Source organism: Balaenoptera borealis (genome assembly GCF_965194805.1).
Source record: "Balaenoptera borealis genome assembly, chromosome: 2".
Lineage (NCBI taxonomy): Eukaryota > Metazoa > Chordata > Mammalia > Artiodactyla > Balaenopteridae > Balaenoptera > Balaenoptera borealis.
This window is the reverse complement of record NC_138867.1, coordinates 179587827-179712911: the sequence shown is the minus strand read 5'-3', so window position 1 is coordinate 179712911 and position 125085 is coordinate 179587827. Positions and strand designations below refer to the sequence as shown.

The 125085-nt window shown below is 53.0% G+C and overlaps 10 protein-coding genes across 28 annotated transcripts in view; 6 read left to right on the top strand and 4 right to left on the bottom strand.

The window, feature by feature from the left end:
* Positions 1–30517: 30517 nt before the first annotated feature.
* CAMSAP3 (calmodulin regulated spectrin associated protein family member 3) lies at positions 30518–45358 on the top strand. 8 transcript variants are annotated; one of them, XM_082379815.1, is made up of 19 exons: positions 30518–30803; positions 36274–36527; positions 36827–36949; positions 37031–37126; positions 37312–37344; positions 38215–38262; positions 38522–38660; positions 39268–39407; positions 39495–39588; positions 39668–39722; positions 39873–39946; positions 40260–40329; positions 40466–41846; positions 42944–43173; positions 43252–43508; positions 43861–43960; positions 44396–44508; positions 44587–44705; positions 44791–45358. In XM_082379815.1, exons 1-19 carry the CDS (start codon positions 30656–30658, stop codon positions 45094–45096), a joined length of 3780 nt encoding a protein of 1259 aa, XP_082235941.1. In that variant the 5' UTR covers positions 30518–30655; the 3' UTR covers positions 45097–45358. The 8 variants fall into 8 exon arrangements, with proteins under 8 accessions (XP_082235941.1, XP_082235938.1, XP_082235939.1 ...); XM_082379812.1 differs by having other exon boundaries at positions 30519–30803; positions 40415–41846; XM_082379817.1 differs by having other exon boundaries at positions 30522–30803; positions 40415–41846; positions 43034–43173.
* A 1185-nt stretch (positions 45359–46543) lies between these two features.
* XAB2 (XPA binding protein 2) lies at positions 46544–56330 on the bottom strand. Its single transcript, XM_082379831.1, has 19 exons — positions 56188–56330; positions 54936–55084; positions 54509–54632; positions 54078–54275; positions 52952–53086; positions 52708–52872; positions 51235–51379; positions 50609–50760; positions 50377–50496; positions 50126–50257; positions 49891–50022; positions 49674–49787; positions 48220–48382; positions 47926–48116; positions 47583–47705; positions 47327–47498; positions 46986–47115; positions 46751–46854; positions 46544–46656 (listed from the first exon to the last, which is right to left on the bottom strand). The coding sequence occupies exons 1-19, from the start codon at positions 56236–56238 to the stop codon at positions 46595–46597; spliced, it is 2562 nt and encodes an 853-aa protein (XP_082235957.1). The 5' UTR covers positions 56239–56330; the 3' UTR covers positions 46544–46594.
* A 97-nt stretch (positions 56331–56427) lies between these two features.
* On the top strand, positions 56428–58040 carry PET100 (PET100 cytochrome c oxidase chaperone). The gene is made up of 4 exons (XM_082379848.1): positions 56428–56572; positions 57302–57388; positions 57543–57575; positions 57881–58040. The coding sequence occupies exons 1-4, from the start codon at positions 56546–56548 to the stop codon at positions 57962–57964; spliced, it is 231 nt and encodes a 76-aa protein (XP_082235974.1). The 5' UTR covers positions 56428–56545; the 3' UTR covers positions 57965–58040.
* Positions 58022–64343, bottom strand: PCP2 (Purkinje cell protein 2). Of its 3 annotated transcripts, none has more exons than XM_082379846.1 (5): positions 64215–64343; positions 60977–61172; positions 59177–59309; positions 58822–58946; positions 58022–58214 (listed from the first exon to the last, which is right to left on the bottom strand). In XM_082379846.1, the coding sequence occupies exons 3-5, from the start codon at positions 59247–59249 to the stop codon at positions 58095–58097; spliced, it is 318 nt and encodes a 105-aa protein (XP_082235972.1). In that variant the 5' UTR covers positions 59250–59309; positions 60977–61172; positions 64215–64343; the 3' UTR covers positions 58022–58094. The 3 variants fall into 3 exon arrangements, with proteins under 3 accessions (XP_082235972.1, XP_082235973.1, XP_082235971.1); XM_082379847.1 differs by having other exon boundaries at positions 59177–59305; XM_082379845.1 differs by having other exon boundaries at positions 59195–59309; positions 59431–61172; positions 64215–64342.
* A 34-nt stretch (positions 64344–64377) lies between these two features.
* On the top strand, positions 64378–72720 carry STXBP2 (syntaxin binding protein 2). 2 transcript variants are annotated; one of them, XM_082379840.1, is made up of 19 exons: positions 64378–64477; positions 65750–65799; positions 66080–66161; positions 66664–66740; positions 66867–66945; positions 67033–67136; positions 67544–67692; positions 67866–67950; positions 68038–68168; positions 68260–68367; positions 68655–68712; positions 68868–68933; positions 69029–69109; positions 69480–69618; positions 70103–70212; positions 71044–71139; positions 71888–71973; positions 72088–72245; positions 72530–72720. In XM_082379840.1, the coding sequence occupies exons 1-19, from the start codon at positions 64441–64443 to the stop codon at positions 72652–72654; spliced, it is 1821 nt and encodes a 606-aa protein (XP_082235966.1). In that variant the 5' UTR covers positions 64378–64440; the 3' UTR covers positions 72655–72720. The 2 variants fall into 2 exon arrangements, with proteins under 2 accessions (XP_082235966.1, XP_082235967.1); XM_082379841.1 differs by having other exon boundaries at positions 64379–64477; positions 72569–72720.
* A 10713-nt stretch (positions 72721–83433) lies between these two features.
* On the top strand, positions 83434–86261 carry RETN (resistin). Of its 4 annotated transcripts, none has more exons than XM_082379987.1 (4): positions 83434–83848; positions 85256–85383; positions 85741–85818; positions 86117–86261. In XM_082379987.1, exons 1-4 carry the CDS (start codon positions 83832–83834, stop codon positions 86248–86250), a joined length of 357 nt encoding a protein of 118 aa, XP_082236113.1. In that variant the 5' UTR covers positions 83434–83831; the 3' UTR covers positions 86251–86261. The 4 variants fall into 4 exon arrangements, with proteins under 4 accessions (XP_082236113.1, XP_082236115.1, XP_082236114.1 ...); XM_082379989.1 differs by having other exon boundaries at positions 84835–85383; XM_082379988.1 differs by having other exon boundaries at positions 83434–85095.
* Positions 86262–86378: 117 nt separating this feature from the next.
* Positions 86379–96447, top strand: MCEMP1 (mast cell expressed membrane protein 1). Of its 3 annotated transcripts, none has more exons than XM_082381062.1 (7): positions 86379–92299; positions 92828–92993; positions 93318–93401; positions 93977–94099; positions 94249–94299; positions 94376–94522; positions 94804–96347. In XM_082381062.1, the coding sequence occupies exons 2-7, from the start codon at positions 92921–92923 to the stop codon at positions 95067–95069; spliced, it is 744 nt and encodes a 247-aa protein (XP_082237188.1). In that variant the 5' UTR covers positions 86379–92299; positions 92828–92920; the 3' UTR covers positions 95070–96347. The 3 variants fall into 3 exon arrangements, with proteins under 3 accessions (XP_082237188.1, XP_082237189.1, XP_082237187.1); XM_082381063.1 differs by lacking the exon at positions 86379–92299 and having other exon boundaries at positions 92449–92993; positions 94804–94872; positions 94994–96447; XM_082381061.1 differs by lacking the exon at positions 86379–92299 and having other exon boundaries at positions 92449–92993.
* Positions 96448–96452: 5 nt separating this feature from the next.
* On the top strand, positions 96453–98694 carry TRAPPC5 (trafficking protein particle complex subunit 5). 3 transcript variants are annotated; one of them, XM_082381065.1, is made up of 2 exons: positions 96453–96532; positions 98072–98694. In XM_082381065.1, exon 2 carries the CDS (start codon positions 98084–98086, stop codon positions 98648–98650), a length of 567 nt encoding a protein of 188 aa, XP_082237191.1. In that variant the 5' UTR covers positions 96453–96532; positions 98072–98083; the 3' UTR covers positions 98651–98694. The 3 variants fall into 3 exon arrangements, with proteins under 3 accessions (XP_082237191.1, XP_082237192.1, XP_082237190.1); XM_082381066.1 differs by lacking the exon at positions 96453–96532 and adding an exon at positions 96646–96778; XM_082381064.1 differs by lacking the exon at positions 96453–96532 and adding an exon at positions 97092–97944.
* Positions 98695–100729: 2035 nt separating this feature from the next.
* Positions 100730–110097, bottom strand: FCER2 (Fc epsilon receptor II). Its single transcript, XM_082380466.1, has 8 exons — positions 109481–110097; positions 109219–109272; positions 106586–106648; positions 106379–106506; positions 105959–106247; positions 103869–104020; positions 103655–103761; positions 100730–103338 (listed from the first exon to the last, which is right to left on the bottom strand). Exons 1-8 carry the CDS (start codon positions 109884–109886, stop codon positions 103200–103202), a joined length of 1338 nt encoding a protein of 445 aa, XP_082236592.1. The 5' UTR covers positions 109887–110097; the 3' UTR covers positions 100730–103199.
* Positions 110098–124374: 14277 nt separating this feature from the next.
* The window catches only part of CLEC4G (C-type lectin domain family 4 member G), a 3215-nt gene continuing 2504 nt past the window's right edge, over positions 124375–125085 (bottom strand). Inside the window, exon 9 of one of the 2 annotated variants that reach the window (XM_082380096.1) lies at positions 124375–124933. In XM_082380096.1, the coding sequence (XP_082236222.1) occupies positions 124840–124933 (94 nt within the window). In that variant the 3' untranslated portion in view covers positions 124375–124839. The remainder of the gene's footprint in view (positions 124934–125085) is intronic. The other variant, XM_082380095.1, reaches the window with a different exon arrangement.

Sequence of the window (125085 nt, the reverse complement as noted above, 5' to 3'; positions counted from 1 at the left end):
CTGTGCTATACAGTAGCTCCTTGTTGACTATCTATTTTACATATAACAGTGTATATGTTAATCCTAACCTCCTAATTTATCCCTCCCCCCACCTTTCCCCTTTGGTAATCACAAATTTGTTTTCTATGTCTGTGAGTCTGTTTCTGTTTTGCAAATAAGTTCATTTGTGTCATATTTTAGATTCCACATGTAAGTGATATCATATGGTATTTGCCTTTCTCTGTCTGCCTTACTTCACTTAGTATGATAATCTCTAGGTCCATCCATGTTACTGCAAATGGCTTTATTTCATTCTTTTTTATGGCTGAGTAATATTCCATTGTGTATATATATCACATCTTCTTTATCCATTCATCTGTCAGTGGACATTTAAGTTGTTTCCACGTCTTGGCTATTGTGAATAGTGCTGCTGTGAACATTGGGGTGCATGTATCTTTTCGAATTATGGTTTTCTCCAGATACATGCCCAAGAGTGGGATTGCTGGATCATATGGTAGTTCTATTTTTAGTTTTTTAAGGCATCTCCATACCGTTCTCCATGGTGGGTGCACCAATTCACATTCCCACCAGCTGTATAGGGGGTTCCTTTTTCCACAGGGAAGGGCATCTTGACTGAGATGAGGGTGAGGGGAAAGGACCAGGAGCAGGGGACAGTGGTGCTGGGCTCTGTGTTGACCATGTTGAGTTTGGGGAGCCAGAGGAACCATCCAGGGGAGACAGCAGGGGCTCTGGACATTTGGGATGGGGACTGAAGAGAGATTTGTGCCGGGAACATGTCTGGAGGTGTCAGGACAGTGGTGGAGACAGGTGCCGTGTGGATGGGTGAAGTTGTGCAGAGAGGATGTGACAGGCAAGCACAGCCCTGTGGCCCATGTGTGTCCTGACTCTAGATGGTCCTCTGAAGTCCCCTCCTCACCTCGAAATAGCTTGTGATTTGAACCAGCTGGGATGGGTCTAGCATCCTAATTCTGGTGCCTCTGTGGGTTTGGGGGGTGCTACTCTTCAGGGGGGCTTAGGTTAGGCCAGAGATGGGGTGCAGCTTCCCAGAGTCCCCAGGTATTTTGCTTTGCTGGGGCTGCCATAACAAAGTACCGCAGACTGATGGGCTTAAACAACAGACATTTCTCACAGTTTTGGAGAATTAGAAGTCAGAGACCAAGGTGTCAGCAGGGTAGGTTCCTTCTGAACCTTCTCTCCTTGTCTTGTAGATGGCTGTCTTCTCCCTGTGTCCTCACATGGTCCCCCTCTGTGTGTGTCTGTGTCCTGATCTCCTCTTCTTATAGGGACACCAGTCACTTGAATTAGGGCCCACCCCACTGACCTCATTTTAACTGAATTGCCTCTTTGAAGGTCCTTTCTCTAAAAACACACATTCTGAGTTACTGGGGTGTCTTAGTCCATTCAAGCTGCTATAACAAAGTACCATAGGGACTTCCCTGGTGGTCCAGTGGTAAAGAAGCCGCCTTCCAGTGTAGGGGATGAGGGTTCGATCCCTGTTCGGGGAACTAAGATCCCACATGCCACGGGGCAACTAAGCCCATTCCACAACTAGAGAGAGAAGACCCACATGCCACAACTAGAGAGAAGCCCGCGCACCGCAATGAAGAGCCCGTGCCCCGCAATGAAAAATCCCGCATGCCACAACGAAGACCCAACGCAGCCAAAAAAAAAAAAGTATAGAGTTGTACAACCATCACTGCAATCAAGTTTTAGAACATTTTCATCACCCCCCTCAAATTCCCTCAAGCTCATTGCAGCCCCTTGTCTCTCCCCCAACCCTGCCACACCTGCCACCTACCCTGCTTTCCTCTACAAATTTGTCTTTTGCAGGGGTATTTCATATAAGCAGAATCATATAAAATGTAATCTTTTATATCTGGCTTCTATCACTTAGCAACTTGTTTTTGAGATTCATCCATATTGCAGCATGGGTCAGTACCTTGTTCCTTCTTACTGTAAAGTAATATAAACAACGGAAATTTATTTCTTGCACTTCTGCAGGCCAGAAGTCCAAGATCAACATTCTGGAGGAGGCCCTTTTCTGGGTTACAGACTGCTGACTTGGTGGAAAGAGGACAGGAGAGCTCTCTGGGGTCTCTCTTATAAGGGCACTAATCCCATTCATGAGGGCTCCACTGTCATGACCTAATCCCCTCCGAAAGGCCCCATCTGATACCATCACATTAGGGGTTACAATTTCAATGTATGAACTGGGTTGGGGGGGGCACAAACCTTCAGTTCATTGCGTGGGGATTAGAACTTCAACATATGAATTTGGAAGGGAGGGGGCCACAGTTCAATCCATAACACCAGGGAAGATATTTTTAGCATGGTGAGGTAGTGCAGGACATAAGCCTGGAGTCAGACCACTTGGTCCGAATTCCCATTTCCAATTCCTAGATTTTGAGAGGAAGAGACCTGGCTTTTCCAAGCTTTGACTCCTTCATGAGTTCCCTACTGCTTTTGTAACTGATTACCATAAACTTGGTGGCTTAAACCAACACGCATTTATTATCTTACAATTCTGGAGGTCAGAAGTCTGAAATGGGTTCCACTGGGCTGAAACCAAGGTGTCAGCTGGGCTGAGTTCCTTTCTGGAGGCTCTGAGGGAGAACCTGTTTCCTGGCCTGTTCCAGCTTCGAGAGGCCACTTGCATTTCTTGGCTCATGGCCCCTTCCTCCACCTTCAAAGCCAGCAATGGCTGGCTGAATCTTTCTCATCCTGCATCACTCTGACCTGTGCTTCCATTACCCCATCTCCCTCTCTGACTCTGACCTTCCTGCTTCCATCGTATAAGGATCTCGTGACAGCATTGGGCCCCCCTGGGTAATCCAGGATCATCTCCCATCTCAAGATCATATCTGCAAAGCCCCTTTTCTATGATTAGGTTGTTTGTGGATATTAAGCTGCATGAGCTGTTTGTATATTTTGGAGATTAATCCCTTGTCGGTTGCATCGTTTGCAAGTATTTTCTCCCATTCTGTAGGTTGTCTTTTCATTTTGTTTATGGTTTCCTTTGCTGTGCAAAAGCTTTTAAGTTTAATTAGGTCCCATTTCCTTATTTTCATTTTTATTTCCATTATCCTAGGAGACTGGTCCAAAAAGACATTGCTGCGATTTATGTCAGAGAGTGTCCTCCCTATGTTTTCCTCTAGGAATTTTATGGTATCCAGTCTTACATTTAGGTCTTTAAGCCACTGTGAGTTTATTTTTGTGTATGGTGTTAGGGAATGTTCTAATTTCATTCTTTTACATGTAGCTGTCCAGTTTTCCCAGCACCATTTACTGAAGAGACTGTCTTTTCTCCATTGTATATTCTTGCCTCCTTTGTCGTAGATTAATTGACCATAGGTGCGTGGGTTAAAGCCCATTTTCTATGTAAGGTGACGCATTCACAGGTTCCAGGGATTAGTACACATACATATTTGGAGGGGAGTAGACATTATTTTGCCAATCACAGCTCCCTCCCAAGTTCAGGGGCTGAGCCAGTAGGAGACGCTCCATGAATGACGGTTGTTACTAGGATGATCAGCTGGTCATTACTGATGTTCTGACTATTTGTACCTGGAACTTCAGCACCTCGAGGGTAGGTCTCCATTGTTGAATCAATGGCTTCTTCCTTCTGGAGAAACAGGTCTCAGGATGTCAGCACCACGGACAGCAAAGGGCGCTATCCAAGGTGCTGCTTAAGCCCCCCCTCTCTACATCCCCCTCCGAGCCCCCGACATCCTGCCCCTTCCAGATTCTGGGGGGCACATTAAGCTGAAAATTCAGCCCAAGTGTGCCCCCTGTTGACATCTCCACCCTAATTGCCTCCGGCTCCACCCTCACTTGCTCCTCAATTCCACGAGCATTTCTTCTGTTACTCAACTCTCCGTAGATTCCTGCCTGGGAGCCCTTTGCTCTTTATTCTGTGTAGCTGAAATGTTTGTTCTCAAATATCCCGCCTTCAGATTGTCTGAAGCTACTGTTTAAAGCATTTCCCCCACTCCCACTGCCCCGTTTTCTTGCCTTTTTAAATTATTTTTTTAAAATTTTTATTTATTTATTTTTGGCCTCTTTGAGTCTTCGTTGCTGTGTGCAGGCTTTCTTTAGTTGTGGTGAGCGGGGGGCTATTCTTCGTTGTGGTGCCTGGGATTCTCATTGCGGTGGCTTCTCTTGTTGCAGAGCAGGGGCTCTAGGCGCGTGGGCTTCAGTAGTTGTAGCGCACGGGCTCCGTAGTTGTGGCTTGTGGACTCTAGAGCACGGGCTCAGTAGTTGTGGCGCATGGGCTTAGTTGCTCCACGGCATGTGGGATCTTCCCGGACCAGGGCTCGAACCCGCGTCCCCTGCATTGGCAGGCGGATTCTTAACCACTGTGCCACCAGGGAAGTCCCTTTCTTGCCTTTTAATCATGCTCGCTAACCACAGTTGCTTCACTTGTTTGTCATCTGTCTCTTTGAGACATGACCAGATACAAGTTCCAGCACTGGTAGAACCTTGTGTAGAAGAGCTTCTGGCCCATAGTAGGTGCTCAGTAATGTTTGTCAAATGAAGTCAAGCTCTGAAGGTAAAGCAAAGATACCTGAGATGTCTCCCACTCTCTAGGAATCTTGAGACCCCCCCACCCTGAAGCCACATAATGTCCTCTTTCCCTTAAGCACATATGAGCGCCACCAGCGGCAATAACAATAACAATTCATTTTTGGAGAGATTGACATATATCAGGCCTCGTGCTGATGCATGCATATTCTCTCTCCAAATTCTCACAATAGCTCTATGGAGGGCATATTATTATTATTATCCCATTTCATAGATGAGATAACTGAGGCTCAAAGAGGGGGTTAAGTTACACAGTGGCTAAGAGATGCAGCCGGGATTCATATTCATAAGCTTACCCACCACCCTATGCTATCTCCCTGGGAAGTGGATTTATTGAGGTTTCCATGCTAGGCTGCATTCCTGTGGACAGCACTTGATCCTCAGGAAAGAAGCCTTCCATGGATCTAGAAGGAGCCCCCTGGTCACGCAGCATCAATGTCTCCTACCTTCTCTCACTGATGCTGGAAAGGCTGGGACCCCTGGCACCTTGGAGTTGGAATGGAGCTTGTTATGGGCTGAATTGCATCCCCCCCCCAATTCATATATTGAAATCCTCATCTCTAGTACCTCAGAATGGGACTTTATTTGGAGATAGGGTCTCTAAGAGGTAATAAAGTTAAAAGGAGGTAATTCAGCTGGGTCCTAATCCACTATGACTGGCGTCCTTATAAAAGGGGGGATTTGAATCCAGACACACATAGAGGGACAGCGATGTGGAGACACAGGGAGAACATCATCTACAAAGCCAAGGAACACCTGAGACTTTAAGAAGCTAGGAGAGAGGCACAGAACAGATTCTCCCTCACAGCCCTTAGAAGCCACCAACCCTCTTAACACTTTGATCTTGGACTTCTAGCCTCCAGAGACAATAAAAGTTGTTTAAACTACCCAGTCTGTGGTCCTTTGCTATGGCAGCCCTATTAAACTAATAGAGAGCCCTTGGCTGGACCCAGGTACCATGATGTAGATGGGTTGGTGTATCAGTCAGGATAATTTAGATTATGCTAACCTGTGGGCCTAAAACAATACAAAATTAATTTCTCACTCCCAGGACATATCCATCACAGGTCACCTGGGGATTCTTTCCCACGTGCCACACTCCATGACCCAGGTGATGAAGCAGCAACTATCTGGAATGTTTCAGGTCACCATAGCAGAGGAAACTCTCTGGCGGGCCTCACACCAGCAATTAAATACTCTGGCCCAGGAATGACACAGCATTTCTGCTCACTTCTTATTGGTCAGAACGAGTCACATGGTCCTACCCAACCAAGAGGGGGCAGGACAGAACAGCCCTACCATGTTCTCTCAGAAGAGAGAGCATTGGAAACATTTGGTGAACATTCATCACTAACAGAGTTAGTTGGGCTTTCACTGGAGCTTCAGACTACCTCTGTCTAAGACTTAGCTAATGCTAAGAAATCTTGGGGTTCCAGTGAGGACCTGGGTTCTGGGTTGAGGGTCTGCCCTGCAGCTCACAGGAGCTGGACAAGAGTGGAGTCAGAGGAAGCTGATGTATCACAACAGGGGTGTGTGTTTGTGTGTGTGTGTGTGTGTGTGTGTTTCTGACCAGGTCTCTGGAAATGGCCATATAGAGATCAGACAGGGAAGTGACAACAATGTTGGACCCCAAGACATCTGGGAAGCTGAATTAAAAGACCTCTTATACATAGAGTTAAAATATGACCCAGCAATACCACTCCTATGAAAATATATGTCCACCAAAATTTTGCACATGAAATTTCATAGCAGCACTCTTCCTACTAGCCAATCAGATGCCCATCAACTGATGAGTGGATGAACAAATTGTGGCATATCCATACAATGCAACGTTATTTGGATCTAAAAAAGAATGAAGTACCGATACATGTTACAATGTGGATGAAACTCGAAAACATTATGCTAAATGAAAGAAGCCAGATACAAAAGGCCACATACTGTATCATCCCATTTGTATGACTGCTTCCATTAATATGAAATATCTAGAACAGGCAAATTCCTAGAGAAAGACAGATTAGTGGTTGTCAGGGGCTGGTGGGAGGGGGAAACGTGGAATGATTGCTAAGGAGCACAGCGTTTCTTTCTGGGGTAATGGAAATGTTCTCTTTTTATCGAGGTAGAATTGACAAAATTGTAAGATATTTAAAGGGTCCAATGTGGTGATTTGATAATGGACACAGTGGGAAAGGACGCCTCCCCATCTAGTTCATTAATACATCCATCACCTCACATGTTTACCTTTCCCCCTCTCTCTTTCTCTCCCTCTCTCTCTCTGTGAGAACACTTAAATTCTACTCTCTTAGTCAATTTCATTTATGCAATACAGTGCTATTAACTGTAGTCACCATGTTATACATTAAATCCTCAGACCTTATTTGTCTTCTAACTGAAAGTTTGTACTCTTTACCAACCTCTCCCTATTTCTCCCACCCCCAGCCTCTGGCAACCTCTTTTCTTCTCTCAGTTTCTATGAGTTCTACTTTTTTCTTTTAGATTCCACGTACAAGCGATTGCAATATTTGTCTTTCTCTGGCTTATTTCACTTAGCATAATGCCCTCCAGGTTCATCCATGTTGTTGCAAATGACAGAATTTCATTCTTGGGACTCCCCTGGTGGTCCAGGGGTTAAGAATCTGCCTTCCAATGCAGGGGACACGGGTTCGATCCCTGGTCGGGGAACTAAGATCACACATGCTTTGGGGCAACTAAGCAACTTCTGAATCTTCGCACTCTGGAGCCCACATGCCACAACTAGAGAGAAGCCCACGTGCCACATCGAAGATCCCATGTGCTGCAACTAAGACCCGATGCAGCCAAATAAAAAATATATATATTATTATATATTAAAATTTTTTCCATTCTTTTTATTTTTTTAAAGATTTTTTTTGATGTGGACCATTTTTTAAAGTCTTTATTGAATTTATTACAATATTGCTTCTGTTTTACGTTTTGGTTTTCTGGCCCCAGGGCATGTGGGATCTTAGTTCCCCGACCAGGGATCGAACCCGCACCCCCTGCATTGGAAGGCGAAGTCTGAACCACTGGACCGCCAGGGAAGTCCCCTCATTCTTTTTAAAGGTTGATAATATTCCATCACACATACAGTGGAATGAATATATATATATATCACAGTTTCTTTATCCATTCATCCATCAAGGAACACTTAGGTTGTCTTCATACCTCGGCTATGGTGAATAATGCTGCTGTGAAATAGGAGTGCAAATATCTCTTCTAGATAAGGTTTTCATTTCCTTTGGATGTATATCCAGAAGTGGGATCACTGGACCATATGATAGTTCTGTTTTTAATTTCTTGTGGAAACTTTATACTGTTTTCCACAGTGGCTGCACCGATTTACATTCGCACCAACAGTGCACAAGTTTTCCCGTTTCTCCGCATTCTGTGATGGAAATGTTTTCAGATTGACAGTATGATGGTTGCACAACTCTGGGAATACACTAAAACCCACTGAATTTCAATTGGTGAATTGTATGATATGTGAATTAGATCCACAGACAGGGCAGGGGCCCTTTGGGAGCAGAGGACTTGGTGATTAAAAACAGGGGCCTGGGGGGAATTCCCTGGTGGTCCAGTGGTTAGGACTCTGCACTTCCACTGTAGAGGGCACGGATTCGATCCCTGGTTAGGGAATTAAGATCCCACAAGCCGTGTGGTGTGACCAAAAAGCAAAACAAACACACAAAAAACAGGGACCTGGACATTTCTCCACGTGGGGTGGGGAGCTGCCCCTTGCCAGCTGGGTGACTCAGATTTCTCACCTGTGTCTTTTACATAATTTTAGTCCCCAACTCAAAGGGTTGCTTTGTGATTTAAGTTAAATGGAACAAAGCTTCTTACAGGAGGACGCGCATGTGGTGTACGTATACACACACACACACACACACACACACACACACACACACACACACACACACACACCCTTCTTGGATCAACTCATCTCTTTGCCACCAGGGGGCGGTCCTGCTATAATGTTTGGCCGTCTGGTCCCAGGACTGGCGCCGTCAGGGGTGGAGCTTTCCTCTGGTGGCTATGGGTGGGGTTAAGTGTGGAGTCCCAAGCTAACTGCCTCCTTTTTTTTTTTTTTTTTTTTTTTTGTCCTTTAAGGTAAACAACATTTATTGGGCGGGGGCAGGGGGGTGCTTTTTCTCACTATAAAATGATTACCAGTGTGCTTAGTATAAAATTTAAAAACAGATAAAGCATAAAAATAAAGGTAATATGTGTTCATTTGGAAATATATACTCATGATATGTGCTCATTAGAACATTCAGAAAACAGAGTATAAAAAAGGAGCATAAGTCATCTGAATTCTATCGCCCAGAGGTGAACACTGCTAATATTTTCTTCTCTTTTCCCAGTTTCTTACTCTATGTTCAGTTTAAATGTCCCAGTTTTGCTTTCATTGAAACTCAGAGCCATGAATGAAAAGACAGACAGATTTGATGATATGGAAACACGCTGAACAAAGACAAAAGAGCCAACAAACCAGCAGCCTGGAAGGAAATACTTGCAACATAAATGATAGGCAAAAGGGCAATAATTGCTAATGTTTTCTTAACTGCTCACTGCATACTGGATACTGTTCTAGGTGCTTTATATACACAAAGTAATTTAATCCTCAGCCCTGTGAGATGGATACTATTATTATCTCGATTTCACAGATGAGAAACAGAGAGGTTAAGTGACTTGCCCAAGGTCACACAGCCAGTAAACAGCTGAGCTTGATTCAAAGCAGCTTGGCTGTGGGGTCCATACTCCTAACCCCTACATCATCTGGACTGTGTAAGCAGGCTAGAAATATAAATAGCAGAAAAAAGAAAAAGAAGACAGCAACATGCTCTGTCTCACTAGTAATCAGACAAATTTTAGTCCTCATTCTTTAACTTGGCAAACATTAAAAATATTGCAAGCATCAGGCCTTATGGAGAATTGGATGAATAATAAGCATTGCCACACTGTCAGGAGGGGGAAATGTAAATTATTGCAAATTTTTTGGAAGGGAATTTGACTGTGATCGAACAAAATATTTAAAGCACATCACCTTTGTTCTGGCCACTCTACAGCCAACAACTGATCCCATGAATATACGTTCCCAAAGATGTGTGCTCATCGAAGACTTGCTTGCAATGATGCCATTGCTCGTAAAAGCAAAACATGGAAAGCAGTCTTGATGACTGACAATAGGGGCATAGTTAGACAAATCAGGGCACGGCAGACTGTGGGAACGCAGCACAGCCATTAAGAAGAATGAGACAGACCTATATTACTGACGTGGAAAAATCCCTGTATATATTACTGGTATATTGCTCCGTGGGGAAAAAAAAAACACATAACATTGTATACAGTCTGATTGCATTTAGATTAAAGAACACGAATGTTACACAAGTATGTACATGCATAAGACGCCCTGGGAATCTATTCCAAACAATTGACAGTGGTTCCCTCTTCGGAAGAAGTGGCAGGGTGACAGTTAAAGGGGGAATTTCTGTGTCTTCACTTTTTGTATTGTTTGACCCTTTTTACAATGAGATTGCACTATTTCAATAATTTTTAAAGCCCCCAGAAAATAACTTGTTAAGTATTCCTCTAAAACAGGACTCCTCCTCCTCTCCCCTGCCAACATGGCTGCAAAATTATTTAACCAGTTCTTTCCTGCTGGGCATTTAGGTTCTAACTTTTCACTGTTATAAATGAAATTGGGATGAATATCCTTGTATGTTCATCTTTCTTTGCCTCTGTGATGATTTCTTTATGCTACTCCCAATTCATTAGGGAAGAAATAATTAGGCAACACATATTTATTGTTTCTTTGCTTTTGCTCTTAGGGAAAGTAATCCCAGATGTGGAAATACTGGATTAAAAATAAGCAGTTGGGGAATTCCCTGGCAGTCCAGTGCTTAGGACTCCGCGCTTTCACTGCTGAGGGTACAGGTTCAATCCTGGTCAGGCGAACTAAGATCACACAACATGTGCTGCGCAGCCAGAAGAATAAATAAAGAAAAAATTAAAAGGTAATACAAATAAGTGGTTTTGTTAAAGTTCTTGATGCATTTTGCCAAGTGGCCTTGGAAAAAATGATCCTCACCACCAGCAGTGGATGAAAAATCTCACTCCGTGGAACACTTGAAGACATAGGACAGGATCACAATTTTAAAATATCTACTGATGCAATTGAAAACCAGGGCTTCCCTGGTGGCGCAGTGGTTGAGAATCTGCCTGCCAATGCAGGGGACACGGGTTCCAGCCCTGGTCTGGGAGGATCCCACATGCCGCAGAGCAACTGGGCCCGTGCGCCACAACTACTGAGCCTGCGCGTCTGGAGCCTGTGCTCCGCAGCAAGAGAGGCCGCGATAGTGAGAGGCCCGCGCACTGCGATGAAGAGTGGCCCCTGCTCGCCACAACTGGAGAAAGCCCTTGCACAGAAACGAAGACCCAACACAGCCAAAAATAATAAATAAATAAATTAATTAATTTTTAGAAAAAAGTTCTATTAAAAAAAAAAAACAGAATAGCTCACATCCATGTAGTGTATTATGTGCCAGGCTCTGTTTTAAGCCTTTCATAAATCACTTTTTGATTTATTCCTTGCAACAATCCGACTTTGCCCCTTACTTTAAACTGAGGCACAGGAGGATGGAGTGACTTGGTCAGCGGTCTGAGTTTTTGAGTAAGAAGCCCAGAGTTGAACGTTGAACCTCTGACCAGAATGGCTTAAGGTTCTGTGTTCATGCCTTTTCTAATATCAATGCAATCTTAACTTTTTTTGCAAATGGTAAGTTAGTAACTATTTTCAGCTTTACGGACCATAGTTTACATCATGACTACTCCACTCTGCCCTTGTAACTCGAAAGCAATAAGACAAGATGTCTATGAGTGGAAGTGGCTATGCTCCGACACAACTTATTTGTGGACACATGAAATTTGAATTTCCTATAATGTTCAGGTATTGTCAAATAGTCTTCTTTGGATTTTTAAAAAACCATTTAAAAATGTCAAGATCATTCTGAGCTTGCAGGCCATACAAACACATGCAGTGGGCCAGTTTTGGCAAGTGAGCCATAGTTTGCCCAACCCTGTTTTATTTATTTTTATTTACTTATTTATTTATTTATTTATTTATTTATTTTTGGCTGTGTTGGGTCTTCGTTTCTGTGCGAGGGCTTTCTCTAGTTGTGGCAAGCGGGGGCCACTCTTCATCGCGGTGTGCGGGCCTCTCACTATCGTGGCCTCTCTTGTTGCGGAGCACAGGCTCCAGACGCGCAGGCTCAGTAGTTGTGGCTCACGGGCCCAGTCGCTCCGCGGCACGTGGGATCTTCCCAGACCAGGGCTGGAACCCGTGTCCCCTGCATTGGCAGGCAGATTCTCAACCACTGCGCCACCGGGGAAGCCCCTTATTTATTTTTTGAACGGCGGCGCACCCTGCGGGATCTTAGTTGCCTGACCGGGGATCGAACCCAGGCCCACAGAAGTGAAAGCACGGATTCCTAACCACTGGACCGCCAGGGAGTTCCCAATGCCTACCCCTGTTTTAGATGTTCACATAAATCAAAAATATTAACCCATTGTAATTAATGTTGCAAATATTTTATACCAACTTATTTTATGGCTTTTTTTTTTTTTTTTTTTTTTGCCATGCCACACGGCATGTGGGATCTTAATTCCCAGACCAGGGATCGAACCCGCGCCCCCTGCAGTGGAAGTGCGGAGTCTTAACCACTGGACCGCCAGGGAAGTCCCTTATGGCTTCATTTTTTTACTTTTAATTATTTTATAGATCTGAAATTTATTTTGTCGTGTGATGTATGGTAGGGTTTGTACTAAATTTCTTTCCCAAATGGTAAACCAGTTGTCTAAATTACATCTATTGAATATTCCATCCTTTCCCCACCAATCTGAAATGCCATCTTTATTATGAAGTATTATTGAATATTTTTAAAATAAATTATGCTACATTTTGTAGATAAGAAGAGAGATATATAGACAGTTGAAAACTAGAGTCTATTCTTTTCTGTTAATGTTTATTTATTCTTATAATAGTACCACACTATTTACATTGCTGTCATTTTATAGTGGGTTTCATTCTTCTTTTCCAAAATTTTACTGTGATATTCTTGCCTATTTATTCTCCCAGATATATTCTAGGTCACTCTTCAAGGTCTTTTCCCAAGTGGCTTCCCCCAAGCCTACTGGAATGTTTATTTGTAAGTTTTTTAAACCTATAAGTCAATGCAGAGAATGTCAGCAAACTTATAACATAAAGTCTCCCATTCAGGAATAGGTTTTAGTTCTCCATTTAATTCAAGCCCTCTTGAGTTATATTTCACTTGTCCTGCACATTTCTTGTTGGTTTTATCTTAATTTTTATTATTATTGTGAATGAATGTATATTTTTACAAGTTGATCATCTCTGGCATTTAGGAAAGCTATTGAAGGGAGGAGATATGGGGATATATGTATATGTATAGCTGATTCACTTTGTTATAAAGCAGAAACTAACACACCATTGTAAAGCAATTATGCTCCAATAGAGATGTTAAAAAAAAAACGCAGGAATTTGGGTGATATAATAATGAACTCCCAATCTGCTCACATTAATCCCTTGGAATAAATTATGGGGAAATCTGGATGACAGTCTTTCTAAAATGTATTACATGGAGTTAACTTTAATAAATTTATATAGCATTATTCCAGGTATGCCTGGAAGGCATTTAAAAAATTTTTTTTAATTAAAAAAAAGAAAAGCTATTGTTTCATATTTTTATTTTGTAACTGGCCACATTCATTAGTTCTAATAATTTTCAGTTAGTTGTCTAAGTAGACAATCATGCCAATGATGGATTGTCTCTATTTCCTATTAATTGCATGTCATTTCTGATTCCTGCCTTGTTGCATTGGCTAGCAGTGTTAGAAATAAAGCTGAACAATACAGGTGATATTGGCCATCTTCATTTCTTTTAAATTTTTGTGAGAACTCACCTTGAGCATGGTGTTGGCTTTGATTTCAGAGTTTTTATCAGGAAAGAGTGCTAAATTGACTGACCCTCTGTAATGTGCATTGACAGGTATGGTAGGTAAGCTGGGCTATTGAGATGATGATTGCCATATGATTTTTCCTTTTTAATTTCTTGATATGACATATTACATTGATTTTCTAATGCCGAACCAGCCTTGCATTGCTGAGATAAACCCCACTTGATCATAATGTGTTTTCTTTTTAATATATTGCTGGACTCTATGCGCTAATATTTTTAAAAAGTTGTCTGTGTCCATATTCATGAAAGATATTGGTCTGTGGGATTTTTTTTTCTTGTAATATCCTTATCTGGTTATGGTATCAGGATAATGCTACCCTCATAGAATCAACTGGGAAGCATTCCCTCCTCTTCTTTTCCTGTAAGAGTTTGTTTAAAATCAGTATTATTTCTTTCTTTCACTTTTGTAGAATTCACTGGTGAAGCAATCTGGGCATGAAGTTTTCTTTATGGGAAGGTATTTAATCACAAATTCTATTTTTTAATAGACACTGGGCTATTTAGGTTATCTATTTCTTCTTTTTTTTTATACACACATGTATATACATGTACATGAAATATTTTTATTGTTAGTTTTACAAAAACAGGGTCATATTATTCACACTTTTCTGCATATTGCTTTTCTTTTTGTTTGAATTTTATTTAATTTATTTTTTTATACAGCAGGTTCTTATTAATCATCCATTTTATACACATCAGTGTATACATGTCAATCCCAATCTCCCAACTCATCCCACCACCACCACTCCCCACTGCTTTCCCCCATTGGTGTCCATACGTTTATTCTCTACATCTGTGTCTCTATTTCTGCCCTGCAAACCGGTTCATCTGTACCATTTTTCTAGGTTCCACATATATGCTTTAATATACGATATTTGTTTTTCTCTTTCTGACTTACTTCACTCTGTATGACAGTCCCTAGACTCATCCACGTCTCTACAAATGACCCAATTTCATTCCTTTTTATGGCTGAGTAATATTCCATTGTATATAAGTGCCACATCTTCTTTATCCATTCGTCTGTCGATGGGCATTTACGTTGTTTCCATGATCTGGCTATTGTAAATAGCACAGCAATGAACATTGGGGTGCATGTGTCTTTTTGAATTATGGTTTTCTATGGGTATATGCCCAGTAGTGGGATTGCTGGGTCATATGGTAATTCTATTTTTAGTTCTTTAAGGAACCTCCATACTGTTCTCCATAGTGGCTGTATCAATTTACATTCCCACCAACAGTGCAAGAGCGTTCCCTTTTCTCCACACCCTCTCCAGCATTTGTTGTTTGTAGATTTTCTGATGATGCCCATTCTAACTGGTGTGAGGTGATACCACATTGTAGTTTTGATTTGCATTCTCTAATAATTAGTGATGTTGAGCAGCTTTTCATGTGCTTCTTGGCCCTCTGTATGTCCTCTTTGGAGAAATGTCTATTTAGGTCTTCTGCCCATTTTTGGATTGGGTTGTTTGTTTTCTTAATATTGAGCTGTATGAGCTGTTTATATATTTTGGAGATTAATCCTTTGCCAGTTGATTCGTTTGCAATATTTTTTCCCATTCTGAGGGTTGTCTTTTCATCTTGTTTGTAGTTTCCTTTGCTTTGCAAAAGCTTTTAAGTTTCATTAGGTCCCATTTGTTTATTTTTGTTTTTATTTCCATTACTCTAGGAGGTGGATCAAAACAGATCTTGCTGTGATTTATGTCAAAGAGTGTTCTTCCTATGTTTTCCTCTAAGAGTTTTATAGTGTCCGGTCTTACATTTAGGTCTCTAATCCATTTTGAGTTTATTTTTCTGTATGGTGTTAGGGAGTGTTCTAATTTCATTCTTTTACATGTAGCTGTCCAGTTTTCCCAGCACCACTTATTGAAAAGACTGTCTTTTCTCCATTGTATATCCTTGCCTCCTTTGTCAGAGATTAGTTGACCATAGGTGCGTGGGTTTACCTCTGGGCTTTCTATCCTGTTCCATTGATCTATATTTCTGTTTATGTGCCAGTACCATATTGTCTTGATTACTGTAGCTTTGCAGTATAGTCTGAAGTCAGGGAGTTTGATTCCTCCAGCTCCGTTTTTTTTCCTCAAGACTGCTTTGGCTATTCAGGGTCTTTTGTGTCTCCATACAAATTTTAAGATTTTTTTGTTCTAGTTCTGTAAAAAATGCCATTGGTAATTTGGTAGGGATTGCATTGAATCTGTAGATTGCTTTGGGTAGTATAGTCATTTTAACAATATTGATTCTTCCAATCCAAGAACATGGTATATCTCTCCATCTGTTGGTATCATCTTTAATTTCTTTCAACAGTGTCCTATAGTTTTCTGCATACAGGTCTTTTGTCTCCCTAGGTAGGTTTATTCCTAAGTATTTTATTCTTTTTGTTGCAATGGTAAATGGGAGTGTTTCCTTAATTTCTCTTTCAGATTTTTCATTATTCATGTATAGGAATGCAAGAGATTTCTGTGCATTAATTTTGTATCCTGCAACTTTACCAAATTCATTGATTAGCTCTAGTAGTTTTCTGGTGGCATCTTTAGGATTCTCTATGTACAGTATCATGTCATCTGCAAACAGTGATGGTTTTACTTCTTCTTTTCCAGTTGTATTCCTTTTATTTCTTTTTCTTCTCTGATTGCCATGGCTAGGACTTCCAAAACTATGTTGAATAATAGTGGTGAGAGTGGACATCCTTGTCTCTTTCCTGACCTTAGAGGAAATGCTTTCAGTTTTTCAGCATTGAGAGTGATGTTTGCTGTGGGTTTGTTGTATATGGCCTTTATTATGTTTAGGTAGGTTCCCTCTGTGCCCACTTTCTGGAGAGTTTTTATCATAAATCGGTGTTGAATTTTGTCAAAAGCTTTTTCTGCATCTATTGAGATGATCATATGGTTTTTATTCTTCAGTTTGTTAATATGGTGTATCACATTGATTGATTTGCATATATTGAAGAATCCTTGCATCCCTGGGATAAATCCTACTTGATCGTGGTGTATGATCCTTTTAATGTGTTGTTGGATTCTGTTTGCTAGCATTTTGTTGAGGATTTTTGCATCTATATTCATCAGTGATATTGGTCTGTAATTTTCTTTTCTTGTAGTATCTTTGTCTGGTTTTGGTATCAGGGTGACGGTTGCCTCATAGAATGAGTTTGGGAGTGTTCCTTCCTCTGCAATTTTTTGGAAGAGTTTGAGAAGGATGGGTGTTAGCTATTCTCTAAATGTTTGATAGAATTCACCTGTGAAGCCATCTGGTCCTGCACTTTTGTTCGTTGGAAGATTTTTAATCACAGTTTCAATTTCATTCCTTGTGATTGGTCTGTTCATATTTTCTATTTCTTCCTGGTTCAGTCTTCGAAGGTTATACCTTTCTAAGAATTTGTCCATTTCTTCCAGGTTGTCCATTTTATTCGCATAGAGTTTCTTGTAGTAGTCTCTTAGGATGCTTTGTATTTCTGCGGTGTCTGTTGTAACTTCTCCTTTTTCATTTCTAATTTTATTGATTTGAATCCTCTTCCTCTTTTTCTTGATGAGTCTGGCTAATGCTTTATCAATGTTGTTTATCTTCTCAAAGAACCAGCCTTTAGTTTTATTGATCTTTGCTATTGTTTTCTTTGTTTCTACTTCTGCTCTGATCTTTATGATTTCTTTCCTTCTGCTAACTTTGGGTTTTGTTTGTTCTTCTTTCTCTAGTTCCTTTAGGTGTAAGGTTAGATTGTTTATTTGAGATTTTTCTTGTTTCTTGAGGTAGGCTTGTATAGCTATAAACTTCCCTCTTAGAACTGCTTTTGCTGCATCCCATAGGTTTTGGATCATCGTGTTTTCATTGTCATTTGTCTCTAGGTATTTTTTGATTTCCTCTTTTATTTCTTCAGTGATCTCTTGGTTATTTAGTAACGTTTTCTTTAGCCTCCATGTGTTGGTGTTTTATACGTTTTTTTCCCTGTAATTGATTTCTAATCTCATAGCATTGTGGTCAGAAAAGATGCTTGATATGATTTCAATTTTCTTAAATTTACTGAGGCTTGATTTTTGACCCAAGATGTGATCTATCCTGGAGAATGTTCCATGCGCACTTGAGAAGAAAATGTAATCTGCTGGTTTTGGATGGAATGTCCTATAAATATCAATTAAATCTATATGGTCTATTGTGTCATTTAAAGCTTGTGTTTCCTTGTTAGTTTTCTGTTTGGATGACCTGTCCATTGGTGTAAGTGAGGTGTTAAGGTCCCCCACTATTATTGTGTTACTGTCGATTTCCTCTTTTATAGCTGTTAGCAGTTGCCTTATGTATTGAGGTGCTCCTATGTTGGGTGCATATATATTTATAATTGTTATGTCTTCTTCTTGGATTGATCCCTTGGTCATTATGTAGTGTCCTTCGTTGTCTCTTGAACATTCTTTATTTTAAAGTCTACTTTATCTGATATGAGTATTGCTACTCCAGCTTTCTTTTGATTTCCATTTGCATGGAATAACTTTTTCCATCCCCTCACTTTCAGTCTGTATGTGTCCCTAGGTCTGAAGTGGGTCTCTTGTAGACAGCATATATATGGGTCTTGTTTTTGTATCCATTCAGCAAGCCTGTGTCTTTTGGTTGGAGCATTTAATCCATTCACGTTTAAGGTAATTATCAATATGTATGTTCCTATGACCATTTTCTTAATTGTTTTGAGTTTGTTTTTGTAGGTCCTTTTCTTCTCTTGTGTTTCCCACTTAGAGAAGTTCCTTTAGCATTTGTTGTAGAGCTGGTTTGGTGGTGCTGAATTCTCTTAGCTTTTGCTTGTCTGTAAAGCTTTTGATTTCTCCATCGAATCTGAATGAGATCCTTGCCGGGTAGAGTAATCTTGGTTGTAGGTTCTTCCCTTTCATCACTTTAAGTATATCATGCCACTCCCTTCTGGCTTGTAGAGTTTCTGCTGAGAAATCAGCTGTTAACCTTATGGGAGTTCCCTTGTATGTTATTTGTCATTTTTCCCTTGTTGTTTTCAATAATTTTTCTTTGTCTTTAATTTTTGCCAATTTGATTTCTATGTGTCTTGGCGTGTTTCTCCTTGGGTTTATTCTGTATGGAACTCTCTGCGCTTCCTGGACTTGGGTGGCTATTTCCTTTCCCATGTTAGGGAAGTTTTCGACTATAATCTCTTCAAATATTTTCTCAGGTCTTTTCTCTCTCTCTTCTCCTTCTGGGACCCCTATAATGCGAATGTTGTTGCATTTAATGTTGTCTCAGAGGTCTCTTATGCTGTCTTCATTTCTTTTCATTCTTTTTTCTTTATTCTGTTCCGCAACAGTGAATTCCACCATTCTGTCTTCCAGGTCACTTATCCGTTCTTCTGCCTCAGTTATTCTGCTATTGATTCCTTCTAGTGTAGTTTTCATTTCAGTTATTGTGTTGTTCATCCCTGTTTGTTTTTTCTTTAATTCTTCTAGATCTTTATTAAATATTTCTTGCATCTTCTCAATCTTTGCCTCCATTCTTTTTCCGAGGTCCTGGATCATCTTCACAATCATTATTCTGAATTCTTTTTCTGGAAGGTTGCCTATCTCCACTTCATTTAGTTGTTTTTCTGGGGTTTTATCTTGTTCCTTCATCTGGTACATAGCCCTCTGCCTTTTCGTCTTGTCTATCTTTCTGTGAATGTGGTTTTTGTTCCACAGGCTGCAGGATTGTAGTTCTTCTTGCTTCTGCTGTCTGCCCTCTGGTGGATGAAACTATCTAAGAGGCTTGGGGAAGTTTACTGATGGGAGGGACTGGTGATGGGTAGAGCTGGCTGTTGCTCTGGCGGACAGAGCTCGGTAAAACTTTAATCCACTTGTCTGCTGATCGGTGAGGCTGGGTTCCCTCCCTGTTGGTTGTTTGGCCTGAGGCGATCCAACAGTGGAGCCTACCCGAGCTCTTTGGTAGGGCTAATGGCAAACTCTGGGAGGGCTCACGCCAAGGAGTACTTCCCAGAACTTCTGCTGCCAGTGTCCTTGTCCTCACGGTGAGACACAGCCACCCCCGCCTCTGCAGGAGACCCCCCAACACTAGCAGGTAGGTCTGGTCAGTCTCCTATGGGGTCACTGCTCCTTCCTCTGGGTCCCATTTGCACACTACTTTGTGTGTGCCCTCCAAGAGTGGAGTCTCTGTTTCCCCCAGTCCTGTCGAAGTCCTGCAGTCAAATCCTGCTAGCCTTCAAAGTCTGATTCTCTAGGAATTCCTCCTCCCTTTGCCGGACCCCCAGGTTGGGAAGCCTGATGTGGGACTCAGAACCTTCACTCCAGTGGGTGGACTTCTGTGGTATAAGTGTTCTCCAGTTTGTGAGTCACCCACCCAGCAGTGATGGGATTTGATTTTATTGTGATTGAGCCCCCCTACCATCTCATTGTGGCTTCTCCTTTGTCTTTGGATGTGGGGTATCATTTTTGGTGAGTTCCAGTGTCTTCCTGTCAGTGATTGTTCAGCAGTTAGTTGTGATTCTGGTGTTCTTGCAAGAGGGAGTGAGAGCACGTCCTTCTACTCAACCATCTTGAACCAATCTCCCCTATCTATTTCTTCTTAAGTAAGCTTTGGTAGTTTTGCATTTCAAGGAATTTGTTTATGCCATGTAAACTGTCAAATTTATCAACATAAATCTGTTCATAAAAATCCCCTCATTATCCTTTTAGTGTCTGAAGGGCCTATAGTGATATCCCCTCTTTTATGACAATGTGAAAGTTCTTTACAAACCTCTGCTTCTGTCACATTTGTTATTGTCCCGCTGGCCAAAACAAGTCGCATGGCTAAATCATTACTTTGATAATCTGGCACACAGTTCCTCTTTGTGGTAAGTTTCTGCCCCTAAGGAACAGATTTGTTCATATTACTGGCTTAGTGATTTTGCGTGACCAGTTTTATTTATATAGGTGTAACGCGATTATTGGCCATACATCAAGACTGCTTGTTGTATGGTCTACCTCTCCACACTTCACCCTACGTCTCTTCCTCTCAGAGTACTCACTGCAGCTGTAATTAATGAATTGTGTCTGCAGCTATTCAATGTCTGTTCCCACTAGAACATAAGCTCCACAACGACAGAGACTGTGTCTGTCTTTGTCTGGCTTGAATCCCCAACTTCTAGGGCCGCGTAGGTGCTCTTTAATTAATATATTCTAAATGAAAACCTACAATGCTACACATGACTCACACCTTGACAATTATCTTCATGTCTTGGATACATAATTTAATGGGGAAGCTGAGCAACTAGGTGAGGGGGGCAGTGAAGCAGATTCCACAAGCATGAATTGAGGACCTACTATATGCATGATTCTGCTAAAGGAATGACTCTGTGGCCAGCAGAGCTAGAAGGGGCTGCTTCTCTCAGAAGTGAGCTCCCTGATCATGGAAAGAATCAAGGATAGGCTGGATGAGAGGAGACAGAGATGCTCTGCGTGTGGGGGGGGGGTTTGTTTGAGCTCTGGGCGAAGATTTGTACTAGCCAATGTTTTGAGTTCCTTTCGTGTCTAATATTCTTTTTTGTTTTCCCCAGAGTTTTTTTATCTTCCAGTTTTATTGAGGTATAACTGACATACAGCACTGTCTAAGTTTAAGGTGTAGAGCATAATGACTTGACTTACATACGTCATGAAATGATGACCACAATAAGTTTGGTGAACATCCATCATCTTATATTGATACAAAATTAAAGAAATAGAAAATGTTTTGTCCTTGTGATGAGAACTCTCAGGATTTATTCTCTTAACAACTCTCATATGTAACATAACATACAGCAGTGGTAATTACATTTATCATGTTGTACATTACATGAGGTACAGAAGTTTGTACCTCTTTGGTTTCTAATAGTCTACAGTTCTGCTGCAGGGTTTAAGTTTGGGGAATGATAGGAAGTGGAAAAGGAGAACAAAGGGGGAATGCTAGGAGGAAGAAGGATGGAACTGTGGGGGGAGAACAGCTTTGGAGAGAGCAGAGCATAGGCATGGATGGTGGCTGGGAAATTTTAGGTGAAGTTTCCACTCTCTCTCATCTCGCTTCTTCATCGGACTCCCTCCCTTGGGCCTCCCCACACAGATACCCTTGAGACCACTTTCCCCAAGGTCACCATTGAATGCTATGCCCTTGTATCTACTTGTGACTGCTCACTCCTTCTCCTGTGGACCCTCCAAGCCAGCCCTGAACACTGGGGATCCCTCTCACCTTCCAGAAGCTCTCACCTGCTTTGTCCTCAGCCTGTGTCTCATTTTCTCTGGGGCTTCAATTTCTCTGACTCCACAGGGTATCCCCAGCCCTGACCATGACTCTTGAGGGGCTCGCATGCCATGGGATCATAGCAGATGGGGCCATCACAAGACCCCAAAGTTTGTGTGATTTGCTTTTTCCAGTGTGTCCCTTAGCTGTGCCCTTGGAGTTGAAAAGGGTGGGTGGGCACAGCAATGAATTCAGAGGATGATAACAGAACCTTCATTTGCGTTGAATGCCCACAGGCTTCACCAATGTCCAAAGAGCAATCAGAGCCCCCTTCTCTCTCCCCCTCTTCCTCCTTCCCCTACGATCACCTTAGACCTTGCTTTTCTAACCTGCGAAGTCACTTCCTCCCTTCTGTCTGCCCACAGACCTCCTCCTACCAGAGGAGGGAAAGAGAGAAAGGAATGAAGTGGATAGAAAATTTCTTCCCATCAAGGACATGCAGAGGACAGAAGGCACACTTGAGATAATCTCTTTCCCTTGACCTACATCAGTAACGAGTATGTGCATGAATGTGTGTGTGTGTGTGTGTGCCTGTACAGATACTTGCATTCATGAGTGTGATCGTGTGGGTATTATAGGGTATTTTAAAAAATTTTATTGGAGTATAGTTGATTTACAATGTTGTGTTAGTTTCAGGTTACAGCATAGTGATTCAGTTATACATATACATACATTCATTCTTTTTCAGATTCTGTCCCCGTATAGGTTATTACAGATTTTTTTTTTTTTTTTTTTTTTGGCTGCACTGCATGGGCATGTGGAATCTTAGTTCCCCAACCAGGGATCAAACCCTCAACCCCTGCATTGGAAGCACGGAGTCCTAACCACTGGAACCACCAGGGAATTCCCTATTACAGAATACTGAGTAGCGTTCCCTGTCGGTTATCTATTTTATATATAGTAGTGTGTGTATGTTGATCCCAAGCTCCTGATTTATCCTTCCCCCCCAACCCCTCATGTTTCCCATTAGGTATATTTTAAATGTCCAAGTATGTATTTATGGATATTTATTTAGTACTTATATATGTGTCCCATGGCATGTGTTTATTATAGACTAATTTTTAGAGCAGTTTAAGTTCACAGCAAAATTGAGCACAGAATGCAGAATTCCCATATACCCCCTCCCACTCCCACGCATAGCCTCCCCTGTTATCAACATCTCCCACCAGACGGTGCATTTGTTACGACTGACGAACCTGCACTGACACATCATCACCACCCAGAGTCCACAGTTGACACTAGGGTTCACTCTTGGCGTTGTACATTCTATGGGTTTGGACAAATGTACAATGACATGTATCTGCCATTATAGTATCACACAGGGTGTCTTCACTGCCCTAAAAACCCTCTGTGCGCCACCTATTCATCCCTCCTTCCCCCCCTAACCCCTGGCCACCACTGATCCTTTTACTGTCTCCATAGCTTTGCTTTTTCCAGAATGTCCTAAAGTTGGAATCCTACAGTCTGTATCATACAGCCTTTTCAGATTGGCTTCTTTCACTTAGTCATGTGCATTTTTCAAAGTTCCTCCATCTCTTTTCATGGCCTGATAGCTCATTTCTTTTTAGCACCAAATAACATTCCATTGTCTGAATGTCCCACAGTTTATTTATCCTGCTGAAGGGCATTTTAGTGACTTTCAAACCCTGTTGTGGGACTTCCCTGGTGGTGGAGTGGTGAAGACTCCGTGCTCCCAATGCAGGGGGCACCAGGTTTGATCCCTGGTCAGGGAACTAGATCCTACACGCGTGCCGCAACTAAGGAGCATGGCTGCTGCAACCAAATTAAAAAAAAAAAAAAAAAGTTCTGCTGTGTTTTTGTGTGAGGAGCAAAAGGGGCCAAATTATCCCTTTGAGACTATTTTACATTCGTGGAAACGCAGGGGGCATCAGCCATCGTGATCTGTAAAAGATTATGAACTTCTGCCCTCTTTACATCCCTCCAGGACCTGAAACTCAACCTGTCCAAGATGAAACTCATCATCTTCCCCTCCCTCACCCAACCCGGCCTCTCATCCCATGTCCCCATCTCAGCCCATGACTCCACTATCTACCCAGTTGCGAAAGGTAGAGAGATCTGGGCATCTTCCAAAACTCCTCCCTCCCCCCTCCCCATTATTAAGCAAGTCCTGTCAATTCTCTCTCTCTTTTTTTTTTTTGGCCTGGCCGCATTCAGGATCTTAGTTCCCGACTAGGGATTGAACCCGGGCCCTTGGCAGTGAAAGCACCAAGTCCTAACCGCTGGACCGCCAGGGAATTCCCCAATTCTTTCTCTTAAACACATTCTGAATGCTTGCTTTCTCTCTAGTCCCAAAGCCACACCCTAGGATCTGCCTCCTAAGCCACGCACACTTCTGTGGTCCACCTGGCACAGGTAGGATTGTTTTGGAGATCCCAAGGCCCTCAAAGGCAGCCTTGAGTCTCGCACACATGCCTAGGTCATTCTGGACTAAGTTTCCAGGTTTGACCTCATCACCTGCACACATGCATGGTTTTCAATGGGAGAGTGATTAATTCAGGCTGCCGGGGGACCTTTGGCAATGTCTGGAGACATTTCTGGTTGTCACAGTTGGAGGGTGGTTGCTACTGGCATCTAGTGTGTAGAGGTCAGGGGTGCTGTTAAACATCCAACAACGTACAGCACAGCTTCCCACAGCAAAGAGTGATCTGTCCCGAAATGTCAATAGAGCCGAGGGTGAGGGTGAGAAACATTGTCCTAGAACCACTCAGATCCATCCACAGACCAGTGCTGGCCCCATCCAGCTGATTACCCATCCAGATAAGCGAGTACAGAAAATAATAAGCGTTTAGAAACTTTCTAGTAACTTGGCCTCGTCATTTATGGACTATTGGGCTTGTGATTTGCATGTTTTATAAATTCCTTTTTTGTTTAACCATTTTTTATTTTTTTAAGATTTTTTTTTTATGTGGACCATTTTTTTTTTTACAAGTCTTTATTGAATTTTGTTACAATATTGCTTCTGTTTTATGTTTTGGTTTTTTGGCCGCGAGCCATGTGGGATCTTAGCTCCCCGACCAGGGATTAAACCCTCAACCCCTGCATTGGAAGGTGAAGTCTTAACCACTGGACCACCAGGGAAGTCCCCTTTAACCATTTTTTAAATTGAAGTATAGTTAATTTACAATGTTGTGTTAGTTTCATGTGTACAGCAAAGGGATCCAGTTATACATATATACACACATATACATATATGTGTGTGTATATGTATATTCTTTCTCAGATTTCTTTTCCATGTAAATTCTTTTTTTAATTAATAGACTTTTCTAGAACAAATTTAAATTTACAGAAAAATTGAGCAAATAGTACAGTTTCCATACAGTCTCTCCCCCAACACACACACATACAGTTTCCCCTATTAGTAACATCTTACACTGGTCTGGGACTAGTGAACCAATATCAATACATTATTATTAACTAAAGTTCACGCATTATTCATATTCCTTCGATTTTCCCCGAATGTCCTCTTTCTGGTCCAGGATCGCACATGACATTTAGTTGACACGTCTCCTTAGGTTTCTCTTGGCTGGAACAGTTTCTTGAGCTTCCCTTGTCTTTGATGACCTTGACAGTTTTGAGGATTATGGTCAGGTATACAGGAGGGTGCCTCTCAACTGGAATTTTTAAAAATATTTCCCTCATGTTTAGACTAGGGTTATGGGTTTGGGGGGAGACAGATCACAGAGGTAAAGTGCCATTTTCATCACAACATCTCAAGAGTACATATTATGACTTTGGTGTTGACCTTAATCACCCAGCCAGGTGATGTAGTGTATTTGGCAGTTTTCTCCACTGAAAAGTTATTCTTCCCCCCCGCCCCGCCCCCTTTACTCACTGTTCCTTTTGGAAGGAAATCACTGTGTGCAGATCTAACCATCCCTCAGGGTGAAGCACCTACATAAATTATCTGGAAACCTTCCATACCTGTCCTTCATTTGTTAATGTATTCGATCATTTCTTTGTATCAGTGCAGACTCATGGACATTTATTTTATTCCTGGAGTTATAATCCAATACTATATTAATTTTTTTGTTCACATGGCTCTGGCTTTGGCCATCGGGAGCTCTTTCAGTTGGCTCTTGTGGACCCACAATATACCCCCATCCTTGATCCTTGTCAGCTGTTCCTTGGTTTCTGGCACTATGCATGTCTTTTTCTTACTTGGCCTCACCGCGTGGCTTGCGGGATCTCAGTTCCCCGACCAGGGATTGAACCCATGCCCTCTGCGGTGGAAGCGCGGAGTCCTAACCACTGGACCGCCAGGGAAGTCCCTTGCATGCCTTTTTCAATCTTATTTTCCTATTGAAATTCATTTTTATTGCATTTTAGGGATTGGGGAAAACAATTGGTCTGCACTGGCAAGAATTTGAGAAGCACTCCAAAACCTTCCAGCATCTTCCTCTATGTCCTTCACTCACACCCAGCTACAATGACCCATCCCGAGCGCCAAGCTTGTGCCTGCCCCAGAGCCTTTGCCCTGGCAGCTCTCCCCGCCTGGAATGCTCTCCCTCCAACTGTTCCGGGTCATCATTCCTGTCTCTGCCCATCTCCCTCTCCTCAAAGAAGCCTCCCTGTTCCAAACTAAAGCAGCGCCACCCTGGTTATCTCCAGTACACTCGCTTTGTTTTGTTACGATCCCAATAGTTTGTCCCTTTCTGAAATGATGTCTTTGATGTGTTTGTTTATTGCCTCTAAATGGGAGTGTCATGAGGACAGGGACAACCCTGGGCATGCACAATAGTGTTTTGGTTTTTAAAAACATTATTTTGAAATATGTTAGAAATGTTTCCCTGAGGTCCCTGGGGGTCTGATAATAATCTCCCTCTACTCTGGCCAAACTTCAGAGGGGCCACCATGCGATACTGTCGGGGTGAGGGGGACAGAAACAGTGGCCATACCTGAATCCCATCACCACAGCTTGCTTTGGGCTAGAGGCACAGAGAGGGGACCCCCAACTCTCCTCCTCTGCTCTTAGATCCCCACAACTACAGGCCTTACCCAACCCCATTTGAAGGTCATAGATATTTAGAGAAGGTGGGCCAGCCTCGGGATGGAAGTTTCAGCGGGTGGAACTTGGATCCAGGTGACTTGGGCTCAAAGCCTCCTTCCATTCTCCTCGCCATGTGACTTCCGGGCTCTTGGCTTCAGTTCTTCTGTCTATAAAATGGGTATAATACTCACTATGCTGGGGTGGCGGTGAGGATTAGATGAGATTGTGCTTGGCATATAATACTCTCGAAAATTGTTACCTGGTAGCATGATCCCCGAAGTGCACACACGTGCAGAATTTTGCAGATGACTTTTTGGGGGTTCATACAGTTCCCTAAACCTAGTCCTGAACCCTTGACCTATAAAGCCTCTAAGTCATCCCCACCCCCAGCTTAATAAAACCAGGGCCCATCGAATGAGTTAGGAGGCTTGAGAGCCAGGCCCCCGGGTGAGCGAGGAGGCTGGAAGCAAAGATGCCGGGAAGACGAAAGGGGACGGCGGGGAGGGGGCCACCCGGTGCACAAAGGGGAGCCAGTGTGTCCGGAGCTGCCTGGGCCCCAGGAACAGGTCCCCGGGGAGAGGTGGGACGTCGATTCCAGCAGGCGTGGGTGGGGCGGTCCAGCCCAGCAAGGCATTCCAGTCCGGCCGGTGTGGGGCTGGGCTCCAGGAGGCCCCCGGCTCCTGCTCTGACGCCGCCGGAAGTCCCCTGGCTCTCGCCTCCGAGGACGGCTGAGTGCCTGCGGGGAACCTCCCAAGGCGAGAAAACCTTTGCCTGCGTGGTCACAGCGCGTCCCCCGGCAGAGTGTGCCAGCAAGCGGCAGGCACCGTCTTCACCCATGTTTGCTCTTGGGGTTCACAAAGGTCACGAGAATCTCCCCAGGGAAAGCAAACACACGTGTGAGCCGGCAGGACACGCCACGCTCCCAGGAGGCGATGGGCACGAAGGCATGCCCTTTCCCGCCATGTCGCCTCCCCATGCCCTGAGCCCCAGATCCCCCGACAGAGCCGCAGATGGGGACACAGAAGCCCAGTGTGAAAAGGACTTGTCCAGGTCTTTCGCGGGGGGCCAGGTCACACGCACCACACACATCCCACACGTGCGCTCAAACACATCTACACTGGCCCCTTGGCGCGTGCGCCCACACCTGCTCCTGCACGGGCACATCCAGACAGGAGGGCCCACGCCCCAGCTCCCCTCCTTCAGGCACACCCACCCACTGCCCCGCACCATGACACCCACACCTCAAACACGCCTGTGCAATGCATGTGGGATGGGGATGGGGAATTTCTACAAAGGCTGGGGCTCAGGGGCCACCATGGGTGGGGGGGAGGGGTGGTTCTCAGGAGCCTGACTTCCTGTAGTGATTTCTCATCTAATAAAAATTTTTTTTATTTACTTTTTAAAATTAATTAATTAATTAATTTTGGCTGCGTTGGGTCTTTGTTGCTGCACGCAGGCTTTCTTTAGTTGTGGTGAGCGGGGGCTACTCTTTGTTGCGGTGCACGGGCTTCTCATTGCGGTGGCTTCTCGTTGCGGAGCATGGGCTCTAGGCACGCCGGCTTCAGTAGTTGTGGCACACGGGCTTCAGTAGTTGTGGCGCGCGGGCTTGGTTGCTCCGTGGCGTGTGGGATCTTCCCGGACCAGGGCTCGAACCCGTGTCCCCTGCACTGGCAGGTGGATTCTTAACCGCTGCGCCACCAGGGAAGCCCTCATCTCATAGAATTTTATACAGTCAAGAAAACACTGTTCTGTGTGTGTGTGTGTATAGATTGAAACCCCCGCCGTAGTTGTAAAAATTCACCCACGTGGTCTCACTTATATATGCCATACAAGTGCATCTAGATGCACACAAATACTTACCCTTACACACCCACAAAGCCATTCAAAACACAACTCCTTACACATGTACACCTACTCACACACTACAGCCATATGTTCACAACCAGGCACCCATAAATGCACTTACACATAAAGAGATACGTTCAGATACTCAGTTTACATTCAGAAACCAGATACACAGACTCATACATGTGCACCTTGTCAAACTCACACTCACAGATCTGTGCAAATATCCACAAATCCACACAGATGTAAACACCAGCTTCACACACACAAATACACAAAATACACTCAGCGATACATGTCAACAAATAAACAGATAACATATAAACCCAAACACATACGTACACTTATTATACACACGAAACTACACTCAGGTATACACATCGGGACATATGCAAGGACCTAACACTCACAAACACAAACACTTGTGCATTCACAATTACACACAGTTAAGAGGCACACAGTAGATATCTTGACAAAAAAACACCATGGAACACACAGGCATATATTGAATATCCACAAATAGAGGCTCAGACATTTACAAGTATACCAGGTAACATCCACACAGTTGCATCATGTACACAAATATCTGCGTTCACACACACACAAATATATTCTCTCTCTCACACACACACATACACACACACACCTCCATAGTGACATACACAATCAAGCTCATACCACACATAGATTTGCTCACACAAATATGCAGTTCCTAGAGAAATAGGCACACTTTCACTCTCATGAATGCATCCAGAAATGGACATTCTTCCACAATTATACCCACTTCCACTGTTTACACACCCTGTCACACCACCTTAGCTCACACCATATACCCAAACACAGTCACCCACAAATACACTCACATGTAAATACACATATATGAGCAAAACACATTCCACAATCGCTCCCCCCACACACACCCGTGTGCACACAGTCATACTCATAGACTCATATACAAATGCACTTAGATACAAATTCATCATCCTCACTTACACACAATCGGAGCCCAGCCCCCAACAAATTCTGTTGATACCACAAATGCACGCACACACCTTTGCAAATATACCCAGTAATAGCCATTCAACCACACTCACAGATACAAGCAGTCACACTCCTGCATAATTACACACACTCTCAATTTCTCGCACATACTCCTTCACTGACATTCGTCACACCCTGACACAAAAGAGAAGTACATTCAGATGCTCGCAAATAGGCAAACTCACAAATGCACTGACAAAACACAAATATACACACACTCCTGAATCCTCAGGACACCAACACCTCCACAACACAGATCCTTGTACACACAACACACATGAAAAACGAGGACACCCAAACGCGCGCGTTGTCACACTCGCACAGATACGGACACGCAGACACCCTCACACTCAACACCCTCCTTCGCCACCCAAACACGTCCAGAGATGCACACACTGATGCGAATACAGACACACGTTCTTGCACGCTCACAAGACACAATGAGAAACAGGTGCACACGCACGCGCGCTGCCTCCAGGCCGGGGATGACAAGCTCACGCTCACATCTAAGGAAACACTTCGGCAGGCACACACACCCGCAAGCAGAGGGTCCCTCATCCTCCCCGGCGCGCGCGCGCACACACAGGCGCGCGCGCGCACACACACTCCTCCGCAGCCTGCCCCGCCACCACCGCAGTCTGGGCCCGCCCCACCCTGCGGCGGCGAGGGGCCGGCAGAGGCGAGGGGACAGGGTCGGGGGCCAGGCCCGGGGGCGGGGCGCACCTGGGCTCCGCCCCGGGGCGGGGCCGACGCAGCGTCGCGAGCGCGAGCGGCCGCACCTGGCTCGCCTGCGGCCGCGGCGGTGACGGTGGTGGTGACGGCGGGCCCGGCCCGGGTGCTAGCGCGGCGCAGCCCAGCCCAGCTCAGCCGGAGCGAGCGCAGAGCCGGTGCCCGCAGCCCCGGCGCCGCCATGGTGGAGGCGGCGCCCCCCGGGCCCGGGCCGCTGCGGAGGACCTTCCTGGTGCCCGAGATCAAATCGCTGGACCAGTACGATTTCTCGCGGGCCAAGGCGGCGGCCAGCTTGGCGTGGGTGCTGCGGGCCGCGTTCGGGGGTGCAGGTACCAGGCCGGGGGAGAGGGGGCGGCAGGTGCGGTGGGCGGGGCGCCGCGCCGGGGAGGCCGGGGCCGTGGGAACAATAGCGCCGGTCGCCGGGGGTCCCCGGGCCCGGGCCCCTGCGCGCCGGGCCTCTGGGCTTCCTGCTCGGCCCCGGCGGTGGACTTTGCCCGGCCGGCTGCGGGAGCGCGGTGGGGGTGGGGCCGGCGGCCCAGCTCCGCGCCGGGACCCGGGCGTCCCGGCCCCCAGGTGACCCGGGCAGGGTGTGCGGGCCGAGTGGTGTCTCTCACTGCGGGCCTCGCCTGGCCGCCCTCCCCCCCTTTACACACTCACATCGTGCGCGCCCGCGAGGACCCCCGCCCCCGTCCAGCCCGGACGCACACCCCGCGTCGGCCCTGCCTGCTCTGCGGGCTGTGAGGGGAGCGGGAAGCCCCTGTTTCGCCTCCACGGCCCCGGCCGGCGGCTGGCAGCTGTGACTTATTGCCCCATTTTGCTTAGGAGGCGGGCGAGCCCAGCAGAAGGGAAATGGCTTATCCAAGATCGCCGGGGGTGGGGGCCCAGGTGCAGGGCCTTCTCCCACTTCCTCCCCCCGGTCCACGTGTGTGAAGAACTCAGGCCATCCCACCGGGGAGGATGCGAATGGGTCCCTAGGATTTGCGGCCCAGGGAAGGCTCAGTAATGGCCTCATGCCAGAGCTGAGAGTCAGGGCCTGGCCGTGGGGAAGACGAGTTAATTAATTAAGGTCTGGGCCTTCTGGGGGGACGCCCTGCCCTCCCACTGGTCCTGCCCACTGATCTTGGCACCAGCTGAACACAGCCCATCCTCCCTTCAGTGGCCTTCCCAGATCAACCTGTTCTGGGTGTGGGTCTTGGTGACAGCTGTCCGTCTCCTGGTTCCGCCTGAGCCTGTCTTTCTCCCAGTCTCTTTCCCTGCACCCTCCCAAGCAGGGCCCACTCTGGGGCTCACCTACCCCCAAGGATCTGCTTGAGAAAGGGGGTGGGGGGTGGGGGGATGGTTGGCGGGGAGAGACCCAGGTCTGCCCCAGCCCCTCGCATCCCAGGTTATGAGGCCACAGAGGACTCAACTTTGAGAATCAGAATTGGCTTTGAGTCCCACGCTCCACCAGAATGTGGACGAATTAACCCAATTCTCTAAGCTTCTGTTTAGTCCTCTATAAAAGAAGGCATTTGTTCACTTTGTTATCCATTTCACAAATGTCTGCGGGGCACCCACTAAGTGCCAGGGCAGTGCTGGGGTGATTGGGGTCCCAGTTCCTTCTTTCACAAGGTGAGGGAGACTGAGCACAGGATTATTCTGTTTCTGGCACACAGTACATACTAAGTGGTTGTTGCTATTCCTGCTGCCGCGACCAGTGGTATTTTTATTAATGATAATATTATTCATCATCTGGTCAGGGGACAGAAGAGAAATGACTATTCCATTTCCCAGAAAGAAAAGTCAGGTCCCTGGGGGATGCCCTGACTCACCCGGTTCTGTTCTCACTGACCCAGCTCCCCTGCGTTGTGTGACATCCTCCCCGAAGTTCACGTTGCATCTGTCCCCCACCCACATTCTCTAAACAGAGGGGGACTGAGGAAGGTGGGACCCCAGGCTCTGAGCGGGAAGTGGGGAGCAGAGCCCTGCTTGGTTCCTGAACTCTGGGACTCTTTACTGATGCCTGTTGGGTGCCAGGCCAGTGCTGGGCGCTCAGGATGGAGAGAGGGGGATGAGACTTGAAACCAGATCATTGCTGCTTGGAGTGATAAAGTCGGTGATGTCCAGTTAATGTCGAGGCGTGCTGCGGGCCTTCCAGCGAGCAGGCTGGGGGAGGAAATCCCTGAAATCTTCCAGGAGAAAGGAGGAGAAAGGAAGGCTCCCAAGAGGAGGGAGCATTTGAACCTTGAAGGGTGTGTAGGAGTTTGCCAGGGGGAGGAGACCAACAGCGAGTTCTCCGAGAAGAGTGTACAGGTCCCGGTGGTGGCCAGGAGTGGCCAGGGAGATGAGGGAGTCTGGTGCAAGTGATGAGGGCCTCTCAGGCATTGGGTGGGGAATCTGAAGGCCCTGGGGAGCCATGGAAGGTGTTTGGGGACTGACCAGGTGAGATCAGATACGCAGTTGCCCCGGGGGAATAACGGCTGGGGGAAGGGGTAGTTCTGATGGCCCCAGGGTACAGGCGTGAAGAGGCTGGGCAGGAATGCAGGCTAGTGGGCGCCACAGAACTCAAGCTCAGAGATAAGGAAGGGTGGCATCTTTATGCAAGTTTGGGAAACACCACATGCAGTCCCTTAGGCCGCCAGAACCTCCAGGTGATGCTTAGGGAACTAGGGTCCCATCGGCTCTGCCCCTTACTAGCTCTGTGATCTTGGCCAAGTCATCTTAGCTCTCTGGGCCTGTACAACAGATAAGAATAAGTCTCGGAATAATGCAATGAGCAAATGCACACAAGGCGGTGGTGGTGGTGGTCCAAGGGCTAGCTGCGCTTTAGCTGTGCTGTCCAGTGTGGTAGCCACGAGCAACGTGTGGCCTGTCTGAATTGTGAGGTGCTGTAAATGTAAAATACACAGTGGCTTTGGAAGACTTTGTGTCTTCCAAAAAAAAAAAGAAAGTGAAATATCTCGTTAATAATGTTTTTATGTTGATGACGTGTTGAAATGATGATAGTTTGGATATATATTGGGTGAAGTATATTACTAAGTTAATGTTACTTGTTGCTACTTTTTTAACGTAGCGACTAGAAAATTTTAAACTTCCTGTGTGGCTCACATTCTATTCCTATCGGACAGGACTGCTGTACAGTAAATGCTCAATAGAGCACTTTATAATATAGAGCGGTGGTCCTCAGCCAAAGATGAGTTTGTCACTTAAGGGACATTTGGCAGTGTCTGGAGACATTTCTGGTTGTTGCTACTTGAGAGGACAGTGCTCTTGGCATCTAGTGAGGAGAGACCAGGGATTCTGCTAAACATCTTAACAATGCACAGGACAGCACCACCCCCCCCCCCCGCCCCAATTCCCCACACCTCAGCCCCACTAAACACAAAATTATCCAGCCCCAAATGCCAAGTGTGCCGAGGTGGAGACAGACTGGTGTAAAGTAAGGAAGGACTTGATAAACATTAGCTATCGGTAGCTCTAGCTCAAGTTGTCATCTTCAAGGCCCTGACAAGCCCTGCAGGAAAGAAACTTTAATTTTGCCGATGGGAGCAGGAAGCAACCGGGAGCTGGAGAGAGGAGGAGGAGGGTTTGGCTTCAGGGGATGCCAGGAGCTGAAACCAGATGACTGATTGGATGTTGGAGCGGGGAGGGGGGGCGGAGAGAAGGAGAGATGGTGATCTCTCGCTGTGATGGGAACAGAGAGAGGGAGCACGTTTGGAGTAAGACGCTGAGCATGATGGGCGATGGGTTTCGGCAGGTGGCAGTGCTCAGATGGCCGTGGAAGCCATCATAGTAGCGGGGGCAAGTCCATTGACAGGGCTGCTCAGACAGAGCTGTTGGGAGCCCAGCATCAAAGAGGCATGTCAGGAGGTGGCCTGGCTTGAGTGGTGGGAGAGAGAGAAAAAGATGCCAGGGGGAGGAAGTTTTCCGGAAGAAGGAGGTACTCGGCAGAGAGCCCAGGCAAGATAGTGGGCGTTGGAAGGCCACTGCTGGCCTTGGGGAGGCCGGGAGCTAGGAGGGCAAGGGCAGATCAGGGAGGTTGGGACGGGCGTAGGGTGGAAAGAAAGAAAACCTGGAGAACTTTTTTTTTTTTTAATTGAAGTGTAGTTAATTTACAATGTTGTGTTAGTTTCAAGGGTACAGCAAAGTGATTCAGTTATACATATATGTATTCTTTTTCAGATTCTTTTCCAGTATAGGTTATTACAAGATAATGAGTATAGTTCCCTGTGCTATACAGTAGGTCCTTGTTGTTTACCTGTTTTATATATGGTAGTGTGTATATGTTAATCCCAAACTCCTGATTTATCTCCCCCGCCCATCATTTTTGGTAACCCTAAGTTTGTTTTCGATGTCTGTGGGTCTATTTCTGTTTTGTAAATAAGTTCATTTGTATCATTTTTTTTAGATTCCACATATAAGTGATATCATATTATGTTTGTCTTTGACTGACTTCACATAATATGATAATCTCTAGGTCTGGAGAACTCTTCTTTCAAGGGGCAGAGAGATGGCCCAACTCTACACAGGGTTTGGGTATTAAGTAGGAAGGTCAAGTGTGAGTTTAGGGGGTAGGAAAAGAGCGGGGGGCGGCAGGGAGGGGCTGAAAGCCAGGGTGCCTGGGTCCTTGTAGGTGAGGGCAGGGGCCTCTGGAGAGCATCGCTGTGAATTCAGGCACCTGAGGAAGGCCTGGTACGACACGTTCAAATGTTTTTAAGCAGTAGAATCCTGCCCCCTCCCATCCTTTCAAACACACGCAGAACCCCAGTATACAAAGCAGCAGCTCTGATTGGGATGAGCTGGGGCCTCCCTGGAAGACCCATAAGGGCACATCCAAACGCGTTGGCCTCTGTTGCCTCCTGTCTACCTCCCAGATCTTCCTGGTGGCTTATTCTGACCTTTCTCCTCCCCACCCTTGGGTCCCACTTGGTTGGGGCTCTGCCACCCCTCCTCCCTCCACATGGGGCTTCCTCAAGCCTCTTCCTACGCTGCCTCTGTTTCAGGGTTTCTGTGGCTGCCTCAGCCCCAGCCCCTCCTGTACCCCCATCTCAGCCACCACCCTCTTTCCCTTGCCTTCCGCCTCCCTCTGTCTCTCTTCCCCCTCACTCCCAATGGGGCCCTGGGTGCCTCTCCCCCCCTCCCCTTCAGTCACCAAGTTCAGGCCATTCACCCCCCCACAAAGTGTCTGCAGTCTGTCCCCCTCCCCCATGGCATGCCCTGCCAGCCAGCCCCCCGACTCCACAGCTCATCCCACCCCCTGCTTAAGGCCTGGGTTTGAATCCCAGTCCAGAGCTGTGTGGCCTTCTTGGTGCCTAGGTTTCCTCATCTGTAAAGCGGAGTTACCACGTGTGCCCTGGCTGCTTCTTCCTAGGGTTGCCTTAAGGCAAAGCGAGTCCGTTGGGGTGGTGTAGGGCACCCAGGGAGATCGATTAAGTCACATTGTCCATTGTCGTGCAGTCCTTAGGTGAGGGCGAGAGGGGTGGCTACAAGACCCCGCCCATCTGGCCTCCGCCGCCTCTCCTCCGGGTCCGAGAGCCCGCCATCTCCCCGAGGCACGTGCTCTCTCCCACCTCCTCGCCTTTGTATGCAGACCCCCTGCCTGGAATACCGTCACCCCTTCCTCTGGCAAACTCCCCCACACCTGCGCCTCGTGTCTCAGCCCAGGTGCCTTATTCTCCCGTCCCGGTTCCATCCTCCCTGGTCCACACCCGCAACGACCCCCTCCCTTTAATTGGGTCCATGTAATTGTATGTATGCGGAGGGCTTATGTCCGGTGGCCCTGACCCGCCATGATCCACCTCCCCCTCCTCGCCCCGGCAGAGCATGTGCCCTCGGAGCTGTGGGAGCCCTTCTACACCGACCAGTATGCGCAGGAGCACGTGAAGCCCCCGGTGACGCGGCTGCTGCTCTCGGCTGAGCTCTACTGCCGGGCCTGGCGCCAGGCGCTGCCGCAGCTCGAGACGCCCCCCAGCCCCTCTGCGCTACTGGCCCTGCTGGCGCGGAGGGGCATGGTGCCCGCGCTGCCCGAGCGCCCGGTGCAGGAGGCCGACCTGAGGCACCAGCCTATCCTCATGGTAGGCCACGCCCCTACCTCGTTAGGTCCCGCCCACCAGGCCTGGCTCCTCCCCTCATGGCTGCTCCCACCAGGCCAGGCTCCTCCTACCAAGCCTGGCGCCTCCCAAAAGGCGCTAACTCTGGCTCCTGAGGACTTGCCTACCCGGCCCACCAGATCCCTAAGGCCTAGTTTGTAACCTCAAAGCTTGGACTGCCTCCCAAGCCCCTCCCACTTCGAGCCCCTCCCACCGCCAGGTTCTTCCTCTTTCTTCTCCCTGGGAGGCGCTCTGGTCTCACCCTTCAGCTCTTGCCTCCACAGGGAGCCCACCTCGCTGTCATTGATGCCCTCATGTCTGCCTTCGCCTTTGAGTGGACAAAGACACTGCCTGGTCCCTTGGCCCTGGCCAGCTTGGAGCACAAGCTCCTTTTCTGGGTGGACACGGTAGGTGGGGCTTGGGCCAAGGTGGGCTGGCGGGGGCCAGGATCACCCAGTGACTGGAACTGACCTCTCCCTGCTCCCCAGACCATCCGGCGGCTGCAGGAGAAGACGGAGCAGGAAGCTGCCCAGAGAGCATCTCCCACGGCCCCTGCCGATGGGGTGGCCCCAGCGCAGACTTCGGTGAGCCTGGGGCGATGGATGGAAGGAAGGAAGGAAGGGCGGACCCTCGAGGGCTGGGTGGGCAGGTTGGAGCTGTGCCTCGAGGCCGTTCCTGCACTGGGGGTGCTGGAGGTGACTCTCTCTCTCTCTCTGCCCTCTCCCCTCTGCCACCCCTGCCACTCTCCTCTCTGCCTCTCTGGCATCAGTGTCCCACACGCTGGTACTGGAAGCTGGTTCCTGTAAGTGGGGCTGTTTCTCCGCCCCGTCTGCCTGCCCCGCTTGTCGCTGTCGGTCTGTGTGTCTGTTTCTGCCTGCCTGTCCTGCTCCCTCTCCTATCTCTCCCCAGATATGAGCAAAGGAAGTAGAACCCCAGCCCTGGGGGGACAGAGAGAAACCCTTTGGGAACCAAGGGAAGGGGGGAATCTCTGCTGTTCCTGAAAGGACAGACTTCTCCCCCGTACATGACTCACCTCCCAGTAATCAAGAGGCTTGTCCACTTGAGCCAAGGTGGGGAGAGGGAGGACCCCAGACCGTCAGACACATGGATCTTGACCCCAACAGGCAGGGCACATGGAGAAGACCCCTCTAGCCAAGAGAAAGATCCTCAAACCCAAAAGAGGGTAGAAGAACATTCCTAACTGAGACTCCAGCTTCCCTAAGGACAGCTCCCTGGTCTCAGTTTTGGGGGCAGTGGGGTGTCCATCCCTGAAGTGCAACAAGGGGAAAGTGACCACTGCAAGTGGCGGGGGTAGGTTTTGGGCTGAAATCCCTGCCTTTGCTCACTTCAGGGCCTCCTTCCCCCCACACTAGGGCCTGGGTTGGGGGTTCCTCTCCTGCCTTCCTGCTTCCTCTGCATCCCCTCCCCCAGCTGGGACCTGGGTCTTTTGTTGGGGGGAGAGGATTCCCTGCATGAGTGGCTGCTCTGTGGGGTCCCTCCTGGCTGGGAGGAGCTGGGGTCCCCAAAGCCAGCCAGGGCGCAGTCAGGGAGCTGGATGGCCAGGGCTCAGGACAGGGGTCAGGGCTGTCTCCTCCCCCGCCGGAGGTGTGCTTGGGGGCCCAGCAAGTCAGCACCCCTCCCGCCCCGCTGACAGCTGCTCCTCTCCCCCCAGCACGCAATTGCCTTCTGTTTGAAGGAGTCGGGGAGCAAACCCCCCATGGTAACGTATCCCCCACCCCAGGGTCCCAGGAGTCCCTGTCCCCAGCCCCCGCTGCTGGCCTGGCTGCTCGCAGACACCTCCTCTGCCTCTTGCTGCTACCCTTCCCCTGCTCCAGGCTGGCCCCCCCACTCTGGCTCTGGGACCCCCGGCTTCACGCCCCCTCGTGGCGGAAACCCCAGGCCTCCCCGCCCAGCCTGCATGACTGCTGACCTGGGGGGGGCCAGCTTGACCTCTGACCTGACCCGGCTCCCACCCACAGATCCGATATCGCAAGGACCGCGCCGTGGCCCGACGCGCCCCCTGCTTTCCGACCGTGACCAGCCTCCAGGACCTGGCAAGTGGGGCTGCGCTGGCCGCCACGATCCACTGCTATTGTCCCCAGCTCTTGCGACTCGAGGGTGAGTGAATGCGCCTGAGCCAGACCCCGTCCTTGCAAGCCTGGCACCCAGGCATTGGCGTCTGTCCCCAGAGTAGTGCAGTGATTATAAGTGCAGCTCCCAGAACTGGCAGACCTGGGTTTGAACCTCTCTCTTCCCGTAATGAGCTGTGTGACCTTGCACAAGTGTCTAAACCTCTCTGCGCTTTATTCAATTCACTCCTGCAGCAAATACTGATAGAGTACAAACTGCCAGATCCTGTTTTAGGTGCCAGAGACCCAGCCAGAACAATACAGACACGTTCCTGACCTCAGGCGGCTCACATCCTAGTTGGGAGAGAAAGACAATAAGTTCAAGAGGAATGTTCCGGATGTTAGGTGCTCTGAAGGGCACTGGGTAGTCAGGATTAGCTTTCTGAGTTGAGTTCTTGGGGGAGTAGCACTCCAGGTGGTGGGAACAGCAGATGCAAAGGCCTGAGGAACAGCCTGTCACGGTGCACACCTTGTGAAGGGGGCCTAGCCTGGCTCGTCAGAGGTCCTCTGTGCATGTTGGCTGCTGGGCCCCCGCTTCCCCGGGGCCCCATCCTCCTTCCCTTAGAGCTGGGGACGCAGGCATCCTGTCCTTACAGAGGTGTGCCTCAAGGACCCCATGTCTGTGGCGGACAGCCTGTACAACCTCCAGCTGGTGCAGGATTTCTGCGCCTCCCGCCTTCCTCGGGGCTGCCCGCTCTCTCTCGAGGACCTGCTTTATGTCCCACCGCCCCTCAAGGTAAGGCCATCTCGGGGCCCTGTGGGCCGAGGGGGGGTGTGTCGGGGGCCGTGCGCCAGGTTGGCTGACCCTGCTTTCCACCTCCAGATCAACCTGATGGTGCTGCTAGCGGAGCTGTTCATGTGCTTTGAGGTGCTGAAACCCGACTTCGTGCAGGTCAAGGATCTGCCTGATGGTCATGGTGAGGCCCGACCCTGGGTCCGGGGGGCATGGGGGCGGGGGAGGCCAAGCCCTGCCTGACCCTCTGCTCTGTGCTGCAGCTGCCTCCCACAGGGCCACGGAGGCCTCCCCACCTCAGAACAACAGCGGCAGCAGGTACCACTCCCCTGTTGGGTTGAGACTACACAGCCACAATGGGCTCCTCCTGCTGCGGGGACGGGGAAGGGAGATGATCTGGTCTCCACTCCCAGGAGGGGCGAGGGAGGGGGAGAGGGGGCCCCTCGGCTGATGCGCATCTCTTGGCAGTTCTCCTGTCTTCAACTTCCGCCATCCACTCCTGTCGCACGGCAGCCCCCAGTCCCCACTCCGAGGATCCACAGGTGAGGGCAGGGAGATGGCTTGTCACTGGAGACCCCCATCCAAAGACCACCCCAGCTGACCTCATGTTGTCCCTCTAGACCCCTCCATTGGGTCCCTCTGGCACCTGAATGACTCCTTGGTGACACTCATTGGCCCCCACAGTGACCTCCCCAGTGGCTCCACAGGACCCCCTAGTGACACCACCCACAGTTATCCATCCGCATAATGACCCATCAGCGACTCACCCACTGACAACCCGTGGCTGACGCCACCCAGGGTCCCCAGTGACCCCCCAGAGTGAGCACTGAGTGACCACTCACTGCCCCTCCCCAGGCTCACTGAAGTCCTCCCCGTCCATGTCCCACGTGGAGGCCCTCGGCAAAGCCTGGAACCGTCAGCTCAGGTGAGCGCATCGCAAGGGCCCGGGCAGTGGAGCGGGTGGGGCCCAGGCTTGTCCCAGGGGCTGACCCCTCCCTCCGGCCGCCCAGCCGTCCCCTTTCCCAGGCCGTGTCGTTCAGCACTCCCTTTGGCCTGGACAGCGACGTGGATGTTGTCATGGGAGACCCCGTCCTGCTCCGCTCCGTCAGCTCAGACAGCCTGGGTCCCCCACGCTCCGTGCCAGCCCGGACCCCCACCCAACCACCCCCGGAGACTGGCGACCTGCCTACCATCGAGGAGGCCCTGCAGATCATCCACAGTGCCGAGCCCCGGCTGCTCCCGGATGGGGCTGCCGACGGCAGCTTCTACCTCCACTCTCCCGAGGGGGCCTCCAAACTGCCACTGGCTTCCCCCTACCCACCCGAGGGGCCCACCAAAGCACCCACCTACTCGCCCCACCCCGAGGGCCTCTCGAAACCGTCTCCCTGCCCAGCAGGGGAGGTATCGAAACCACCAGCCCTGTCTGAGGGCTCCCCGAAGGTGGCGGCTTCGTCCCCAGTGGCCAGCAACTCTGAAGTGAAGATGACCAGCTTTGCTGAACGCAAGAAGCAGCTGGTGAAGGCCGAGGCTGAGGCAGGGTCCCCGGCAGCCACCCCAGTGGCACCAGAGGCCCTGAGCTCGGAGATGAGTGAGCTTGGAGCCCGGCTAGAGGAGAAACGCCGGGCCATAGAGGCTCAGAAGCGACGGATCGAGGCCATCTTTGCCAAGCACCGCCAGCGACTGGGCAAGAGCGCGTTCCTGCAGGTGCAGCCGCGGGAGGCCGGCGGGGAGGCAGAGGCGGAGCCGGGCCTGGCCCCTGGTGGGGAGCGGCCGGCAGGCGAGGGCCAGGGTGAGCCGTCGCCACGGCCGAAGGCAGTGACCTTCTCGCCGGAACTGGGCCCAGCGCCCCCCGAAGGGCTGGGGGAGTATAACCGGGCGGTCAGCAAGCTGAGTGCAGCGCTGAGCTCGCTGCAGCGGGACATGCAGAGGCTCACGGACCAGCAGCAGCGGCTCCTGGCTCCGCCAGAGCCCTCCGGGCCCGCCCCGCCTCCCGCCGCGTGGCTCATCCCTGGTCCCACGACGGGCCCCAAAGCCGCGTCCCCCAGCCCCGCCCGGCGCGCTGCAGCTGCCCGGCGCAGCCCCGGGCCTGGCCCCAGCCCCACACCCCGGAGCCCGAAGCACGCGCGGCCCGCGGAGCTGCGGCTGGCGCCCCTGACGAGGGTGCTCACGCCTCCCCACGATGTGGACAGCCTCCCCCACCTGCGCAAGTTCTCGCCGAGCCAGGTGCCCATGCAGACGCGCTCCTCTATCCTTCTGGCGGAGGGGCCGCCTCCCGAGGAGCCTGCGGCCCGGCCTGGCCTCGTCGAGATCCCGCTGAGCAGCCTGGAAGAGCCCACGGCTGAGGATGAGGGAGACGGGAGCCCCCCTGGTGCTGAGGATTCCTTAGAAGAGGAGGCGTCTTCAGAGGGAGAGCCCCGGACCGGGCTGGGATTCTTCTATAAGGTGAGAGTCACCTGAGCAGGTGGGGGAGGGGCCGTGGGTGGATGGATGGATGGTCAGGGATGGGGGGTGTGGATGGGTGGGCAGGTGGCTAGACAGGTGGACGCATGGATAGGGCTTTCCCAGTGGATGGACCAACAGATGGAGCTGGTGGGGGAACAGAGGTGGATGGGTGGTTAGCCAGGCGGCGGCTGGCAGACAGACAAGGTGTGTATGTCCAGATGGACACATAGATGGGGTGGGTGGATAGACAGAGGGAGAGCAGGTAGTAGACAGTTGGACAGGGGTGGGCGGATGGATGGATGGGTGGGTGACGGACAGATGGACAGGAGTGGGTATACAGACAGATGGGGCTAGGGTCCTCTATGGCATCCCCTCCCTCCTGCTCCCTCCTTCATCCCCTACCGGCTCCCCTTCCTGACTCTTCCGTATCCAATCACTCTTCTTCCTGTTGGCATCCCCAGCCTGGGCCACCACCTCTTACCTGGACACCTGCAGTCACGTCCTGATTGGTCTCCACTGCCCACCCCTCACCACACACCAATCCCTGGCCATTTTCAACTGAGCGGTCAGCAAGATTTATTTAAAATGTAAATTGGACCTTGTCACCCCCTTATTTAAAACCCTTCTGTAGCTCCTCTTTGCTCTTAGAATAAAAGTCTTTCCCATGGCCGTAGGCTCTGCTCGCCCCTGACCTCATCCTATGGCATCCTCCCCAGCTCTGCATCCCAGCCACACTGGCCTCCCTGCTGTTCCACACCTGCTAGGCTTGTTCTGGCCTCAGGGCCTTTGCACTTGCTATTCGCGCTGCCCAGAATGCTCTCCTCACCGCTCACCCCTACCCAGTTCAGTCCTCATCATCCTTCTCCGAGGTTGCTTCCTCCGGGAGGCCCCTCTCGGTGTCCCCAGGCCAGGATAGGTCCCTCCCCACAATGTAGACTGACAGCAGCCTCTGCTGGTGTTCACCAGTGTTGGTGCGATACCTGATTGCCTTCCTCGCTGGGTTAAGCGCTTGGTGTGCCCAGAACCCAGCATGGGGCTGTGCGCACAGCAGGTGCCCACCCAGTGCCTTCAGACCAATTACAAAAACTCAAGGACAGGTGAGCGGCTGGCAGGCTGGGTCGACACAAGATCAGACTCCAGCCGAACCAGGGGAGGGACAGCCAGCTACACTCGGTGCCTGCCCCCAGGATGAAGACAAGCCCGAGGACGAGATGGCCCAGAAGAGGGCCAGCCTGCTGGAGCGCCAGCAGCGGCGGGTGGAGGACGCGCGGCGGCGGAAGCAGTGGCAGGAGGCCGAGAAGGAGCAGCGGAGGGAGGAGGCTGCCAGGTGAGGCTGGGCCCAGCCGGGGGAGCCCTGCCACTGGCGTGCCCACAGCCTGACCGCTGCAATCCCCTCAATCTGCAGGCTGGCCCAGGAGGAAGTAGCCCCTGCCGGCCGGGCCCCAGCCGAGGAGGAGGTGGGCCCCCGGCGGGGGGACTTCACACGGCTCGAGTATGAACGCCGGGCCCAGCTGAAGCTGATGGACGACCTCGACAAGGTGCTGCGGCCCCGGGCGACAGGGAGCGGGGGGCCAGGCCGGGGCGGTCGGAGGGCCCCCCGGCCACGCTCCGGTTGCTGTGATGACTCGGCCCTGGCACGGAGCCCAGCCCGCGGCCTGCTGGGTGAGGCCCCCGTGGGTATGTGGGGCGGGCGGTGCAGGGTACGTCCGCAGGGCCGAAGCGTGGGCTCACAGGGGTCAAGGCTTCCACAGGGATGTGGGGCCGCAGCGGGGTGAGGGCCGTGGGCAGAGCTGGCCTGGGGTTCTCTCCACAGCGTAACAGGTGAAGGGCCGCTTCGCACAGCCTGGCGTGGTGGGGTGAGGTGGGGCGGTCATTCTCCAGCGAGGCCGCGCAGGGCGAGGGTCTTGGACAGGGCTGACCGCACATCCCTCCCCAGCCGCCCAGCTAAGGTCCCCTGGGCGAATGTGGAGGCGGGGGGACTCGGGGGGGCCTGACCCGCCGCCCTCTGCTCCAGGCTCTCGGCTCAGCAAAGTCTACTCCCAGTCCACGCTGTCTCTGTCCACCGTGGCCAGCGAGGCCCCCGGTAACCTCGGCGTGAGGAGGCCCACGTCTCGGTGAGTTTAGCCTGGGCGGGCAGGCGTCTGTGTCCCAGGTGGCCTCTCAGAGAGAGAGAGAGAGAGAGAGAGAGAGAGAGAGAGAGAGAGAGAGAGAGAGAGAGAGTGTGTGTGTGTGTGTGTGTGTGTGTGTGTGTGTGAGTGCCTTAGGAGGCTGATAGGCTGATAGGGCACGAGGGAGTGCATCCGCCACCAAAGATGCAAGGATGCACACCTGAGAGACGGGACCCGAGGTTGTGCCTCTCTGCTCCCGTGTTCAATGTGCCCGGGGCCGGAAGAGGGCCCTGCGTGGACTTGGTAGCCCAGATGATGTCAGTGGACGCGTCCTGCCTGCTCGGCTGTGTCCTGGGCTCGCCCTTCCCGGGTCCCACCGCATACTGATTGGGAGGCTTCGTCCGCCGCTGACCGCACCCCACCCCACCCCTCCCCCCGCAGGGCTCCATCTCCATCCAGCCTCATGTCCCCAAGCCGCCTGCCTGGCAGCCGAGAACGTGAGTGGGAGAACGGCAGCAACGCCTCCTCCCCGGCCTCAGTGCCTGAGTACACGGGTAGGTGGGACTTCGGGGGGTGAGCACCGGGCCCCACCGGCGGCCCACGTCGTCCCTGCTGACCGCCCCGCCCCCTAGGTCCACGGCTGTACAAGGAGCCGAGCGCCAAGTCCAACAAGTTCATCATCCACAACGCCCTGTCGCACTGCTGCCTGGCGGGCAAGGTGAACGAGCCGCAGAAGAACCGCATTCTCGAGGTGGGCCTGGGGCGGGGCTGGGGCATGGCGGCAGGTGGGTCGCCGGGGCCCTGCTGGCCTGGCTAACTGCTTCCGCCCCCGCCAGGAGATCGAGAAGAGCAAGGCCAACCACTTCCTGATCCTCTTCCGCGACTCAAGCTGCCAGTTCCGGGCCCTGTACACGCCGTCCGGGGAGACGGAGGAGCTATCGCGGCTGACGGGCTACGGCCCCCGGACGGTCACGCCCGCCATGGTGGAGGGCATCTACAAGTACAACTCGGACCGAAAGCGCTTCACCCAGATCCCCGCCAAGACCATGTCCATGAGCGTGGATGCCTTCACCATCCAGGGGCACCTCTGGCAGAGCAAGAAGCCCACCACTCCCAAGAAGGGCAGCAGCACCCCCAAATAGCCCCGTCCCGGGTGCTCCGCAGGCCGGGCCCCGTGTGCTCTGGCCACCGCCCTCCTGGGGGACAGCCCAGAGGACAGTCCGTCGGTATGCCTGGGTCCTGTCTGTCCCCCCGTGACCTCGCCTGGGTGGGGCTGGAGTCCCCACCCCCTAACTTTGGTCCCGTCCTACTGTGGGGGCTGAGCTGGGAGGTTCAGGGACTCAGGGCTCAGCTCAGTCCCCCGTCTGTCCTCCCCACCTTCTCGAATAAAGTAATTTAAAGAGAGCTCGACTGCTGGCGTCTCCCCGAGGCTGGCTGGGGTGCCCGGTGACATCTCTGCCCGAGACGGGTTCCCACACTCGCCGGCTGTTCCCTGTCTCCCGTTCCCTCTTAAACCTGCTCCAGCCTCTCCTCTGCCCCCTCGACACGACCCGCCCCCCAGGGCCCCATGGCCGCTTCCCAGCTGTCTCTTAACTGACTTCTGGGCACCTGAGGCCTCTGGCCAGCCCTCCCCGCCCCGCTCGCTTCACTTTTCTCCTCAGTGCGGCTGTTATTATCGGCCCCTCCTGGCATTTGGTCCTTGGCCAACTGCTAAACGTGATCTCTCCTCCAGCTGTCTGCCTACGTTTCTAGGCTCCGTGACCACCTCTGGGCCGGGGGTTCCTGTTTCCCTCCTCTGAGCTCCACGTCCAAGGGTCTGGTTGCCGCCTTGGCATGGCCGCTGGGCGTCTCAGGTGGAGGAGCTACATCACAAGCTCGAGCCGGGCAGAGCTCGGGTCTCCCTGCAGCTCAGCCTCTCCAACGCCACCGGATCCCGCACATTCTCCTCCCGAGGGCCTCTCTGGCTCGCTCGCCTCTCTCTGTCCCCGTGACTGCACCCCCAGTCACCTCCTGCCACAAGCCGGTCCCCACAGCAGCCTGCCTGGCCTGTTCAGGGCACAAATCTGATTAAGTCCCTGAATGCTTAAAATCCTTTACTAGCTTAGAGCCCGCTAATGGCTTCCCAGAGCTTAGGACTAAGGACCACACCTAGGCCACGGCCCATGGCTGAGGTCTGGCTCCTGGCAGCTGTCCAGGGAGAGAAGCGCCTCGCTAAGATCAGAGCTGGCTGGGGCCCGCCTGCCTCCGGAGCTCTCAGCCGTCTCTGCCCAAGGGGAGGGGGTGCCCTCACCCAGGAAAGAAGGGTTAGTGGTGGGGAGGCTGAGTATCTCTACTTGCTGATAGGGAGGGGGACAGGGGCCCCCTCCAGGCTCAGGGCCTCAGGCGGCAGAGACTGGCCTCTCAGAGCCCAGAACTGCTCTGCGGGGTTAGGGTGGAGCGTGTGCCCTGGCCCGGAGCCCAGCTGCCCCACCTCCCCACACCAGCCACTCTGGGGGGTGGGGTGGGGGGCAGGGCGGCACTGAGCTGGCAATCCCACGGGCACCTAGGCAGTAGGAGAGGTCGGGGAGGAAGGAGGCTCAGACCAGAACGTACGAACACAAGCTTCACTGGGGGAGCGGTGGAGGGGGTAGGGGATGGGAGTCAGTCTTCCTTCAGGCTCCCGAACACGGCGGCCGGCACGCTCTGCTGCTCCAGACGCACCTCTGGGGGTGAGGCGAGGAGGACTCGGTCACCTTCCAGGAGGAGGTCCTGCCCCCGCCTCCGCCCACCACCCCGCCTGGCCAGCCGGCCTCTTACCGTTGGGCTCCAGGTCCATCTCGTCCTCGTCCTCGCCCAGCTCAATCTCCTCCGGGTTGGCCTGCTGGGCCAGCTCGGCCAGCTCCTCCCGGGAGGCGTCACTCCTGGGGAAGGTAGGCGGCCGGGGGAGGGGGCCACACTGCTCAGCTGGGCCCGGCAGCCCCCCAGCCTCCCCACGCCTCCCCTGCTGAAGAGCTGGCTCGCTCCCAGCCCCGCTCCGCCGCCCCGCCCTCACCTCACAAACAGGATCTTGCTCTGGGCCCGCGAGGGCTGGTCCTGCTCGGCCTCAGCCGCCAGCTGCTCGGCCCGCTGTTCCAGCAGCTTCATGTCGTCCATGCCGCTCTGCCCGGGCGCCAGGTCGGACACTGCGGGGGAAGCGTGGGGGTCAGATGCCGTGGGCAGGCTGTCCTCAACCACTGCCTTAGGTGCCTGCGTCGGCCTGGGTGCCGCTGGGCGCCCCCCGACCTGGGCCTGAGGCCCCGGCCCTCGAGGCGTTCCCAGCCTGAGGCACGGAAGGCAGAGGAGACCCTGATGCTCCCAGACCCGGGAGACCCGCACTGGGCCGCAGCTGCTCACCAGTGCCCGTGGCGCTGCCCGACACCTTGAGCATCTGGGAGGCCATGAAGTTGACCTGGGTGTTGTACGTGGCCTGCACGCTGCGGCGGATCCGCAGCATCTCCCGGATGGTGTCCTCGTTGCCGTGCCGGACCTCGAAGTCCTTCCACGTCTGCCAGAAGGCCCCGGTCGTCTGCGGAGGGGCGGGGCCGGGGGACGTGAGCCGGCTGGCTCAGCCGCAGACTCCCACACCCACGGGCCCGGGACCCGTCCCTACCCGGGGGTCACAGATCTGCGAGCAGAAGCTGTAGATGGCCCGGGCGCGGTCGATCTCCCCAAGCTTGCACTCCATGTCCGCGAACCGCAGGCACATCTCCCGGGCGTGCTCGTCTGACAGCACCTGGGCGGGGTCGGGAGGGATCAGGGAGGGTGGGATGTGAGGCGGAGGGGGCCGCCCCTCTCAGGGAGCCCTGGTGGTTCCCAGCACACCAGGCCGGCCCCTGGGCGGGCGGGCCTCCCCACAGACGCATCGCGCAGGCTCGCTCGGATCCCTCGCCTACAGGACCCCTTCTTCCCCCTCCCTACCCCCAGCTCCCCACCCCCACCCCTGCGGCGGGCACCTCGATGGCCTTCTGATAGATGCTGCGGGTGTGGGTGACCCCGTAGATCTCGGCTGCCCGCTTGATGTAGATGTTGAACATGTCGTACTGCTGGGCAGGCTCCACGGCCCTGGTGGCGCGCTCGTACACGGCCATGGCGTGCCGGGCCAAGCCCCACTCCTCCTCCAGCTGCGCGTACAGCAGGTACAGGGCTGTGACAGGATGCGGCGGGGTGGGGGTGGGGAGGTCAGAGGTCAGTGGCTGGGCCCGTGATGCCCCCCCACCCCCACACTGAGCCTGCCTGGCCCTCCTCACTCTTTGCGTATTTGGGAGGGCAGCCATCCAGCGCCTGCTCAAAGAGGTCCCGTGCCCGCTCCAGCTTCTGGCCCCCGTAGCGGGCGATGAACTTGGTCAGGTAGGTGCTCCAGATGTCGGACACGTTGGGCCACTTGAACAGCGAGATGCCGCGCTCGTACGCCTGCCCCGAGGGGGAGTCGTGTGAGTCCGCAGGGGGAGACTCCTTAGGGCTCAGCAAGTGGGCCCCTTGTCTGCCCACCCCTCCCCATCCCACTTCTCCCTGTGATCACGTGATCAGAGCGCAGCCAGAAGGGTCTGTGTGCTGCCTGTCTCCCTGGACAGACTGCAAGGACCCCAAAGACAGAGCTGGACTAGGACTCACTGAGATCAGTCAGTGACTTTATGGCTGAAGAGGCGCGTGGAACCTCAGCTCGGCAGACACTGGGGCCCGGTGTCCTGGAAGACGGTTCACCACCCAGGCAGAGGGGCGGGGCCTGCCACTCAGGCAGCAGCGGCACTCGCGTGCGTGCATGACCACCCCGTCCATGTATGTGCACAGTCCCCACGTGTACACGAGAAAACCTCAGACAGTGGGGCAAAGCCCCGCCACACATACACATGCACGTGGAAAACACCCCACGTGCCTACAACCCGTAGCCTGAACAGCAAGGCAGGGACACCCCCACACACAGAGGAAGAACTCCGTGCCTGTGACAGGCTGACCTGTGTCCCCCCAAATTCAAGTTGAAACCCTAACTCCCCGTACCTCAGAACGAGACTGTGTTCTGAGATAAGATCTTTAAAGGAGTAACTAAGTTAAACTGAGAGGACTTCCCTGGTGGCGCAGTGGTTGAGAATCTGCCTGCCAAAGCAGGGGACACGGGTTTGAGCCCTGGTCCGGGAAGATCCCACATGCCGCGGAGCAGCTAAGCCCGTGCACCACGACTACTGAGCCTGCGCTCTAGAGCCCGCGAGCCACAACTACTGAGCTCGTGTGCCACAACTACTGAAGCCCGTGTGCCTAGAGTCCGTGTTCCGCAACAAGAGAAGCCACCGCAATGAGAAGCCCGCGCACCGCGGGCTCTAGAAGAGTAGCCCCCGCTCACCGCACCTAGCGAAAGCCCAAGCCAACCAACAAAGACCCGATGCAGTCAAAAATAAATAAATTTTTTTAAAAAAATGAGATCATTAGGGTAAATTTCATTCCAATACAACTGACAGCCTCACAAAAGCAGATCTGGGCACAGGAGGGACACCAGAAACACACAAAAAGGTGTCCACGTGAAGACACAGTGAGAAGGCAGCCTCTACAAGCCAATGAGAGGGGCCTCGGAGGAAACCAGCCCTGCCAACACCTTGATCTCGGGCTTCCGACCTTCAGGACTGAGAAAACACATCTCTGTTGTTTAAGCCTCCCGATCGGCGGTGATGGCAGCCTGGGTAGGGGACAATGCCATCCGGGGCCCCCTCACCTTGAAGCTCTCTTCAAAGTACTTGTGCTCCTCCAGGAACATGGCGTAGTTGATGACGATTTGGGGCGTGGCGATGCGCAGGTCCAGGATGCGGTCATAGACGGCTTTGGTGGACTGTGGGGCAGGGGGCCGGTCAGAGCGTGTCCCGGGGGCGGAGTCAGCGGCCCCCCGCGGGGCGTGTCCCATCCCACGCCCCCATCCCATCCTGGCAGCTCACCTGGAAGGTGCCGAGGCTCTCCTCCAGGTCGGCCAGCATTGACCACACCTTCAGAGACTTGTATACGCGGTTCTGCACGGGCTCTGAGCCGTCGAAGTACTCGGCGCGGCGGGCGGGCAGCGCCGTCGCCTTCTGCACGGGCAGTGCCAGCAGGGGGAAACCCACGGCGGGTGTCCAGGACCAGATCACACACCCTGAGGCTCCCCCACCCCCCCCATCCCGGGCTTGTGTTTACTCGCAGCAGCCGCAAGGCCTGGTCGTAGTTCTCGTGCCGCAGCTCCAGCTCGCCACACTCGCACCACACGCTGGCCAGGTCGTCCACCTGCTTGAAGCTCACCTTGGTGGCTTTCTCCAGGATGACGCGGGCCTGTGGGGCGGGCAGAGGCCAGGTTGAGACCCCGCCCGCCCGCCCCGCCTGTGGGCGCGGGGCGGAGGACCTGTAAGTACTAGTACATGCGACGCGCACAGGCGACACACGGCACTCACGTCATCCAGCTGCCCGTTGTCCTCGTAAAACTTGGCGAACGCAACCCACAGGGTGTGGGGCTTGCCGGTGGCCTTGAAGGGGTCCACAGTCTGCACGGCCTCCGTGTACGTGTTGATGATCTGGGCAGGAGGGGTGGGGTCAGGCTGGGCGGGGCCCTGGTCGGGGAGGGCGGGGCCTGGGGACGGAGGGCGGGGCGCGGATGATGCCCCTGGGGGCGGGGCCGCCACGTACCTCCCTCGGGCGGCCCTGGTGCAGGGCCACGCGCTTGTGCCACTCGTGCACGTGGTGCGGGTTCTGGCGCAGCAGGACGCTGTTGAGGAGCAGGGGCCGCCGGCTGATGAGCTGCTCAAAGCGAGCCAGGCGCAGCTCCAGGTCCACGTCGTCTGGGACCCGTGGGAAAAGCCGGGAGCAGGGGGGTAGGCTTCAGCACACGGCCCCCTGGCCACCTCCGTCTCTCAGCTCTCTCTCCCTTCAGCCCCCAGCTCCCCCGCCACTGTCCATCCGGGCACCCCCTCCCTGAGCTGCCCCAGGGCCACCCTGACCCCGTGCTTGCCCCGGGGCCAGCCTACTCTGGAACCCCCTCCAATCCCCACCATGCCCCCCAGCCCTTCTTCCCGGCCAAGCTCTGGCCCAGGCCCCCCTCCCCACCCCTGCTGTCCACCCAGCTCTCCCTTCCCGCCAGTGTCTGGCCCAAGCCCCACTGAGATGTGTTCCCAGTCCTGGCTACCTGCCGACATCCCACCCGCACCGCCCATTCAGACTCCCTCCCTGCTGGCCTCTGACTCCAAGACCCACGTCTCCCCTGACCCAGCCACTCGGGACACCCCCAGCCCCTGCGGTCCACCCCTCCTGCTCACCCTCCTCCTCCCGCCCCAGCTCCGAGGCAGTCTCCATCTTCGCCGCGATCATGCTCTCCTCGAACTGGGCATAGCTGTCGAACACCTGGGTGAAGTCCCGCACGGTCATCACGGTCCGGATGGCCTCCTCGTACACGTCCCGCGCCTGTGGGGATGGGGAAAGTGCTGGCAGGGGAGGGGCACGTGTGCCCACCGCATGGACACAGGGCATCCGGCAGCACCGCCCTTGGCACCAGTCCCAAATCGGCACCGCTGCAGGGCCTTCCCTGGGCCCACCCAGCTCCGTCAGTGCCCAGCCATGGTCAGAGCTCCCCTCCCCTCCTCTGCCAGAGTGAGCTGGGGGCCTCGGCTCCTCATCAGTAAACCAACGGTGACAGCCCCTCATGCAGACTCACTGTGGGGCTCGAGTGAGATGCACAAAGGGTCTGGCCCCAGTGAGACCCAACAGGAGACCAGCCACCCTGCAGGGACCCTAACCTCAGCTTGCCACGGAGTGCTCAGTCGTTGCTACAAAGTACCCCTCACGCCTGCCGGACCCCCCTTCTCCAGCTCACATTCTCCCAGTCACCCCCCCCCCAACCCCCAAGGGCAGCATGAAAGGAAAGTGCTGGCATGGGCGAGGCGCATCCCCACCAAGGGCGGGCCCGTCACTCTGCCCCGTCCCTGGCTGATCCTGCCCCTGGCTGATCCTGCCCCTCTGCCTCTGCCTGGCCGCTGGCTCCAGCAGCCTCCTGGCCGGTCTCCTGCTGCCGGCCTCGGCCTGTGCATTCTGCTCAAAGTGTCAGCCTGAAGGGTCTTTGTAAGACACACACCTGGTCAGGCCTATGTCCTGCTCGCGGCTGGCTGGCTGGCGGCTCCCCGCAGCAGGACACAGCCCGCCCCTCCTCAGCCTGCAGGGCTCCCCGTTCCCAGTCCTTCACCACCCCCTCTGAGCCCCGACTCCAGCCCCTCCCTCTCACTCTGCTCCCCCCGGCCCACCCCCTCCCCAGCCAGTCCCAAGCCAGCCCCTCTGGGGACCTCTCAGAGCTCCACACCCCGCTCCCGCCCGGCCCCAAGCTCGCCACTCCATGGCCCGATGAGGAGAACAGCCAACACGGACACTGACAGAAACACCAACGCCTCAGAGGGACCCTCACACCGGACACCCGCTCGGTGCCTGAGTCCCAGTAGGCAAGGAAGTGACTGTTGCTCTCATTCTGCAAATGAGGCCACCCAAGCTGAAGCAGGTCCAAGGCCAGAGCAGAGAGATCCAGGTCTAGCTGGCCTGAGGTGGGTGCACTCGCCGGCAGGGCCGTGACGCCTGCCTCTCCCCACCTTCAGAAAGGCAAATGTGCACGGCGTACACATGCACACGTGTGCCCAAGCGGTCCATGTGCGCGTTTTCTGCTCACACGCGTGTCCTCAGGCATCCCCCAATACTACGTGCTGGAGGGAGACCCCGCCCCGCTCCCGGAGCCCCGCGTGCTCAAGCACCTTCTCGAAGTGACCGCTGCGGATGTAGTAGTCGGCCAGCGAGCACCAGAGCTTGCCCAGTTGGTCGGTGAAGCGGGTGAGGCCCCCGCGGATGATGGCGTCCACACTGAGAGACTGCACCTTGTCTGGGTTCTGGGAGATGAGGTCGCAGAGCTCGTGCCACAGCTGCAAGGCACGGGAAGGAGCGTCAGCCTTGTCCCTGAGGGGGCGAGCCCTCCCGCCCAGCCGCCACCCCTGGGCCCACCTGGTAGTTGGACTTGCCGGCCTTGGACACGAAGCGCTCGTCGTTCACCACGGTGGCCAGGCGCTGTGCGGCCTCGTCCAGCCGGTCGCTCGACTTGAGGTACTCGATGTACTCCTCGGCACTCTCGGGGCTCAGCTGGGCACCCACCCACCCGCCAGCTGTCAGTGGGGCCACGGGGCCATGCCACCGTGCCCCCTCCCACTCTGGGTTCTCTGTCAGCCGCCCACCACTGTCCCGGGCAAGAGCTCGCCCCGCACACCCACTCACAGCCACACCTGTCCAGCCTGGGCCGCACTGGTCCAGCTCCAGCCCTGACTGGTCCACTCTGGGCCCTGACTGGTCCAGCCTCAGCCCTCACTAGTCCAGCCTGGGCCCTGACTGTTCCAGCCTGAGCCTCACTGTTCCAGCCTGGGCCTCACTGGTCCACCCCCAGCCCTGACTGGTCCAGCCTGGGCCCCGACTGGTCCAGTCTCAGTCCTGACTGGTCCAGCCTGGGCCCCACTGGTTCAGCCCCAGCCCTGACTGGTCCAGCCCCAGTCCTGACTGGTCCAGCCTGGGCCCCACTGGTCCAGTCTCAGTCCTGACTGGTCTAGCTTAGACATCAGTGGTCCAGCCTGCACAGGCCAAGACTTGCTTTCATCACAAGCCCCTAAACAGTACTATGCTAAGCATTTCACGATGCATAAGAGACATTACAAGTTCAGGAAAACTGCACAATGCCTCCCCGCTATTTGCACCTCGACTCTCAGCCCTGCCTGTTATCTGTTTCCCTAGTCGTTTATCTCCTATTCCCTGCCCTCCCATGGTTGCACTTTTACTCTGATTTGTGTGGTCAGGTCACATGCATCTGTCTGCAAAGTTAGACTGAAAGCTCCGTGGAGGCAGCGACTGTCTTAGCCACGCTGTCCCCGGCACCTGTCTTAATGCTTGATGTGGTAACTAGCAAACTGTCTGGAGATTAAACACAGAACTCACAAACAAAACTCTGTCTTAAGAAGCCTTGTTCCCATATTCTGTCTGTTAGGGCAGACAGTGTCCCAACGAGCCAGTTTCTGGAAAGTCTTGACCTGGGGGAACTGGCCCACCTGCCTGAGCCTGGCCCCATCTCGCCCACTGAGGGGCTTACCTTGAGGAAGCGCCGGTAGCCCCGCACGGCGGTCTCAGGCAGGGGGTGTGAGCGCAGGAAGCGCAGGTACAAGGGCCAAATACGAGAGTGCTGTGTGATGGGCAACGCTCGGAGGGCACGGTCGAAAGTGCGGCGTGTGTGTGTGACACGTCCCTGGTCCATCAGGAACTGGCAGTAATCTAGCCACAGCCGGGGCATCTGGAGGTGTGGGGAGAGGCAGGGTCTGAGCTGCCAGCACCACCACCAGGCCATGAAGACACCAGATGTCCATTGCAGCAGGACCCGGAACTCCCGTCCCCCTGGAACCAAGTCTCGCTCAACCCTGAGTGCACAGAGGCCACAGGACTCCAACCCCCTGCTCTGTCCACCTCCGTGGACTCTGAGCCCCACCTCCCCACTCATCCCCTGGCCCAGCCAGGCCCCCTCCCCACCTTGTGCATGAACACAAAGGCCCTCTCGTGGCAGTTGTTGACATCTTCGTAGGCAGGGTCGGTCACACAGCGATGCTTCACCTGTGCCCGGCGCGCCTTCAGGTAGCGGTACCAGAGTTTGTAGCTGGGGGGATGGGGGGAGAGGGGAGGGGCAGACAGCGATTGGTCAGCTTTATGGACCTCGGGACCCTTCATTCTGCCCCACGAGACAAGTGCTGGGAGAAGGGGCCCAGGGAGGGGTGACAAGTCTCTGCGATGGGGGAATGGCCGGGACATCAGGGAAGGTGTGCTCACTGATCAGGGGATGTATACTCGGCGACACAACACATAGCAGTCACGTGGGACCTACTAGCAAGTTCTGGGGTGACTGGATAAGGTGGGGTGGGTGTGGGGCTGCGGCAGGCAGGGCAGCTGCAACCAATCTCACCTGCAGGGCAGCAGCTTCAGCGCCCGCTCATACAGCTGATTGAGTCTGGGCTTCGGGGCACCCTGCTTAAACTCAATGTAGCGGAGCCAGCATTTGACGGAGAACTGGTTCCGCATGATTTCCTCCTCATAGGGGAGGTCCTCCTCCTCCTGCCAGGGCCGGGGTACGGGGAGAAGACAGACCTGTTCTCAGAGCCTGCGTGCAGCACGACTCCACTCCAAACTCCAGACCCCTCCCCAGGTCCCAGATCCCACTCCCCACCATCGGGAGCCCGGTCACCAGACACCCAGATACCAGGAATCTGGTCCAGACCCTTCAGAATACTACTGCCTACAATCTGACCCAGACCATCAGACTCCTTGGTCATAGCGTTCTAGGCCAGATATGAGACTGTCACCCAGACATCACTCGTTTGGCCTTCCTAATCAAGCTATCCACTCTCTGGCCCAGATCACCAGACTCTTTTGCCACCAAGACCCTGGTCCGACGCCAGGCCTCTGCCCTAGACGTCAAGTGTCACCTCCTCACAACATGGCTCTTCCCAGACACCAGACGTTTGGCACCTCAGGCCCCCGCTAGCCAGAGTCTAGCTCAACTCTGCCCCAGAACTTAGAAGCTAGACCCTTATCTCAAAAAGAAAAGTATGTACAAGATGCCTAGCCTTTAACTCGAGACACCAAGAATCTAGTGAAGATGCCAGGCTTCAACTTCAAACACCAAGCCTTTGACTCTTCAGGATTCCACGGGCCATCGCCTGATCAGCTCCACATCACCCGGTCTTTACTTCTGATTCCAGGGTTCTCCCGGTCCAGACACCATGCCCTTATCCCAGAAACTATAACGCTCAGGACCAAACCTAGACCGTTACCCAAGACACCAAGATTTTACCACTGAAACCAGAGACCTGGACTGGTCGTCATGCCTTTACTTCAAACACCAGGCCTCTCAAGATTGAGCTACGCGAGTCTCCCTTCTCGCCCACTCCCATTTCCGCCCCAGGCCCAGGACGCCAGGCCCTGAACTTCAACCACCTGCTCTTTACTCAGGTCACCTGGGCTCTAGCACCAGACCTTTGCTCCTGACCAGCCTGGTCCGTACATCATGATCCGGTCTCTGGCCCGTAAGGGTCCTCCTGCCCTCAGACCGTCATAACTTTGGCCTAGATACCCCGGGCGGCCAGGCCCGAATCTCCTGAGGCATCTAAGTCCCAGTGCCCCCAGGCAGGCCACCCCCGGGCCCGCCGCGGACTCACGAAGACAAGGTCCGGTCGCTCGGGCCTCGAGAGGCGCGCCATCACCACCATTTTCCTGGCACTCCAGGTACGCGCGGGAGTCGCGTTATAATGACGTCTCCGGCTGAAGGCCCGCCCCCTCGAACCAGGCCCATTTCCTATTGGTTGAACCCTCCCCGATTGCGCGCCCTGCGTTGTTGACTTTCACGTAGACGTCCAGCTACCGGAAGCAGAGAAGAAGCGCCCGAATATGACGTCATCACGAAACTCATCGGACCAATCAGGTTCAGCAGTGGAACCCTCGGACTCCCAATGAGCTGCTGTCTTGCTGGATGGTTGGGTTTGGGCGGAAGTGGCTTTGAAGCCTGAGAAGAGCGAGATGGGGGTGAAGCTGGAGGTGTTTCGGGTCAGTGAGGAATGGAGCGGTTGCAGGCCTGAGCGCGGGGTCTTCCTGGTTGAGGAGGAGGCTCTGAAAACGGGGACCTCTGAGAGAGGGAGCTCTGGAGCGAAAGCTCCTGAGATTTGAGAGGGACCTTTACGGTTGGAACCCCATAGAAGGGGGCACAGGGTTCGGGGCTCTGGGAGGGCTGGTGTGAGGAAAGCCTTGTGAGAAGGGTGATCTGGGGAGGGGGCTCTAAGAAGGAAGGCTTCAGGTTCTGGGGGAGCTCTCGGGGTCATAGTGGGTGTGCGTCTTTCTCGTAGGCATACTCCTAGAGTTAGGGGAATAGACTGAAGAATGAGGCCTAGGTCTGGATGTGCTCCGGGATCTAACTGGGGGTGGGATAATGAGGTCTCAAAGAGATGCCTTTACTGTAGTACGAGATTTTCTGTTCCTGGGGCGAGTGTGTGTGTGTGTGCGTGTGTGTGTGAGAGAGAGAGTGTGTGTGTCTTTCTTTGAGAGGGAGTCTCCCAGACTCGGAGGGGGCTTTTGGAGGGGGCTCTTGGATTATGGAGGCTAGGCTTTAAGGTGTGTGGCTTCTGTACCCTTGATGGGAGTTTTGGGGTTCTGGGGGCGCTGGGGAAGCACCACTGGTCTCTGTCAGGGGATGGTCCTCCAGGCTCTAAGCAGCCTCTGCACAGTTTTGGGGGGTGGGGGTGACTCCTGGCTCTTCTTATCCCGCCCCTGCCCTTCCAGATGACCATCTACCTCACCTTCCCTGTGGCTATGTTCTGGATTGCCAATCAGGCCGAGTGGTTTGAGGACTATGTCGTACAGCGCAAGGTGGGCACAGGTTCATTCCGGGGATGGGGGAGGGTATGGGGCACCAACCTGATGGGGACCAGTGTCTGCCTCCCCTGAGCCAACCCTGCCCCGGATGTGGGGCTCTGGAGGCTCCTCCTGGCTTGTGTATCCAGCTGTGACTTTGTCCCTACAGAGAGAGCTGTGGCCCCCTGAGAAGGAAGACCAGGTAAGCAACTTACTTTTTCTCCCATCAGAGGAGGGAGGAGCCTGGGTTCCTGTGGCCATGATGGGACCCTCAGTAATGGGCAGGGAACCGAGAGTGGAGGGACACGTGATTTCCTTACTGCCCTCTCCCTGAAGGTTGAAGGTAATCCCACTTGGACCCGGGTTATAATTGGCACAGGCTTCCAGTGTAGACACTGAACTGTGAAGTGGTGGTCTGGGGGATTAAGGGGAGGGGTGCTGGGAAAGAGGTCCAGGCCCTGAGGTGTGTACGCCCCTCCTTCGTTCCCATCCCACTCCCTTACCCAGCGCCAAGAGCTAGAAGAATTCAAAGAAAGGATACGGAAGCAGCGGGAGGAAAAGCTCCTTCGTGCTGCCCAGCAGAGGTCCTGAGGTCTCCAAGTGCCTGAATCCCTGCCTCTCCGCCCACAGAATGACACACATACACGGTTCTTCGTTGCTCGTGGAAGTGTTTTATTGTCTGCTTTTGGGGGCCAAGTGGGGCCCAGGACGCCTCAGGCCCTCATGGGGCTTGTGTCTGGGGCTGGGGGCTGCTGTTTCGACGGAAGCTGAGTGCAGTCGGGTCCTGAGGGGTGAGGAGGGGTTGGGGGCTGAGGGTCCCGGCTCGTTTCTGCACTCCATCCTGTGGATGCAGAGGGGTCAGCCAGAGGGCCAAGGGCAGTGCTGGCCAGTGCAGGTGGCAACCGGAGTCCCACCTCCCCCCATCTGCCCCCACCATCCCTGAGCTTCTCCACTCCTCAGTTACTCAACATTTAGGGTGGTATTTGGGAGCTGATGGGTCTTGGGGACATCCCTGGGATCTTGATCAGAACCCAAGCTGTGGGTGAGTACGTGTGACATAGACACATGGGTGTCTGGATGTGTCCTGGGCATGAGCTCGCGTGCCCTCCACCCTCAAGGTGTTTTCCCAGGAGCGGGTCTATTCTCTCTCGCCTCCTTGAAGTTCTCAGACTTGGGAGCAGGAGCCACAAGTTCTGGCCACAGCTCTGACTTTAACATGCCCCCTGCATGATCTTGATCTCTTCCCAGCCCTGTCTGGGCCTTTGTCCTACCTCTGAACTGGGGTATTGGATTGGCCGGGGTCTTGTGACTGGCAAGTACGCAGGGTGGGCACTCCTACCAGGCGTTCATCCCCAGGGGCGGATGATGGACAGGGGTGGGGGTGGGAGGCAGGGTTAGAGGGATCAGTGTGGCTGGTCTCTCCTCAGCCCTGGCAGAACATCACCTACCTTGGGGCCCACAGGCTGGAAGCCAGGCAAGGCGCTGACTGTCACACGCTGGTCATCCATGCGGCGGCCCTGGGTACTGGCCAGCATGTCCATGAGACTGTCCATCTCGGGTGCAGGGCCACTCTCTGCATGAAGCAGAGGCCGTGGGGAAGAACTCAGACAGCCCAGCTGGAGGCCCCCGACCCACCCCTCCACCCCCACTCACACCCTCCAGGAAGCATGCTCACATCTGCCCGCAACCCACAGGCATCTCTGTCCCCACTTGCCTGCTCACTTTCTCAGACCCTTGCCCACTGGTCCCCCAGATGGCCACTTGCCCCATGCACGCCCCCCCATCACACCCACTTCCGCACACCTCCCTGCCCACTCTCACGGCTCTCGGAGGCTGGGCCCGGCCCCGCCTGCAGTGAGCAGCGCTGCTCCTCCATCCGGCCGCCCTGCACGTGGCTCAGCAGGTTGAAGAAGCCCTCCTGGTCTGGGGAGCCTGCCTGGGGGACAGACACACTCAGTCCGGCCGGCCCCTCAGCTGGAGGAGCCCTCAACTCCCCTCCTGGCCGGCCAGCTTCCCCCCGACCCCCGGGCCTGCCCTGCCCCTTCTGTGGCTCTCACCATGGTGCCCGCCGGTGTGCTGCTCTGCAGAGCTGCTCCAAATGAGACATGAGTGTCCTTCTCAATCCCGGCCCCCGCCCCAGGGGCCCCACCAGCAGTGCCATGTCACGTGGTGCTGCCCCGAGGGAGAGGGCCACCGTCCTAGATTGGGGCCTGACTGTGGGGTGGCCCGGGGGCTGGGACACGAGCCAGGGGAACGTCCCCCTGACAGCTCCTAAATCCCAGCATCCCTCACCTCACAGGAGGTCAGCACTGAGAGCCCTGACCTCTGCCCTGGGGTTGGGTTAGGCACTCGGACCCTCCCGCCCACCAGCACCTTCTTGGGCGGCAACTGGGTCGGGGGTCCCAGGAGACTCACGTGCTAATTAGGTGCCCTACAAACTAATTAGCCTTGTCATTCATGGGTCCTTGAGTTGGCGGTGTGGGGGGGGGCGGGGCCTGCTCACCTTGTCGCAGGAGGCCGAGCCCCCATCCTCCTTCTCTTCCTGGTCCATCATTGTCCGTGCTCCCCTCCCCTGGGTCCTGTCCACCTCTCCACTGGCCTCTGCCCTGGCCCCGTGCCAGAGAAGGCTTTTTAAGAGACTGGGACATGGCGGGGAGTGGATACCCAGCCCCAAATCCCCAGTTCACGCCCCATCTGCTCCCACCCAAGCTTAAGCCCCATAAAGATGATCCAGATAATTGTTTTTGCAGCATGAGGCTGGGGCTGCTGTGGGGGGTAGGAGGCAGGGTGACCTGGGTTCGGACATTGTTGGCCCAGCAGGACTCGCTGGGCCCCAAAGACTCTCAGGTGGGGTGCAGCAGTTGGCCAAAGCAGCGTCCCCACAGTGGGGAGCTTGGGCTGGCTGGGTCCCCTAGGAGAGGACAGGGCCATAGGGCAGCCGAGGTGAGGTCTGAAGCTACCCAGCTTGCCCACCCATATCTGCCAGAAAGGCAGTTGCCATCCACAGGTGGTGGGAGGAGGGGAAGCTGGGCCCGAGGACCCCTGAGGCACCACCAGCTGGCCTCTGTCTCCTGGCCACCCTTCCTCTACTCACTCTCCCCTGGTCTGGTTGCCCACCCCCGACTCCCAAAACAGGAAGGTCTGGTAGCTCCTGTCTCCCCACCGCCAATGCCAAGTTGGTCTGTCTCCTCTGATCTTTCCCCCCAGCCCGGCCTAGGGACTGGAGGCTAGACTCCTGGGGAGGAAAGCCCCTGCCCCCTCTGCTGAGCAGCTATGGCTCTCCCTCAGCGCCCCGTGAGAGGGTGCTGCTGGGAGGATCCCACCTGCACCCCACCCCATCCCCAGGATGCCTTTCTGGAAACCAGTTAAAGTTTCTTCTCGGAATACATGGGCCACGCTCTCATCACTTAATTGAAAAGCTTGGTCCTCCTCCCCAGGCAGCCCTCCACCATCCGGAGCCCCCATTCACACCCTCTCCATGGCCCCAAGACCCAGATGCCAACGTGATGTCCTGCTCCTCCCCGGACATATTAGTTTCCCAGGCTGCCTTAACAAAGTGTCCCAAACTGGGTAGCTTAGAGCAACAGACGTTTATTGTCATACAGTTCTGGAGGCCGGAAGTACAGAATTGAGGTGTTGGCAGGGCTATACTCCTGTAGCATGGAAGAGAGGGTCTTTCCTTGCCTCTCCCTGGGTTCTCGTGGCTGCCAGCAGTCCTTGGTGTCCCTTGGCTTGTAGCAGCAGGACTTCAGTCTGTGCCTCTGTTGTCACAGATGTCCCCCTTGTGTCCTTCACATGGCTGTCATAAGACATGGACACCAGTCACGTTGCTTTAGGGATTCACCCTCCTGCAGCACGACCTCATCTTTACTAATTGCACCTGCAGAAACCCTATTTCCAAATAAGGGCACGTTCTAAGGTTCTGGGGGTTAGGACTTCAACACGCTTTTTTGTTCCGCGGGCAGCCTTGAGCCCATAACAGCAGAAGACCTTGGTCACCCTCACTGAGTATAATGAGAGGTGGCAGACCCTACAGAGCCTCACCACCAGGGGACAGGCTGAGAAGCTAGAGGTGGTCCCAGCTTCCTCAGGGTCTCCCAGCTCCCTCCTTTGCCCCTGCAATCCATCCTTCCTCCCAGGAGCTGCAAGGGTCCCCTCCTTCCCCTGCTCAGAACACTCTTGGCCCCCATTGTCCTCAGGAGAAAACCCGAGCACCTTGGGATCATGGGAATGTTCTAAACTTGACTGGTTATGCTGGCCATCATTTAAAATTCTACAAATAACAAATGCTAGTGAGGGTGTGGAGAAAAGGGAACCCTCCTACACCATTGGTGGGGATGTAAATTGGTGCAGCCACTATGGAAAACAGTGTGGAGGTTCCTCAAAAAACTAAAAATAGAACTACATTATGATCCAGCAATCCCACTCCTGGGCATATACCCAGACAAAACTATAATTTGAAAAGATACATGCACCCCAGTGTTCACTGCAGCATTGTTTACAATAGTCAAGACATGGAAGCAATCCAAATATCCATTGACAGAGGAATGGATAAAGATGTGGTAAATATATACAATGGAATATTAGTCATGAAAAAGAATGAAATAATGCCGTTTGCAGCAACATGGATGGACCTAGAGATTATCATACTAAGTGAAGTAAGTCAGAAAGAGAAAGACAAATACCATATGATATCACTTATATGTGGAATCTAAAATAGGATACAAATGAACTTATCTACAAAACAAAAATGGACTCACAGACATAGAGAACAGACTTGTGGTTGCCAAGGTGGGGAATGGGGGATGGATTGGGAGTTTGGGATTAGCAGATGCAAACTATTATACATAGAATGGATAAACAACAAAGTCCTACTGTACAGCACAGGGAACTATATTCAGTATCCTGTGATAAACCATAATGGAAAAGAATATATACATAGGGACTCCCCTGGTGGCGCAGTGGTTGAGAATCCACCTGCCAATTCAGGGGACACGGGTTTGAGCCCTGCTCCAGGAAGATCCCACATGCCCTGGAGCAACTAAGCCCATGAGCCACAGCTACTGAGCCCGCACTCTAGAGCCTGCAAGCCACAACTACTGAGCCCATGAGCCACAACTACTGAGCCCGTGTGCCACAACTACTGAAGCCACCACTCCCAGAGCCCTGCTCTGCAACAAGAGGCCACCGCAATGAGAAGCCCGTGCACGGCAATGAAGAGTAGCCCCCACTTGCCGCAACTAGAGAAAGCCTGCACGCAGCAAGGAAGACCCAATGCAGCCAAAAATAAATTAATTAATTAATTTAAAATATATATATATATACATATATGTATATTCTGAGAATCACTTTGCTGTACAGCAGAAATTAACATTGTATATCAACTATACGTCAATAAAATAAATTTAAAAAAACAAAATTGACTGGTGATGGATACACAACTGTGAATATGCTAAAAGCCATTAAATTGTATGCTCTTCGTGATCAAATTGTATGGTATGTGAATTATATTGCAATAAAACTATGAAAGAAAGAGGGAAAAGGAGAGGATGGGAGGGAGAGGGAGAGAGAAAGAGAAGGTGAGCAAGAAAGAGAAAGAGAAAGAAATAGAGAAAAGGAAAAAGGAAAGAAAACCCCAAACTCCTACATAGAGAGAACAGCCATCCTGGTTTGCCCAGGACTGTCCCAGTTTTAGCACTGAAAGTCCTGGGTCCTGTGAACCTCTCAATCCAAGGCAAATCGGGTTAGTCCTACCATGTCCCACAGAGGTCTGGCCTCCGTGGCCCCTCCAACCTCACCTCACTCCAGCCACTCCTCTGAGCTCATCCCTCCCTTCTCTCTGCATGGTTGCTCCCTGATGTCATTCAGGGTTAAGCCTAAAGGCCACACCCATAGAGTACCCCTCTGGCACCACCCTCAATAAAGCGCCCCCCACCGGGGCACTTGTTATCAGGTCACTGTTTATTTCCTTAAGGCATAACCGATTATTTTCTATCCCCTCCTCCTCCATTCAACTTTAAGTGCTGCCTGGCAGGCTTTCTGGTCTTATTCACTGTGGTCAGTCCCATGCCTGTCCCATGAAAGTGGCAGAGGACCTGGCACCTGGCCGACTCTTAAGAAACACCAAATAAAAGCACGGGTTCAGGACTGAACCAGTTTAGGACTCTGCATTCACACACGTGTGTCACACTTTAAATCCTCATTTAAATGATGAGGTGCTGCTGGACTGGGCCCTTTGCAATGATAAGGTGTCAACCCTTTGCTGGTGCACAGCAGGGGCAGGCCCTGAAATTTCTAGTCGAGCGTGAATTGAGGGGTGTGTGTGTGTGTGTGTGTGTGTGAGAGAGAGAGAGAGAGTATGCAAGCGGTTGAGCATGCCACTGAATCCACGTGCGTATCAGCAAGGCCATGACCAGCATACCTCCTGGGACAGACTCGTGTTTCAGATTGCAATAGGCCTACTCATCACGTGGCCTTGGACAAGGGTCCGGCCGAGCCGCTGTTTCATTGTCTATCCCGCATCTCCCGTCAGGGTCTCTGGCAGGATCGACCTGGCACAGGTCCCTAGCACACAGTAGGTGCAGGCTTAGCTTCAACCAGGCCTCCTCCCCAGTTTATCAAGTGTTGCCCAAGCCCGCTGCTGCTGCTAAACTCGCGGACATTACATAAGTGGGTCACGGGTTTGTGGCCCCGCGGCTCCGGGTGGGCACACAGTATCTTTCAGACAGAGAGAAACTTCGGGCAGGGTGGAGCTGTGCCTGGGAAAGATGAAGAGGTTATTACTGCCTTGCGATCCCACTTTCTCGCTGCACACAAGCTAGGGAAGTGTGTCTGAGCTCACGTCTGTGAGTGCGTCGTCCGGCGACTTGGTGCGCGTCTGCGTGGACTCATTCGCGGGTCGGCTCCACACGGAACCCATCTTCCTCTCTGAAAACCGACGGCGGGGCGGGGCCAGGTGCGCAGGGGGCGGGAGCCAGGCCCCGCGGGGCGGAGTCCACGTGGATGACGCTCAGGGCCACGCCCCCACCTTGGAACAGACCCGGAAGCGGCGGCGCCCTTAGGGGAAGATGGCGCCCTCGGGGCTGAAGGCGGTGGTGGGGGAAAGTGAGTGCCGCCCCCTGGGGGCGGGGGGCCGGGTGCGCACGGACTCTGGGACCCAAGCGGCGGGGAGTTGGGGGCCTGGCTGGGCGTCGAGCACCTGACGCTCGAGGGGGCGGACGGGGACTTGGCCTCAGCTGGATGTCCCGTCTCTCCCTGGAGGGAGCGGAACAAAGTTGGGAGACAGAACTCCGGGGACCCAAAGGAATCAGACTAAGGGTGGCGTAGACAGGCGCTGGGTAGGGACTCCTGGGCCCCCTAGGGTGCCAGCGGGGGGAGGGCACAGCTGGACATCCAGACTCCCGGATCTCTGGGCCGGGCGAAGTCCGGCGAGCTGGACTCTTGGGGCCCCATGGTGCGGACGGGGGCCGGGCCTGGGTGCGCTGGTCAGCGACCCCAGGTGGTGAGAGTGCTCAGGGGGCGCGTCCGGGCCCCTATCCAGGTCCATGGGTGGGGGACGCCTTCCTCCTTGCCCGGTCGCTAAGAGCCCCATGCAGCGTGAGGACCCAAGCATCCAGGCCCTGCAGGCTGGGTTCTTGGGGGAGGGGTGGAGGTCGCCCCCTCCCCCACCTCCGGTAGTTCCGGCCTCAGCGGCTCCTTCCGCCCTGGCCGTCATGATAACTCTGGACACGGCACTCTTGCCAGGCGGGGCTGCCTATCCACTCCCTCCACTAGGCAGGGCCCAGTATGGCTCAAACCCCCAAAACCCCAACTGAAAAAGGAGCCTCCTACATAGGAGTTAATGGGGAGACAGGAGAATCGCTGATTCCATTTTACAGATGAGGAAACTGAGGCTGGATGTTGGGTAATGAGATGACCACAGCCAGGCATACCTCAGACCAGGGATCCAGGGGTCCTGCGTTCTGGTCCAGGGGAAACTGACGGAGATGGAATAAGGGTGTGGCTGAAATATACAGGCCAGGAGTACTTGAGTAGCAGATAGGGAGGCTGAGAGCCCAGCTCTGGAGGCAGGTAGACCTGTTATGTGAGTCTTGGCTTTCCACTTATTCGTTTATCTAAAGCATAGTTATCCAGTGGCTACTTATGCCTCAGGCACTCGCCACTTAAGTGCTAAGGGTGCTTATGCAACTTACTTCTCTTCTCTGAACCTCAGTGGCCCTGTCTATAAATTGGGGGTGACTAGGAGCTACCTCACAGGACTGGGGGGAGGAGTAAATGGGAGTTCAGATGGAGGTCCAGCCCGGGACCCAGAAGGTCTGGGGGCACAGTGGGGCCAGAGGACCTGGCATCCTGATCCTGCCCCTCACTTCCCCGCAGAAATTTTGAGCGGAGTCATTCGGAGCGTCAAGAAGGATGGGGAGTGGAAGGTAAGGCTGAGACTTGGAATGCCTTGTCCAAACCCATGTGGGGGGCCCTGAATATGGGACTCCCTCCAACTCCTCGAGGAGGTTGCTGGTCCACAGAGGTGGGGTCAGGTGGGCCAGTCTGGAATGGGGTGGAGTGGGGATGGGGTCCTGGGTCCTCGTGTTCAACCAGCTCTTGAAGCTGTCAGGCCTGCCCACTGCCCCAGCCCCTCCTCAGGGACAGCTTCAGCCTCTCCCGCCCCCTTGTCTGTCCACCGGTCCATCTGTCCATCCATCTGGACAGGTGCTCATCATGGACCACCCGAGTATGCGCATCTTGTCGTCCTGCTGCAAGATGTCAGACATCCTGGCTGAGGGCATCACCAGTGAGTGGACACTCCCACCCCATGCTGCCCAGATGGGACCTGAGTGTGGGATCCCCTCAAATTCTCCAGAACTCCCAAATATGCAGCTTACTGCACAGACAGCCCTGATTTGGGAGCCCATGATAGGCAGACTTCCCATGCAGGGCTCCCTGGCTGGGATCTCTAAGGGGTCAGCCTCCCTGGCTGTGCAGCCCCTGTGTGTGGAACCCCATGTAGGACTCTCAGTGCGTGACCTCCAGAATGGATAACTTTCTGTGGGCGATCCCCAGGGGGTATGACTATGTGACCCCCCCCGAATGTGCAGAGCCCTGCCCATGTAGCTCTTAGCCGTGTGACCCATGGGTGTGCACCTCCTGCTTAGGACCCTTAGGGAGTGCAGTCCCCTTGCTTCACCCCAGGATCTGACCCTCCTTCCCAAGTGTCCAGCTCCCTGAGTCAGAGACTCCCCATGTGCCCTGGCCTCACTGCCATCCACATGTGCCCCTTCCTCTGTTCCTACTAGTTGTGGAGGACATCAACAAACGGCGAGAACCCATCCCCAGCCTGGAGGCCATTTATCTGCTGAGCCCCACGGAGAAGGTGCCTATGTGAACGGGTGTGTGCGCGCATGTCTGCAGTGTAGGGGGGACAGGCAGCTGGCTGGAGGCTGGGGCAGGGGGTGGTCGGTCTAGGGGCCAGGCCTGGAGAGTGATCCGCATTCCTCAGTCGGTGCAGGCCCTGATCGCAGACTTCCAGGGGACCCCCACCTTCACCTACAAAGCGGCACACGTCTTCTTCACCGACAGTGAGTGAGGAGAGCCAGTGGGGTGGGGGTCAGGGCGAGGGGGTGTGTGGGCTGCCCTGGCCTGATGCCCCCTCTTGCTCACCCCAGCCTGCCCCGAGCCCCTGTTCTGTGAGCTGGGCCGCTCCCGGCTGGCGAAGGTAGTGAAGACGCTGAAAGAGATCCACCTTGCCTTCCTCCCATACGAGGCTCAGGTACAGCCCAGCCTAGTCCTGGGCAGGGGTGGGGGTCTGTCACTAAACGTCCCAGGTTCCCTCAGAAAGAGGCACCGAGACAAGTAAAGGGGACACTGAATCAGAAAGCAAAGGAGCCAACACCGGGCAGAATGAGCTCGTAGCGCTGTGGCACCCGGAGTTCTGTCCCACTGGGCAACGGCAGGGGGCAGCATAGAGCTCACCTCAGCGTCGTCCCACCCAAGTTGGAGGGGGCTGAGGTATTTCTCCACCTCCTCCTCTAGACAGGAATTGGGGGCTGCCCCAGGCCTGCCTCCTAGATGGCAGAGCAGGCTCCAGAGACCAGAGGAAGCCCCGGGGAGTGGCAGATGGTGGCTGCTGGAGTTGGGCAGGGGTACACCTCCAGCGGCGGCTCTGTGCCCTCCCAGGTGTTCTCCTTGGATGCCCCGCACAGCACCTACAATCTCTACTGCCCCTTCCGGGCCGGCGAGCGGGCACGGCAGCTCGAAGCGTTGGCCCAGCAGATCGCCACCCTGTGCGCCACACTGCAAGAGTACCCGGCCATCCGCTACCACAAGTGGGGACCCCACCTGGATGCCACCCTCTGACCTTGACCCCATCCTGTTTCCAACCCCAGCCCCAGTCCTCACCCTGGTCCCCAACCCCATCCCCGACCCCCAGTCTATGCCTGGCCCTCCCCAACCCCAGGCCCTGAGCTCCCCCACACACATCTGCCCACCCCACCCTCAGGGGCCCAGAGGACACGGCCCAGCTGGCCCACGCCGTCCTAGCCAAGCTGAACGCCTTCAAGGCAGACACTCCCAGTATGGGCGAGGTGAGGGGGCTTTCTGGGGAGGTGGGGGGAGGGCCCAGCCAGGGTCAGGGTCAATGTCCTCATCCCTGCCCACCCCCTCCACCCCAGGGCCCTGAGAAAAGTCGCTCACAGCTACTCATCATGGACCGGGCGGCCGACCCCGTGTCCCCACTGTTGCATGAGCTCACCTTCCAGGCCATGGCCTATGACCTGCTGGACATCGAGCAGGACACGTACAGGTGGGTGGACCCCAGGACTCGCCATCTGCCATCACTGTGGCCCTGGGTCCTTAGCCAGTGCTCCCGACCCTCATGTCTCCTGCTCCCCCAGGTATGAGACCACGGGGCTCAGTGAGGCCCGGGAGAAGGCCGTGCTGCTGGACGAGGACGATGACCTGTGGGTGGACCTACGGCACATGCACATCGCAGATGTGTCCAAGTACGTGCACGTGGTGGGCGCCGGGGGTGTGGGCTCTTCCGCACGCGGTCCCCACCCCCTCCCCCCGCTTTGTGGACCGGGCATGTGGCCTCCCGCTCTGGGTGAGCGCCCCTCGACGAGCCACACCCCTCCGCTGGCCTCCCCGATGCGTCCCCATTGTGGGCTCGCACGTGGCCTGTGTCTCCTGGCTCCCATCCCCTGCCCGTGCAATGCCCCCCCCACTCTGCCGTCAAACTGCGGTCTTGGCAGCCGTCCCCACCCTCCCCCCTGCCCGCTCTCACCGCCAGGAAGGTCACGGAGCTCCTGAAGACATTCTGTGAGAGCAAGAGGCTGACCACAGACAAGGTAGGGTGTGGGCCTGTGTCAGGGTGGGCAGCTTGGGAGGAACGCCCCTCCCACGCCCCCCCCAAAGATGGGGGCGGGGCCTCAGTCTGGATCCCTAGCCTGCAGCAGGGGCCTCCGGTAGGCAGGGCCTGGCTCACGCCCCTCCCTGTCCCCAGGCCAACATCAAAGACCTGTCCCACATCCTGAAAAAGATGCCACAGTACCAGAAGGAGCTGAACAAGGTGAGCGGGGGCGGGGAAACTGCCCCCTCCAACTGCCACCCCGTCTCCGCCCTGACTCAACCTCTGTTACCCCAATTCCCACCCCTGCCCCTCAGTATTCTACGCACCTGCATTTAGCCGATGACTGCATGAAGCACTTCAAGGGCAGTGTGGAGAAGCTGTGCAGTGTGGAGCAGGTGGGGTGAGCCCGGGGCAGGGGTGGGGTCTGTGGAGGGGAGGCTGGGCATGTGGGGGCAGGGTCTGTGGGGAGGCGGGGCCTGCGAGGGAGGCGGGGCCTGTGGGGCGGGGCCTTGGAGGGGCGTTTTCTGGGGTAGAGTATGGCTTGTGGGGGTGCCAGGCCCATGGAAAGGTAGGACCAGGGTAAGGGGCGGGGCCTATGGAGAGGTGTGGTCTGTGCGAGGGGTGGGGCCTCTCTGCGAACACGTGTAGAACCTTCAGAGACCTGGTGGTAGGATGAAATGAAGCCCAAAGATCTTGCCGAGGCCCCTGGGATGTCCCTGCCCTGCCCTGTCCCCCCACATAGTGGCTGACCCCCATGCCCCACAGGACTTAGCCATGGGCTCTGACGCAGAGGGCGAGAAGATCAAGGACGCCATGAAGCTGATCGTGCCGGTGCTTCTGGACGCCGCGGTGCCAGCCTATGACAAGATCCGGGTTCTATTGCTCTACATTCTTCTACGGAACGGTGGGTAGGGGGCAAGGGGGCGGCCTTGGTATACCGCCACTCACCGCAGTCTCCAGTGATCCTGGGACTCTCTAAACCCCACAGTTGCCCTGTCCTCGGGATGCCCCCAAACCCCACAGATACCCCTCTGGACCCTGGGCCTCCCTCCATTGGCCTCCGTTGGCATGGAGAGCCTGCAAATCTATGACGTCTCCAAATTTGGCTCCCTCAACTGATTCCAGAGGATCCCCCAGTCTACTACCCCCTCTGGGATTCGCATCCAGAATTCTAACATCAGGAATCCCCCCGCGCCAGCCTGGGTGGCTCCCCTGGTCCCGAGGGCCTCTGAACTGTAGGCTGCTCATGGTTCTGGCACCTCCTCACCCCACCGCAAGCCCCTCAACCCAGAAGCGGGCATGGCCACCTCTGTCCCCCCACCCTCCCCTCCCCCCCGCCACCCCGTGAGCGTCCCATCCACATCCGCCCGCCCGTCGGCCTCCTCCAGGTGTGAGCGAGGAGAATCTGGCCAAGCTGATCCAGCACGCCAACGTGCAGGTGCACAGCAGCCTCATCCGGAACCTGGAGCAGCTGGGGGGCACTGTCACCAACCCCGGGGTACGCTGGGTCAGAGACTGGGAGGGGGAGGCGGATGTGGGGGTGGGGCCGCCTGGGGAGCGGGCACTGAGTCAGAGGCATGACTGGGGGCGGAGGGCACATCACCAGGGCAGGGATACGCAGGGCATGATGTGGTTCTTGGAGGACAGGGAGGCTTGAGTGGGGTCTGGGGACCGGGGGGCACCAGGGCTGTCCCCAGCCTCGGCGGTCATAGGAGAAACAGGGCGGGTGAGGCGTAGCCAGAGCCCCAGTCCGTGTGGTCCGAGTCCCGGGGGCGGATAGCCGGGTCACCAGCATGGGGCACACCGTTGACTCTGGGCTCCCAGAGGTCTGAGGGCCACCAACCCGGCCGGGACACACATGGCAGCTTCCTGTGCTCCGATCTCCACACATCCCGCTTCCCCCGACCCTGCCTCCGCCTCTGGCCGCGCGCATCTCTCATGTTCTCCCCTCGCCGGTTGGTCCTCCGTCTCTCTCCCAGGCACCCGTCTGTCGCCCTGTCCGCCACCTCTCAGTTCCCTTGTTTCTGTGTCCTCCCACATCTGTCTCCATCTTTCTCTCTTAGTCCTGATCTCTCTCTTTGTCGCATCTTTGTCTCACTGCCTCTGTATTTCTTCCTCCCTCTCTCTCATTTTCCCTTCCTCGCTCTCTCTGTGTTTGTCTCTCTCTCTGTCTCCCTCCCTCCTTCTATCTTTCTCTCTGGTTCTCTGTTCCCTTTCTCCATCTTTGTCTGCAACCTTCCCAAGTCCGACAAGCCCCCAGCCCCATTTATGACCCGCCTCCTTCTCCCTGATTCCCCCACTGACCCCGCCCCGCCCTGCCCACCTGTAGGGCTCTGGGACTGCAAGCCGGCTGGAGCGGAGGGAGCGCTCGGAGCCCACCTATCAGCTGTCCCGCTGGACCCCGATCATCAAGGATGTGATGGAGGTACCGCTGGTGGGGGGTTGGGGCCTGACCCCCACTCCCCGCACCTATCCAGGCAACGCCCAGCCCTCTTCCTGCTCACCGTCCTAAGCCCCCGGGCTTAAGGGGAAATCCTTCATTATGGGCATCCCTGTGGCATCCGATTTGCTGTGTCGTGGGGGCATCCCAAGCCCACACTGGAGGAAGTGGGGTGTCGGAGGGGTCCCTCATAGGGGAGCTTCATTTCCTCTCCACCTGCTGGTCCCCTCCTCTGTCCCCCTCTGTTCGCTCCTGCCCCCCCAGAAAGCCCCCTGGGTCCCCCTTTGCCCTCCCCATGCCAGTTCCTGCCCATGCTGGGAACCAAAAGCAGCGGCAACAAAGAGGACCAGGCCAGGGACCTGGCTTCCTGGCTTCCTGCCGTCTGTGTGGAGTCCTGGCGCCTCCGCCTGCTTGGAGGCCAGTGACCTTGGCCCCCATATCCCCATGGACTCTGGATGCTGAGACTCCTGGGTACCTGAGGGGCAGGGAGCTCAGAATCCTGGGTTCCCATGGGTCTGTGGGTCCACACTCCTGGGTCCCTGAGGAGCTGAGCGGGAGCAGGGTCCTTAAGAAGCTAGGGGCCCAGGGTCCTGGGTACCTGAGGGGCTGGAGATACAGATGGTGGCTCCTGTCTGCCAGGACCTTGGCCCATGAACACACCCTATGGAGGGGGCTCCAGACCCTGGGCCCCGGCGCCCGGGCCCCTCTCTTCAGCCTCCTCCTCTGGCCCCAGGATGCCGTAGAGGACCGGCTGGACCGGAAGGTGTGGCCCTTCGTGTCTGACCCTGCACCCACGCCCAGCTCCCAGGCTGCCGTCAGGTGAGGCCCAGGGATGCCCCCCCTCACTGTGCCCAGGCCCGTGGGAGGTGAGGCTTGGGTATGAGGGTGGTGGTCTGCTGTTGAGACTGACCTTCCCCTGTCTCCCCCGGACAGCGCCCGCTTCGGCCACTGGCACAAGAACAAGACGGGCGTGGAGGCACGGGCAGGGCCCCGGCTTATCGTCTACATCATGGGCGGTGTGGCGATGTCAGAGATGCGGGCCGCCTATGAGGTGACCAGGGCCACTGATGGCAAGTGGGAGGTACTTATTGGTGAGTGGCCAGGACTGGGGCCCCTGGGCTGGGGTGGGGCCGGGAGCCTGCCTCTGTGTGTGTGGGTCCCTGGGGGACTGACAGCTGCGTGCCTTCTGGGTCCCCAAAGCCTAGAGCCTCCGCAGGGCCTGGGTGAGAGGATACCGGATACCTGAGGGGCTAGGGCTTGGCTTCCCAGGGAAGGGTTCACCTAGGAGTGGACCCCTCTCTTTCCAAGGGGTGAGCCTTCTGAGTCCTTAGGGTCAGGGCCTGGTTTCCCGAGCACCCCACCTGGGGGGTGTCAGGGGCCGAGGCCGCTCCCCCAGCCCCATCCTCCTGCCCAGGCTCCTCACACATCCTCACCCCGACCCGCTTCCTGGATGACCTCAAGACGCTGGACCAGAAGCTGGAGGACATTTCCCTGCCCTGACCCTCCCACCCCCGCCTGACCCGCCCCTCTCCCTTTTCAGAGAAATAAACTCCCATCTTTCTGCCAGCTGGCACCCACCTCACTTTCTTTCCATGGGAGCTAGATGGGGACTGCCACCCTTGGGTCCCATTCCCTGACCTGTGCCTCAGGCCCCACCCCACCCTGTGGTCCTTCCAGAGGGCATCCGAAGCTCTAATTTGAATATTGGCTCCAAGATCTACTAGCTGCTAGGTTTTGGCCAACTTCTTGGGTTCCCCTTCCAAAAAATGGGGGCCAATGATGGCAGTGGCTTTGCAGAGGAGGTGAAATGGCGCCGAAAGCTGACGGCACGGGAAAATGACAGCAGCTGCTCCCCTACTGGTACTAGGGTTATCTCGGCTGCTCCGACGGGACCATCAGTAGTAGTAGTAACAAGCAGAACAGGCCCTGTATCCCAGCACCCCCAGCCCTTCAGGAACTGTCTCAGTGGGGCCTGGAGCCACACAAGGCCAGGGGTCTTCTCAGGCTCCTAGGATCAGAATCTGCATTTGTGTGAGGATAGGAACACAGCAAACGATGCCCAGTTCCCGCCCCAGAGAGTAGGAACTCCCCCTACTTATCCTCCTCCCCAACCCCACTTTCTCCAGGCTGTTCACAGGGGCTCCTAACTGCAGGACTTATCAGACCCTTCACTGGGTGTGTTAGTTTGCTAAGGCTGCCATAACAAAGTGCCACATTCCGGTGACCTACACAACAGAGATTATTCTCTCACAGTTCTGGAGACCGGGAGTCCAAGATCAAGGTGCCGGCGGGATTGATTTCTTCTAAAGCCTCTTTCCTTGGCTTGTAGATGGCTGTCTTTTCCCTGTGTCCTCACATGATCTTCCCTCTCTGTGTGTCTGTGTCCTAATCTCTTCTTCTTTTTTTTAAAAATTTATTTATTTTAATTTATTTTATTTTCGGCTGCATTGGGTCTTTGTTGCTGCACGCGGGCTTTCTCTAGTTGCAGCGAGCGGGGGCTACCCGTTGTTGAGGTGCACGGGCTTCTCATTGCGGTGGCTTCTCGTTGTGGAGCATGGGCTCTAGGCGTGCGGGCTTCAGTAGTTGTGGCACGTGGGCTTCAGTAGTTGTGGCGCACGGGCTTAGTTGCTCGGCGGCATGTGGGATCTTCCCGGACCAGGGCTTAAACCCATGTCCCCTGCATTGGCAGGCGGATTCTTAACCACTGTGCCACCAGGGAAGCCCCTAATCTCCTCTTCTTATAAGGATACCAGTCATATTGGCTTAAAGTCTACACTTATGACCTCATTTTGACTTAATTATCTTTTAAAAGTCTCATCTCCAAATACAGTCACATTCTGAGGCATGGGGGTTAGGATTTCGGCATATGAATTTTCTGGGGACACAGTTCAGCCCATAACACTCAGCTAAAGTGAGATGTGAATCTCACAGCCTGAATAAGATAGATGAAGGCCCTTCTCTCTGGGGCACCGACACACAGCCAGGCCGGCAGTCTGTGGCACAGGTGGCTGTGGGAGCCCCAAGAACACGGTAATCCACTCAGTCAGGGGCAGCCGGGGAAGGCTTCCTGGAGGAGGTGGCACTTACGAGAATGAAAGTGAAGAGGAGTCTGGGAAGGGAGGGGAGGGCACAGTGGAGGCAAAGGCAAGAGAGCGGAATGGAGCCAGAGGGAAAGGTCTTGAGGGACGACAAGGTCTGAGAGCCACCTGGGGCCTGAGTGAGGATTTGGCCCCTGCTGGGGTGATGGGAAACTACAGAAAGGATCTGAGCAGGGTCAGGTGGGGACCCCAAATCTAATGTTGGCGATGGGGCTCAGCTGGAATGAGTGCCTGGGGAGGGGGCCCTGGTGGGCGGGTAAATTGGGTATAGCGCCCCCCCAGTGGAGCGCTACTCATTTCCATCCTGTCACCTCTGGAGTTGTGGCCCCTCCAAGGCTGGGACCAGGGTGGCGTGGGCGGACACAGGACACCTGGGGCCCTCCTTCCCTGCCCACGGAAGACTTGGCCCTGATTTTGAGGTCACCTATCCTTTTGAGACTTCAGAGAAATCTAAAGACACTCTTCCCAGAAAAATCACACGGACAGTTTTGCAGGTAGGGCCTTGGAGAAGCAAAAACCCCTCCGATTCAGCAATTCTACTAAGATTTATGCGAAACGCCTAATAGGGCAGAAAGATGGACGTGCAAGGCTGTCGAGTAGATGGGGTGCAGGGGAGAAAGTGGGTCATCTCAGACCACTGAGACGGCCGGCCCTGGATGACCACCGCCCCACTTATGGCCTTGGCAGGGAAGCCTTTCGACTGGGAGACGGAGTGGGAGGGAGATGGTTTTAAAAGTTTAACTTTTAGGGACTTCCCTGGTGGCGCAGTGGTTAAGAATCCGCCTGTCAATGCAGGGGACACGGGTTCGATCCGTGGTGGGGGAAGATCCCACATGCCACGGAGCAACTAAGCCCTAGCGCCACAACTGCTGAGCCTGAGCTCTAGAGCCCGCAAGCCACAACTACTGAGCCCTCATGCCTAGAGCCGGTGCTCCGCAACAAGAGAAGCCACCGCAATGAGAAGCCCGCGCACCGCAACGAAGAGTAGCCGCCACGCCACCACGCGCAGCAAGGAAGACCCCAACGCAGCCAAAAATCAATTAATTAGTTAATTAATTTTTAAAAAAGTTTAACTTTTAAACTCGCCTCCTTGGGAAGCCGCGGTTTTCCTCCGGAACCCGCTTAAGGTAGGTCAGCGCTCTGGGCGCCAGGGGGCGCTGTGGCTCAATTTGCCGGCTGCTTTGATCTTTAGCGTCTGTAACCCGAGCTTGGGTGACCCTAGTTAGAGACGGCGGGGGTGGGGGAGGGGGAGAAGGTCATGAGTTACTCAGTAGTTCTCAGCGCCAGCGAAACTCTGTTGCTTAAATCGCCTCGGCCTCTGGCCCTTATTTGTACGTAGATGATGTTGTAAAGTCTCCCACCTCAGGACATTTTGATTGTACAAATATTCACGGACCACCCCCATCCCCGCCCCCGCAAATGAGCCACAGCAGCCGGTAGTGTCAGGCCCTGACCACGTCCCAGGCATCCTGCCAAGCCCTCCACACGCATTACACAGAATTCTCAAAACCCTCGTGTGAGAGTAGAATCCACCCTCTCTCTCTGCATCCTATGAAGCCTCACGTCAGGAGCTCCATGATGTCATGTCCCTACGCTTGGTCGGTGGGTTGGGGGCCGGGGGCAGGTGTCCCTGGTTTCCAGCAACTCTCCACATAAAGGTTTTAGCAGCCATGGATTCCCTCCGATCTCTCCTTTTTTTTTTTAAATGTAATTTTATTTTATTTTTTCCCGACGCTGCGAGGCTTGTGGCATCTTAGTTCCCCAACGAGGGATCGAACCCAGGCCACCGCAGTGAAAGTGCAGAGTCCTAACCACTGGACTGCCAGGGAATTCTCCAATTTTTTTTTTCTGTACTTTAAAATTTTATCTATTTATTTATTGCCAATATCTCTTGAAGATTATTTTCAAACTTGTCATTCCTCCCACTGGAATCAGCTGGGATCCTTCTTGAAAGGACTCTCAGCAACTACTAAAGTTGGTTCGGATGGAAAGTTACAACCTAGCGCGTTTTGTTACGTGTTATTGTGGGTGTGGATTAGGTCGCTGAATCCCCGGGAGGCAGCTGGACACACGGGCTCATCGGGGTGGCCTGGGGTGGGAACAGACCCCAGAGTCACCGGTGGTCATGGTATAAGCTTAGAGGCAACATCCAGGAACCACTGACTGCCACAATAATAATACATTAATATAATATTAATATATACCACGATAATATAGTATTAATATAATAATACATCATTATTATTTAATACTGTAAAATGGTCTGGCCCCGGCTGGGCGGTGGTTCTCAGGATGTGCTAAGAAGGAGGACTCCACAAAGTGAGAAAAAAGGATTCCTCAGGTCAGCATCAGGGCTTTGGAAGGTCAGGAGGGCACCCCTGGGGTCGTGAGCACTGATGTTCTTGGTTGTGGGGACATGGGGACACGTCATAGCAGGGAGAGTTCTCAGCCCGCGCTGTGCAGGGCAGGGGGCTCTTCTAGAACTATATCTCATCCAAGTTAACAGGAGGGAAAAGTTTGTGGTCTTGAATTTGCTCTACTTAAAAAAAAAAAGTGAGCGGGGGAAATAAATTAAGAGTTTGGATTTCTTTTCTTTTTTTTTTTTTTTTTTTTGGCTGCACTGTGCAGATCTTAGTTCCCCTACCAGGGATGGAACCCCGGGCCCACGGCAATGAAAGTGCTGAGTCCTAACCACTGAACTACCAGGGAATTCCCAGGAGTTTGGAATTAACAAAGACACACGACTATATATAAAATAGGTAAACAACAAGGACCTACTGTATAGCACAGGGAACTATACTCAGTATCTTGTAATAACCTATAATGGAAAAGAATCTGAAAAAGAATATATATATATGTGCGTATAACTGCATCACTTTGCTGTACACTTGAAACTAACACAGCATTGTAAATCAACTCTACTTCAGTTTTTTTAAAAAGCTAAAAAAGTGAAAGTTTAAATACTTTACGGTACATTTAGACAATGGAAACTGACCCTGCATTAAAAAGAATTCACCCAAGAGAAAGGAAAATATACATCCACACAAAGACGTGTCCAGGAACGTTCATGACCTTATTCATAATAGCCAAAAGGTGGAAACAATCCAAATGCCCATCAACTGGTGAATGGAAATCAATGTGGTACATCCAGGCGATGGAATGCAGCTCAGTCAAGGACCAAAATACATGTTACGACATTAATGAACCTGAAAACACTATGCTAAGTAAATAAGCTTGATGCAAAAGACCACATAGTGTACGATTCCATTTATATGAAATGTCCAGAATAAGCAAATTCACAGACAGAAAGTGGTTGCCTAGGGGTGGGGGTGGGAATAGAGAGTGACTGCAAAGGAGCACAAGATTCCTTTTAGGGGTAATAGAAACTTTCCAGAATTGGATTGTGGTAATGGCTGTGCAACCCTGTGAAACTTACTACAGATCATTGAGTTGTACAATTGAAATGGATGAATGTGGTATGTAAATTATACTTCAGTAAAGCTGCTTTAAAAAAGAACGAGGGCTTCCCTGGTGGCGCAGTGGTTGAGAATCCGCCTGCTAATGCAGGGGACACGGGTTCGAGCCCTGGTCTGGGAAGATCCCACATGCCACGGAGCAGCTGGGCCCGTGAACCACAACTACTGAGCCTGCGCGTCTGGAGCCTGTGCCCCGCGACGGGAGGGGCCGCGATAGTGAAAGGCCCGCGCACCGCGATGAAGAGCGGTCCCCGCACCGCGATGAAGAGTGGCCCCCACTTGCCTCAACTAGAGAAAGCCCTCGCATGAACCGAAGACCCAACACAGCCAAAAATAAAATAAAATAAATAAATAAACTAGCTATAAAAAAGAAAAGTGCTTTAAAAAAAAAAAAAAAAAGAGGGTTGGTCTTATATATCCTCATATTAGAAAAAAGAACGAAAAAGTGAGGGTCCCAGACATGGTGGAGCTGCCGGCTGGGCGGAGAGGGGTGGAGGTGGGATGGTGAAACCCCCAGGACCCTAGCAAAGCAAGAATTGCCTGAGGTCTCTGGGGGAGGGGCTGAGTGGCCCCGGGGAACCCAGCAGACGTTAAGGAAGCAAGGCAAGCTTCCCCCTTTTTTTTTTTTTTTCTGTAAATTTGCTCAAAATCTGAAAACACAAGTTAACCAACAGCTACTGCCAAGAATATTGTGAAAAGACTCCTGGAGGTGAGGAAATAGCCCTGAAAGTGGGAAAGTTCTGTTCCTGTTGGGCTGAGATGGGGTCCCCAGGGCTGAGGTATTGAGGGGACAGGACAGGAAGAGAAAGTCCTGGCTGGTGGCCCCTCCACATTGAATGATCACTCGGAGCCTTGATCCCTGTCTGTGGCTGGGGAAATTCTGGGAAAATATTGATTCCCCCCCCGAAAAAAAGCGACGTTTGAAGCATCCACTACATACCGCGCCTCATTCTGTATCGTCTACATAGATTTACATAAAGTACTTGCTGGATGAAATAAGTCAGATGGAGACAGACAAATACTTAAATGTAGAATCTGTTTCTCCCCCAGCTTCGTTAAGATGAGCTTAAGGTGTACAACGTAGTGATTTAATACATATATACTGATCAAAGAAATGTTCACATATTGAGATATAGGGAAAGTCATTCTGGCTTATACATGAGTTAACTTGAATTTTATGCTAACTAGAACAGCCTGTTTGTGGTCTATGAATACTACATTGTGCATCTGATTTAATTATTAAAGAAAAGGGCACAATGACCAGAAGTCAAGAATGTCCGTGTTCAAAATAAAGATTAAATGCCTCCCTTCCTGGGATGCCAATGCTGGTCCTCCTTTGATGATAAGACTCCCTTCCCAGGCGCCAAGGTCATACCGACTTGCTGTGTACATGATGATCTGTTTTTTTTTGAAACCTTGAAGGAGTGTCTCCATGACTTGTTTGATGTTCTTTGTTCTGACAAGATATAAAACTGCGCTGAAAACCATGCGTCTCTGGGGGCAGTTCCTCAGAGTAATCAGAGAGGCTGTCTTCCAGGCTATAGTCCTCAGTTTGGCTCAAATAAAACTCTTTTCTGGGACTTCCCTAGTGGTCCAGTGGTTAAGACTCGGCGCTTTCACTACTTTGGGCCCGGGTTTGATCTCTGGTCGGGGAACTAAGATCCCACAAGCCTTGTGGCGCGGCCCAAAAAAAAAACAAAAACAAAAAAATCTCTCTTCTCTATTCCTATTATAGATGGTTTATTGATTATTTTCGTCGACAACACATTGCAAAATGATAACCTCAATGAGGTCAGATAGCAGATCCATCCCCTCACATAGTTGCCATGTGCGTGTGGTGAGAACTTTTAAATTCTCCTCTCTCAGCAACTTTTCAATACACAATATACAGTATTGTTAACCATCGTCATTATGTTGTACATTACACCACCAGAATTTATTCCTCCTATAACTGGAAGTTTGTTCCTTTCGACCACCTTCACCCATTTCTCCGACCTCCCAGCCCCTGGCAACTGCCAATCTCTGTTTCTGTGAGTTTGGTTTGTTTTTTGGGGTTTTTTTTTTTTAAGGTTTATATGTGAAATCTAAAAACGTTGAGCTATAGAAGCAGAGAACAGAATGGTGGTGACCAGGACCTGGGAGGTGGGGGAAATGGGGAGATGTTTGTCAAAGGAGACAAAATTTCAGTTAGATGATGAATGAATTCTGGGGAGCTAATGGACAGCATGGTGATTACAGGTAACACTGTATTGTGTACTGGAAAGTTGATAAGAGAGTAGATCTTCAGTGTTCTCACCACACACGCAAAGAGGTACTTATGTGAGGTGATGGAGATGTTATCTAACCTTATGTGGTAATCATGTTGCAACATAACACATGTATCATATCGTCACGTAATACACCTTAAACGCACACAGTGTTATATGTCAGTTGTGTCTCAATAAAGCTGCGGGGGTGGGAGTACTCACTTAATTGTCACCCAGGCCCCGTGAGGTAGTCACTGAGAATAATCCCATTTTACAGATGGGGAAACCGAGGCGCCGAGGTGCTTTAGCCACTTGCTCAAAGTCATGCAGCTAGTCAGTGGCTGAGCTGGGACTCCCAGGAAGGGGGTTGCAGCCTCCGCGGGCATCACCACCAGAACATCCCTGAAGCTCCTTGACATCTGCTCTTGTTGCTTGGATATGCTGGGCAGGGGAGAGTGGGCAGGTACCACAGGAAGGGGCTGGGGAGACAGCTCATCCTGGGTGGTCAGGGCCCCAAGAGCTGGGCTGGTCAGAAGGGGTTCTAGGAAACTGTGCCTAGCTGCCCCTTACTTTGCCCTCCACGTGTTCTCCCCCCACACCCTGCCTACTCCATGTACCCCCCACCTCATGGTACGGGTGGAAAAATGCCTCGGTTAAAAGTAAGGACTTTGAGGGACTTCCCTGGCGGTCCAGTGGTTAGGACTCAGTGCTTTCACTGCTGGGGGCCCAGGATCATTCGCTGGTCCGGAAAGTAAGATCCTACAAGCCAAGAGCTGCTACCAAACAAACAAACAAACAAACAAACAAATAAATAAATAAATAAGGACTTCGGCATCCAACAAATCTGGATCTGAAATCTCCCCTTCGGGAGTGACTCAGCCTCACCCAACATCAGTTCTCCCATCTGTGAAATGGGGCACGAGGTGAAGGCTGTCAGGAAGCTGTGGTCAGACTCTCCCTCCCGCCTCCACACCATTCCTCTTTTTAAAAAAAAATTTTTTAACATCTTTATTGGAGTATAATTGCTTTACAATGGTGTGTTAGTTTCTGCTTTATAACAAAGTGAATCAGCTATACGTATACATATATCCCCATATCTCCTCCCTCTTGCATCTCCCTCCCTCCCACCCTCCCTATCCCACCCCTCTAGGTGGTCACAAAGCACCCAGCTGATCTCCCTGTGCTATGCGGCTGCTTCCCACTAGCTATCTATTTTACATGTGGTAGTGTATATATGTCTGTGCCACTCTCTCACTTCATCCCAGCTTACCCTTCCCACTCCCTGTGTCCTCAAGTCCATTCTCTACGTCTGCGTCTTATTCCTGTCCTGCCCCTAGGTTCTTCAGAACCCTTTTTTTTTTTTTAGATTCCATATATATGTGTTAGCATACGGTACTTGTTTTTCTCTTTCTGACTTACTTCACTCTGTATGACAGACTCTAGGTCCAACCACCTCACTAGAAATAACTCAGTTTCGTTTCCTCTTATGGCTGAGTAATATTCCATTGTATATATGTGCCACATCTTCTTTATCCATTCATCTGTCGATGGACACTTAGGTTGCTTCCATGTCCTGGCTACTGTAAATAGAGCTGCAATGAACATTGTGGTACATGACTCTTTTTGAATTATGGTTTTCTCAGGGTATATGCCCAGTAGTGGGATTGCTGGGTCGTATGGTAGTTCTGTTTTTAGTTTTTTTAAGGAACCTCCATACTGTCCTCCATAGTGGCTGTACCAATTTACATTCCCACCAACAGTTTTTTTAAATTTTTAAATTTTATTATGTTTTTTATTATTGAAGTATAGTTGATTTACAATGTCATGTTAGCTTCAGGTGTACAACACAGTGATACAGTGTTGAGATATATATATATATATATATAATATTTATTGTTTGTACTTTTTGATGATGGCCATTCTGACCAGTGTGAGGTGGTACCTCATTGTGGTTTTGATGAGCATTTCTCTAATAATTATCAAGGCTTTTACTTTTATTTTCTGTCATTCTTGTGGGACAGGAAGCAAGTGTCAAATGGTTCTTTTCTGATTGGCAGAGCTACCTGTCATTGCGACATCATCACTAGGCCAAGTTATGTAGCAAGGCAACCAATCAGAAGCATAGGTTGCCTCTGGAAGTCAGTTTCACAAGAAGTGGCAACAGTTTCCAGTCCTCTGAGTGATACAGGCCTCTTTGTTCAAAATTACTTCAAGGACAGATGTATATTAACAGAGGTGAGAACAAGCTGGTAACACTTATGAATATTCACAAGATCTGCAGTGCACAGGAAAACCAGTTGTATGGGTAGAAAAAGCTCCCTCTCTGTGACTTCAGGACACAGTTTTCCTTCAGATCTTTGGGAAACTTTTTTTTTTCCAATCATAATTTTAATTATAAGTATTTGGTGGCAGTGGTTACACAACTGTATGCATTTGTCAAAACTCATAGAACTCAGTAAAAAGGGTGAATTTTGCTGTATGTAAATTATACCTGATGTTTTAAAACAGCAATCCTTGGGAAAAACAAAACATTCATGCAGTATGCAGGTATATAGACTTGTCAAAATGTATCCAACTGAACACATAAGATGCATTTTATTATATGGAAATTATACCTCAATAAGATTGATTTTTAAAAACTGTAGGTATGTGATTGCCCTATTGTACTTTTTAAAGCCCTGGTTCTAGAATTTTATTAAGTAGTATTAGATGTAAAAGGTCACTAGGGCTCAGTTTTGCTGGTAGAAATCAGGAAGAATAAAGGAATTTTTTTCAAGAGAATTAAGGGGCTATCGATGACAATAATCAATAAACAATCAGTAATAGTAATAGAAAGAGTTTTATTTTAGCCAAACTGAGGACTATAGCCCAGAAGACAGCTTCTCAGAGGAAAACTCTGAGAAACTGCTCCAGAGAAGCAGGGTTTTCAGCGCAGTTTTATATCTTGTCAGAACAAAGAACATCAAACAAGTCATGGAGACACTCCTTCAAGGTTTCAGAAAAACAGATCAGCATGTACACAGCAAGTCAGTATGACCTTGGCACCTGGGAAGGGAGTCTTGTCATCAAAGGAGGACCAGCCCTGGCATCCCAGGAAGGGAGGCATTTAATCTTTATTTTGAACACGGACATTCTTGACTTCTGGTCAGTGTGCCCATTTCTTTAATAATTAAAGCAGTTGCACAATGTAGTTTTCATAGGCCACAAGCAGGCTGTTTTAGCTAGCACAAAATTCACGTTAACTCATGTATTAGCCAGAATGACTTCCCCAGACCTCAATATGTGATCATTTCTTTATCAGGGCATATATAACTCTTTCCTGCTACTGAACTAAGGGTTTTCAAACTGAGTCCCTGGGGAGCCCCAGGGGGTTCCACACATTCTCTCTGCTTTTCACCCTGCCTGTAGTTAGAGCTGCCCACTTCTTTTGCATCCTTCAAAAGCTTTTTGTAAAAAAATTTTTTAACATATTTATTGGAGTATAATTGCTTTACAATGTTGTGTTAGTTTCTGCTGTATAACAAAGTGAATCAGCTATATGCATACGTATATCCCCATATCCCCTCCCTCTTGCGTCTCCCTCCCACCCTCCTTATCCCAACTCTCTAAGTGGGCGCAAAGCACTGAGCTGATCTCCCTGTGCTATGCAGCTGCTTCCCACTAGCTAGCTATTTTACATTTGGTAGCGTATATATGTCAGTGTTACTCTCTCACTTCGCCCCAGCTTACTCTTCCCCCTCCCCGTGTCCTCAAGTCCATCTCTACGTCTGTGTCTTTATCCTGTCCTGCCCCTAGGTTCACAGCAGTATCCTTCACAATAGCCAAAAGGTGGGAACAACCCAACTGTCCACCAACAGATGATACACGAAATGCGGTATGGACATAAAATTGAATATTAGCCTTAAAAAGGAATGAGGTTCTGATCCATGCTACAACATGGATGAATCTTAAAATGTTATGCTCGGTGAAATAAGGCAGGCGCAAAAGGATAAATATTGTATGATTCCACTTATTTGCTATATGAACAGGCAAATTCACAGAAATAGAAACTAGAATAGAGATTACCAGGGGCTTCAGGAAGAGGAAGTGGGAGTTAGTGTTTAATAGGTAAGGTTTCAGTTTAGGATGATAGAAAAAAAGTTCTGGAAACGGACAGGGGTGATGATTACACAACACTGTATGGCTGAAATCAAGCCATACTCCCTCTAAAGACTAGGGGAAAGTCGGTTCTTTGCTTCTTCCAGCTTCTGGTGGCTTCTGGCATTCCTTGGCTTGTGGCCACAGCATTCCAGTGTCTGCCTCGGTGGTCACACTGCCTTAATGCTGCTGAATTTACACTTGAAAATGGTTAAAATGGTACATTTTATGTTACGTGTGTTTTACCACAATTTTTAAAAATCCATCCATATTGGAAACAAAACAAACCCAAACAATGTGAAAACCATTCTTAGCTCATGAGTCGTACAAAAATAGATGGTAGGCGGGACTTCTCTGGTGGTCCAGTGGTTAAGACTCCGTGCTTCCATTGCAGGGGGCACGGGTGTTCGATCCCTGGTTGGGGAAGTAAGATCCCTCATGATGCTCAGTGTGGCCAAAAAAAAAAAAAAAAAAAAAAGATGGTGGGCTAGATCTGGCCCATGGGCCGTAGTTTGCACACTTCAGTTGTCGATTATTCTATCGAAGGAATAAACGATGATTTTATCTATCTCTTCTATGGTGATAGGTATTTGGGAATGAAGATGCATGCAGTTCTCAAACAAGGACATTATTTTGGTTATGTTTGTGTGCCCCCTCCCCTCCGTGCAAGCTCCTGTATCTCTCCCTGCCCCGTCTACTATGGTTCCTGGAATTATCCCGCAGGTTCTACCCTCTGGACCAGTCCCAGCCTGGATGTGGGAAGGGAAGGCTCTTGAAGGAGAGGCTGTGGCACCACTAGGTCCCTGGACTCTACCCGGGGGGCTTCCTCTTAGCCCCGGATGTGGGAAGGGAGGCCCAGGATGCCAGGGCCAAGGATGTCTTAGCCAAGACAGGAAGCCCCACACTTGGAGGCCTTAAAGAGAGAGCTGAGGCAGAGGCATGTCATTCGTGTCCAAAATTTGGCCTGCTGAGTCCACGGAGAGGGTAAGTGACAGTGGCTCCCACCTTTAGGGGCAAAGCTCAGCCTCCAGCCCCATCCCCCATGGGGACCCAGGGTTTCCGATCCCACACATTCTGTGGGCCTGACCCTTCCCAGGTTGGAGAGGGGCTGACCCAGCTGGGGTCTCTCGGTTCCCTCTTGCAGCACCTACAGGATGAAGGCTCTCTCCCTCCTCCTCCTCCCAGTCCTGGGGCTGCTGGTGTGTGGCAAGTTGCTGTGTCCCATGGATAAAGCCATCAGTGAGAAGATCCAGGAAGTCACCAGCTCCCTAAGTGAGCGCCCTCGCATCCAACCTCGGCTGTGGCCTCAGGGGCCCCCCTGATTCCTGACATGGAGCGAACATCAAGCCAACCCCAACTCCAACCCCAACCAAATCTCAACCCCAAACCCAACCCAACGCCATTTCCCACCCAGCTCCACCTTTAACAACAGCTCCAAACCCTCCTCCCTCCAAAACACCCACCTCAAAACAGAATCTTGGGAGGTGATGCGCTCCCGACCACCTGGGCCTTCCCCAGGGGCGTTTTCTTGAGCCCCCTGCCCATCTCCAAACCACCAGGGCCTGGGCAGCATGAGATTGGGGGAGGGGCAGCTCGGTTTCACAGTTACCTCCGTCACTCCTTCCATAGTTCCTGAGGCAATAAGGAACATTGGCCTGGACTGCCGGAGTGTCACCTCCAGGGGGGACCTGGCCACGTGCCCCTCAGGTGAGCACAGAACCCGTTGTCCAGGCTCTCAGTTCTGTTCTCAGTACCCCATAACCCCCTCCCCTACGTCCAGCCTTTATCTCTCTAGGACCACGGAGTCTCAGCCTCTACTTCTGCAATGTCCTGGTCTGCACTCCCAGCCTTGTCCCTTCCCCCAACTCCCGGACCCCATTTCCTCAGGACACTGGTGTCCAGGCCCCCGGCCTCCCCGCCGCCCACGCTGCCAGCCCCCTGGAACCCCAGGCCCGCAGCCTCTGGCTCAGAGTCCAAGCTCTCTCCTCCTCGCTCCCCCTCGCAGGTTTCGCCGTCACCGGCTGCACCTGTGGCTCTGCCTGTGGCTCGTGGGACGTGCGCGCCGAGACCACGTGCCACTGCCAGTGCGCCGGCATGGACTGGACCGGAGCTCGCTGCTGTCGCCTGCGGGCCGAGTAGCCTAAGGTTGCGCTTGCGGGGGGGTGGGGCGCGGGCCTGGGGGCGTGGCCAGGCCTCGGAGGGGCGGGGTCCTGTCTCAGAGGGGCGGGGCTGGAAATAAACCTCCGAGAAGATGATGGAGAAAGCCTGGGCCCTGTGCTGTGTCTTCTGTGGGGTGTGGGTGACTGAGCTGGCATCTTCAAAAAGAGCAAGGCGCATAGGCGCCGGAAGGAGGGAGGTGGGGGACAGCCGTGACTTTCTTCTTCCCCATTCCCCCCTCCTCCCTTGTCCGCCACTTCTACTTCCAAAAATGGGGCCTTAACTTCCTGTAATGACAAGCACATCCAAGGCTCATGGCCTTCTTCAGGAGGGGAAGGGAGTGTAGCCTTTATTTATTTATTTTTGGCCACACCGGGTGGGCATGTGGGATCTTAGTTCCCCGACCAGGGATCGAACCTGCGCCCCCTGTATTGGAAGCACGGAGTCTTAACCACTGGACCAGCAGGGAGGTCCCGAGAGTGTTACCTTTGAGGCCACCTTGACAGTCACCCTAGGGTCTCGGGCCTCCTGGGAAGTTGCTGGGCCATTCTCCCCCGCTGCTCACAATGAAGCCTCATCTGGGATCTGGGTCTGGACAGGACAGGAACCCCCCCGCCCCCTACCCCACATACACTCCAGGGCCTCAAGCCACCAGCAGCCCCAGGGTCAGGGTGCATCCCTGAATCCATTGCTGAGTCCAGAGTCTGGAGCGCCATCCCTCACTCCCCACCTGCATCAAGGGACATTCGTACCCCTCATGAACACTCAAATATGAAAACACAGGACAGGGGACTTGTTTGCTCTTTGGTGTATCCTGGTGCTTAGAAGAGAGCACGGCACATAGTAGGTGCTCAGGAAAGTGTCTTGAATAAATAACCACACACACAGGTGAATACACCACCTAGGTACACACACTACACGTATGTACACAGTTACACATGGCCATGTGCACACACAGTACACAACCCAGTTACCACTGTCACACAAAGACACCACGCCCACAGACACACACATGCCCACTGTGGAGAGGGACCTAGGGACACATAGACACATGTATGCCTTGGACAGACACTCGTGCTTCCAACATCAAGTCCCCACCCCAGCTTGGATGACGTTGGTCTCTGTCTGGAGTCAAAGCCCTAGAAGGCAAATCCTCAGCATTGCTGCGGGCACAAATCCAGGTGATTCAAGGTCCGGTTTCCTGAGAATCTTAACCCAGGAGTCTCAAAATCCAGCCCCTGAGAGATGCAGACAGAGACTTCAGAACACTTAGCGCCCAGTCTTTTTTTTTTTAATTATTCTTTTTTTTAAATTAATTAATTAATTTATTTATTTTTGGCTGCGTTGGGTCTTCGTTGCTGTGCGCGGGCTTTCTCTAGTTGCGGTGAGCGGGGGCTACTATTCATTGCGGTGCGCGGGCTTCTCACTGTCCTGGCTTCTCTTGTTATGGAGCACGGGCTCTAGATGCACAGGCTTCAGTAGTTGTGGCATGTGGGCTCAGTAGTTGTGGCTTGTGGGCTCTAGAGCTCAGGCTCAGTAGTTGTGGCGCACGGGCTTAGTTGCTCCGCGGCATGTGGGATCTTCCCAGGCCAGGGCTCGAACCCGTGTCTCCTGCATTGGCAGGCAGATTCTTAACCACTGCACCACCAGGGAAGCCCCAGTGGCCAGTCTTAAGAGGGGCCCAAGATTTAGACGTCACAGACCCCAGCAGCACACTCCAGAGGCTGGAGAATGGGTGACAGGGTGGGTTTGTGGTTTTCAGGATGTTTTGGACTCTCTTCCCACTGACAACCACCCCCTATGATGGTACACCCACCTGTCTGATCATGGTAGTCGTGAGCTGAGATCACACAAACACTCCCCGTGCCCATGGAGCCCACCAGACCCCAATCCAGGGATTCCTCTCCCAGGTCCTCCCTCCTAACCCCACCTTGGCCATGGGGTTGGAGTGGGACCACTGCATCAGAAGAGTGTTAAGGACCAGAGAGGGTGAGTGTAGTACCTTGCCCATTCCGCTCCCTCACTGTCCCCTGACCCTGATGAGAATGCCTCTTTGTCTCCAAGACCCACAATTGTCCCCCTGTATCTGGACCCCAAGAAGAGCCTCTTTAGAGGTCTCAGTTCCAACACAGTCATCCTCCTGTCTCAGAGTGCAGACTTCGGCAGGCAAAGCCCCTTCTTAAGCCTCTTTCTTCATTTGCCAGCAGCCCAGCCCCCTGTAGTAGCCAAGATTGTGCTAGTTGCAGGTGCCGCACACCCCCCCGTCAAGCTAGCTCAAGCTAAAGTGGAAGGACATTTCTGGATTATGTAACTGAGAGGCTCAGGGTTAGAACAACAGACTCAGGTATGGCTGGATCTAGGGTCTCAGATAATGTCTCCAGGACCCAACTCCCTGTCAGGTCTGCTCTCCTTAGTGTTGGCTTCACTCTCAAGCAAGTTCTCCCCTGTCACAGCACCAGGCTTATATCCTGGCAGTCTGACAAAGGGGAAAAAAGAGAGAATGCCCTTTTTCCTGGTTAACCCAATAAAAGCCTCAGGCTTGGGGACTTCCCTGGTGGTCCAGTGGGTAGGACTGCATGCTCCCAATGCAGGGGGCCCAGGTTAAATCCCTGGTCAGGAGACTAGATCCCGCATGCATGCTGGCACAACCAAAATAAACAAGCAAACGAAAGAATCCCAAAAGGCTCCGGCCTGAGTCTCATTGGTTGAGTCTGGCTCATTTGCCCACCCCTGTGCCAAATTTTGGACTTTGATTGGCTGGGCCTGGATCATGTGCTCACCCTAAACCAATACCTGGTTAGGACACATTTTCTTTCTTAAAAGAAAATCGAGACTGTTGCTCCAGGAAAGGATCTGGTCAGGCAACCCCATGGAGCCCTCTTAGGCCACCATGACATGGTTGCTTGTGGGTTTCCAGTTCCGGGACTACCTTTTTCTCAAAGTCCAGAGGGCTGGAGCCTGGTCTTAGCCTCATCGGAGCCAGGGAAATGTGTAATGCCACGGCCCCGCCCCCTATGCCTGTCCATCAGAGCAGAGCCAGTTCCCCATTGGTCCATCTCTTCTGTGGCTATTACATCAGCAGGGGCGGGATCACATTTCTCAATGGCTGACTTCTTTGTAAGAGGAGATGGAAGAGCTGGCATCTAATCATTATTAAATTGATAGTCCTTGAACAGACAAGATTGGCAATACTTTAGGAAAGAGAACATTATCCTCACCAGCCAGATCTCGGGGACCATTCCAAAGTTATCTAGAATTTAATCACATATTTTAAACCTAAAACATACTCACTTTCCACACATAGAAAGTTTTAAACTTATTTTTTCCAAAGGGAGTGTAACAGAGCAGGACCCTACGGGGCCTTCCCAGGACAGACACCACCTCCCCCCATGTCCTCTGCCTGCCTCTTGTCTGTAGAAAAACTTTAGCCAAAGAATAAATTTAATCAGAGAAATGAAAAAATGCAGAAGCAAAGGAAAACAGTCAAACAGGACAAAATAATAGTCTTGCCATTAAGCAAAGTCAGGACCTTTAGTTCCTCCTCAAGGGCTATAGATAATATTCTGAGCCATAGGCTTTGAGCTGCTTAGTGGATACCAAAACCCCTACCAGGTGGGGGAAGTTAACTACGTGATGACCAGACTGTAGCCATGACATAAGCTGCCCCATCTTACACAATTTTGAGAACTGGCCTCAAGGAAATGGGAACAAACCAACCCTGGAACTGAAGATTAATTGTACTTAAGACAATCCAGATGACATTGATCAGACCACTGCATGACCAACTTCAAGGTGATTGTCGGAGCCGACTCTACTGTCTCTGCATGTAGCCCCCTCCCTCCATCTATCCACCCCTGAAACTCCCCTTTAAAAGCTTTTGCCCCCTGATCGGCAGCTGGGAGATGTCTTTTGGACATGAGTCTGCCTTCTCCCCAGGTTGCTGGCCTCCTGAATAAAGCAACCTTTTCTTTTCAACCAACACTTGTCTCTCGAGTATCGGCTTATGAGTGGCGAGATGCCGAACCTGAGTTCAGTAACAGGAGAAAATTATAATACTCTAGACCAGCACTGTCCAATATGGCAGTGAAATGTAGCCAGTCCAAGTTGAAATGTGCCTTAAATGTAAATACACGTTTGGTTTTGAAGACTTAGTACCCCCCCCCAAAAAGGTAAAATATCTCAATAAACATGTGGTTCACAAACAACTGATTAAAAAATAGTCCAAAAATCTAAACAGACATCTATCCAAAGAAGACATAGAGATGGCTAATGGGCACATAAAAAGATGCTCAACATCACTAATTATTAAAGAAATGCAAATTAAAACCACAGTGAGATATCCCCTCAACTTATCAGAATGGCTTTTATCTAAAAGCCTTCAAATGACAAATGTTGGCGAGGATGTGGAGAAAATAGAACCCTTATACACTGTTGGTAGGAATGTAAATTGGTCCAGCCACAATGCAAAACATTATGGTGGTTCCTCAAAAAACTAAAAATAGAACTAATATATGATCCATAAATTCCACTCCTGGGTATATATCCAAAAAAATGAAAACACTAATTTGAAAAGATAAATGTACCCCAATGTTCATAGCAGCATTATTTACAATATCCAAGATATGGAAGCAACCCAAGTGTCCATCAACAGATGAATGGATAAAGAAGATGTGATATATATGTGTGTATATATGTATATAAATATACATATATACACACATACATACGCACAATGGAATATTACTCAGCCATGAAAAAGGATGAAATTCTGCCATTTGCAACAACATGGATGGACTTGAAGGGTATTATGTTTAGTGAAATAAGCCAGACGGAGAAAGACAAATACTGTATGTTATCACCTGTATGTGGAATCTAAAAAAAAATTTTTTTTAATGAATGTATATAAAGAAACAGAAACAGGGGCTTCCCTGATGGTGCAGTGGTTGAGAATCTGCCTGCCAATGCAGAGGACATGGGTTCGGGCCCTGGTCTGGGAGGATCCCACATGCCGCGGAGCAACTAGGCCCGTGAGCCACAATTACTGAGCCTGCGCGTCTGGAGCCTGTGCTCCACAACAAGAGAGGCCGCGATAGTGAGAGGCCCGCGCACCGTGATGAAGAGTGGCCCCCGCTTGCCACAACTAGAGAAAACCCTCGCACAGAAACGAAGACCCAACACAGCCATAAAATAAAAATAAATAAATAAATAAATAAAGTAATATTTTTTAAAAATGAGATAGTTTAAAAAAAAAAAAAGAAACAGAAACAGACTCACAGATATAGAGAACAAACTAGTGGTTACTAGTGGGGAGAGGGAAGAGGAAGGGACAGTGTAAGCTTAAGGGATTAAGAGATACAAACTACTATGTATAAAGTAGATAAGCAACAAGGATATATGGTACAGCACAGGGAAATATAGCCATGGAGTATAGTCTATAAAAATATTGAATCACTATGCTGTACACCCGAAACTAACATAATATTATAAACCAACTATACTTCAATTTTTAAAAACCCTGCCAAAAATCCACGTGTGTTTCACATTATACTTCTATCAGAAGGCACCGCTCTAGACTTAAAGAAAAAATTCCTTACATACTTTGTCTCATTTTAATCCCCAGTTCTCAAGGTCAGGTAGACACAAAGAGAGATTTAAGACGCCTAGACAGAGTGGAGACAGTGTGCGTGCATGAATATGTATAAGCATGCAAATGAGCATGCCACGTGTACACGTGAGCAGATATGCGACTGGGGGTATTCAGGAGTGTGTGTGTGTGGGTCTGGGTAGGCGAGCAGATGTGTGGATGAGGGTGAGTGTGTTTCTGAGTGTTTCTCTGTCAGGGGTCTCCAGCTGGAGGAGGAACTACTTCCAGGGTTAGGTCAATGTGATGTCTGGCGTTAGTCCCAGATGTAGGGGTGGAGCTCCAGTGGTTAGTCCCATTGCCTCATATCCGTTCCTCTCCTCCAAGGGGCCTTGAAGAAGTAGAACTTCTCAGGGTGGAGCTGAAGGGTGGGACTAGGGCAGCGGGAAGGTAGGTGTGGGGACCTAGGAATCCTGCCTCCAAGGCTGGATACCCCTGCCCCCAAAGGTGGGACTCTGGGGTACCACAGCATCTCCCGTGAGAGCAAGAGGAGATGGGAGGATGAGGTTTACCCAGGTAGACACACACACACACACACACACACACACACACACACACACACACAGCTTCCTGTAAAGTTCCTGACCATCCTCTTTTTTAAAAAAACTTATTTTATTGAATATAATTGACATATGACATTGCATAGGTTTACGATGTACAACATGTTGATTTGATACACTTGTATATTGCAATATGATGATCACCATTGCATTAGTTAACACCTCTACCCCAAGTTCCTGACCACTCTATTCTGTTTCTGGGTCTATGGGCATCTCTTCTTGGTCCTCCCTGAGACCTCTGGTCTCCTAAGATCCCTCTCTAGCCGGGGTTGGGGTGAGAATGTCCCAGGGTGGGAGGGTCCTGCATCCCTGAAAAGAGGAGGCTGACCTCTCCTTCCTCTCCTCCACCCCAACCCAGAGATTTCCTCATCTGCCCAGACACTTTCTGGTGGGTGGGGTTGTGTGTAGACAAATTGGCAGGCTGGGGACTACGGAGGCCGAGGAAAGCTACATGAACCAGGAGATCAAGATGCAGGCGGCAGCCTTCAAAGACAAGAAACGGGGGTCCCCAGACAATAAAGAAGGTTAGACACCTTGGGTGGGGAGGGGAGAGGTCAAGAGGGAGAGGTTCGGATGGGAGAGGTAAAGAGCTGAAAGTGGGGGCCAGAGGGTGCCTTCCCCCACCCAAAGTGTGTGTGTGTGTCTGTTAATCACCCAAATGTTCACTCACATCCTCTCCACTTAATCAAGATGTAGATCTTAGTTCCCCACTCCTTATCTTTACATCCAGAAATTTGTTGTGTGCAGGGCTCCGTGAACCAAGACGTCTGAGACCCCTCTCCCACCCTCACCCTTGCCCCAGCGCTCTCGGCAGCTTTCTTCAATCCCTCTCACTGACCTGCCCACAGGTGCAGATGACCCTGCCTATGAGAATATCATCTTCAAAACCCAGCAGCAGCCAAAGGGCAGTCATTCACCAGCCAAGAATAAGGGTAAGCAGCCGCCCACAAGCCCACATCACACAGCCTTGGGAGGGGCCCGTGGGAGGGACAAGGGGCGGTGTGTGGAGGTCAGGGTCAATGGTGTGGGGTGTGGTGGCATCAGGGCTTGTGTGTGACAGCGGTGGGGGGGGTAGCTTTGAGGAGGTGGTGATGATGATGGTGTGATTGTGCCGGTGGAGGTGCTGGTGAAGGTCTGGGTGTTGGTGATGGTGAGTAGGGGACCACGTGGTGGGTCGGGACAGAACCACCTAGACAGAGCTGATGAGGGTGCTGATGAGGTTCTGGTGATGGAAACAATGCTGGCAGCAACGGGCATTGACGTTGGTGGGTGTTGGTGACAGGGATGTTAAGGGGGGCGTGATGGTGACAGCGTTAGGGATAGTTGCTGGCGGCACTGGCCGGGGTGCATGTTGGCGGCAGTGTTGTTGATGGCCGCAGCTGCTTACGGTATCGGGAACAGTGGGTGTAGGTGAAGAGCTGTCGCCGGTGTTACAGTCAGCGCTGATGGTCTGAGTGGCAGTGTTGGGCCCTGGAGATGACTTGTCCTGCCTCTACCCCCGTTCCAGCCCAGTCCAAGCCACCCTCCGACCCTGCCCAGGTCCCCCGTTGGTTGCCTGGAGCCATGATGAACCTGTATGTTCTCCTCGCTGTGTCCTGCGTCATCCTCTTAGTCTTGGTCCTGGTGAAGAGTGAGTGTTTTGTTTTGTTTTGGTGGTGGAGGAAGGGGCTGGGGCAGTGCGGAGGGGTTCCCAGGAGCTGGGGCGGTCCAGTGCCGCTCTCAACTGCAGACCTGAGGCGATTCTAAGGTTTTCTGGCCTCCCCACCCCATCCTGAACAGATTCCGAGATGTCCCAGGAGCTGCTGGTCTTGAAAAGGGAGCTCCAGAACGGTGAGGGAAGGACCTGGGTCGGGGTGGGGGTAGGGAGAGCAGAGGTGACACAGACAGCCCTTATCTGCACCCGCAGTCTCTCTTTCGGTGGGAGAGTGCCAGGAGGAGGGGAAGAAGCGCTGGAGCGATGTCGATCAGAGCATCAAGGCAGCCAAGCAGAGCATTGACATGGTCAAGAGCAAGGTCCATGAAGGGAACCAGAAACTGAGGACGCTGGCGACAGGTGCCCTTAGAGACCTCCACTGGGCGAATTTGCCGCCATGCCCAATACTGGGCTGGGTGCTGGGGAGCCGAGGGAGGGGACAGCAGGGGTCCTGCCCTTCCAGAGCACAAGGTTTGGCGAGGTGATGGATGTCACCCTCCGAGTCACTTGGGGAGTATATAACTGCATGGGAACTCCAAGTACATGGGCTGTGTGGCACCCCAGGTTGGGGGCCGGGCAGGGAGAAGGCTTCCAATAAAGCTAAGAAAGCCCCACCTCAGCTTTTTCGTGTCTCTCCCCAGTCTCAAACATAAACGAAATCAAGACTACATTACAGGAAATCCTCCAGATGCTGAAGATGTCAAATCCAAGTAAGTTGGGTCCAGGGGAAGCGAATGAGGGGCCCCCTTGGATTTGGCCCCAGATTCTCTTTCAAGAGTGGAATCTGTCTGACCTCGGGTCTCCACCCTTCACCCCGTCCCCACCCCGCAGAGCCCACACCTCAATAAAAGAAAAGACATCAGAGCCCTGGCTGCACCTCGGAGGACAAGATAGCACCTCTCGGTGAAGATGGAAAATGGGGGCCCCAGCCTGGTCTGATGCTGCGCTTCATCCCACGTGTAGAAAATCACGTGTCTTGGTGAATGTGTTGTGGAGTTGCGTGTGGGCATGTGTGCTCGTGTGTCGGGGTAAGCACTTCACGGAGGGTGGGTATTTCAGTGTTTCCCACAGGAAGGTGTTATGGGTGAATGCTGAAGGTGGGAGTCATAGCGAGTGGGGTGTGCAACCCTTTGTCACTGTACATGTGATGCACATGTGTATTGCGGCGTGTTGTGAGTGTAATGCATGTCTCCGTGGGTGGCTGTGACACAGAAGTGTGTCACTGTGGGTGTTGGTGACACGTGTTGCACGTGCCCATTTCAGCGTAAACACATGTGTGTCCTGCGGGATGTTGCGTGATGGAGGCGTGAGGGGGTGGGGTGGGCACACCATGGGAATGTATCACTGTAATTGTGGGTATGTGCCCTGTCACAACCACCTGTCACGCTGTGCTGGCCTGAACAGGTGTGTGTCAACACGAGTGTGCCTGATTATGCCACCGAGGGTGTTCAGAGCGTGGACCCGCATGTGTCCATTTGTTTCTGCACTCACATTCCGTGATTCATGATGATAAAGGCCAAGGGGAAACAACGCGTCTTTCAGATCTGTTATTGCTGTGGCTGGGGAGCTTTGGAACCTGGTAAGGAGGGTCTGTAAGTGTTCCGACTCGGAGAATGAGAAAGGTCACACGGTGAACACGTGGACGTATGCCAGGAACCCTGGGGGCACGAGGGGGCATGAGAACCAGTGTCCCCAGTGGGTCCCAGTGTGTCCATGAATGTGTACCCTGGGAGCGACTGAGTCTCTGCGCCGCTGAGTGTGTGCCCATGAGGGTCTGTGGCCTGAGATGTCCAATGTCTCCCTAAGTGTGCATGGGCCCACGGTGTATGAGCCCCTGAGTATGTACCGTGCTCGTGAATATATCTGTCCACAGGGCATGTATTCATGAGCGCACATGCCTTTAAGTGTACTATGCCCACGGCTCATGGATGTACGTCCTCTGAGAACTTGTGCCCACGGACATGCGCATGGACCCTAAGACAAGTGGACATGTGCGCATGGACATATGTGTGTCCCTAAGACAGGTGAGTGTGTGTGCATGGGCATACGTGTGCCCCTGAGACAAGTAGACATATGCCCGAGGACGCACATGTTCCCAAGACAGAGACATGTGCCCATCATCAAATGTGTGCTCCTGAGCAGATGGATGACCCGTGCCACTGTCCCCTTGATCACGGGCCAACCAAGGCCAGCGAGGTCCCTGGCCCGGGCCGCACCCCTCTGTAGGGCCGCACGGACACGCGCGCCCCCGTGCGGCCACTCTCGGGAATCACAGAGCGCGCCCCGCCCGTCCCGCCTCGGCGCCTGCGCACGCCGGGACTTTTACGGCGCCGTAAAGCAGCTCGGCCGAATCGGCTGCCGCAAGTCCCGGTGAGACCCCGCCCGCCACCGCCCCTCCCGGCGCCGTGCCGCGTCCGGTCCCCAACCCCTTTCCGCGGGTCTTTGGGTCCTGGGTCAGGGTCTCGGCGTCCACGATCCCCGAAATCCCTCTTCGACCCACCCCGGGGGACCACGAGGAGGGTGGGCTCCTTCCCTGTTCCTCTGCCTGGTCCACGCCGGGGCCGGGGTCGCGGGATCCCGGTCTTTCCACGGCTTAGCTCACCAACCCCATGGCAGGTGGGTGGAGGGGTCTCAACACTCCTCCTCCCCTCTCGCGCGCTGGGCAGTCCCCATGTAGGCAGCTGCGCACCGGGGCAGGGGCGTCCTGTAGCTCCTGAGATTCCCCTCCCGTGGTCTTTTCATCCCCCACGCAGACCTGGTTGGGGCCCTCTCAGCATCCCCAGACCCTTCCGGCTTCTGGCCCGGTCCCTGCGTAGTGGGGGCGGGGTTCTCAGTTACCCCTCCCGACCCCACCCTTAGCAGGGGTCTGTGTGTCTCAGAGCCCTTGGGATTACCCCCCGCCCCACCCGCTGCCATTCCCATCGCTGATCCACATTTTTTTTTTTTTTTTTTTTTGGTCTCAGCACCCCCTAGGGATTTTCCCAGCAACCCCCTTCCGGGTCTCTCGCCACCGACAGCTGTGGCTTCACGCCCTGGGATGGGAGGATCACTGCGCCCCTTCCTGGCTCCCCTGACCTCCGGGTCCGACAGTCCGCCCCTCCCTCTTTCCACGGTGGAAAGCACGCGGGTTGGGGGGTTCCCAACGCCTTCCTTGGCCGCCCCTCCAGTCTTTTTACAAACGCAGGCCCACTCAAAGAGGCATGCTTCGTGCATGACAAATTGGTGCTGCCCGAGGGTGCGGGTTTGGAAGGGTTCCCAGCATCCTCTCCTGGCTTCACCCATGTGTCTTGCCTGTTCCCCAAGCCCCCAACCCTCCTGGCCGTTGGTCTCTACACACCCCCTACTCCTCTCTCCCAGTTTCTCTGACTTTCCGCAGGGGAGAGGCAGGGAAGTTCTCTTCACCCAGGGAAGTCAGCGCTGTTGCTGCTGGAGCGCATGGCGGGGGGAGGGATAGTTGCCAGTGTACTCTCACGGCCCCCCATCCTCGTCCCCTTCCTGCCCTAAGTCTGACGCCCCCCTCCCCACGCACTAGTTTTCTGGTTACTCGTACAGGCGGCGGAGGGCTTAGGACGGTGCTTTGAACGCACAAGGATCACCTGGAACTCGAGGGTTGAGGGGGTGGTTTCGAGCGCCCCCTTCTGGTCCCCCTCTTGTCTCTCCTCCCACCTTCCCCCTCCACCCCCCTCCCTCCCAAATCCTCTCCTCGCCTAGGGTACAAGCCTACCCCCTCTCCCATTTGGCCGTCGCTGGCTAGGCATAAGGGAGGTATGCTTTACGCGCAGGTGGGTACCTCCTTTCCTTCTACTCCTCTCTTCCCACGTGGGAAATCACTGATGGAGCGCACAAGGGGGGTGGTTGAGAGGGGCTCCTTCCCGCCTCTGACACCCACGTTTTCTCGTCTCCTCGCAGGGCAGCGGCGGCATGGAGGCGCGCTTCACGCGCGGGAAGTCGGCGCTGCTGGAGCGCGCGCTGGCCCGGCCGCGCACCGAGGTGAGCCTGAGCGCCTTCGCGCTGCTCTTCTCCGAGCTGGTGCAGCACTGCCAGAGCCGCGTCTTCTCTGTGGCAGAGCTGCAGGCTCGCCTGGCCGCGCTAGGCCGCCAGGTGGGCGCCCGCGTTCTGGATGCGCTGGTGGCTCGCGAAAAGGGCGCCCGGCGGGAAACCAAGGTGCTGGGCGCCCTGCTCTTCGTTAAGGGCGCCGTGTGGAAGGCGCTCTTCGGCAAGGAGGCCGACAAGCTGGAGCAGGCCAATGACGACGCCCGCACCTTCTACATCATCGAGCGGGAGCCGCTCATCAACACCTACATCTCCGTGCCCAAGGAGAACAGCACGCTCAACTGCGCCAGCTTCACGGCTGGCATCGTGGAGGCGGTGCTCACGCACAGTGGCTTCCCCGCCAAGGTCACGGCGCACTGGCACAAGGGCACCACGCTCATGATCAAGTTCGAGGAGGCGGTCATCGCCCGAGACCGGGCCCTGGAGGGCCGCTGATTCCGCCCCCCCCACCCCCGATAAAGGATGCAGATAGCCCCCTTCCCAAGCGTGTCTTGTGTCTTGTGTGAGGGCCTCAGAGATTCGCTCAACACCTTGACCCGGAAATTCCTTGGCGGTGCAGTGGTTAGGACTCGGCGCTTTGGCTCTTTCACTGCCGAGGGTGCGGGTTCAATCCCTGGTCAGGGAACTAAGACCCCGCAAGCCCCGCAGCGTGGCCAAACAAAACAAAAACAAACACCTTGACCCAGACCCCTACCTCAGGCTGCTGAGGGATGCCAAGGCCCAAGCGTGTTTATTTATTATTATTTTTAAAAATATTTATTTATTTGGCTGCTCCAGGGTCTTAGTTGCGGCATGTGGGATGTTTTAGTTGCGGCACGTGGGACCTAGTTACCTGACTGGGGATCGAACCCGGGCCCCCTGCATTGGGAGCGCGGAGTCTTAACCACTGGACCACCAGGGAAGACCCCCAAGTGTGTTTATAGTACAATGGGGAGGTGAGGGGGGGGCAGAGGGAAGATAAACCAGGCCCAAGGAGCTGCTGGTATGGCTGCAGTAGGGAGAATGCTGGCACCTTCCGGAATCGCAGTTGGAGGGCATCCCTCGGCTGAGGAGGTGCGGAGCAGGGTATCAAGGTGGAGGGATCAGGCCAAGGGAGACTCCTTTAGACCAGGGGCTGGCACACTTTTTCTGTAAAGGACCAGAGAGTGAATAGTTTGTGCCCAGCAGCCTCTGTCCAACTACTTTGTGCTGTAGACAGCAGTAGGTTAAGGAGTGGGAGTAGCTGTGTGTCTAGAAAACAGACAGAGGGTGATTGTTTGTCAACCCCTCCCCCTTTTAAAAAAAAATTTATTACTTATTTTATTTTTGGCCATGTTGGGTCTTTGTTGCTGCCCGCAGGGTTTCTCTAGTTGCGGCAAGCGGGGACTACTCTTCGTTGTGGTGCGCGGGCTTCTCATTGCAGTGGCTTCTCTTGTTGCAGAGCACGGGCTCTAGGCGCGCGGGCTTCAGTAGTTGTGGCACGCAGGCTCAGTAGTTGTGGCTCGCAGGCTCTAGAGCACAGGCTCAGTAGTTGTGGCGCACGGGCTTAGTTTCTCCGCAGCGTGTGGGATCTTCCTGGACCAGGGCTCGAACCCGTGTCCCCTGCCTTGGCAGGCGGATTCTTAACCACTGCACCACTAGGGAAGTCCACAACCCTTTTTTTTTTTTTAGACCCTTGCTACTCAAAAGTGTGGTCCCGGGCCTCGGTGTCAGCATCCTCCAGGAGCCTGTCGGAAATGCAGACCCTCAGGCCTACCCCAGACTAACCACTCAGAGTCTGCATTTTAGCGAGGTCCCCAGGGGAATCCTGTGTGCAAACTGGGGCGGCTGCCCCCCTCCACCCCCCAAGAGTTTCCAATTCTGCAGATCCAGGGTGAGCCGGGGATTTGCATCTCTAACAAGTTCCTAGGAACTTCTGATAACTCCAGGGGCTGCACTTTGAGAACCCTGGCCTTAGAGACCTGGTTCTCAAGGGGAAATAGGCGGGGTCACTTAAAAGTCATCTGGGTGCTTAAAATAGTTTGCGGTTCATCTCTAAACACATGACCCCGTTACCTGAACACACGTTCCTTGTTGAAAAAGGAAAACAATTACATTTCGGGCAAACTGCCCTTTTGCCCACCACCCTTGGTCTCTTGATCACTCCTCACACTTCCCGCCAGCCCAATGAAAGCCCTTCAGGACTTTGGAGGGGAAAATTTCTTCACATTTTCGCTTCCCCCCCGACGCCCCTGGCCAAGACCTGAACAAGTGTGTTTTGAAGGGGGATCTCAGGTGCTTTTGGCTGGGTCACCCTCACTGCTTATGAGCAGGGTTTAAGGGTGGAGTGGGTGCAGCTTTTCAACTTGCTGTTCGGAGGGCAGCACGAGATGGGGAGATGGGGCGGCGAGGGGGGTGGGCGCCAGGCTTGGTCAGGGGCATTTTCAGTCATCTCAGCAAGAGGTGGGCCTCAGCACACTGCAAAGAAGGTAGTATGTGTCAACAGGATAAATGAAACTACCACTGTGTAGTGCACAGATGATCAGGAAATGGCTGTTGGCTGGGGGCCGGGGGGGGGCCCAAGGCAGCTGGGAGAGGGGGTGGCCAGGGTAGCAGCGTGAATCTGGGGTGAGGGGGCAGTGTCAGTACAGAGACAGAAGCCACAGGCCTAGAGGATGTAAAGCCAGCGGCTGTGGTACCTGGGAAGCTGGATTTCAGAGGGAGCTGAAGGAGTCACCTTTGGGTTGAGCAGCCCGAGGTCCTCAGGGACCCTAGTGAGAGTGGCTTCTGGGGCCCCCTGGGGCAGGGGCCAGATTGCAGGAGCGAGGGGCAGGAGGCAGGGATGGCAGGACCAGCTCCATCCAGAGTCCCAACAGTAAAAGATGCCCTAGAAAAAGAGGGCAGGAGGGGAGGAGAGGTGGCTGGTCCCCAGGGGATGCTTGAGAGCTTGGGAGCTGCGAGAGGAGGGTCCAGGGTCCGTTGCTTCCTGTAGAAGATGCGTAGGGACTCGTGGAGAAGGGAGAAGGTTTGGAACAAGCTGTAGGATTGTGTAGCCAGGCACCTGTTTAGGGCAAGGGGAGGACCGAGAGAACGAACCGGCCGCCGTGGTCCTACAGGTTCCCATCACAGCGGCTCTGACTTCGGATGCTTGGGACTGAAGCCCCCAGATAGGTGGGGTGGGGGGAGTGAGGAGGACGAACCCAGCACCAGCCCTCGGTGAACCAGGCAGGCAGCATCCCTTGTTTCACAGGCCCCCGAAGCAGGTTCCGAGAGAAGGTCTCACATTAATTTAATTCAACAAATATTTATTGAGCGCCTACTATGTGCCAGGCTCTGGGGACACAGCTGAGAACAAAACAAAGGCCCTTGCCAACCTGAAACAAACAGATCGGTAAATTACACATTCTGTTGAAAGGAGAAGAGTGCTGTGGTGAGAAAATACAGTGGGATAAAAGGCGTGGGGAGTCAGGAGGTGTCATTTTAAATGGGAGGTGGGGGAGGCAGCATGTGCAAAGGCCCTGTGGTGGGAGTGAGCCTGAAAGTTGAAGGAAGAGTGAGGAGGCTGGTGTGGGTGAAATTGAGATATGGCGCATGGGAAGGGTTCACACGATCACAAAGGATCCTGTAGGACTTTGGCATTTTCTCTGAGCTGGAAAGAAACTTCTGGGAGGTTTGGGGCAGTGAATAGGGAGACCTGGGCAAGCGAGGACAGGGGCTACACCAAGGCTGCAGCAGGATAGGCAGCTGTGTGCTGGCTTGGAGTTCCGAGGAGAGGTCTGGAGGGGGACAAAAATCTAGGGCTGGGGGTTGGAGAGAGCTAACAGGTGCCTGGGGGTTCTAGCCCATGTTTCACTGCAAGGGGCCAACTCGGTCCCCACCCCATCCTGGTCCACGTGGCTGGGGCTTGGTCTGGCCCTTGACGCCCAGAGTCCTGGGTGGTCCAGCTTGGTTCTCTCCTCATGGATTCCTCTTTCTCGAGTGGGCCCAAGAATCACGTGACCATGTCTGACTCTTCCTTTTCTAGGCCAGGAACTGGGGGTGGGGTGTGCAGCGAGGCACTTAACCAGGGGCATCCTGAGATCCTGGTCTGCCTCTTTCCACAGCCTCCCGGAGGTGTGGGGCTGACCTGGGCCAAGCCTGGAGCTGGTGCTGCCTGAGCGGGGGTGGAGCCGGCAGCTCAGGACCTGAACTGGCCGCCAGGTGACCTGGCCATCTCCCCATTGGCCTCTCCACCCTTCTGTGTACTGGGCCCTGTTCTGGGCTGGGAACTAGGTTCAGGGCGGTCCACTGCCTTGCCCTGCAATATTCCTGGGGGTCTAGGGGTGTTCTCTGCTCCATCAGACCCCAGAGTCTTCATCTCCAGGCCCTGCCTAGTAAATGCTTCTTGTAATAAAGTAGGAAACAAAACCCAAAAAACTAGGGCGGTATAAATGCCACTTCAGTTCCTGGTACTCAGAGGTGGCCTCAGACACCAGGCTCTGGAACTCCCAGCTCCCATGTTCCACGCCTGGAGACCAGAGCCAGTGAGGAGGGGCCAGTGTGAGGGGCCATCATCACCCCATTTCATGATGCAGGTTGGGCAGGGAGCACTGGCTACCTGAGCCAGAAGTCTCTGTGCTCTGGTGCCAAGAGATGGCGAGGTGGGGATGGAGGAAGCATGCTGGGGTCTGAGGTGTCCTCCGCTGCTCCCTGGAAGGCCGGACTGCCAGGCGAGGAGAGGACTTCTAGCCTCCAGGCTTGCGGGCAGAGGTTCTCACAGTGGGAACTCCGAGCCCTTGAGGGCAGGGCAGTGGTGACGGCCAGCTGGGCTGAGGGGCAAGGGACAGGCCCTCCGGGGTGTTGGCGGGGATCCAGGGATGAGTACGCTGCTTCCGTTTGTTGGGGGTCCTCAGGGTCCTGCTGTGGGCCCGGCCATTCTCGTGTTCGAGGTGGGAGAGGAATGCAGAGGGGTGCAGCTGGCGGGTGGGCAGGGGGCTGTGAGGGCCCACAGCCCAGGGGACACAGGGCCGGGTTGGCGGGCGGGCGCTCAGCACGTGGCCAGCCGGTCGCACACCCAGCTGTTCAGGTAGCTGCCGCAGAAAACGTCATTCCACCGCCCCGAGCCCTGCATCATCACGCAGTTCTCGCCCTGGCCCGCGTCGTTGGGCTCCCCCGGCTGCCAGTTGCTGGAGCAGGAGGCTTCAGGTCAGAGGACGGGGTACGGGGAAGGGTCCCCACTGCCTTCAGCCTTGACACACCCCTCCAAGCCTGGGCCCTCCCCACCCCATCCCTGGATTCCCACCCCAAGTCCCTGCAGACCAGAGACACCCTCCCCCCAGTCTGAGCCTGCATATCCAAACCCTGACCATCTCCCTCGGTTGCCATCCAGAAGCTCCCCAGGACCCAGCCCGGGGGGACGCATGCCCCCAGATACACTCCCCTCGCATCACAGAAAGGTCCCCCTTCTCCGAGGGCCCCTCCTCTGCGTTCCCCTCTCTTCACCTGTAGCCCAGGGGGCTACTGTCCATCCAGATGAACTCCCCCTCGATGTCCAGGTCCCGAAGGCCAATCCAGGAGCCCCTCTTGTTGGAGTGTTTGGTCAGGAAGTCCTGGGGAGCAGGACAGGGCTGGGGAGATGTGCCTGGGTTCCCCCCACCACCACCACACAGGAAGTCAGGGCGGGGATCTGTGTCCTCCCCACAGAGCCCAGGCCCACCTGCTCCTCCTGGCTGTGGACGCTGACCAGCCGCCCGTGCAGTTTGCTGCAGGCATTCCGGGCCTGGATCCATTTCTTGGTGCCCTTACCGAAGTAGTAGCACTTCTTTTGGAAATAGATCCACTCCTCGGGGCAGATGTTGCACACAGAGCCTGTGGAGGAGAGGCTGAGGGGGGCAGCGGTGGGGGGGTACCACGGCGGGTGCCGTGGCGGGTGCCGTGGCGGGTGCCGTGGGTACCATGGGCAGGGCGGGTGGCAGCGTCTCTCCTGGGGTCTGGGCTGAAAGCAGATCCAACCCAGGGCCTAACAGAGGGTCTCCCAGGTTGCCTTCTTCCCTGGAGGTCTGATGCTGACGTCATCATCACTGCAGCTGCCCACGATGGCCCGCAGCATCTCTGCACCACCAACACCACAGCCAACACCACCTTTACCAACACCAGCTCAGCCACGCTTAGTCACCGGTGCCGACGGCAGGGCTGAGGCCAAGACCGCCAGCATCACTTTCCCCATTGCTGTCCCCACCGACAGCCGCGTCCCCCCAGTCATAGCTCTGGCCGCTGTCGCTGCCAGCACCCCCCAAACCAGCACTCTTGGACGCTTTCTGGGAAATTGAGACGATTTTCTTCTAGTTGGTCAGGGGAGCCTGTGGTGGGGATGGGATGGGGTAGGAGGAGATTGGAGGTCTGGGTCCTGACGGCCTCCATAAGGGACCAGCTTGGTCTTTCTCCCCTTGCCCCAGACCCAAGGACACTCTCAGGCACCGTCATTGCCGCCACTCCCAGGTGGGAGGCTAAAACCACTGTTACTGGACTGACTCACTCGTGGTTTAAAATAGATTTTCTTAGAGTGAAGTTCATGGAGGGCTCCATAGCTCGGGTGGAAGTTTTCTAAGGGGTCTGGGGTCCACAGCAGCTGCAGGAGCCCTGAGGAGACTTCTCCCACATCAAACAGTAGCCAGTAGGCAGCCCTCTGGGGGAGCAGCATGAAAACATAAGCAAGCGTCTCAGGACTTCTCGTAAGTCTTAACCACTGGTGGTCCAGTGGTTAAGACTTACGAGCTTCCACTGCAGGGGGCACGGGTTCCATCCCTAGTCGAGGAAGTTCCACGTGCCTCAAGGTGCGGCAAACAACAACAACAAAACAAAACAAAAACACAAAACCACAACAGAGAGCATCTCTGGTCCCTTCAAGAAAACTTTGGGGCTGGTGACCTGGCTCTGTGTCACACCGTCACCGAGAGACAGCTACAGAGCTGGACCCAGACCCCAGGCCATGGGGGCCGGACTTTGAGGGGGAGGAACTCAAGGACTGACTGGGGATCAAGGTGAGCGAGAGCCAGATCCCCCCTCCCCCTCTCCCGGGAGGAGCACAGCAGGGTTTCTTGCTGGGACTCCCAGAGCCACACTGAGTCCCAGGAGACAGCGCTCCTCCACACGGAGCAGAGATCCTTCCTCTTCTCTGACCCAGCTGGGGCTTCCCAGAGGTGGGAGGCCAAAAATCAAGGGTAGATAGGGGCAAGGGGGTGGGGACTTCAGGCAGTAATACCCAGGTCCCACCCGAGGTTAAAGGCACAGTGATCGAATGTCTGCTCTCTCTGCAGCCTGCTGGCGCCACCCCCACGACCCTCGGAACTGCCAGCATTGCCTCCATCACGGCCGCCCCTGGGGAAGATGTCATGGTCCCCCTGGTCCCCACTACTGCAGAGGTGATCCCCCCGTCCGCCCCCTGGTTGGGTCAGACAATCCTCCGGAAGGGCTGTGGCTGAGGGCATCCTACCCACGACCCTCCCCCGAGTGGAGACGGCCAGAGGCGAGATCAGTAAAGAGGACCCAGCAATGGTGAATGCGAGACAGCTTTTCCTGGAGGAAGGAAAAAGCGTGGGAGCCCCGCACCCAGGTCGGTGGAGGGGAGCTGTTGGAATCAGAAAGGGCTTTCTCAGGTGTCGCCCATCGGCCCTGCCGCACACGTGAGCACACACCATCCACACTGTCACGCTCACACCTCTACTGCACTTTGGAACACACTGCCACACACCCATGTTGTCACCCGCATGCACCGACGCCCCCACGGGTACAGACGCAATTGCTCACCGATGGACTCGCGTATCTCCATCCACAACTTCCCCACCTCTTCCTGGAGTCTCCCCAGTGAATCCAAGGCCTCGCGCCTCTCATTCAAGCCTTGGGTAGTTAGGTCGGGGGGGGTGGGGAGTGGGCAGGGGTCAATGTGTTTGTTTTTAATTTGGGGGCCACAAATCCAGGCATACCTCCCTGCCCCCCTCCCCTGAGGCTCACTGTGGGACTTCAAGTTGCTCAGGTCAGCTCGAAGACCATCCAGGTTCCGGGAGAGCTCAGATTCTGATGGGGGTGGGGGGCAGGGCTGGTGTCAGGGATGATACTAAGAGTCCCGGAGCCTGGCCCCCAGCTCCACAGCCCCCCATGGCTCTAGGACCAAGCCCCCCAACCCCACCCCCATCTCTCACCCTGAGATTCCATTCTCTTCTGTTCAGCTTGGATTCTCTCCATGTCCTGCAGCATCTGGGCAGCTGATTGCAGGGGTGGGGACTTGGTGGTAAGAAAGTTCTCAGACTCACCCCCCAGTCCCCCCTTGGCCTCTTTGCCTGAGTCTTTAGGGTCACCTGCCCATTTTGCAATTCATGGTGGTCTGGAGCCCTGTGTCCACGTGTTCATTCATCCACCCTAGCTCAGGTCACTCACCCTGGGATTTCTGGGCCATCTGGTCGCCCTTGTGTCTTTCCAAGTCCTTGGACACCTGAGAGACTGGGGAGGCAGGAGAGAAGACTGGTCCTCAGGAGCCAGGAAGACAGGTCCGAGAATCCCCCCTACCCCAGGCCCAAGCGCAGGGACCCCTGTCACATAATCACAATGGCCACAGCCATTGTTTAATTTAAAAACAATTAAAAACTGTTTTTAATTTCAGGGGCACAAGTACAGGCAGATCTGGTTTTATTACACTTTGCGGATATCACATTTTTTACAAATCAAACGTCTGTGGTGACCCTGCATTGAGAAAGTCTATCGGTGCCATTTTCCCAGCTGTGTCTGCTCACTTCGTGTCTCTGTGTCACATTTTGGTAATTCTCGCAATATTTCAAACTTTTTCATTATGCTTGTTTCTGTTATGATGACCTGTGGTCAGTGATCTTTGATGTTACTCTGGTAATTGTTTCAGGGCACCATGAACCATGCCCATATATGAACTTAATGGATAAATGTTGTGTGTTCTGACTGCTCCACCGACCGGCCGTTCCCCCACGTCTCTCCCTCTCCTCTGGCCTCCCTATTCCCTGAGACACAACAGTATTGAAATGAAGTCAACGAATATCCCTACAGTGGCCTCTAAGGGTTCAAGTGAAAAGAACGGTCACACGTCTCTCACTTTAAATCAAAAGCTAGAAATGATGAAGCTTAGTGAGGAAGGCATGTCAAAGGCTGAGACGGGCCAAAAACTAAGGCTCTGGTGCAAAACAGCTAAGTTGTGAATGCAAAGGAAATGTTCTTGAAGGAGATTAGTAATGCTACTGCAGTAAAGACACAAATGGTAAGGAAGTGAAACGGCCCCATTGCAGATAGGGAGAAAGTTTTCATGGTCTGGATAGTAGATGAAACCAGCCACAACATTTCATGGAGTCAAAGCCTCACTCATCCAGAGCAAGGCCCTAATATTCTTCAATTCTATGAAGGCTGAGAGAGGTGAGGAAGCTGCAGGAAAAAAATGTGAGGCCAGCAGAGGTGGGTTCATGAGGTTTAAAGAAAGAAGCCGCCTCCATAACATAAAAACGCAAGGGGAAGTAGCAAGTGCTGGTGTAGAAGCCGCAGCAAGTTCTCCAGAACATCTAGCTAACTCACGAAAGTGGCTACACTAAACAAGAGATTTTCGATGTAGATGAAACAGCCTTATATTGGAAGAAGATGCCATCTAGGACTTTCATAGATAGAGAGGAGAAGTCAATGCCTGGCTTCAAAGCTTCAACAGACAGGCTGTCTCTCTTGTTAGGGGCTAATGCAGCTGGTGACCTTCAGTTGAAGCCAATGCTCATTTCTCATTCTGAAAATCCTGGGGCAATTAAGAACTATGCTAAATTTACTCTGCCGGTGCTCTATAAATGGAACAACAAAACCTGGATGACAGCACATCTGTTGACAACACGGTTTACTGAATATTTTAGGCCCACTGTTGAGATCTACTGCTCAGAAAAAAAGGTTCCTTTCAAATTATTACTCTTCATTGACAATGCACCTGGTCACCCAAGAGCTCTGAGGGAAATAGACAGTGAGATTCATGTTGTTTCCATGGCTGCTAATCCAACATCCATGCTGCAGCCCATGGATCAAGGAGTCGTTTCGACTTTCAAGCCTTATTCTTTAAGAAATACATTTCGTAAAGCTATAGCTGCCATAGATGGTGATTCCTCTGATGGTTCCGACCAAAGTCAACTGAAGACCTTCTGGAAAGTATTCACCATTCTAGAGCCATGAGGAACATGGGTGATTCATGGGAAGAGGTCAAGCTGTCAACATTAACAGGAATTTGGAAGAAGTTGATTCCAACCCTCATGGATGACTTTGAGGGATTCATGACTTCAGTGGGGGAAGGAACTGCAGATGCGGTAGAAACAGCAAGAGAACTAGAAGTGGAGCCTGAAGATGGGACTGAATTGCTGAAATCTCAGCATAAAACCCTCCACCAGCATAAAGATTATGATTCACTGAAGGCTTAGATGATGATTAGCATTTTTTAACAAGAAAGTATTTTTACATTAAGGTATGTACACTTTTTTAGACCTAATGCTATTGCACGCTTCATAGACCACAGTATAGTATAAATATAACTTTTACATGTACTGCAAAACCAAAATAGTCGTGTGCAATATTTATTGCGATATTCGCTTTACTCTGGAACCAAACCGCACAATATCTCCGAGGTCTGCCTGTACTCAGGAAAGTGCAGGCAAGAATCCAATGAACGTGTGTACCCCTCCCCCAGCCAGAATGAAATAAAAAAGCAGCAGGCGTTTCTCGAAAACTCACTGGACTCAGTTCTGAGCCCTTTGAAAGTCTTAGCTTCTTTCTGCCTCTGAGCGCTAAAATGATGCCCATTTTACAGGTGAGAAAGCTGAAGCACGGAGCAGTTAGGTACGATTCCATCAGGCACTTCTCAAAGCCTCCCCTCCAAGAGTCTCTGGGTTTTCACACCCCTGCGGGGCATAGACTGACCCTTAGATCCTGGGAGGACACTGGAGCCCAGACCTTCCCTCTCATCCCACAGCAGTCAGTGGCAGAAGCAGGAGAAGAGCCCGGTCCCCCTGCCCCCCTTGGCCCCTCCGTACCCTTCTGGGCAGTGGCCTCCTCCAGCTGTTTCAGATTTCGTGCAGTTTCCCAATCTGGGGAGAGGGAGGGAGAGGAGAGGAAGGATATTTCAGGTGCTCCATCCATCCACACCCCACCTGCCAGCGGGGGATGGAGACCTTGGGTATACCGTGTGGGAGGTGCCGAAAGGGGGGGAGACTGGTGTCCTGGGGCAGGGCAAGGTGCCCTCGAGGGAGGGTGGGAGGGGCATGGGAAGGGGCTGGTGGGGACACGGTGGGAGACACGATGGGGAAATTGGGCTCTGAGGGGTATGTTGGGCTCCCCAGGATCTGAGAGTGGGGGTCTGTGAGGGAACACGAGAAGGGGGCCCTGTAGGGCTGAGGGTGTCCTCACGCCACAGGAGAATCAGAGCCAGCAGCCCAGCGCATAGAACTGTGACCACCAGCCCCAGCAGCAACAGCTGTATCCCTCTCCTGCAGCAGTGCCTCTGCCTTCTGTGAAGTTTCAGAAACTCTGCCAGGAGTCGGGGGGAACAACGAGGAACGCAGGGTGAGGCTAGGCTCCGGCTCTGCCAACTTCCCAAAACCCAGAAAGCCAGAGTCCTAGGAGCTTGTCCAGAGCCCACACTGAAGCAGAGGGTCTCAGTGGACCCCCAGCCTCCTCTGGACACTTTCTCTACATGCCGCATTCATGTCCATCGGCAACCATAGCCCTCGATCTTTGTCTGTCCATCTCTGTGTCTGTGCATCTCTGACTCTGTCCCTCTGCTGGTCCAGCCCAATGACGGCCGCTCCTTATGCCCACACTCCAGCGGCCAGCGAGCCTGACTTGGGGCCAGAGAGACACTGGCCATAGAGACAGGTCTGGGGCCAGGAGGTGAGACCCCCCTCCTCCAAAGGCTCCCTCCTCAGGTGGCTGACCCCGACCCAGCTCTCACCTGTGCCCCTTCTCCCTTGTGTGGATTCAGTTACCCCCCGCCAATGCTGGGTTCCCAGCATCACCTCAGGAAGACTGGGTCCCCCTTCCCCTGCCCACCCCCCGACCCCCAGCCCTCACCCTGTTGCCTGCTCCCTACTTTGAGCTCCTACCCTAAACACCAGACACTGGGTCTCAGTTCTTCCCCATATCTGAGCTCTTCCCTCACCCCACTCCAGGGCCCCCCAAAGCTCTACCTTGATGCCCCACTGCAGCCACAGGCCGCCTTCCCTCAGCCTGGCTGTGAGGAGTCATCATGCTGAGTTCCACTTGTTCTGAGTCCCCTTCACGTGGTCTTCTCTCTCTCAGGTTCCTAGTGCACCAACTGGAGCTGGTGTTTTTTGTTTTTTGGGGTTTTTTTGTCGTGAGCGTGTTGAGTCAGAGAAGGGAGGGACCCGCAGCTTCCTTCTCCTGCCTTCTCTTGGCTCTGTGCCGGGAAACCCAGTCAGGGCTCACCTCCTTCCAGTGCTGGGCTTTTGCTAAAAATTCACTCTTCTTCACAGATAGGGACCCAGGAGCCCTTTTCCCCTCCTAGGTGGGAGATCAGGAGGTCAGGTTTCTTGCTTTTGCCAGGGTCAGCTTCAGAGAGTTCTCTCACCTGAGTATGAAGTTTCCTCCATTACAGCGCTGCTTGGTTTCTCCCAGTGATGGGGTGCTCACTACCTGTCAAGGCAGCCCACTTGGTGGGCACAGTCACCGCTCTGCCTGGGATCTGGGTTTTAACGAGGGTTAGGGTTAGATGTCAGACTCCAGTTACTGGCACAGGACAGCACCTGGGACTTGAGGAACTCCATGACCATTGGCTGATTTTGTTTAGTCCGTGACTGGGAGTCAATGTTGCGGTTAACTGGGGGACGCAACTGGTGTGGAGGACCAGAGGCCTGGGACCAGAGGTGGGCGCCCCAGAGCCCATCACATGCGATGTGCACAGCAGGTGTTCCATGAATGTGCACCTGAGTGATATTGGCAAGTGGCTTAACCTTGAAACCAATTTCCTCATCCACAAAATGACAATATTAAGGATACCTACACGGTAGAGGAGGGTGGTCTGCTCTATATGAATGTGCTTTGAACAAGTCTTGGGACACAGTCAGAACCAAAAATATTATCAGCTCTTGTTACTCTTGCTGCCTGTGCCACCTTGGCCCAAGAATCAACCTTTCTGAGCCTCAGTTTTCCCTTCTGTAAAATGGGGGTGATGATAGTACCCAACTCATGAGGCCGGGGTAGGACCAAATGAGATAACAATGGACATGAGGCTTGTGGCACAGCGCTGCACACAGTGGGTCTTCAGATCTCAAATGTTTATCAAGCATCCCAGGTCCACTGGGAAATACAGACTCCATCACCCAGGCCTCAGTTTCCTCCTCTGCCAATGTGCCCAAGGAGTCCTTAAAAGTCTCTTGACTCTAAAGCACCTATGTGCCAAAGAGCATGGGCTTTGGGGTCTGACAAGCCTGGGGGCCACCAGCTGCCCCCCTTGCTGGATGACTATGGGCAAGTCACTTCCCCTCTCTGAGTCTCAGGGAAATGGAGATGGGGGCAGCCAGGCTCGATGAACGGCTGCTCAAACCGGGTCTTTCAACATCCCAGAGGAGGCCAGAGGTGTCACCACCCTGCAGCCGGACATGCCTGAGCCCATGCTGGCCAGACCTGGGGCTGAGTCCTGGCTTCACCCCGGATGAGCGACTCAGTTTGTTCATCTGTAAACTGAGGGTGAGCGGCAGCGCTGGTTCTCCCCTGGAGGCCCCTGGAGGCTGTATGATACGGCATTCGAGGTACTGGCACACAGTAGGTGTTCTGTAGGTGAACTGAGGTACCGAGAGGGTAAGGAACCTGTCCGCACCACACTGTGGTGGGACTGGACCTTGAACCCAAAATGGGTGAACTCGGAGCCTATTTGCTCCACAACTGGGGGACACGGCCTCCTGGTGGGTGTCTGCTGCTAAGGGCCAGGGCGGCAGGGCCCCGATGCCAGCCTGTTTTTCCAACACAAGAGCTCCTTCCCCTGCTTACGGCCTTCAGTGGCTCTCCAGCATCCTGCACGATCAGCCCTCAATGCACCCACCAAGCACATCTTTCCTGCTCAGTCACGCAAATCAGCCGGGTTTCACTTCCCCAAACCAGGTCCCTGGCAATTCTGTCCACACCTACCCCTGCTTTCCTCCCTCAAGGGAGGAAAGGTCATCCCTCAAGACTCAGCCCAGAGGTCGCTTCTTCCAGGAAGCCTTCGGTGCCCACTTTCCACTATCAGGTGGGCAACAGAGAGAGGTCACTGGGGGCCACTGGGTGGGCAAAGATGGCAGGAGGCCTGGGGGGTGGGAACCCTGGGGGACTTTTATGGAGGCCAGGTGGGGGTGGGGACACTGCAGGGGCCTGTCACCTGGTCCAGGAGCCATAGGAGGTGGCCTGGGACAGTGGCAATGGGGATGGAGAGAAGCAGGTAGGTTTGAGATGAGATAGCCTTTATGATGGGAGGGACGTGGGGGTGGGTGCTTGGAAGATGCTATGGAAAATGGCCAGTGTGGGTGAACAGCTGGGCGGTGAGGACACAGGAAGGAGGAGGAGAAAGTTTGGGAACAAGTCCTGCTGGGCTGCGGGGAGGCCACAGGACGGGGTTCCGGATAGAGGCTGGGCATGTGATGGAATCTGGTGTTTCTGAGCTTCTGACAACTCTGCAGGCCCAGGCAACCCAGCCCCAGGCCATACTGGTGCCCAGTGGCCCTACATGTTCTAACTGGGACTCGACGGCTTGCATGATGCTAGGTTCCTGCCAAGACTCAATTTAGACACCCACACAACACATACACACACACACACACACACACACACACCACAAAAGCACAAATCGACATGCAAAGGCATCCACACAACACACATACAAAGATTCAGACACACGGACAAACAACACTATCCAACCACAGATACCTACACAATGCAAAACTGCACATGCCCCACGTGCACACAGACACAACCCAGAGGCATCTACACAACACACACACAAAGATACAGACCACAGGATACCACCAAACCACACACGTACACAACGCATACACATAGATATACACAGACACAGACAAATACACAGAAATGCACAGAGGTACACACAACACACACACACAACTTAAACACACAGAGACAACACACAGTGGAACTACAGATGCAAGATAGACGCACCCAATGTGCACACACACAACGTAATCACATGCATACATAAACACAAACGCACATATAAGTGTACCGAAACATACACACACAAAACTCACAGACATAGTGACACACACCACAGCTATGCAACACACACGCACACTCGCAAGTACACGGTCATACAGACACACACGTACGCCCTCTACCGGTCTTCTGCAGAACTGTTTCCAAAGAGGGCTTGATGGACAGAAGCAGGGCCCTCCTCCAGCAGCCCTCCTGCGGGAGGAGGGGAGGAGGGCTGGACTTGGCCTTCCTCCCCCCACCCCCATCCCCCACAGGCCTCAGTTTCCCCTTAGGACCTCTCCCTCCACCTCTGTACCACCGCCCGGCTTCAATCACCCCCAATCCTTGCTACTTCCCACATCTCTGTGTTCAGCCCCGTGCATCTCCTGTGCATCATTCGTTCATGCGACGAAAAAACTCATCAATAGTCAATCTAGGGCTTCCCTGGTGGCGCAGTGGTTGAGAGTCTGCCTGCTAATGCAGGGGACACGGGTTCGAGCCCTGGTCTGGGAGGATCCCACATGCCACGGAGCAACTGGACCCGTGAGCCACAACTACTGAGCCTGCGCGTCTGGAGCCTGTGCTCCGCAACAAGAGAGGCCGCGATGGTGAGAGGCCCGCGCACCGCGATGAAGAGTGGTCCCCACTTGCCGCAACTAGAGAAAGCCCTCGCACAGAAACGAAGACTCAACACAGTCATAAATAAATAAATAAAAGAACGTGAATTTCTTTAAAAAAAAAAAAAAAAAGATAAGCCTTCTTCCTTTAAAAAAAAAAAAGTCAATCTAAGAAAGAAACGGAAAATTTTATTGGAGCCAACCTGAGGATTATAATCCAGGAGACAGTCTCTCAGAGAGCTCTGAGGGCTATTCCGAAGAGGTAAAGGGGGAAGCCAGTATAGATGTGATTTTGGAGAAGGGGTGTTCGTGCAATCGAGCAGTCATCTTTTTATTAATTTTTTTAATTTTAACTTTAAATTTTTTATTTTATTTTTTTTGGGCCACGCCACGCGGCATGTGGGATCTTAGTTCCCCAACCAGGGATGGAACCCACGCCCCCTGCATTAGAAGCACAGAGTCTTAACCACTGGACCACCAGGGAAGCCCCTCATCTGTTTTTTTTTTTTTCATTTTATTGAAGTATAGTTGATTTACAAAGTTGTGTTAATTTCTGCTATACAGCAAAGTGACTCATTTACACATATATATTCTTTTTCATATTTCATATTTGAGTACTCATCTTGGTAGAAGGTTGCTGCTGTTCTCGAGGGACAGATATCTTAGTTAATGGTTTTAGTGGTTTCCTAAGGATGGGATGATGCAAGAAACTGAGCTCATAAAATTGTCTCCTGGAAATCTCTGTCTATCCGAGGGCCAGTTCTGCCAATTTTCCTACAGCACAAAGTGCCTCATCCTGATCTTCGCCCTGAATTCCTTGTTGTAGGTCGGCAACTGCGGTGGCCAATGACTTGATTCTTGAAGAACCGGATGGTGGGCAACAAACATCCTTTGTTTTACAATCCCCTCCCTTTCGGTCTTAATTTCGACCAAAGTTTGGGAGGCCTTTCGTGACCAATTTGTCCCATGGTGCCAGGAATGCTCATTCCCAGGTCTGGAGAAGATTTCATGGATAGAGCCACTCAATGTGCTATTAGTGGGCTGTTAACAGTAGCCAAAAGCTTCTGGACTACCTCTCTTACTAGCTCATTATGGTCCAGGAAATGGTTCCCCCTTGTTGCTTCTTCCCATAGCTAGAGTTACACTATTACAATCACTGATCTTATAAGACTATATGTTTGATCAACTGTTTCAAGTCACCTAATCGTGATTAAATCTACCTGAGGCTCGATTACACATTTTTTTTAAAGTCTTCTTTTTAATAAATTTATTTATTTTATTTTATTTATTTATTTTTGGCTGTGTTGGGTCTTTATTGCTGCACATGGGCTTTCTCTAGTTGTGGCGAGCGGGGGCTACTCTTTGCTGTGGTGCATGGGCTTCTCATTGCGGTAGCTTCTCTTGTTGTGGAGCACGGGCTCTAGGCACGCGGGCTTCAGTAGTTGTGGCGCATGGGCTCAGTAGTTGTGGCTCATGAGCTCTAGAGCACAGGCTCAGTAGTTGTGGTGCACGGACTTAATTGCTGTGCAGCATGTGGGATCTTCCCAGACCAGGGCTTGAACCGTGTCCCCTGCATTAGCAGGTAGATTCTTAACCACTGCACCACCAGGGAAGTCCCTCGATTACACATTTGGTCATGCAAGAAACAATAATCTGGTAAAATAGGCAGAATACAAGTAATATAGCTAGTGGCATTAAGGAGGTCATAAGTAAGTATTTAAGCTGAGAACTACCATTAGGTACCGCCCAGGATCGCCCCAGGTTGTCTGACCAGTCTGTTCTGCATCCATCTCTATCTTTAAGGAAAATGGTATATTAGCATTGTATGGAAAGTTCACCGAAGATGTCCGCACCTATACGGCGAGTGGTGGCTCGTCGTGACCCCTTACAGATTGTGGAAGGAATGTCACCGTCTAAGGAGTTACAGGGCTGGCGCCAGAAGGAGAAAATTGATCTTTATGGTTGAGCAGGTATTTCTGCCGTTGGGGAGGTCTGGTTCACGCATAACGCAGATGCACGATGCACGCAAGAGGGCGAGGGAGGAGACCAAAGGGCAGAGGAGAAGTTTTATGTTTAAATTTTTCTCGTCTCCCCTTAAAATGTGAATTTTTATTTCATCACTGTCATTCACTCACTCATTCATTCATTCATGCATTCAGTGAGACACTGGACACCATGACGGGCCCTTGGGGCTGATGTCATGAACAAGCTGAACAAAAACTCTACCCTTGGAGCTGACGTTCTATCCGGGGAGACAGACAAATGTCAGATGGTGACGGATGTCAGAGACATAAAGGAGATAGGAGGAGGGGGTGTCAGAGGCACTATTTAAATAGTGACCCAGGAAAGCTCTCTGAGTGGGTGACGTTTAGCCGGAACCCCTGCAGGGAATGAGACCCCCAGCTCACGGATGTGGGGAGGGATCCCCAGCAGGGGAAACAGCACGTGCAAAGGGCAAAGAAGAGCCCGCAAGGCCCCGTGTAGCTGCCACCTTCCCCTTCTGCACACGCCTGGGGATCCCCTGGGCAGCAGGGTCTGTTGGAGGAAATCAAGGGGGGCAGGTGTGATGAACAGAGTGAGCCCAGTTGCGACCCCTGCCTGGAGTTCAAGGGCTTTACCTGCTCAGCCTCTCCAGCCACACCTCCCCCCACCCCCACTTCCTACAAGACTCCCCAGGTGCACTCTTACACCTCAGGGCCTTTGCACTGCCAGCTCCCGCTCCTGGGGTGCCAAGCTGGCCTGCAGTGACAGTTTGCACGGAGGCCTCCCTGACTGCAGAGGCCGGGCTGGGGGCCTCCTCTGAGACCCCACAGTCCTCTGTATTCCCCTTACCCAGTCCATCTGTGTTAGGTGGGCCTCTCCTGGGACCCGGAGCTCCCTGCAGGTAGGACCTGGGCACCCTTCCTGGAGGGTCCCTGAGCTCACAGGCAAATGTGCCCCTCCTCACTCCCCTTCCCAACCATCATCCATGCAGAGAGCAGGTCAGCAGGAAGAGGAAAGGCACGTGTGGGATGGGAAGGGGCTGGCTCTGCATTATCACCTCCTGGAGCCTCACGTGGCTGATTGTGGTTTTCTGTGCTGTTGGGGGTGGGGAGGGGTTGGAGGGGGGGGCTCAGGATGAGGGGGACACAGAGGCTGGCTTGTCCATATCCTTCCTTCTGGAGAGACTCCCAGGCCCAATGCCCACTCCCTCCAGCCCCTCCAGGCCCCAGCACACCCCCAGGAACCAGGGGGCTGAGCTAGCCCATCCTGGGACTCCTGAGAGCATTCCAGGACTGCACTGGGACATTCGGGGGTTTCTCTCTGACATTGCCCATGGTTCTCTGAGAGGAGGGGATGTTGTGTGGGGACCAGGCTAGAGGATGGCTCCCAGCCCCCTAGAGATACAGAAATCTTGGACCCCAGGCTCCACCATCAGGGACCCATGCTCTGACCTTCCTGGAGACCCAGGAATCCAAACCCTTAAGGACCCAAGAAGCCAGGACCCCAAGCCCCACACTCAGCGACCCAGGCCCCTAGCCCTTTGGAGATCCAGGATTTCAGGACCCCAGTCCTGACTTTCAGGACCCCAGAAATCCAGGCCCCCCAGGCCCCCAGCCCCTTAGGGACCCAGGAAGCCAAGACCCTAGTCTTTTTTTTTTTAACACTGGCTCTGTTTTGTTTTATTTATTTGTTTGTTTGTTTGTTTGTTTATTCCCAGTTTTTTGGCCATGCTGCATGGCTTGCGGGATCTTAGTTTGCCGACCAGGGATTGAATCCCAGCCACAGCAGTGAAAGTGCCAAGTCCTAACCACTGGGCAGCCAGGGAATTCCCCAATACCCCAGTCTTGATGCTCAGGAAGCTAGAAATCCAGGACCCCAGGTCCTCAGTCCCTCAGGGACCAGGCCCCTAGACCTTAAGGACTTTGGTCTAAGATGGTGAGGTTTTTCTGCTCCATCTGGCTGTTCTGCGGGCTGGTTCCCTAGGTTGGTCAGGACGGTAAAGTGCTGCTCTCTGCTGGATATACCTGGTCACTGCTTCCCCCGACTGGGTGACTCCCCACAACCCGTGTGGGTTAGAGAAGGCCACGGAGTCCCAGCTCCACCCCCTTCTCCTGTGGGCCTCAGTTTCCTCATCTGTAAAGTGGGGATATGCACAATTCTCCCACGTAGGTTGTCGTGTGCATAAGTCCTTCCGCACAATTTTAAAAAAGTCTCTTCCACAGGATAGAGAGAAGCCAGCAACAAATGGGAACGCTGTTAGCACTATTTCCCAAAACACATCGCCGTCGCGTATCTCCCATTATTAATACACGCCCCCCCGCCCCCAGCCACAAAGCACAGAGGCTCTTGGAAGAAAACCCAAACTCCCTGCAGCCAGCAGGGCCCTGTGTGGCTGGCACCTTCCTTGCCTGCATCGTTCCTTTGCTCAGCTCCAGCCACATCTGCACACTTTTCTGTTTTTTGAGCCCTCTGGCTGGCCCTTCCTCATCCTCCAAGTCTCTGCCCTCCAAGAGAAGTGGTCCCAGCTAAACTAGCCCCTAGTCCCTCAGTCACCCTGTCAATGGTCTCTATGACCCCCACCTGTGAAGGTGTCCGGTTTGCTTATATCTTGCACGGTGCCCATTAGAACACGAGTTCCAGAAGGGCAGGGGCAGTGCCTGTTGTCACCACTGAGTCCCCAGCCCGTGGCTCAGGGCTAGGCACACAGTAGGTGCTTTACAGGCATCACATCTGTAGGAGTTTCTTAATGACTGCTGTAAGGAATTACCTCAAACTGGCTGGCTTTAAACAACGTAAGTGTATTATCTTGCAGTTCTGGAGGTCAGAAGCCCAATACAGGTCTCACTGGCTAAAATCAAGGTGTGGACAAGGTTGCCCTCCTCCTGGACATTCTAGAGAGAATGTTTTCTTAGCTTTTCCAGCTTCTAGAGGCCCCCCACATTCAATGGCCTGTGGTCCCTTCCTCCATCTTCAAAGCAAACAGTGTAGCATCTTTCAACCTTTCTCTGACTCTGATCCTCCTGCCTTTCTCTTATAAGGGCTCTTGGGATAACACTGGGCTCACCTGGGTAGTCCATGATCATCTCCCCATCTCCAGATCCTTAACTTAATCTCACCTGCCAAGCCCCTTTCACCCTGTCAGATTGCCTATTCACAGGTTCCAAGGATTGGGACGGAAACATCTTTGGGGTCCATCGTTCAGCTGACCACAGCACCTGAGGAGGTAGATGTTATTATTGTTCCCATTTGATAGATGCAAAAACTGAGGCTCAGGGAGGCAAAGTCACTTGCCTAGGCTCACCCATCAAGTAAGTGGCAAGCACAGGTTCTAGACTGTGGTCTTTCTGTCTGCAGCTGCCAAATCCATCCATTTGAGCCATCTGTGAGTGGACGTGGGGACATAAGAGAGGGAAGAGTTGGGGGCAGGATGGTGAGGTGGATGGCAAAGGGGCTGCCAAGGGGACAAGAGGAGTGTGTGCTCTCTCCTACCCTGGGGGCTTCCCCAGATACCTCAGCCAACCCAATAAGATGCCTCAGGATCCCAGGGGGTTTCCTGGAATTGGGGGGAGGGATGTGGGAGGTTGGAGAAGACAAGCTACTCTGTCCCAAGTTCACTTCCTTGGAAAGTGGGGTGACAGATAGGGCCGTTCCATCCAGGAAACCCTGGCTGGGCTCCAAGGTCACCTTTGATTTGCTGACTCAGCCCCAGACAGTGGGGTCATGTGGTCACTCAGGGGGCTGTTGGTGGGAACACCTACTGGAAGAGGGTAAGAGGGTGGCCTGAAGGGGTCTCTTCTGCCCCCAACCCCCTGCTTCCCAGCGCAAGCCACTTTGGCCTCTCCAAGACAGACCCTGCTTTCCCTCCCCCACCTCACTCCTTAGGATAGAAGTGCAGGCAGCGGGGGGACTGCTTTTCCAGAATGTTCCACTTCCAATTTCACCACGTGGGCACACCACCTTCTATTTCTCCTCATCACCTCCCCTTCATCACCTGCCAGACTGTGAGCCCCAAGAAGGCAGCAACCACAACCTGAACCCCAACATTTCATTATGACAATTTTCAAGCATACAGAAAAGTTGAGTTTTAGAATGAAAATCCATCCCTAGATTCTACAATCAACACTGTCTATATTTGCTTGATTACAAATCTGTTCATCCATCCACCCTTCAATCCATTTTATTTTTCATGCATTTCAAAGTAATGTGCAGGGCTTCCCTGGTGGTGCAGTGGTTGAGAATCTGCCTGTCAATGCAGGGGATACGGGTTCGAGCCCTGGTCTGGGAAGATCCCACATGCCGCGGAGCAACTAGGCCCGTGAGCCACAGTTACTGAGCCTGCGCGTCTGGAGCCTGTGCTCTGCAACAAGAGAGGCCGTGGTAATGAGAGGCCCGCGCACCGCGATGAAGAGTGGCCCCCACTTGCCGCAACTAGAGAAAGCCCTCGCACAGAAACGAAGGCCCAACACAGCCATAATAAAATAAATTAAAAAAAAAAAAGAATGAATGAAGAAAATATTAAAAAAAAAAAACAAAAAAAAAAAAACAAAGTAATGTGCAGACATTAGCCCACTCCAGCCCCCTAAATATCAATACTAAATCCCCCCCCCCAAATGCTCCAACCCACAGACCGTGAACTAGAGGTCAATGTTCGCTGGCTGCTCTCCTAACTTTTTTCCCTTTTGAGTAAAATAACTTAGAATGAAATACACAAATTCCAGCAGTGTTTTCTTGGAGCTTTGACAAATGCATTCACCTGTGTAATCCAAACTTCTATCAAGGTACAGAATGTTTCCATCATTCCAGAAAGTTCTTTCATGGCCCTTGCCAGGAAGTCCCTACCTCTGCTCCCGGGGAACCATTGTGCCCACAATTTTCCAAGCTTGAGTAGTTCTGCCTATTCTAGAACTTCATATAAATGGGCTCATAGCGTCTATACTATTTTGTGGGTGGTTGCTTCCGCTCAGTCTAAGGTTTTTTACCTCTTGTTCTCCATTGGAACTCCAGTGCCTGGCTTACAGTAAGTGCACAAGAAATGTTTCTGGGTGAGAAAATGATTGCATTGAATGAATGAATGAATGAAAGAAATTGCTCCTTGTTCACGGAGACTTGCTCTCCCATCAGCTCTCCCCTCTCCAGCTTCTCTCTGGCCAACCTCCTCCTTGGTCTGCTGAAGCACCACTATTGTCACCCCCAGAAGACCCCTCTTTGGGGTGCAGTCAACAACCCTTCTATTTGTCTCTGTTCAGGGGGCTGTAATTCCAAATAGCAGAGACCCCTCCCCCACCTCCTGCTTCCCAGCCCCCTGCCCCGTCTCCTCTTCCCATGAAAACACGTGTTATCAGGCACACGTAAACCCGTGCTTCCTGCCTTCCCACAATATCAGCTTCAATTTCCAGCCTCATTTCCGCCCCTCCTGCTCTTCTCTAGATAAGCACCTCCACCTGGTTCTAGAACTGCTAAAGCCTCTCTTGGGTCAAAAATACCCTCCCCGAGCAACCAGAGCCTGGAGACATCGCTGAGTATTGGGGAAGCAAAAAGGGTGCAACCACTTTGGAAAACTGTTTGTCAGTTTCTTACAAAGTTAATCACTTACCTACTATCTGACCCACTCCCAGGTATTTACCCAAGAGAAGTGAACACTTAAATCCATAAAAAGTTCTGTATGAGATTATTCACAGTAGCTTGATTCATACTCTCACATTCAAACAACACAAACATCTGTCAACAGGTGACTGAATACACAGATGGTGGCCCAGCCAGCCAATGGAAGATGATTCAGCAATGAAAAGAAACAAACTACAACAGCGTGGGTGAATCTCAAAAACACTATATGCCTAGAGAAAGAATCCAGGCACTGTACGATTCAATGTATGTGGCATTTGAGAAAAGACAAATCTCGTCAATAGTGATGGAAAGCAGGTCAGTGGTGGCCTGGGGGAGGGGAGGAGGTGAGGATTGATTGGGAAGGGACAAGAAGGAATTTTAGGAGGTGATGGAAATGTTCTACATCTGCAGTGCAGTGGTGGCTACACAGCTGTATACATTTCTCAAAACTTGTTAAATTGTAAGCTTGAAATAAGTGCATTTAAAATAAAAAAATTTTTTCAACTGTTGTAAAATAAACATAACATAAAATTTACCATCTTAACCATTTTTTTTAAAATTATTATTTATTTATTTATTTTTGGCTGTGTTGGGTCTTCGTTTCTGTGCGAGGGCTTTGTCTAGTTGCGGCAAGCGGGGGCCACTCTTCATCGCGGTGCGCGGGCCTCTCACTATCGTGGCCTCTCTTATTGCAGAGCACAGGCTCCAGACGCGCAGGCTCAGCAGTTGCGGCTCACGGGCCCAGTTGCTCCGCGGCATGTGGGATCTTCCCAGACCAGGGCTCGAACCCGTGTCCCCTGCATTGGCAGGCAGATTCCCAACCACTGCGCCACCAGGGAAGCCCCCATCTTAACCATTTTTAAGTGGACAGTTCAGGAGTGTTAAGTATATTCGTATCGTTCTGCAACAGATCTCCAGAATTGTTTCATCTTGCAACACTGAAACTCCGTACCCATTAAACAACAGTATTTGTCCTTTTGTGACTGGTTTACTTCACGCAGCAAAATGCTGTAATATGTGTCAGAATCGCCTTCCTTTTTAAGGCTGAATAATATTCCATTATATGGATGAGTATATTTGGTTTATCCATTCATCCATTGATGGACACTTGGGTTGCTTCTACCTGTTGGCTATTGTGAATAATGCTGCTATGAACATGGGTATGCAAATATCTTTTCAAGACCCTGCTTTCAGTTCTTTTGGATATCTGTCCAGAAGTGGAACTGCTGGGTCACATGGAGTTTCTGGGGGGAGACTGATCCTCGTGACCTTGATTTCAGTCCAGTGAAACTAATTTTGTTTGTTTATTTTCTCTTTTTGGCTGCACTGCACAGCATGTGGGATCTTAGTTCCCCGACCAGGGATCGAACCCGTGCTCCCTGCTGTGGAAGCACGGAGTCTTAACCACTGGACCGCCAGGAAAGTCCCAATGAAACTACTTTTGGACTTCTGACCTCCACAACTGTAGAATAGATGTATTCTATTCTATTCTATTCTATTCTATTCTATTCTATTCTATTCTATTCTATTCTATTCTATTCTATTCTATGTATTGTTTCAAGCCACCAAGTTGGCAGGCATTTGTTACAGCAGCAGTAGGGAACTCATACTCTCTTCCAAGCTGACTGTCTGGAAATCCATCAGTCTGGTCAACAGTCTACTAGGTATTTTATCTGTCCAGAAGTCAGATGGCTCCTGGGCAAGGTCAATGCCTTGCTCTGGGTTGGAGTTTATTTATTTATTTATTTATGGCCACACCACTCGGCATGTAGGATCTCAGTTCCCCCACCAGGTATCGAGCCTGCACCCCCTGCAGTGGAAGTGTGGAGTCTTAACCACTAGACTGCCAGGGAAGTCCCCTGGGCTGCAGTTTAGAGGGTTCAGTGAAGGGTTGGGGGTTTCCTGGTTACAGCACTGAAAGATTCCGCCTGGCCAGGGAGTTTGGGTGCTGTTGCCTCCTGTTCCTACTCAGTGAATGCTCTCAGGGCTGGGCAGCTTGGGGGCCCCAAGCAGATTTGGTTCTGGACTCAGCTCTGCACAGAACTAAAAGCTGCTAGCCTGTCACTCCCCTCAGTTGGGCAGTTGGACCCATCTCCACTGGAAATGCTGGGAGAGCCCCCAGGTCCCCAAGACGGGAGCAGGAAGTTTTGGGAGCGCAGGGTAAATTCAGATCAAAAGTCTCCAGTTGATAAAGCTAGGCTGTGTGCACCCCACACCCCCCAAATGGGTTCAGCCATGCCTTACACTTTCCAACACCCTCTGCCTGCAAAGCCCTCCCTTCCCAGCTCCATGTGCTGAAATCCCATTGTTCTTGGAAAGTCCATCTTCTCTGGATGTATTCCCTGAACACCCCACAGAACCTGGGTGCCCGAGATGAAAGGGACAATGCTCATCAGATCCGGGCAGCCCCTCTCCCACCTGTCTCAGGGCCTTGTGTCAGGCTGCCTGTAGTCTCCACAATAGGATGACAGTCTCCTCAAGGAACAGGGCCAGCACTGCAGCATCTCAGCAGAGTTCCTCTCCCTGGGGACACAGGTGGCTCCTTCAAATGCATCATATCACTCCTTCATATATTCCTCAGTCGAGTCACTGGTCACATTGTCCCAGGGGTAGGGATGGGGGTCAGACTCATTCCTGTGTCCCCCGTGCCCTACAGCCCTCCTGGCCCAATGCAGGTTACCCACTGGGTTTGGGGGGCATCATAAGCCCCTGAGGTCAGGGTCACTCACATGGATGACATCAGAGTCTCTGAGATAAAGCTTAGAACAGCTAACCAGAGCCAGGGGCCAAGATTCATTTCTCATTTATTGAGGTTCCCTCGGGCTGCGAAGAAAGCTCTCAAAATCCCTATCTTTGAGGCCTTCCATCTGCATGGTAAAATACAAGTAAATCAAACAGCTCCATCCCTCAGTTACTTGACCTTGGTTAGGGAGGGCGATAGGGTCAGATCACAGGGCCGGGGAGCTCAGATTTTGGAGTGGGTGGAGACTAGCTGAGGTCCACGCGTGAGGGGTTGCAGTGAGGCTGGAGCGGAGGTCTCAGAGTGCAGTTACTGGCCTACGCTGTGGGTGGGGTGGGAAATTAATGGTGGTGGGCGGAGCCAGGACGGTGAGCGGCTCAGGCGATTGGACAAGTGCCAGTGGGCGTGACTCTGGGGCACTGGGGAAGATCAGCAGCTGAGCCTCTTCTCACAGATCCAGCTGTCGTCCCTGTTGTCGCACGGTGCGTCGTTCCACATCCCCGTGCGGAGAATCATGATGCAGTCCTCGCGCCCCAGCGAGTCATTGGGCTCCCCCTGATTCCAGTAGCTGCAGTGGTTTGGCGGAGGTGTTGCTGGGAGGCTAGGCTGAGGATGGCCACGGGGTCCAGCCTTCCTTTCCGGGGTCTAGCCTGTTTATTGCTTGGGTCTAACCTAGACATCCTGAGGGTCTAACCTGAGCACATGCACCTGGGATATAACTTTCTAACCCCAGAATTTAACCCTAGTCACTTCCTGAG

Excerpts from the sequence above, each read along its gene's own strand:
- CAMSAP3 (XM_082379812.1), top strand. The coding sequence starts at position 30,656 with ATGGTGGAGGCGGCGCCCCCCGGGCCCGGGCCGCTGCGGAGGACCTTC. Across the intron at positions 39,947-40,259 it reads CCCACTCCGAGGATCCACAG|GCTCACTGAAGTCCTCCCCG; the intron begins GTGAGGGCAGGG and ends GCCCCTCCCCAG. Across the intron at positions 44,509-44,586 it reads CTCAGTGCCTGAGTACACGG|GTCCACGGCTGTACAAGGAG; the intron begins GTAGGTGGGACT and ends CCCGCCCCCTAG.
- XAB2 (XM_082379831.1), bottom strand. The coding sequence starts at position 56,238 with ATGGTGGTGATGGCGCGCCTCTCGAGGCCCGAGCGACCGGACCTTGTC. Across the intron at positions 50,258-50,376 it reads ACAACGGGCAGCTGGATGAC|GCCCGCGTCATCCTGGAGAA; the intron begins GTGAGTGCCGTG and ends CCCGCCCCACAG. Across the intron at positions 50,023-50,125 it reads AGGCCTTGCGGCTGCTGCGA|AAGGCGACGGCGCTGCCCGC; the intron begins GTAAACACAAGC and ends CTGCCCGTGCAG.
- PET100 (XM_082379848.1), top strand. The coding sequence starts at position 56,546 with ATGGGGGTGAAGCTGGAGGTGTTTCGG. Across the intron at positions 56,573-57,301 it reads TGAAGCTGGAGGTGTTTCGG|ATGACCATCTACCTCACCTT; the intron begins GTCAGTGAGGAA and ends CTGCCCTTCCAG. Across the intron at positions 57,576-57,880 it reads CCCCTGAGAAGGAAGACCAG|CGCCAAGAGCTAGAAGAATT; the intron begins GTAAGCAACTTA and ends TCCCTTACCCAG.
- PCP2 (XM_082379845.1), bottom strand. Across the intron at positions 58,947-59,194 it reads GGGCCCAGCCTCCGAGAGCC|AGAGTGGCCCTGCACCCGAG; the intron begins GTGAGAGTGGGC and ends TGCTTCATGCAG. Across the intron at positions 58,215-58,821 it reads TCCAGCCTGTGGGCCCCAAG|GATGGAGTGCAGAAACGAGC; the intron begins GTAGGTGATGTT and ends CTGCATCCACAG.
- STXBP2 (XM_082379840.1), top strand. The coding sequence starts at position 64,441 with ATGGCGCCCTCGGGGCTGAAGGCGGTGGTGGGGGAAA. Across the intron at positions 67,693-67,865 it reads CCGGCCATCCGCTACCACAA|GGGCCCAGAGGACACGGCCC; the intron begins GTGGGGACCCCA and ends CCCCACCCTCAG. Across the intron at positions 68,934-69,028 it reads ACCAGAAGGAGCTGAACAAG|TATTCTACGCACCTGCATTT; the intron begins GTGAGCGGGGGC and ends CCTGCCCCTCAG.
- RETN (XM_082379987.1), top strand. Across the intron at positions 85,384-85,740 it reads GGAAGTCACCAGCTCCCTAA|TTCCTGAGGCAATAAGGAAC; the intron begins GTGAGCGCCCTC and ends CTCCTTCCATAG. Across the intron at positions 85,819-86,116 it reads CCTGGCCACGTGCCCCTCAG|GTTTCGCCGTCACCGGCTGC; the intron begins GTGAGCACAGAA and ends TCCCCCTCGCAG.
- MCEMP1 (XM_082381062.1), top strand. The coding sequence starts at position 92,921 with ATGAACCAGGAGATCAAGATGCAGGCGGCAGCCTTCAAAGACAAGAAA. Across the intron at positions 94,100-94,248 it reads AGTCTTGGTCCTGGTGAAGA|ATTCCGAGATGTCCCAGGAG; the intron begins GTGAGTGTTTTG and ends CATCCTGAACAG. Across the intron at positions 94,523-94,803 it reads ACTGAGGACGCTGGCGACAG|TCTCAAACATAAACGAAATC; the intron begins GTGCCCTTAGAG and ends GTCTCTCCCCAG.
- FCER2 (XM_082380466.1), bottom strand. The coding sequence starts at position 109,886 with ATGCGGCATGTAGAGAAAGTGTCCAGAGGAGGCTGGGGGTCCACTGAG. Across the intron at positions 109,273-109,480 it reads GAGCCCAATTTCCCCATCGT|ATTGGGAAACTGCACGAAAT; the intron begins GTCTCCCACCGT and ends CCCTCTCCCCAG. Across the intron at positions 106,507-106,585 it reads GATGGCCCAGAAATCCCAGG|GTGACCCTAAAGACTCAGGC; the intron begins GTGAGTGACCTG and ends CAAAATGGGCAG.